This window comes from Chiloscyllium plagiosum, unplaced genomic scaffold (genome assembly GCF_037043375.1).
Source record: "Chiloscyllium plagiosum isolate Xiang-an unplaced genomic scaffold, Cpla_swu_hap1 HiC_scaffold_33, whole genome shotgun sequence".
NCBI classification, from domain to species: Eukaryota; Metazoa; Chordata; class Chondrichthyes; order Orectolobiformes; family Hemiscylliidae; genus Chiloscyllium; species Chiloscyllium plagiosum.
Window position 1 is genome coordinate 10,155,955 of NW_028270171.1, and position 144,179 is coordinate 10,300,133.

General features: G+C 45.8%; 2 protein-coding genes across 3 annotated transcripts; one reads left to right on the plus strand and one right to left on the minus strand.

Annotated features, from left to right (window-relative positions):
- The first annotated feature begins 263 nt into the window (after positions 1-263).
- Positions 264-23,504, plus strand: LOC122542191 (serine/arginine-rich splicing factor 3-like). Its single transcript, XM_043679641.2, has 5 exons — positions 264-389; positions 7,308-7,523; positions 9,721-9,864; positions 17,417-17,509; positions 19,906-23,504. The coding sequence occupies exons 2-5, from the start codon at positions 7,315-7,317 to the stop codon at positions 19,931-19,933; spliced, it is 474 nt and encodes a 157-aa protein (XP_043535576.1). The 5' UTR covers positions 264-389; positions 7,308-7,314; the 3' UTR covers positions 19,934-23,504.
- Positions 23,505-59,082: 35,578 nt separating this feature from the next.
- On the minus strand, positions 59,083-119,579 carry LOC122541970 (uncharacterized). 2 transcript variants are annotated; one of them, XM_043679264.2, is made up of 8 exons: positions 119,461-119,551; positions 88,832-88,934; positions 79,227-79,403; positions 74,884-75,071; positions 67,251-67,548; positions 64,398-64,597; positions 61,590-61,615; positions 59,083-60,115 (listed from the first exon to the last, which is right to left on the minus strand). In XM_043679264.2, exons 3-8 carry the CDS (start codon positions 79,386-79,388, stop codon positions 59,502-59,504), a joined length of 1,488 nt encoding a protein of 495 aa, XP_043535199.1. In that variant the 5' UTR covers positions 79,389-79,403; positions 88,832-88,934; positions 119,461-119,551; the 3' UTR covers positions 59,083-59,501. The 2 variants fall into 2 exon arrangements, with proteins under 2 accessions (XP_043535199.1, XP_043535200.1); XM_043679265.2 differs by lacking the exon at positions 88,832-88,934 and having other exon boundaries at positions 119,461-119,579.
- Between the last annotated feature and the right edge of the window lie 24,600 nt (positions 119,580-144,179).

Consider the following 144,179-nt stretch of genomic DNA (forward strand, 5'->3'; position numbering starts at 1 on the left):
CTCCTCCCCAGTCGCGCCGTTCTGAATGGTCAGACTGCGGCGGGCCCCGCCACAGACGCAGCGATGATTGGGTCAGGTGGCTGTTCCTCAAAGATAGTCCCCGCCCTCCACGCGGTCCTGCGATCAACTACTGGCTTATTTGAAAGCAGGTGGCGCTTGTGTCGTGGGGAGAGACGTCAATCAGGAGGAGGCGGGATATGATTGGTTAGAATCGCTGTCACACATGCCATGTCGCCGAACGACCCGACAGATTGTGGGATCGGATTGGTTGGAGCCGCTGTCAATCAATCGGAGTGTGGGTCCGCCATTTTGTAGGAGCGATCGGCGGGAGGAGGGCAGAGAGTGAGTGAGAAAGGAGTCAATGTGAGGAGGGGGAAAAGAGATAAAAGGTAAGTAGAAAGAGAAAACAATGTGGTCGGCGGATTGGGGGGAGGGCGAGAGGGAGCATCGCTGACAGAAAACCTGGGCCTTCAGTAGTGGGCGAATTTTCCGCGCCCCCCCTCCCCCCAAACACTGCCCCCCCTCCCCCCAAACACTGCCCCCCCTCCCCCCAAACACTGCCCCCCCCTCCCCCCAAACACTGCCCCCCTCCCCCCAAACACTGCCCCCCCTCCGCCCAAACACTGCCCCCCCTCCCCCAAACACTGCCCCCCCTCCCCCCAAACACTGCCCCCCCTCCCCCCAAACACTGCCCCCCCTCCCCCCAAACACTGCCCCCCCTCCCCCCAAACACTGCCCCCCCTCCCCCCAAACACTGCCCCCCCTCCCCCCAAACACTGCCCCCCCTCCCCCCAAACACTGCCCCCCCTCCCCCAACCACTGCCCCCCCTCCCCCCAACCACTGCCCCCCCTCCCCCCAACCACTGCCCCCCCTCCCCCCAACCACTGCCCCCCCTCCCCCCAACCACTGCCCCCCCTCCCCCCAACCACTGCCCCACCGCCCCCCAACCACTGCCCCACCGCCCCCCCAACCACTGCCCCACCGCCCCCCCAACCACTGCCCCCCTGCCCCCCCAACCACTGCCCCCCCAACCACTGCCCCCCCAACCACTGCCCCCCCACCCACTGCCACCCCACCCCCCACCCACTGCCCCCCCACCCCCCAACCACTGCCCCCCCACCCCCCAACCACTGCCCCCCACCCCCCAAACACTGCCCCCCCATCCCCAACCACTGCCCCCCCACCCCCCAAACACTGCCCCCCCACCCCCCAAACACTCCCCCCCCACCCCCCAAACACTGCCCCCCCCACCCCCCAAACACTGCCCCCCCCACCCCCCAAACACTGCCCCCCCCACCCCCCAAACACTGCCCCCCCCACCCCCCGAACACTGCCCCCCCCACCCCCCGAACACTGCCCCCCCCCACCCCCCGAACACTGCCCCCCCCACCCCCCGAACACTGCCCCCCCCACCCCCCGAACACTGCCCCCCCCACCCCCCGAACACTGCCCCCCCACCCCCCGAACACTGCCCCCCCACCCCCCGAACACTGCCCCCCCCACCCCCCGAACACTGCCCCCCCCACCCCCCGAACACTGCCCCCCCCACCCCCCGAACACTGCCCCCCCCACCCCCCGAACACTGCCCCCCCCACCCCCCGAACACTGCCCCCCCCACCCCCCGAACACTGCCCCCCCCACCCCCCGAACACTGCCCCCCCCACCCCCCGAACACTGCCCCCCCCACCCCCCGAACACTGCCCCCCCCACCCCCCGAACACTGCCCCCCCCACCCCCCGAACACTGGCCCCCCACCCCCCGACACTGCCCCCCAACACTGCCACGCTCCTCCACCCCCCGACACTGCCCCCCAACACTGCCTCGCTCCTCCACCCCCCGACACTGCCCCCCCCCACCCCCCGACACTGCTCCTCCCCCCGACACTGGCCCCCCCTCCACCCCCCGACACTGGCCCCCCCCTCCACCCCCCGACACTGGCCCCCCCTCCACCCCCCACATTGGGCCCCCCCCCGACACTGCCCCCCCCTCCGCACCCCCGACACTGCCCCCCCCTCCGCACCCCCGACACTGCCCCCCCTCCGCACCCCCGACACTGCCCCCCCCGCACCCCCGACACTGCCCCCCTCCCCGCACCCCCGACACTGCCCCCCCCCCGCACCCCCGACACTGCCCCCCCCCCGCACCCCCGACACTGCCCCCCCCGCACCCCCGACACTGCCCCCCCCCCCCGCACCCCCGACACTGCCCCCCCCCCGCACCCCCGACACTGCCCCCCCCCCGCACCCCCGACACTGCCCCCCCCCCGCACCCCCGACACTGCCTCCCCCTCCGCACCCCCGACACTGCCCCCCCCTCCGCACCCCCGACACTGCCCCCCCCTCCGCACCCCCGACACTGCCCCCCCCGACACTGCCCCCCCCTCCGCACCCCCGACACTGCCCCCCCCTCCGCACCCCCGACACTGCCCCCCCCTCCGCACCCCCGACACTGCCCCCCCCTCCGCACCCCCGACACTGCCCCCCCCTCCGCACCCCCGACACTGCCCCCCCCTCCGCACCCCCGACACTGCCCCCCCCTCCGCACCCCCGACACTGCCCCCCCCTCCGCACCCCCGACACTGCCCCCCCCTCCGCACCCCCGACACTGCCCCCCCCTCCGCACCCCCGACACTGCCCCCCCCTCCGCACCCCCGACACTGCCCCCCCCTCCGCACCCCCGACACTGCCCCCCCCTCCGCACCCCCGACACTGCCCCCCCCTCCGCACCCCCGACACTGCCCCCCCCTCCGCACCCCCGACACTGCCCCCCCCTCCGCACCCCCGACACTGCCCCCCCCTCCGCACCCCCGACACTGCCCCCCCCTCCGCACCCCCGACACTGCCCCCCCCTCCGCACCCCCGACACTGCCCCCCCCTCCGCACCCCCGACACTGCCCCCCCCTCCGCACCCCCGACACTGCCCCCCCCTCCGCACCCCCGACACTGCCCCCCCCTCCGCACCCCCGACACTGCCCCCCCCTCCGCACCCCCGACACTGCCCCCCCCTCCGCACCCCCGACACTGCCCCCCCCTCCGCACCCCCGACACTGCCCCCCCCTCCGCACCCCCGACACTGCCCCCCCCTCCGCACCCCCGACACTGCCCCCCCCTCCGCACCCCCGACACTGCCCCCCCCTCCGCACCCCCGACACTGCCCCCCCCTCCGCACCCCCGACACTGCCCCCCCCTCCGCACCCCCGACACTGCCCCCCCCTCCGCACCCCCGACACTGCCCCCCCCTCCGCACCCCCGACACTGCCCCCCCCTCCGCACCCCCGACACTGCCCCCCCCTCCGCACCCCCGACACTGCCCCCCCCTCCGCACCCCCGACACTGCCCCCCCCTCCGCACCCCCGACACTGCCCCCCCCTCCGCACCCCCGACACTGCCCCCCCCTCCGCACCCCCGACACTGCCCCCCCCTCCGCACCCCCGACACTGCCCCCCCTCCGCACCCCCGACACTGCCCCCCCTCCGCACCCCCGACACTGCCCCCCCCTCCGCACCCCCGACACTGCCCCCCCCTCCGCACCCCCGACACTGCCCCCCCTCCGCACCCCCGACACTGCCCCCCCCTCCGCACCCCCGACACTGCCCCCCCTCCGCACCCCCGACACTGCCCCCCCCTCCGCACCCCCGACACTGCCCCCCCCTCCGCACCCCCGACACTGCCCCCCCCGACACTGCCCCCCCCTCCGCACCCCCGACACTGCCCCCCCCTCCGCACCCCCGACACTGCCCCCCCCTCCGCACCCCCGACACTGCCCCCCCCTCCGCACCCCCGACACTGCCCCCCCCTCCGCACCCCCGACACTGCCCCCCCCTCCGCACCCCCGACACTGCCCCCCCCTCCGCACCCCCGACACTGCCCCCCCCTCCGCACCCCCGACACTGCCCCCCCCTCCGCACCCCCGACACTGCCCCCCCCTCCGCACCCCCGACACTGCCCCCCCCTCCGCACCCCCGACACTGCCCCCCCCTCCGCACCCCCGACACTGCCCCCCCCTCCGCACCCCCGACACTGCCCCCCCCTCCGCACCCCCGACACTGCCCCCCCCTCCGCACCCCCGACACTGCCCCCCCCTCCGCACCCCCGACACTGCCCCCCCCTCCGCACCCCCGACACTGCCACCCCCTCCGCACCCCCGACACTGCCCCCCCCCCCTCCGCACCCCCGACACTGCCCCCCCCCCTCTGCACCCCCGACAGTGCGACCCCCTCCGCCCCCTCCCCGGTACTGCGCCCCCCTCCGCCCCACCCCGACACTGCCCCCCCCTCCGCACCCCCGACACTGCCCCCCCCCCCCCCCCCCCGCACCCCCGACACTGCCCCCCCCCCCCGCACCCCCGACACTGCCCCCCCCCCTCCGCACCACCGACACTGCCCCCCCTCCGCACCCACGACACTGCCCCCCCCCCTCCGCACCCCCGACACTGCCCCCCCCCCCCGACACTGCCCCCCAACACTGCCTCGCTCCTCCACCCCCCGACACTGCCCCCCAACACTGCCTCGCTCCTCCACCCCCCGGCACTGCCCCCCCCCACCCCCCGACACTGCTCCACCCCCCGACACTGGCCCCCCCTCCACCCCCCGACACTGGCCCCCCCTCCACCCCCCACATTGGGCCCCCCCCCCGACACTGCCCCCCCCTCCGCACCCCCGACACTGCCCCCCCTCCGCACCCCCGACACTGCCCCCCCTCCGCACCCCCGACACTGCCCCCCTCCCCGCACCCCCGACACTGCCCCCCTCCCCGCACCCCCGACACTGCCCCCCCCCGCACCCCCGACACTGCCCCCCCCCCCCCCCCCCCGCACCCCCGACACTGCCCCCCCCCCCGCACCCCCGACACTGCCCCCCCCCCCGCACCCCCGACACTGCCTCCCCCTCCGCACCCCCGACACTGCCCCCCCCTCCGCACCCCCGACACTGCCCCCCCCTCCGCACCCCCGACACTGCCCCCCCCTCCGCACCCCCGACACTGCCCCCCCCTCCGCACCCCCGACACTGCCCCCCCCTCCGCACCCCCGACACTGCCCCCCCCTCCGCACCCCCGACACTGCCCCCCCCTCCGCACCCCCGACACTGACCCCCCCTCCGCACCCCCGACACTGCCCCCCCCTCCGCACCCCCGACACTGCCCCCCCCTCCGCACCCCCGACACTGCCCCCCCCGACACTGCCCCCCCCTCCGCACCCCCGACACTGCCCCCCCCTCCGCACCCCCGACACTGCCCCCCCCTCCGCACCCCCGACACTGCCCCCCCCTCCGCACCCCCGACACTGCCCCCCCCTCCGCACCCCCGACACTGCCCCCCCCTCCGCACCCCCGACACTGCCCCCCCCTCCGCACCCCCGACACTGCCCCCCCCTCCGCACCCCCGACACTGCCCCCCCCTCCGCACCCCCGACACTGCCCCCCCCTCCGCACCCCCGACACTGCCCCCCCCCTCCGCTCCCCCGACACTGCCCCCCCCCCCGCACCCCCGACACTGCCCCCCCCCCCGCACCCCCGACACTGCCCCCCCTCCGCACCCCCGACACTGCCCCCCCCCCCCCTCCGCACCCCCGACACTGCCCCCCCCCCCTCTGCACCCCCGACAGTGCGACCCCCTCCGCCCCCTCCCCGGTACTGCGCCCCCCTCCGCCCCACCCCGACACTGCCCCCCCCTCCGCACCCCCGACACTGCCCCCCCTCCCCCCCCCGCACCCCCGACACTGCCCCCCCCCTCCGCACCACCGACACTGCCCCCCCTCCGCACCCCCGACACTGCCCCCCCCCCCTCCGCACCCCCGACACTGCCCCCCCCCCCTCTGCACCCCCGACAGTGCGACCCCCTCCGCCCCCTCCCCGGTACTGCGCCCCCCTCCGCCCCACCCCGGCACTGCCCCCCCCGGCACTGCCCCCCCCCCCCCCCCCGCGCACTGCTGCCCCCCCCCCGCGCACTGCTCCGCCCCCCCCCCGGCACTGCTCCGCCCCCCCCCCCCCCCCCCCCCCCCCCACACTGCGACCCCCTCCGCCCCCCCCTGGCACTGCGCCCCCCTCCGCCCCACCCCACCCCGGCACTGCGCCCCCCCCCCCCCCTCCCCGGCAGTGCGCCCGCCCCCCCCTCCCTCCGCACCCCCGACACTGCGACCCCCTCCGCCCCCCCCGGCACTGCGCCCCCCTCCGCCCCACCCCGGCACTGCGCCCCCCCCCCCTCCCCGGCACTCCGCCCCCCGCCCGCCCCCCCCCCCCCCCCCCCTCCGCACCCCCGACACTGCGACCCCCTCCGCCCCCCCCCGGCACTGCGCCCCCCCCCCCCCCCCCCCCCGCACTGCGCCCCCCCCCCTCGGCACTGCGCCCCTGTCCGTCCCCCCCCCCAGCACTGCCCCCCCCCCCCCCCGGCACATTTGCTTCATTGGTCAGAATACTGAATATGTGCCAGCCACAACCTTCACCCTGTTTGCTTATGATGCTGCTTTCAAGGAACTTTGTATCTGCACCCCTAGGTGTTCCTGCACCATTAAGTTTTGTGTAATTAGCAAACTTACTAACCATGCTTCCTTTATTCACATCCAAATAGTTTACATAAATGACCAACAACAGTGGGCCTAGCACTGATCCTTGTGGCCCCTCACTGTTCACAGTCTGAATAACTACCTTCTCTCTATTACTGTCGTGCCAATTTTCTGTGCAGTTGCCCAACTGTCCCTGGATCCCATGTGATGTAATCTTATTAGCCAGTCTACCATATGGAACTTTGCTAAAGACTTTGCTGTGTCTTCATCTATGTTCTTGGTCACATCTTCAAACAATTCAATCTAAATTTATTACGTGATTTCCAATTCTGAAAATCATGCTGACTATCCCTAATCAGTCATTGTTTTTTCAAATGCATGTAAGTCCTGTCTCAGAATTCACTCCAGCAACTTACCCACCACTGACATCAGACTAACTCGTCGATAGTTCCCTGGCTTTTCCTTGTAGCCTTTCTTAAATATGGCACAACATTATGGCCAATTATTGCTAAACTGGCTAATGATGCCCTCATTCTGTGAATTTTTTTTAAAAACTGGCACAAAAATGGGCTGATTTCTTTTTGCCTGAATTACTTCAGTCTTTAAAGAAAATATTGAAAATCTTTTGTAAATAGTCAACTGTATCGACTAGTTTAATTTATTTAAACTGATTTGTTGCAATGTGCTAAAATGTATCAGTGCTGTGGCACTTGAACAATGAAAGTCTTTATCAGTGTAACATTGGAGATGTGTCTCCTGATGTTGGATTTACTCTGTTCTTTGCTTCATAAAACAAAACCTCTAATAGCTGAGCAATGATGCGTCGTGATTCGTGTCCGCTGGACTGCAAGGTCTATGTGGGTGACCTTGGAACCAATGGAAACAAGACTGAGCTGGAGCGGTCCTTCAGTTATTATGGACCTCTGCGCAATGTGTGGGTTGCACGGAACCCACCAGGCTTTGCTTTTGTCGAATTTGAGGACCCCCGTGATGCAGCCGATGCTGTACGAGAATTGGATGGCAGGTATTGTGAATGTGTGCACGTGAAGGGGAAGGGACTTTGACACCAGTGTTTTTATGTGTACTTCCAAAAGTTTAAATACATAATTCTTGTTGGTCTACCATAGGGTCATAGGCTCATACAGCATGGAAACAGAACCCTCAGTCCAATCAGTCCCCGCTGACCATAATCCCAAACTACACTAGTCCCACTTGCCTGCACTTGTCCATATCCCTTCACAAATTTCTTATTAATGAACTTATCCAAACATCTTTTAAATGTTGTACTGTACCTGCATCCGCCACTTTCTCTAGAAGTTCATTCCACACATTAACCGCTCTGTGTCGATTAAAAAAAATTGCCCCCATTACTTTATTAAATCTTTCTGCTCTCACCTTAAAAATATGCCCCCAGTCTTAAAGTCCCCACCAAGACATCTACCATTGACCTCATCTATGCCCTTCATGATTTTATAAATCTCTGTAAGATCACCACTTAACCTCCTATGCTCCAACCAAAAAGGTCCTACCTTATCCAATCTCTCTTGGATTACTCAACTCCTCTATTCCTGGCAACAGGAGATCTCCTCTCCAGCTTATTGATCCCTTTCTTATAATGTGACAATCAGAACTGGAGACAGTACTCCAGAAGAAGCCTCACTAACGTCCCTTACAGCCTCAAATGATGTCCCAACTCCTATACTCAAAAGGTCTGAGCAATGAAGTCAAGCGTGCTAAATGTCTTTTATCTATGGTGTTTACCTATGAAACAAATTTCAAAGAATTATGTACCTGAACCCCCAGGTGTCTTTGTTCTGCAACACTATCTGAGGCCCTACTTTTAATTGTATAAGTCCTGTCCTTGTTTGTTTTACCAAAATGCAATACCTCACATTTATCCAAATTAAACACCATTTGCAACTTCTCACCTTCTCCATTGTCCACTGTACCACTCCAAATTATCGAACCTTTGGACAAAATCTAGTTAGGAGGTGGGAGCTGCAAGACAATAATGGGAGGACTAAGGTGGGAAAACTCCTGAGCCTTTTGAGGGAATTACTTATATGTATGCATGTGCTTTTGAAACCTCCCTTGATCCTGTACTTCATGCTTTGAAATTGCTGGTCACACGCAGAATGGGCGTATATTCTGGAATATGATAGAAACCCTCTGGGCTGTGAGCAAAGGCTGTTGATGTATATCTCCCTTAATCCTTCAGGTTCAAAGACAGTTTACTTCTGTTCATGCTTTAGTGTGGTTGAGATTGATGAAGTTTTGAGCAGTTCAGTTGATCATTGTCTCTGTCAGCCACTCTTGATCAGCAATTGGCAGAAACTGTGTCAAAATATATTTTATTCTCTGAGCTCAGATCTATGTTCTCCTCTATCTTAGAGAAGTGATTTTTATCCAGTCATTGGTCCACTAGTGGTGAGTGCCCTCCAGTACCTCACCGAAGTGGTTAGCTATATGTATGAACCTGGATCGAGAGCTTTACATTAGCCCCAGTTCCTGCCCGCATACAGCTTCAACATTAATCTGTTCTGCAATTGCTGTCGCTAGTGGCATTCTGGGAGTAAAGTCTTCCCTCTATAGCCCATAAGGTATGAAACTACTTGTGATGCCCAGTTGTTTCTCTGGCTGAGATGAGCTCTCGGAAATGCAAACTGAGACTCAAAGTAGGCAACTTTTACTTAGTGATTTGGAGGGACACAAGACAGTGTCTTCACCTAGTATGTCCCTCAATTCTGATATGTTTTAAAGTTGTCAGGAGTAGGATTTAGAACTGATTTCCTGTGGTCAAAGAGCAGTAATATTGTTGTAATTGTAACCTTTTGAGGAATTATGAATGATCTGTTATGTTGAATACGGTGGCTCAGTGGTTAGCACTGCTGCCTCATAGCACCAGGGTCCCTGGTTCAATTCCAGCCTTGGGCGACTGTTTGTGTGGAGTTTGCACATTCTCGCGTTTGCGTGGGCTTCCTCCGGATGCTCCGGTTTCCTCCCACAGTCCAAAAGATGTGCAGGGCAGGTAAATTGCCCATTGCGTTACGTGCATTAGTTAGAGGGAAATGGGTCTGGGTGAGTTACTCTTCGGCAGGTCAGTGTAGATTTGTTGGGCCGAAGGGCCTGTTTCCACACTGTAGGGAATCTAATCTCAACTGCACTAGAGAAATGAGAAACATTTTCCATTTTTGTGACTAACGCTGATCTCTCAATTGCAGAACGTTGTGTGGCGTTCGTGTACGAGTGGAGCTGTCCTCTGGTGAGAGGAGGAAGCGCTATCGTGGGCCACCACCACCCTGGACCAGGCGACCCCGTTATGATGAATATCGCTATCGCAGCCCACCACGTAGACGCTACTCGAGGTGAGAGTGGATCCACTGAGTGTAAAACAAATTATGATTTCCTTTTACCCCATGTACTGTCCCTTCCTGTGAACATGTATGCAAGCTAGTTCAGGGATGGGCAGGAACTCCTATTTGAGGTGCAGAAACAGCACGCAGTTGCAGTTGGGCCTGCCATGGTGACTGAAATGATGAAATAGTTGTTTTCTGTACTTTGTTTCATCGTGGTAACTGTGGCAGAACCACATAACTGCAGTGCTGAAAAAGAAGAGACCCCTGTACAATAATATCTTAGGGTCTGAAATTTTTATATTATATCCTGATAATTATACAGACACCCATGTATTAGCAATAGTATCTTTGAAGTCCTCTATTTTCTTGTATTGGATGAAGAGTGGTCAGTGACTTTGCTGTAATCCTCAGTTTATGAATTTTATTTAACTAATGTGTTTTTGTTTTGACTATCTTGAAAGCCACTCTGCTTTATAAACAGTTATCCCCTTTCTCTATTGCTCACAGTGATGTGCTATTATTTTGCTTTAATGTCCAACAATCCTTGTTACAGCTGTTTTATCAGCTGCCTGAATCTACCTCAAATTTGACTTGGTACTCATTCGTCACGAACTGCAATTGAGTAGCTAGTTGAATACAGCAGAAAGAATCCAAAGTAGCCAACTCGAAAGAGAGAATTAATAGCAAGGAATAATCTGTTTAAAATGTCAGTAAATTTCATTATTACTTGCTTTGTTCACAATTGCCTTGTGTGCATAGCAGAGAACTGTATTTTACCTTCAATCTTTGGGTCCCTGTGATTGGCCTTGGAAATCTTGAAGTCATCCAGGATTCCTTCAGTCACTACTCTGACAAGCAATTCCTGGTAGAAAGAAGGTTACAGAAATGTATTATAGGAGATCTCGTTGAGGGGCTTAGACTCAGAGGAGGCAGTTGCCCATTTCAGTTAAGAGTTGAGGTATTTTATCTCTCAGGTGATCACAAATGTTTTGAAATACCTATCCCAGACAACTGTACAGTTTGAACCATTGAATATATTCAGGGCTGAGGTAGACAGACACTTTAACAAACTGAGGAATCAAGAGTTTTGTGGGAACAGACTGGAAAGTGGAGTTGAGGCTATTATTCGATCAGCTAGATCTTATTGAGCGATGGAGAAGGCTTGAGGGACCAAATGGTTTATTCCTGCACATATTTCTTCTTAACTGCTGGGCTGAATTTTCAATTTTGAACACTCTCTTCATGAGTAATGCTCTCAGAACAATTTCAAGGCAACAAGTTTTCAGAATCATAAATCACAGTGAAAGTCAGTTACTTAGTTGCTATCCAAGCCTTGAGATGATATTGTTGGCTGGAAGTTGTCCTGTTGTGCTTTCTAATGTATAGTGGTAATCTTCTCTTGCGCCAGCAATTACTGTTACTGCACTTTGTGTTATTGACATAATGATGTGTGCACAAGGCAATGACTCATTGATGCTCCCACTTCTGGTCCAGAGCAAATTGCGTTTTATCAGGCGATACAACTCCTGGCATAGAATATACCTTGAGCAACTGCAACTTATTCCAGTTTTATAATTTTGTGAAAGAAGTTTCATTTCTAGCAAGTTAATGAGGATTGCACCCACGAACTTACAAGGGAAGGGATCAGTTAGGATTCCCCTCCCTTCTTGATCAGTATTTAGTCATTCCCCTGCTGAAAAGTATGTGTTAACGTCACATGATGTCAAAGTCAGTCTAAGCTGCAATGTACTCCATTGTAAAACCTTCTGAAAAAACTCAAAAATCTCCGTTTGTATCTGAAAATGTAGCAAAGGACTGCTGCAGGCCATTAACACCATCAAAAATAAAAATGACCAGAGATGCACCAGGCCTTTTAGCGCTGAGGATTGGTTTAGTCTTACCCAAGATGTCAACTTTATTCTGTACAAGAAAATTGCAAATTGTGCATTTAGAGCAGCACTGGGACAGAGCTGAGTAAATTATCCACCTTGCTACATATGCCCCAGGCTACATATGCCCCAGAGAAATCCAAGTTTCATTTAAGATGGTTACATCTTCAATTGAAATGTGACATTTTCAGGTTCTGCTCACTTCAGTTATTTGCTCATATAATGGGTGTTATCCAGTAGCACCCTCTCAGGCATCTGACGGTGTTGTGCAGTAGGCCATAGTGAGGTTTTGAAATTGTGGATTCTTCTTGCTTCAGTCCAAAAAGAATTCCTGGGTGAGAATTACTTCTCGTGCTCCTTCAGTGACAGTTGGTTTATTTAAGACTGGAAGAGAGTCTGTTCTGAGGGTTAGCTGCTTACTAATGTCTAGGACAGCAATGAGATGACTCTGGAATGTACTTCTGTACTTAGATGGGCGGCACGGTGGCACAGTGGTTAGCATTGCTGCCTCACAGCGCCAGAGACCCAGGTTCAATTCCCGACTCAGGCGACTGACTGTGTGGAGTTTGCATGTTCTCCCCGTATCTGCGTGGGTTTCCTCCGGGTGCTCCGGTTTCCTCCCACAGTCCAAAGATGTGCAGGTCAGGTGAATTGGCCATGCTAAATTGCCTGTAGTGTTAGGTAAAGGGGTAAATGTAGGGGAATGGGTGGGTTATGCTTCGGCAGGTCGGTGTGGACTTGTTGGGCCGAAGGGCCTGTTTCCACACTGTAAGTAACCTAATCTAATGTAATCTTAGCTGCTAACCAGAGAGCTCGAAGTTAAGAAATGGGGATGTTAAAAGGAAGTCTGACCCTAAAATTACAAGCTTTAAAGTTCAAGATGGAGATGTACATTTTGTTTGCTACCTCTACTGTGTAATGCCATTTAAACTTTTAGATTTCTCTTGAACTTTCCTCCTTTGTCTATGATTGTAAGAGGACAGCAAGTGAAGAGAAGGTCTGCAGTATGAGCTACTAAGATAATTGTATTTTCGGAGTATATCAAACTATAGTTGTCTTTTCACGTAAGGATATGATACTAGAGTTTTAATGATGGGATTTTACTGTTAGTGTTCTAGCTGAAATGTTATGTTAACGTGCATCCCCTTTACAAACTATCAGCTGAGTTAAGATTTGTGTACTTTTATTGGCTAGAAGGTTCTTCTTTATCTAAAGCAGAAAGTTATGCAGGTTTATCTATAATTGTGTAATTTATTATGCTTTTCTTCATACATTAAATATTTCAGAGTTTTACAGTTGTTCTGTGAACAAATTATTTGTGAATTTTGGTTTCTTTAAAACAATGTTGCTTTTTTTGTTTAGTCAGAAGCCATCGTTCCACGCATTGTGTTTCTCAGAGGCCGTTCTCAAAATGCTGACTGTAGGTATGCAGTCCAGTGCTGCTTTTCACAATGCTCTCTGATATATTTGACCATGACATCCACCATGGTTGCAACAAATCCTGCTGCTATCAGTGAAGGTTGCTGGATTGCAATTGGGCACCAAACTCCCCTCTTCGTGTGGGGTACCTAAGGTCAACGGAGGGTTTGGTTTCCCCCCCCAGCTGAGATCCGTTGTAGTCATAGGTCAAGAATCAAACTTCATACATTCTGGCTCACCTAGATTTTACAATAGAACCTGTTATCTTTCAAAGTTTTAATTTTTTCTTGAATTGAGAGCATGCCTCGTTGTTTCCAATGGTTTGAGAATGGTCTTTGAGAACTGCAAAGTATTGGCACTAACATTTTATTGCATTTACCAGTGTTAAATCAATGCTGAGTCAAACCAATTTCTGGAACACAGAATCTCGTTATTTCCAAACATGCTTGGTGGTGATCTGGTAGTAAATGTTATGATGATCTATTCACCAAATTGTTCATGGTCCTCTTACTTGGACCTCATTATACCTCAAATAATGCAGAGGAATGTGGTGTCCTGTAAGTGCAGGAAACACCTAAAGGTTGGGGGATAGGGAAGTTCGAAGTATCATTGGGACAGTCAAAAATAGACAAGCATTTTGACTCTGCTTAATATTGTGACAAAACCTAATAATTAGAATTTCTCTTTTTCTGGTTTTAAATCAATGTTGAATCATTGCATCTACTACTGACAATTGTATTTAAAAGTTGAATGAAATTCCATCTTAATTGGTTAGATAGTAACTGGTGTTTCTGTGCATTTTTGTTTTCTTTTGATGAAATGTGCAGTTGAAACCCACGCACTCACCCCCTACCCCCCTTTCAGAGAGCGTCCACTTCTCCAAGTCTGCATTAGCCAATCAACTGGTTGTGTCTACATCTGGGGGATCAGCGCGCCCCAATATAAGCAACGGCTCACACATCAAATGTCCAGCATTCACGTGTGTCTGTGAGTGTGTGCAACCGAATGACCAACCGCTCGACCAGCAAGTTTGGGTCCTTTTCTGCGTACCCCAGCACGCTGTTTAAACCAATCATCCCTTCTCTACTGTTTCTGCTGGCAGCCATAACGACCAAACAGCCAACGGGGGAAAATAAAATAACCATCTGAAATCCTCTCGATTCAACTGTGGGGTGTGTTTGACCGTCAGCCTTTGCAAACCCAAGGCCTGCATCGGCAGTAATCTGGTACCAACGCACTCTAAAAGGGGCTGCTTCGATTGGTCTCCATGCCAACGCACAGCAGATAAATTAATACCTTTTTTTATTTTTTTATTTCTACACTATACATCGTGCATGAATTCAGCTTTTCAGGGCCCTTTTTTTACCTCCCCACACTACCATCGCCAAATGCCACGCCCTGCAGACGGCTGTTGATTTGCTATAATGTTGACTGTTCCAGTAAGTTTTATCTGCTTTTTATGTTTTGAATCAAGAATTCGATCTGTATTCTTCCCATTACCATGGTTCCATTTCTAACAGTTTTCAAATCCTTCCCCTTCTGGGATCATTCACAGCTGTGTCCAGGGGTTTGTAACATGGGCTCAGATTTCTGCAATTTCTGGAGTATGAAGTAATTTGTTCTATGCTGAACTCTAACTGTTCCCTTGGAAATAAAAAAACAACTAAGATAAAATTCTGGAGAATCACCCAGTTCTTGTGTAGGTTGTGCATCGATGCATTGAAGGCCTCCTCTTGGATGCTGATGGAGAGCCTGGCTGTCTGCTTCCATTTTCTTTTGATTTGATTTTCATTTTTGCCAGTAAGTTTGATTTGTGTTGTGGCGCCAGTTTAGAAATGCCAAAATCACTGCTAAAGCCAAGCTAGAGGGTAATCCTGTGGGGCAGCGTAATAATTTTGGGGTTATCTCTTGGGTTATTTGCTGCCAATCTTCTCATTCCCTTTGAAATCAGGCAGCAGGCCTGTTGTAATTCTAAATTTGAATCTACAGTGTATCCAGCTGTGGAGTGTTCTTCAATTGAGATTCTGTTCCAAATTTCCATCTCCTTCCTTTTTCCAACAAAGGAGATAAGCAAATGATTATGGGCAATTTTAGTTGTCCCAGTTTCCAAATGAAGGACCCCTGTTAGTTTACCTCTCCCGTTTCATGAAGGTTCCTGATCTTCATACAGCATCAGCCTGAAATGAGGAGCTGCTCATGTGAGCAGCTTTACATGTGTCTTGTCACTTGTTGGTACAGGTTGTTGTATCATTTCGGAAACTCCTTTGGGAATTGTAACTGGGCCAGGATTAACACTCTTCTGGCTGAGCAAAGAGTGTAAATGCCACTTTAGTTTGCATTTGTACCCATAGTCATAGCTGGTATAAAGAGTTGACTTCCACTGCCTGCATTTTGCACTTCCCTGATCTGCATGGTTAGATCCCACCTTCCATAAAACTATCCCAGCATCATGCGAAATCTTGAGATATGTTTTGGAAGTCTTCAGTGATTGTCGCCAATACATGGACTTCCAACGAGCAAGTAGCAGCTGCTTTTCAAAGGATCCTTTTAGTAATGGAGCGATCTATTGTAAACCAAATTGATCAGCCTAGCACTACTTCACAATCCAGACCTTGCAGATCGCAGTTGGCCTAACTTTAAAATGAGTCCTTAATTAGGAGGGTAGTGTGGTCCAAGTCATGGATGTCTCTGACTTCTACCAGCACATTATTATTGAGCTTGCAGGCACCCTGGCAGCATGGTGACTACCAGGCTGTCTTAATCCAAACAAATTGGTTTACTTAAAGTTGCTTGATATTTTGTCATAATAAAAATGACCTAAGATCCCAGTATTGATTTAACATTTGGGACTGAATCTGCATTTGGAAATGCCAAACTCTGTATATACAATCTAGCATTGGTCCTTGTAGAAAGGGGTCCCTGCTGCCAAGCCATATCAATTGAGTGTGTGTGGTGTAAACACTGCTTCTAGATGCCCATAGTCATGGTAAAAGAAATTACCTTAATTACAAATTACCAGTTGACCACCTGATCCTGATACTTTTTGTTAGGAAACCAGAGGGGGTCTGGTGAAAGAATCCTGAAGTTTTCACTGAATCAGATTTAACATTTGGGCACCGACATGGAAAATTGCTCAGTAAATTAGGTGGACCTGTAACTGCATTAATGCTCGTATATCATCTGTCTGTTCTGTACTCAAATAGGGCAGAAAGTTAAAGCATGATTAATGATCACTTAAGTAGTCTGTTTAGCTCATTTTCACCATAAAGATAGGTAATGCCGAATTTGGCTTTTCAAAAGCCTGAAGATTGAGAAAAAGGAAAGGTTCCAGAAATTGCTCTACAGAGTTCCTGGTAACTAATAAATCAGTAGATAGTGGTGTTGAGAATATAGCAAGGAGAAACACTGTGGGATTTTATTAATCACTTTATAGCTTCAGTAGTTAAGTGATCATTGTGCTAACATTGGAAAAAGCAACAAGGAGAGGCACTGGTTGTGGAACTTCCTCTGCTCGCCCTTCTCTGCCTGACTCTGGTAGTGAGACACCCAAGGTCACAGTTCTGAGGAAGGAGGACAGCAGAAGTGAGTTAGTAGATTCAGGGATTTTTTGTGTGGGGGTGGGGTAGGTCAAGTGGTTAGTCTTCAAGGCGTCCATTGATTGTGTTGGGCGTTGGACTGTGTTATAGGGATAACAACAGGGAGGGCAACCAAGATTAACCTGCCTCATCCAAGAGAACAGTAACTCCACATTTTATGTGCCAATAAAATACCACTAAATAGTGGTCGTTCACCTTAGCTGGAATAAGACAGCATTTTAAAAAGATTAACCTGTCAACTTTCAAAAGGGTTGCTGAACCATATTTAGCTAAGTGCGTAATTTTTATTAGATCTAAAATAATATGAACAAGTGAATTGGCTCTTTTCCTCAAATATTTTTAACACTGCTTTTAAAGGAAGTTAGAGTTCTTTCATTTGCCTGTATTTGAACAAGCATATTCATTTTTAAAAATTCCTCTACTGCAGACATTTGGAGACTTACTCATAAAGTACATTGACAGCATTTAGCCAAAGTGAATTGGGGTGCTGAGACAATCTGGTTTGGGTTATTCCTTAAACAGTCATATTTTTCACTGAAGGGATTTTCCCTCTACAAATTATAAGACCCCTCCATGTTATTGTTCCAAAATAATGGGATTCTTGGCACTTGACAAAAGCTGGCCTTGTTTAATCTTGTACCGTATGCTCCACAATAGGTCTCGATCCAGAGAGAATCGACGTCGCGAGCGATCTATTTCACGGGACAGAGAAAGGCGAGAGCCATCAAGATCTTTCTCTAGATCTCACAGGTTAGTAATTTTGCTGAATGTCGTAATGTAGATTCCTCCTTCGGATACTTGATGGCGAAATACTCTCATGCAATGTTGAACCATACAGATTTCAAGGCTCCTTTGATTTGATTCCTGGGTTGTGCTGTGTTGGAGTTGGAGTTTTGGGGCAAAAAGATTAGCCTCTGTGCTTTTGATGCACAAGAGGAGGAGAAAAGAATATCAGTTTTTGCGCTCCTCTTTATCACTTCAGTAGGCTGTAGTGAAACACCAGGTTGGTTTGATCAGTTGGCTGGATAGTTCAAGGGAAGCCAACAGCGTAGGTTTGAGGGCTCTTCTCAAATTCTCAAGTTGCATGAGATGTGGTGACCCTTAGGTTAAATCACCATCAGTTGTGTCTTTCTACTGAGAGTACCCCTATGGTCTGGTAAGACAACTTTACCTATACTGGAATATGCTTGCACGTTGGAGCACCAGCCGTGACTCTTCCACATACTTGAAAAATTGGCAGTTGGCCTGTGATACTTTAGGACTTCCAGAAAATGTGGATATTGATCACCTCCATTATTCAGGCCTTTCAGGATTGGAGAGGCAAAGGCCAACAAAGAACCAAGTGAAGGGAGTTAAAAAGCATCTTTTTTTCTCTAGCCCACATATGTGGGCTCTTCTTGTTTTTCTCCACAGTCAGTTGTACAGAAATTGAAGGATATTTGAATGATCCAAAAACCTTGCCATGAAATGTTCCAAAAGTTTTCTTTCATGAGCTTTTGATATTTTTAAAAATTATTTTTCCTCTTGTACAATTTCCATTGAGAGTATGGTGGTGATGGAGACAGAGAAGGTGACATAGTCTGAGCCCTCCACTTGGTCTCAAATATTGTGTTCAGGATGACCTTCTAACTCTCCTTCACCTTGGTTTCAAACCTGCATATTAACTTGCAACAAGTAGGGAAGATTTCTGTGTACAGGTCCCAGGCATACCGATTTTAACAGCCCATTATGTTTATGTCAGAATATTAGTGTGAATATCCCCCAGAGGCATTTGTCAACTTCGATGATCGCAAATGATATTTGAAAGAATTTGAAGTCATGTGAATTATAATTCCACGCCACCCAGAAACACTTTTATTTTTACTTGACATGTGTGAGGAGTGACAAGCTTTGTATTTCTCAACACTTACTGTAAATGGCTAGATGCAGGGACTAAATTAAGAGGGATTATGAGGTGGTTCATGCTGGGTTTGATCCTGTGGAAGGCTAAGCTTAATCTTGAGATTGCTCCTGACCACTTGTGTGCCTTAATTGTTGAGCAGTTGGCTGCTAATGTTGCAATGAGTAGCATGCCGAGGGGCTGTCACAACAAATCAATAAATGCGTGGCAATGAAAAATACAAACGGGGTCTTTAATTAAAACGAACTGATGAATGGTGGGGAAGACAAGGGAAATTAAGAGCTTTGCTCTGCAGCACAGTGTGAAAATTATAAGGATACATTAACAATGTACTGTTTCTGCCAGCCAGTGTCACGCGGTAACAACATGAGCACCTTCCAATTGAAGAGGTGGAATGTTGCAGAAGCAGGATGATACCAATTTGCATTTTAATCCTGGATTACGAGCATTGTTATCAGAAAATCAGTGTCTGTTTACCTAGCAGATCCTAAGAACTTGTCTGTGCTGTTGTGTTGGTTAGGACATGTGAAGGCATGTAGTCTACCATTTTAACAGTCTCTGAGTTTTTGACTAACCCTGACTTGCTCTCAAGTTGTATTGTTTTCATCTGTCTAGCTCCTGAGCTTTGAAATTCCTCTTAAGCAGCTCTGCTGCACCTTCTTCATTAAGACACTTCTCGAACCTACTTCGTCTAGCCAAGCTTTTGTTTAACTAATAAGAAAATTAATCGCAATATTGGCATGGTGTTAGATTTTGTATTTTTGTATAGAGTTTTGAGAATTTTACCATGTAAAGTTGTGCTATAAGTGTGAGTTATAGCCCGAGTTTCTTACAGCATTGAACTTAAAATTGAGCTTCTAATGGCAGCATGTCTTTGACAGATGCCGAGGTCTGCACAGTTGTTTCCCATTGATGATTACTATATACCTAACATGCAAGCCATTGCAATCCCATCTGTGTGTCAGTCAGTATCTAAACATCGACAGGTTGGCTTGCAATGTGTGCAGTTTTCTAATATAACAGAGCCTTTGTAAACATTCAGCTGCAAATTGAAATGGGACCTTTGATTGCCCGATACCAGCTTAGGTTGTGACACTTAGAATTCCAGTAACACTTCTAAAGTTTAAAAAAAAAAGTACTGCCCTTGGGTCAAGATATTGTTTGAAGCAAACTCTTGAACTCCGTTTTGTCTGTGTTTCCACCTTGTCACTGATTTCTTTTTTGTTTCTTCTTCCTCTCTCTCCAGTCGCTCCCGGTCCATAGAGCGGAAGTAGCATCTGTGGTGGAAACAGCCTCCTCTCCATTCCACCCTCTTGGCAGTGAAGAGTACCTGGTCTTCTCCTTGTGGAATTCTGCAATTGAAGATTGAATGGCAGCTGGGAGAGGGACAGGTTTCTTTGTGGGAGAGAGGGGGCTGAAGTTTGTTTTATTGAAAGATGAGCATTATTTAGCAGCTCTCAATTTTTGGGACTTCTTTTGTAAAACACAAAGACAAAAAAAAAACTTGTGACTCAAAAGCTATGAAAAGTGCTACTGCTCACCAGAGAGGGGTTTCAGACCAGTGTACGAACAGTAGCAAAGCCTATATTCGTTCTAAGTAACTCGTTCTTTTACATATCCAATAATCTCAGTAGTTTTTCACGGAATCCTTTTCAGTGTTTTTACTGCTTATTACAGTGCAATGAAAGGCTGTTAGAACTGGAAGTAGGGTTTTTTCCAGCAAGGTGTAGTACCCTCTTACTGTGACACAAGTCATACACTTGAACTACTTTTTCTTGAGGTCTGAGTTTGGATAAAGGAAGGCAGCTTTCAGTAGAGAGTAGCACTGGAAAAAAAGAACGTTGTGTTTGGGATGAGGAAGCAAATGGTAGGACTGAGATTGGAAGATAAGATTGCAGAAAGCTGGCTGTTAACTGATGCCTGACCTTTGTGCAAAAAATTGAACAATTTTCAGAATTCTTGGGGAATGATAAAGGGATCTTTGCTGATTGTGGAACTGGTCAGTGTTTGTCACCTTATGAGACTCCAAGCTGCTTTTTCTGTTGCGATTTTCAGGGTGTATTATGCACTTCTAGTCCCTGCTAGTGTCACTGCTTCTGATAATAGCTCTTGAGATCTGTGGAACTCCGTGAACTGAGAGTTCCTACAGGCTTAGGGATTTCCCCTCTTTTTCAGTAGACATTAGCAGCAGCAGAAGAACTTGGTAATTCCAAATCAGGGTAAAATCCTGTTCTTGTAAATCAAGCAACTATAGTGACAGCCCAAAGAGGACTCCCAGGACCCTCCTGTCTGATAGCAAGCACTATTATCTATCTGCTTCAGCTTTTAATTTTTATTCCCTAGGCATTCCAGCTAAGGATTTCTTTGAAAGATAATTCATGATGTTAGGATGTGGATTTGATTGTGTGCTGAGCTGTTCAGCTGGAAGAGTCCAGGGACTTCACTTTGACTGCCACATCCTGTCAAAAAATTGAGACATGTGCTGCCACCAAGCCAGCGTTAATTTTTCTTGTGGTTTTCAAATCTGTAGGAGCTCTGTTGAAAACCTTCCATCTTCTGTTCCAACTATTGCTGATACTGTAGTGCATCAGTCACCACTCTACCATTGCCTATAGTAACATTTTATTTCAGGAGTAGTTACTTTGTATGAGCGTTTGACTACAAGCATTCAGTGTGAGTTTGATTTGTGCACCTATTACATCTCAATGCTGGCTACTTGAGCTCTTTTTGCTTGGACATAAGAAATTGTGAAAACACAAACAGGAAATCAAATCTACCCAGCAGAAATCACATGATAACTATTGGCTCTTATCAGATTAGGGTACTGTATTGTTTTAGCAGGATGTTTCTCAGCTCATTCTTTCCTGGGTCAATTCCCTGAATCAAAGTTTAGAACACAGGCTAATATTTTTTCACTGTCTGGGTCGTCATGCTTGCTGTCTGGTGAAAACTTGCGTAATGCAGCAGCCATACAAAGTTCTTCCATTCACAATTAGAGTTCTAAATATTTAAAATGCTAAGAACGAAGTAACTATTGAATTTAATGCTTGTTACAAATATCCAGGCAGATGTCACATGGGGTGAAGGCACATGGACTTAGTCTTGCTGCAGCAACTCACTTGTTGGCCATTGTTCTTTTGCTTTGGATTTTGCTTTAAATAACCATTTACTTCTCCAGAAGAATGCAAATTTCTGAGTACCCATTCTCCTACACCTGATGAAGCAAACATAACTGTTTCATGTGAAAATACTCATGGACCAAATCAACCAATATAAGAGAAGAGAATGTTTCTCCCTCTGCCCTCTAATACCTGTTCGTTTATGTTGTATATTTCCATTGAAGTTGGTAGAGAGGCATTGGTTATGGGAATGGCAGCTATGCCAGTATTCCATGCATCATGCTTGGCCTTCCAGTGATATTGCAAGGCTACAGTAAACTGCTGTTTCTCTAGACTTAACTCAAGCTGACAAGATTGAAGAATACCAGCAAGTACTGGATGAATTATTGTGCTCCTCATTGTTAAGTGACCTGTACCTAGATATTAGGGCAGTGAACTCTGTCTACTGTTTCCTAAATAAGAGAAGCTGCTGAAGGGCAAATTAGCTGAGTGGTTCCGATGCAAACCTGACTAATCTTGACAGCAGATAACAGTCTAACCTTAACTTTTGGGTCAAGCTCTCTATCCAGTAATGTGACTAGGTCATTCCAGTTATTCCGTTAAGAGTTTTAATTCTTTTTCCAGAGCACCTTCTATCCCCAACTCTGAAGGTGTTCCTAAACGTGATTTTTATGTTTTAATTGTTGTCACGTGAGTCTGTTGCTTTTGGGATCAATATTTCGCTGTTAGAAGCCAGGTCAGTAGCCTGTTTTTAACCGGCTGTTCTGAAGATGTCACAAAGTCTGTCACTTTATTTGGGAACCTGTGTAAACGGTTTTATCTCCAACATACATTGCCATTCACTAGCCCACAGGTGTCATTTATTAGTGGAAAAGCCACCAAAATCCATTCCTGATTTGGTTAGTTTTGGAATGCCACCCTAGAGAGGGGCAGCCCTAAGAAATGTTTAAATAATGGAGTGTAAAATAATTGTCTCTAAACCATCAATGTTATTTTTCATTGAACTAGAGCTGGGCACGTTTAGAAGAATAACATTTCTGCAATTACGCAGGAAGACACTGTTGCAATGCGCTTACTACTGTGGGCCAATTTTACATTAAAATCCTAATTAATTGGGAGCAGTTATGTTCACAGCTTTGTTCCCTTTTGTTTCCAAGTTTGCTTGTTTATCAGATTAATGGATTTTTTTAGAACAAAAACTGTCTGCCTGGTACTTGGGCGTTTAGCTATTTTATAGTGTACTTGCTGCGACAGCCCTCATTAAAGAGAAGTTCCTGGAACTGTTTATGTATTTACAAACCCTATACCTTGTCACAACTTAACCTCACTCTTTGACTCTCGTACAGCTTTTCATAATGTCCAGGTGCATATTTGCATGTGTTTATTTCCTTGCTGTTGGACAAGCTGTTCAGTTAATTTAGTTCTTGATTTTTTTTTTAAGAACCCAGAACCAGGTTAAGTTGTTGCATAAGTATTAGAATACATTATTGATGGCCCTTTGTGTGACATGAGCTAAGAAAATGTTTTTGATTGTCTAGCTTAGATTATTTTGTGGCACCAGCAAAGCATAGCAGAGTCCTCCTGATGTCACTAGACATCTGCAACCAAACTGTTGATACTGACTTTTTTTAAAGGCCTATTGATATGAGCTGGATTGATGTTTTGATATCAGTTTCCTTTTGTTCTGTGTTTGTCAGATTTCAACATAAAGGTTATTACAATCCCACCTGTTGTCTTTGGTGCATTGTTTGCAGTCATTTATGACCTATCCCTGTTAAAATATTTTAATTACAAAACTGCACAAGAACGCACACAGCAGCAGCAGCCCAATTCTGCACACTCTCCAGTCCTCTGATTTTCAACGATGAAGGCTATGTGCATGCAGGATTTCACTAATCCATGGTACTCTTCATTGTTTGTTGCGGGGACTTGATAGGGTGGATTGTTTTCCTTGTGGGAGAGTCTAGAACCAAAGATTATAATCTCAGAGTAAGGGTTAGCCTATTTAAGACAAAGCTGAGGAAGAATTTCTTCTTTGAGGGCATAGTGAATCTGCAGAGTTCTTCATTGCAGAAGGCTGCAAAACAGCGTTATTGAATATATTCAAGGCTGAGATACAGGTTTTTAATCAATATGTGAATGAAGGCTTTTGGGGGTTAAGCAGGAGAGTGTAGTTGAGGATTATCAAATTGGCCATGATCTAATTTAATGGCAGAGTAGACTTGCTGAGCTGAATGCCTTCACATTCTCTCCAACATCTTATGGCCATAATGTTCAGTTCCTACATTGTACAGGTAGAATAACTGGTTGTATGTGTTGAGAAAGGTCTTTTTTTTTTCTATCTCTTGAAAAGAAGTCTGAGGAGTGGCCTAATCAGAGGTCTTCAAAATTATGGAAGATTTTGATAAGAGCAGACCCAAGTGTTTCCATTTGTATGGAAGAGCCTCGCTAGGGAACATCAATATAAAAAATGCACCAACAGATCAAATCAGAAGTTCAAAAGGAACTGTTTTACTCCAAAAGACTGCGGCACTCATAACCAGAGGGGGAGTTTGTGGTATTCAATGGAGTATAAGTGCATGTATGAAGGAGAATGCTAGAAAGCATTTAGTTGATCAAGTTAGAAATAACTGCATCACCATCGGAAAAATATCCATTGGTTCGTTCAAAGAGTCGTGCCCCCTTAATTCAGAGAATAATGCTGCTAAGTTTGAGCAGGCTCGTATTGGGACTGAAAGAGGGCCAACATTTGCCAATGCCCTTGATAATGCAGGTAGTTGTGGGTGGAGGCTGAGAGGACACAGGCTCAGCAAGGTGACCCTGTGCCTCAGGCAGTTGAAAGCTGAGATTGAAAGGAATTTCTTCACTCGGTCATAGAGATGTCAGATGTTGAATCTTTGGAATTCCCAGAGGGATGTGAATGTTCAGACATGGAGTATATTTGAGATTAGTCAACTTGCATATATTAAAAACATGAAGGGATATGGCAGAAAAATAACATTGAAGTAAAAATTATCCACGAACAATGGCAAAGGAAGCTTGAGGTGTTGAACGGCCCATTCCTCCTCTTATGTCTTAGGCAGCACAGAGAATCTGGCAAGTGAACAAGGAAGTCCCCTAGCAAGTGCCATAAATTTCATCACCTTTTGCTTTTCAGCCATGCTGACATCAGAAACCAACAGATTGATGGTTTTAATTAGTAGAATCTAAACAGTATTCTTTTTCAAAATTGAATTTTGAGGTGAAATTTCACAAAGGTGTTTGAAAGTGCCCTTGAAGAAAAGTAATTTAATGCAAAATTTTGAAAGCGCAGTAAAGATGTACCAGCTTTAATAATGTACAGTGGAGCTGCCTCCCCTTAGGGAAGGTAATGGCTGAGTGATATTACGGCTAAGCTATTAATCCGGAAGCTCAGTTAATGATCTGGGGGCCCTCCTTCAAGTTCCAGCACTGTAGCTGGTGCTCTTTGTCTTTCTTAGAAAAGAATCTGAAGTTAAGGTTCTAACGATGACCATGAAGCCAATGCTGATTGTTGGAAAAACCCATCAAGGAAGGAAATCTGTCATCCTTACCTGGTCTGGCCTATGTCAGACTCCAGACCCACAGCAATGTGGTTGACTCTTAACTGTCCTCTAGCAATTAGGGATGGGCAATAAATGCTGGCCTGGCCAGCGATGTCCTTGTTTTGTGAGTGAATTAAAGAAAAGCTGGGAAAATGAAAAGATCAGGACTAAAACTACACCACAGAGTTTGGGAATTTGTTTCATCCTGTAGATGCTGTGGAGTTGGTGCTCTGTCACAGTTAGTCATGAATAGCTAATGTGTACTTTAATTATATTTACCTACCACTGTTCAATAACCTTACCCAGATGCACATCACACTGTCTGTCTTTTATGGGAGACTACCAGATTTCCAATGACCCTTGTGTGATTTCCCCGTTCCACTCTTGAATAGCCTATCTCAAATTTTACAGTGTTCATGATTCTCCCACCAGAGGACATTGGGCAATCAAAAGTTCTTCCAAGCTACCCAATCAAGTTCTTTTAATGTTTGGAACGCAACAGTTAAATCAATCTATAAAATTCTAAACTCAGTCATTTTTTAATATAAACTATCCTTGTTATTTAACTCTTAAATTCAAAGTGTAATCAAACAGACATTTGATGAGTCATGGAAATCTGCAGTGTGGAAACATGTCCTTTGGCCCACCACATTCGCACCAGTCACAAAAATGTTTAATCCCATTTTCCAACACTTGGCCCTTGTCTTGGCATTGCAAGTGCACATCTAAATGCTTATTATATGTTGAGTGTTTTTGCCTCTACCATCCTTACAAGCAGCAAGTTCCAGAGGGTGGAGGAAATCTGGGTGAATAGGTTTTTCCTCCCATCCCCTCTAAACCTGCTGCCCCTTTAATGTGAGGGCTCACAGGGGGAAGGCAAGTGAATGATTCAGTGTGCTGCTGATTTGAAGAGCTGGGGGCAGGGCTAAAAAGACACCACCAAAATTACAGCAATTCTGAGATGTCGGCTTTGCTATTTGGTGAATCTGTATTGCAACTCCTTCAAAAACCAAGATGTTCTTTCTGAACTATTTTGCCCAAAGCTGAGTTCCAAATGTATGACTCACGTAGGTGTTCCTTTTTGTTTGTCTCATTCTAGATTGCTCTTTCTACCTGTCCATAAGAAGGATTGGGTAATTTGGTGACACAACTGCCCTTTTCATGTTTCTGGACAAGTGCCAGATAAAGTTTTAACTTCGAGGACAGCCAAATTGAAAATTGATTTAGCACCTGCAAATTTTGGCATCATTATCTCAAGACTCGTATCTCTCATGCACAGATTGTGTAACGCTGCCAGTTCACTTCTATTTTTCTGTCTGCAATCTTAGAAAATACTTCACTGACAGTATTATTCAAATTTTTTTTTAGTTCTATCGACCAGCAGCTGAGGGCAAGTTTTTAAAGTGTTGACGTTGACTTAAGCAGCAAGTTAGGCATCATGACACACTTGTTTCTTTTGCTTCAGTTGAAGGGGTTGGTCATGGAACAATATTTCCCCTTGATTTTGTTCTTGCATTGCCCATTACAGCAGTGATGTTCTTGTGCCCTGTCACTAAAGGCATCTTTTGGTTGTATAAAACATACAACATAAAATAGTTCAGGCTATATGTGTGCTTCACTCCATCTCTCTTCATATAACTCAATCAGGAAAACATTTCTATCCCTTGTGTATCCAACTTTGCCCTCTTAAATGCAACCAATGTTATTTACAAATTCCCTTTCTGTACTTGATGTTGATTCATTACGTACTAGGTATTTGGCACTATGTAGTTGAATTAACAAACTGACATTTATATTCTGATTAAGTGGTTTGTTAACAGCTTGGACTAGATTGAAGATTGCTGCTTGCAGGTGTGCTGTGGTGTTGGGATTTAATTAGCATCTTATTGTGTCTCTCCGAATCTAAAGTTCTTCATGTTTTAATGAATTGATTTTGAAGTACAATGCTGACCCCTGGACGCATAAAAATGGCAACCTATTTGCTTACAGCAAAGTCCATGAAGCAGTAATGTTCATTGTTTGATGTTAATGGGTGCTTAGAATACTCCAGTCCATTCATCACTGCAATTATCAGGTGGGCAAACTTCTCAGCCAAGGGGCAGCCCCTGTGCAAATACAATGCACTTTCAGTTCTACAATGAAAGTGCAGCCCTTGGTTGCGTGCTTACAACTTGGAGTGGGGCATGAGCCCTATACCCATCTGGTCCAAAAGCAGAACCACTGCCAACTGATCCAAAGGAATGTACGAAACATAAATCTGAAATGCTGCAAAGGAAAGCGCGTGTATCTGTGGACTTGGTGAATTGTCCCCTGCACCAGCTTATGCTGCTGTTCTACCAGAAGAAAAATGATGGATGTGGGGACTTCAAACAAAAAACTTGGAGACGAGCAAAGTCCTGAGGATGAATGCGGAGAGGCTCCAGCCCTCATTCCCATCAGCATTCCAGACCTGACATCGTACTACGTGAAGGTTATTTATGAATGTTGGGTGTTTTTTTAAAACTCTTGGTAACCAGGCGACATTAAAACAATGCATTTGATTTTCTATATATAGGTGAAGCAGAAGGCCAATGGTTCGATCTGAGCGAATAGCAGTTTTGCCATTAGCATCTGGCTGGGAGAGTGCAGTTTAACTCTTTCGGTGTCCCTTTGGAGTGCTGTGCCTGTCTTAGCTACACATTTTATCCAAAACTCGACAATGGAGAGCCAAAACCATACTGAAACTAAGCTAGTCCTTCCATTGTAGACAGATTCAAGTCCCTCTAGAAAATTCAGCACAACATTCCACCTTGATGTTTGATGCAGGAGGGCTACAGTGTTCGATGTGTGCCAGGGACCTGGCTTCTATTCCCACCTCTGGTGACTGTGTGGAGTTTGTACATTCTCCCCATGTCTACATGGGTTTCCTCCAGGTGCTCCAGTTTCCTCCCACAGTCCAAAGATGTGCAGGTCAGATGGATTGCTAAATTGTCCATAGTGTTCAGGGATGTGTAGGTTAGGTGCATTAGTCAGGGTAAATGTAGAGTAATAGGGCAGGGGAGTGTGTCTGAGTGGGTTACTCTTCACACAGTTGGTGTGGACTTGTTGGGCCGAAGGGCCTATCTCCACACTGTAGAGTTTCTATGATTCTTTTTGACCACACATTAAATTGGTTTGCTCTGTTTCCTAAGTTATGCCAACAATATCACTTTGAAAACGCTGCACTGACCATAAAGTGCACTGATGCTTCCTACCGTCATGAAAGTTGTGTAAATGTCAATTATTTTGTTGAAGTTTGGACAGGCACAGCCAAAGGGAAATTTCGTTTCATCACACAGTCCTTACTGGCAGCTGGGGTTTATGCAAAAACTGGGAGTGGTGGTTCACAGACTAAAGCAATACCCTAACCATTGTCATACTGGTGGAATTATACCTTACAGACATTGTCCTCACCCCCACTATCGCAATCCCTGACGATGTCTTATCCCACTACCAGGACAGTGCTGAAAAGGCATTCATTGGGTATGTAGTGAGGAGTAAGCTGCTTTGGGAGTCCTGGACCTTATGAAGTCTCATGGTTTCAGGTCAAACATGGGCAAGGAAGTCTGCTATCACCCATAGATACACCATCCCCCACCTCAGCTAGTAAATCCATGCTGAATACCAATTGAATGAAATACTGAGAGTGATAAGGGCACAGACATTCTCTGGGAGAGCACTGATGGGCTGTTCAATGTCTATACAGACTGGCTCAGTACACCACTTGTCCAAGCTGACTATGTCCGAGCTGACTCAAAGCTGGGCATTGTTGATGTGCTGTGGATCATCAACAACAGTAAAATTGTGTCAAGCCACAATCTATAATCTTATGGCTTGACATATCCTTTACTCTACCATCATGAAACCAGGGAATCAACTTGGTTCAATGAAGAGTGCAGGAGGGCATGTTAGGAGCAGCATCAGGCATACCTAAAAATGAGGCATTGACCTGGTGAAGCTAAATCACAGGACTACCTGCATGCGAAATAGCATTAGCGACATTATGATCCCAGAACTAGCAGATCAGATCGATGTATTCCAGCAACATCCAGCCATCAATGGTGGTGGATAAGTCAAGACAAAGGTCCACAAATATTGCCATGCTCAACAATGCAGGAGCAAAGTACCTCGATGTGAAAGATAAGGCTGAAACATTTGCAACAATCTTCTGCTGGAATGCCATCTTAGCTTAATAGATGCAGGTTTCAATTTGATTAGCTCTGCAAGATGTTGAAAAATAGTTGAAGGCAGTAACTCATGCAGAAGCCTGTAAGGACTGAGGGGTACCACGGCATAGTGATCGTGCCCTTGCCTCTGGACCAGGAATTGTAGCATCTCTGAACAGGTTGATTAGAAACTATATTTGTGTCAGTTCGCTCTGTTGCCTGGACAGCTGGTTTGAAATGCAAAGTAACACCAACAGCATGGGTTCAATTTCTGTGATTGGCTGAGGTCACTGTGAAGGGCTGTCCTCAACCTCACTTTGCCTGAGGTCTGCTGACCCTCAGGTTAAACCACCAAAAGTTCCTGTCTCCCTCTCTATTGAAAGGCAGCCAATAGTCTAGTCTTAATGCTCCAATTCTGTCATGTAATGGTTACCACATTCACTTTACACACACAAATGACCCTGATGCAGAACTAGATGGAAATGTGTGAGTTGCTGGTGTCACAGTGGTGAACTGTTTCCTGATTTATCTCTATGTTGAATATTAAAGTAGCATTTGTGGCACAGTGATAGTGGCCATGCCTCTGGGTCAGAAGGACCGGGTTCAAGTCCCACATGTTTTAAAAGCGTCTCACAGTATGTTTGAGCAGGTTGATTCCGTATAGCGGATGACTGGGATTGAGAGTTTACGGGTTGACATCTAAGTCAAAGATATCAATGGATTAAATGGGAAATGATGAGTACTTGGAAGTTTGCTTTTAGAGCCCTTGTGGTGCAGTGGTAGTGTCCCTGCCTCTGATCCAGGAGGCCCAGCTTCAATTCCCAATTACTCCAAAGGTGTGTCTCTGAGTAGGTTGATTAAGATTAGCTACAGGAATTGACAACATTCTGGTAATAGGACTGAACCTTGTGCCCCAGAGCTTGTCATGTCCCTAGGCAAACTGTTCCAGTATGTCAACCATACTGGTTTCTTATAATATGGAAAATTGCCCAGTTGTGTCCTGTCCACAAAAAGCAGACAAATCTAACTTGGCCAATCAGTGTTCCACCAATCTGCTTCTGATCATCAGCAAAGCGATGGAATGGAGGTCAACAGTGCTCTTAAGCTGAACTTCCTCAGCATTAACCAGCTCACAACTCGCAGTTCAAGATTTGTCAGGCCTACTTAGCTCCTGAGATCTTTACTGCCTTGCTGCAACATGAAGGTAAGGCTGAACTCCAGAGGTGAAGTGAGAGTGACTGCCCTTGATGTCAAGGCTGTATTTGTCTGAGTTTGGTATCCAGGGGTACCAGCAAAACTAGAGTCAATGGGAATCAGAGGGATCACTCTCCTCCAGTTGGAATCATACCTATTACAAAGGCAGGTGGTTGTGGTTATTGGAGATCAATAATTTCGGTCACAAAACATCACCCCAAAAGTTCCTCAGGGTGCAGTCCCATGCTCTACCATCTTCAGATGCTTCATTAATGACTTTTCATTAGATGCTCAAAAGTTTGGATGTTGGCTAAAGTTTGCACAATGTTCAGAACTCAGATGTTGAAGCAGCTGCTGCCGTATCCAAGCTTGGGCCAGTCAAGGGCAAATAGCATATCCACACCAATTAATCAGGTACTGACCACCTCGAACAAGAGAGAATCTAACCATGATGTTCAATGGCATTACCATCGCTGAATCCTTCACTATCAACATCCAGGAGGCTTATCATTGGCAGAAACTGAATTGGATCAGCTGGATAAATGCTGTAGAAACAAGAGCAGGTCAGAAACTATCCAAAACCTGTTCTTTGCCTTCAAAACACAGGTCAGTAGTATAATAGAATACTGTCCACTCCCCTGGATGAGTACCTCCAACAACATTGCTTTGTGCTGGATATTGTCAAGCTTCTTCAGATAGAAAGTGAGGAATGCAGATGCTGGAGATCAGAGCTGAAAATGTGTTGCTGGAAAAGCGCAGCAGGTCAGGCAGCATCCAAGGAGCACGAGAATCGATGTTTCGGGCATGAGCCCTTCTTCAGGAATGAGGAAAGTGTGTCCAGCAGGCTAAGATAAAAGGTAGGGAGGAGGGACTTGGGGGAGGGGCGTTGGAAATGCAATAGGTGGAAGGAGGTTAAGGTGAGGGTGATAGGCTGGAGTGGGGGTGGAGAGGTCAGGAAGAAGATTGCAGGTTAGGAAGGTGGTGCTGAGTTCGAGGGTTGGGACTGAGACAAGGTCGGGGAAGGGGAAATGAGGAAACAGACATGATCGACGATGCTCTCCACTGCATCTCCTCCACTTCCCACTCCTCCGCCCTTGAGCCCCGCCCCTCCAATCGCCACCAGGACAGAACCCCACTGGTCCTCACCTACCACCCCACCAACCTCCATATACACTGTATCATCCGTCGTCATTTCCGCCACCTCCAAACGGACCCCACCACCAGGGATATATTTCCCTCCCCTCCCCTATCAGCATTCCGAAAAGACCACTCCCTCGTCGGGTCCACACCAACCCAACCTCCACTCCCGGCACATTCCCCTGCAACCACAAGAAATGCAAAACTTGCGCCCACACCTCCCCCCTTACTTCTCTCCAAGGTCCCAAGGGATACTTCCATATCCACCAGAAATTCACCTGCACCTCCACACACATCATTTACTGCATCCGCTGCACCCGATGTGGCCTCCTCTATATTGGGGATACAGGCCGCCTACTTGCGGAACGTTTCAGAGAACACCTCTGGGACACCCGCACCAACCAACCCAACCACCCCGTGGCTCAACACTTCATCTCCCCCTCCCACTCCACCAAGGATATGCAGGTTTTTGGACTCCTCCATTGCCAGACCATAACAACACGACGGTTGGAGGAAGAGCGCCTCATCTTCCGCCTAGGAACCCTCCAACCACAAGGGATGAACTCAGATTTCTCCAGTTTCCTCATTTCCCCTCCCCCCACCTTGTCTCAGTCCCAACCCTCGAACTCAGCACCAACTTCCTAACCTGCAATCTTCTTCCTGACCTCTCCGCCCCCACTCCTACTCTGGCCTATCACCCTCACCTTAACCTCCTTTCACCTATCACATTTCCAACGCCCCTCCCCCAAGTCCCTCCTCCCTACCTTTTATCTTAGCCTGCTGGACACACTTTCCTCATTCCTGAAGAAGGGCTCATGCCCGAAACATCGATTCTCCTGCTCCTTGGATGCTACCTGACCTGCTGCGCTTTTCCAGCAACATAATTTCAAGCTTCTTCAGATGTTGTGTTTGGCTAGCACAGACTTGGGCTTTTTTTCTATTCAGTAGACCTCTATGACTCCAAAAGATAACATTTTAAGAAGAGCAAAGGGCTATTCCCCCTCGTGTCTCACCCAAAATCCCTCAGTGAATACCTAAAACTAAAATCTTGTCTTCTCATGGATGTTTGTGGGAGTTTCTGTGTGCAAATTGATTTGTGTTTCCCATAACAATGAATACACTTTGAATGTATTTGAACTGGTTGCAAAATGCTTTGTGATAACCTCATGTTGTATGGTGCATATAAATGAAGTTTCATCCCCCGCTCAGTGCCCTCACGCCAATTGCTGTCCCAGTGTAGGCTGGGAATAGATCGAAAAACCTGCTGTCTTGGGATGCTCCAAATGCCACTTCTCAGTGGCACAGCGTGCACATGTGCAAAGAGCTACCCAGCATCATTTGGAAGTGACAGAAAACTGCAGGCTCAAAGATAGTGCTGTTGAAAGTGTACGCAATTCACAGAATCATTGAATCCCTCCAAGTGCAGAAAGAGGCCATTTGGTCTGTCAAATCTGCACCAACCATCCCAACCAAAACAACCTCATGACCCTATCCCTGTAATCCTGCACTAACCATGGCTAGTCCACCTAACCTGGACACTACGGATAATTTCCCATGGCTAATCCACCTAACCTCCACATCCCTGGACACTACGGATAATTTCCCATGGCTAATCCACCTAACCTGCACATCCCTTGACACTACGGATAATTTCCCATGGCTAATCCACCTAGCCTGCACATCTCTGGGCATTACGGATAATTTCCCATGGCTAATCCACCTGGCCTGTACATCATTAGACTGTGGGAGGAAACTGGAACACCCATAGAAAACCCACGCAGACACCCTGCCCCCTGTAAAAACGCCATCCCATATTCCCAATTCCTTCGTCTCCGCCACATCTGCTCCCAGGAGGACCAGTTCCAACACCGTACAACCCAGATGGCCTCCTTCTTCAAAGACCGCAATTTCCCCCCAGACATGATCGACGATGCTCTCCACCGCATCTCCTCCACTTCCCGCTCCTCCGACCTTGAGCCCCGCCCCTCCTATCGCCACCAGGACAGAACCCCACTGACACTGAGAATGTACTAACTCCACACAGACAGTCACCCAAGAATGGAATTGAACGTGGGTCTCTGATGCTGTGAAGCAGCAGTGCTAACCACTGAGCCATGACAAAGAGGAATCAAGGACTTTTTACATAAAAACCATTCATGGAATGAGGGTGTCATTGGCTAGGCCAACATTTATCCTCAACACCCAGAGTGCAGTTAAGAGTCAACCACACCACTATGGGGTCTGAAGTCACATGTCGGCCAGGTTAGGTATAGGTGTTTATTTCCTTCCCTGGAGGACATTACTACCTTGAATCGTATCCCACATTGAATGTGAGGGACAGTTTTCTTCCCTTATCTAAGGAATGATATACTGGCGTTTAAGGCAGCCCAGAGAAGGTTCAGTAGGTAGACCCTGGGTATGGAGGGAGTTTGAGTGGGTTGGACTTGTACTCATTGAAGTTTAGATACATTCTTAGGAGGCTGGACTAGGTAGATATGGGAAGGTTGTCTCTTTTGTGGGAGAGTCTAGGACCAGAGGGCATCACCTCAGAGTAAGGGGTCACCCTGTTAGGACAGAGCAGAGGAGGATCTGCTACTCCCAGAGGATACTGAATCTGTGGAATTATGTACCACACAGGGACATCGAGACTAGATCATTAAGAATGTTCACAGCTGAGATAGGATTTTATCAGCAAGAGAATTGGGGGTTATGAAGATAAGGCATTTGCAGGGCAATGGGGAATGAACAGTGTCAATTGGATACTCCTGAAAAAGCTGGTATAAGGATAGTTAAGGCATAAGTGAGGACTGCAGATGCTGGAGGTTAGAGTCAAGATTAGAGTGTTGCTGGAAAACCACAGCAGGACAGGCAGCATCCGAGGAGCAGGAAAATTGATGTTTCGGACAAAAGCCCTTCATCAGGAATAAAGATAGTTAAGGCTAATGGCCTGCACTTGAACAGGATCATTCTGTACCTGCATCAGTGTGCTTTTCTCTATTATAGATTGAGAAAACTTAATTCTTGCTGTGAGATAGCTCAATTCACCCATATTGCTACAATTGTGTTTCCATTCTTTTACAGGGTGTGAACAATGTTGGATTGACCAGCAACTATTGTCCATTCCTAGTAGCCTTGAGAAGGTGGTGGGGAACCACCCTTTCTACCGTCGTGGTATAGGCACACCCACAAGTACTGTCGCATTTTTTGACCAAGTGACAGTGAAACGATAGTGATATATTTCCAAGTCAGGATAGTGTGTGGCTGCTCTTGAATCTGCTGCACTTGTCTTAGTTAGCAGGGGTTTGGAAAGAGACTTGGTGAGTTACTGTTCTGGGCTAGAAAGAGTCTTAAATATCATCAGCCAGTCTTCCCACCCCTGACAGTCATCCGATGACTGGTGCTGAGTATTGATGGGTGGCAAGGACACAACAGGTATAAAGACCTATCACTGAAGAGTCTCTAAATAGTTTCATCAGGCAGGTGGGATACAGCAATACTTCCATTCACTACAGACTTGTATAAAACATTGCTTTTGTGAAGGAAGAAGAAAAGATTATAAGAACTTACGAGTCGTAGATGTTTGTATATTTTCCAGGAACATGGAGGAACTGCTAAGTTAATGGCAGTAAATCTTAACTCTGCATTTCCAGGAACTGGGAGGGAGAGGAATTGTTGGACACTGGAAACTGTTTCTACAGCAGCTACCATGGACCTTGAATCTCACTGCCAAACATGTTGTGTTCAAAAGAATGCAGATTTATTGGCTTGAGGTTTCTGCCAAGATTGTTAACCCTTTTGTGCTTGTCCACAGCATGCGTTGTGTTGAATCTGCTCCAACAGTATTTTCATGCTGGTATTAGCCATCTCATTGAAAGTTCATGCAACTAGCATACATCTGATAATTTGTGAAAGAAAAGGTGACTGCCCACAGCCAAATCTCACCCCGTAAAGCGTCTTTGTCTTGCTTCGTAAGTGTCACACATTTTCTGTTCATCAAGCCTGTTCGTCCAAACCAAATCATCAGCGATGCACAGTACAGAAGGCCCACCATCATAAAGAGCAACCTGTGTAGTCCCATTCTCCATCCCCTTTCACAATGCTCGTTAGTAATTTTTGCCACTTTGTTTTTAAAACTGTTGTAGATCCTACGTCAATGCTTTTTTTTCTAATCCTAACAAGTCTCTGTGACAAATACGTTCTAAACCTGCTCTTCATTTTTTTTTGATGGTCTGAAGTCCATATTCTGGTATGAAAGAAATGATCTGTGAAAGTAATTTATCCCTATCCATCATATCAAAACTCCTCATAATTTCCTCTACTGCCTCCTCCCTAAAGAGATGAGGCCTATCTTGACTCATCTCAATAACTACAACTCCTGTTATAATTATAATTCTTAGCAACTTCCTCTGGTCCAACTCAATGACCTTAAGATCCTTTGTGGTGACAGTGTGCAATAGTTGTCATAGGGTTTCCATGTTGCTGTAATAGCACACGCTTGTACAGTACATATATGTTGTGGTGTGATTTTTGGGGATGGTAATGCCTAACCTGGAGCCCCTCCCACTCTTTGTCATCTATTGTTGGAAATATTCACAGGTTGATCGTCCATGTTATATATGCACTTTTATGTGCCATTGAGTCCTGGGATGGGATTTGAACCTGAAACTTCAGTCTCAGAGACAGGAATGTGACCCACTATGCTACAAGACTTTCCATAAGCATCTTTGCATGGATGGCCAAAACTGGATCTAATATTTTAACCACAGCCAACAAAACAGGCTGGTATTAATCACAGGGCACAATCAAGGAACTCAAACAATCCAATTTCAAAGTCCTTTATTCGAAATTCTTTTCAGCCACTTTTTTTTTGTCACTCATTCAGATTAATAATTATAGTAAGGTTGCCAATTCTCCAGGTTTGTCCTCCACTTTCCAGGAATCAAAAATTGATTTGCAGGATAATGCTCCAAGCTCAGCCGGAACATTAATAAAAAAAAAAGATTTGTTATCCATTTTCTTTGAACATTAATTTGTTATACCTAAGTATTGGATATGGAATAACAAGAGTACCTGGCAGTCAAATGACATGCAGTTGGGCAATTAAGGATATTTCTATTCACTTTCCGTTGTTCGAGTAGGTGACGGGGTTGATTAATGATGGAGGCAAAGCTATTGGAAGATGGATATTGAGAGATGGAACTCAAAGGAATATATCCAATCAGATTATCAGGTACAGGTTTATAGCATACCACAACAAAAAGTACACAATATCTGGAAAGAAACTTAACCATTTCATTGTTTAAGATGTGCTTCGGTGATTAGACAGCACTTGCTGAGCAATCCTGCATGTGCTATTTGTTATAGTACTAGGGTAATGTAGATAATATTATCAGCTGAGCTGGCAATGTGGCTCCCTGTTTAAATGTCTCATGGCATATTCGTGTCGCTGGCTGGGCCAGTACGTTTTGTCCATCCCTAGTTGCCCTTGAGAAGGTGGGGGTGAGCTGCCTGCTTGAACACTGCAGTCCATGTGCTGTAGGTAGACCCACAACATTATTGGGGAGGGAATTCCATGGCTCTGACCCAGTGACAGTGAAAGAATGATATATATACGATATATTGCTGAGTCAGGATGGTGAGTGGCTTAGAGGGGAACTTTCAGCGGGTGGCATTCCTGTGTATCTGCTGCCCTCGTCCTTCTAGATGGCAATGGACTTATGCCAAAAGATATATATATTCATAAACAGAATCCTGAGCAGAGAGAATCAGCAGAAACAAAAATTCTGCCTGTTCTGAATTGAACAGAAATGTGGGGGATTTCAGTTCCCTGGTGAATTCTTCATAAAAATGCTGTGACCATTTGGAGTCGACTTGCCAACAAATCAGCATTGCTTTCTCATGCAGTGTAAATTGTTGCTCTGTTTAAAATTTGGCTTTCTTGCTACTGTCTTGCCAAAATATTTTGACAGCATGTCTCTTCTTTTAAGCAATATTCAAGTGTTCAACTGCCAAACCACTAATTAGTTGGTTGTATAATAGGAGACATAGCTGCACAGAATCATTCTGTCTGGAGTTTGACTTCTGCTTCAGTAACAGGAGGAAAAATCACCATGTAGGTGTGAGTAAGGGGTAGAGAGTTGACTCATGGCAATTTCAGAGTCAAAAGGTGTGGTGCTGGAAAAGCACCACCAGTCAGGCAGCATCTGAGGAGCAGGAGAGTTGACATAAAATAAAAGCAAATTGACTGCAGATGCTGGAATCTGAAACCAAAAGAGAAAATGCTGGAAAATCTCAGCAGGTCTGGCAGCATCTGTAAGGAGAGAAAAGAGCTGACGTTTCAAGTCTAACTGACCTTTTGTCAAAGCAGGAGAGTTGACATTTTGCGCATAAGCTCTTTGTCGGGAATGTCGGGGGAGGAGGGGAAGGGGACTGAGAGATAAATGGGTGGGGGTGGGGCTTGGGGGAATGTAGTTGCGAATGCGATAGGTCGATGAAGGTGAGGGGTGAGGGAGATAGGTCAGAGTAGAGGGTTGAGCGGTTAGGTGGGAAGGAAGGTGGACAGGTTGGACAGTTCAAGAGGACGGTGCCTAGTTGGAGGGTTGGGTCTGGGGTAAGGTTGGAGGGGGGGGAGATGAGGAAACTGGTGAAATCAACATTGATTTTCCCTGCACCTCCACACACATCATCTACTGTATCCATTTCTCTTGATTGGTCTCATCTACACTGGGGAGACAGGGTGCCAATGTGTGGAATGTTTCAGAGAACAACACGCACCGCCTTGTGGCCAAACACTTCAATTCCCTCTCCCACTCCACAAGGACACGCAAGTCCTGGGTGTCCTCCACCGCCAAATTCTAACCACCCGACACCGGGAGGAAGAACGCCTCTTTTTTGCCTTGAGACCCTCCAACCACATGGCATCAACATCGATTTCAACAGTTTCTTCATCTCCCTTTCCCCATCATCCTATCCCAGATACAATCCTCCAACTCAGTACCGCCCTCTTGAACCGTCCTACCTGTCCATCTTCCTTCCCACCTATCAGGTTCCACCCTCCACTCCGACCTATCACCATTGCCCCCTGCCTGCATCAACTTATCACATTCCCAGCTATCTTCCCCCAGCCCCACCCCCCCTCCCCCCCCTTCCCCATTTATCTCTCAGCCCCCTTGGTCTCCAACACATTCCTGATGAAAAGCTTATCCTCAAAACGCTGACCCTCCTGCTCCTCAGATGCTGCCTGACTGGCTGTGCTTTTCCAGCACCACACTGTTCAACTCTGATCTCTGATCTGCAGTCCTCACTTTCTCCTCATGGCAGTTTCAGTTTTTCGTGATGCAGTGGTAGTGCCTGTAGTTCTGAGCCAGGGGGCCTGGGTTCAAGTCTCTCCTGCTTCAGATGTATCTCATAAAATTATGAGGTGCGTAGATAAGGTGATGGTCAGAAACTTTTTCCCAGAGTTAACATGTCTCAAACTCGGGGGCATGCAATCAAGGTGAGAGGGAGAAAGTTCAAAGAAGATGTGAGAGGCAAGATATTTTACACAGAGAGAGGTTGGAGTCTGGGATGTGCTGTCAAGTGTAGTGATGAAGAAAGATAGGGGCACTTAAGGGACTTTTAGATATGCACATGGAATGCAAGGAATGGAGGGATATGGACCAAGGGCAGGGAGAAGGGATTAGTTTAATTTGGTGTCACATTCGGCAGAACACTGTGGGCCGAAGGGCCCGTTCCTATACTATACAATTCTATGTTCTATGTGTTATTGTAGGAGCCTTATCAAATGTAGATAAACCTCTTAAACTCTGGCGAATTGCATTCTGCTCAGAACATTCCTTCTATGTCAAAAATACTTCATCGATAACTCATACCCTTTTCAAAAACAAGACAGGATGTCCACCCCATCCACACAGTCCCATACAGGGACTGTCATGGACAATGACAAGCCAGTCATGAGCAAATCAATTGCATTAGACATCTGCCAATACTTGGTCCTACCCCTTCAAATGCCCTTGAGTAGAGTGGTTTTCATGGAGATGTGGATGTGAGTCAAATGCCAGTATTTGGATAGGATGTGTCAGGACTGCAGCAATGAGGAGAAATTGATTCTATCTCTCACCCAAAGCAAAATACTGTGTAAAACCAGAGAGCATGATGAATCTTTATGTGTTCACTACTGTGTCTTTTGAATAGAAAATTCAACAGACACAGTTGGAACATAGGTAAAAACAATGACTGCAGATGCTGGAAACCAGATTCTGGATCAGTGGTGCTGGAAGAGCACAGCTATTCAGGCAGCATCCGACGAGCAGCAAAATCAGCGTTTCGGGCAAAAGCCTTTCATCCAGGTGGATGCAGTGTGTTGGAGGTGGGCGAAGAGGTCCTCGGAAGGTGGGCGGGAGTCCTGATTGTGAAAGTAAGCTCGGAGGCGGAGGCGACGGAAGAAGTGTTCGATGTCACGCGTGTATTAAATTCATTGATGCGTGGACGGAGGGGGATGAAGGTGAGTCCTTTGCTGAGGACTGATCGTTCGTCCTCAGTGAGTGGGAGGTCTGGAGGGATGGTGAAAACTCGGCACGGCTGGGAGCTGGGAGCTGGTGTGGGTGTGGAGCTGGGAGTGGGGTCGGAGCCAGTACCTGGAGTGGGTGTGATGGTGGGGGGAATGGGGGTGGAGGCATGAGCAGGGATAGTGTTCCCCTCGGGGTTCTGGGGGGTGGGGATAGTGACAGTGGGGTCTGTGGGGTGCTTGTCAGCAGAATGCAGGTGAGTGGCGCTGGTGGGGGCGGAAGTGGTGGCAGACACGGCAGTAGGGGGGGCGGAAGTCACTGAGCGTGTGGCATCGGCGATGATGTGAGGGCCGGAAGTGGCTGTGGGAGTGGCCATGATGGGGGCAGAAGTGACATCATCAATCAGCGTGGGGGTGGTAGCCCCCTCCCACTCGGAACACTTCAACCCCAGGGCATCAATGTGGACTTCAACAGCTTCCTCATTTCCCCTTCCCCCACCTCATCCTAGTTTCAAACTTCCAGCTCCGCACTGTCCCCTTGACCTGTCCGGACTTGTCCGACCTGCCTAGCTCCTTTTCCACCTATCCACTCCACCCTCTCCTCCCTGACCTATCACCTTCATCCCCTCCCCCACTCACCCATTGTACTCTATGCTACTCTCTCCCCACCCCCACCCTCCTCTAGCTTATCTCTCCACGCTTCAGGCTCACTGCCTTTATTCCTGATGAAGGGCTTTTGCCCGAAACGTCGATTTTGCTGCTCGTCGGATGCTGCCTGAACAGTTGGAACATAATTGTGGTGCACAGGTAGTGTTGGTACCCCTGGGTTCAAATCCCACCTGCACCAGAGGTGTGTAATAACAGGCTGATTAGAAAAATGGGTTATTAATTAAACAAATAAATTGAAATGTAACTTTTATTTAAGATCACAAAGTTGGCTATTAATTTTAGTCTCAAAATCCAAGTTTTTGCTTAATTCATTTACAGGATGAGAGCATCACTGGGTAAGTTTTATTGCCCATACAGAGGGCACTTAAGAGTCAACCACATGGCTGTGGGTCTGGAGATACATGTAGGCCAGACCAGGTAAGATTGGCAGTTTCCTTCCCGAAAGGACATTGGTGAACCAGAGGGAGTTTTCCCGAAAATTGACTCATGATCATCATTAGACTTAATTCCAGATTTTATTTTTGTTGAATTCAAGTTGCACCATCTGCTATAATGGAATTCGAATGTGGGCCACTGGAAACATTACCTCAGACCCAGGAATAACAGTCCAGTGATAACCATGTTGCCAGTGCCCACCCCAAAGTTATTCTTCCTTTATCACAGTAATATGCTGAATCGGTTTTACAGATGGTGTATTTTGGTGGTTTTATGTTTTGAATATTATTCCATTAAACCACTGTGCCGTGTGGGTGGCACGGTGGCACAGTGGTTAGTACTGCTGCCTCACAGCGCCAGAGACCCGGGTTCAATTCCCGCCTCAGGTGACTGTCTGTGTGGAGTTTGCACATTCTCCCCGTGTCTGCGTGGGTTTCCTCCGGTGCTCCGGTTTCCTCCCACAGTCCAAAGCTGTGCAGGTCAGGTGAATTGGCTATGCTAAATTGCCCGTAGTGTTAGGTAAGGGGTAAATGTAGGGGTATGGGTGGGTTATGCTTCGGCGGGTCAGTGTGGACTTGTTGGGCCGAAGGGCCTGTTTCCACACTGTAATGTAATGTAATCTAATCTAAACAGAAGGCATTCATTTATATCCTACTGTAGTGACTCCTACCAGCTCAGGATGTTAAGTAGACATAAGCAAAAGCTATGATTAGATTGAGCACAGATTGAGCATCAGAATGACTGCTTTCTTCATATATTATTACTTAACAGACAAAACTGCCAATTTCTGCCCAGAACAAGGACATCGCATCAGAATTTCTTGAGGGAGGGAAGCAGGGAGGTTGTGGGAATGACCCCTCAGTCAAAGAAAAAGCTGTACTGTTGTAATTTATCAACGGGTTCGTCCAGTCATCTGATTAAGTTATACAAGATGATCAGAAGAAACCGCTGCTGTTCCTCCACTACCATCTCATTCCATCACCAAGAATATTCGCAGCATGTGCATACAGATGTATAACAGCAACTGGATTCAGTAATTAGCCATTTTCAGCACGCAAAATATCCTTTGCCCATGCATATCCAGTGACCAAACAAACACGTTCCACAAAAGAAATAGTTCCAACACAATTTTTTATCTAAATGGAGTGGCCTCGTCTGTTCCCAACATTTAGAAGACTTAAACCATAAGAAATATGAACAGGAGGAGGCCATTCAGCCCCTTGAGTCTGCTCCACCATTCAATAGGATCATGGCTGATCCAAAGTTGCTCACGTCTACTTTCCTGCTCCTTACCCAGGACCCAAACTGTTCAAGATTCTATAAATCTCAGCCTTAGAAGAATACAAGGATTTGGTCCCCACAGCTCTCTGTGGCAAGGAGTTCCAAAGGATCACAACCCGCAGAAAAGAACTTCCTTCTCATCTCAGTCTTTAATTTGGCATTCCTTTATTCTGAGTCGAGAGTGTGGTTCTGGCAAAGCACAGCAGGTCAGGCAGCATCCAAGGAGCAGGAGAATCGACTTTCCGGGCAAAAGCCCTTTATCAGGAAAGCCTTTAATTCTGACACTATGGTCCTAGGCTCTCCCATGACGGGGAAATGTTCTCTCAGCATTCACTCTGTCAAGCCCCTTAAGAATCCTATATATTTCAATGCGATCACCTCTCATTCTTCTACATTCCAATGAATAGAGTCCCAACCTGTTTAACCTTTGCTCATACGACAATCCCTCTACCCCCAGAGATCATCCCAGTGAACCTTCTGTCAACTGCCTCCAATGAAATGATATCTTTCCTTAAATAAGGAGACCAAAACTGCTCACAGTCGTCCAGATGTGTCTCCCCAGCATCTTGTACAATCTTAGTATGACTTCCCTACCCCTACACTCCAACCCCCTTGAAACAAGGGCTAACATTCCATTCACTTTCCTGATTACCTGCTGCACGTGTGAGCTTTCAATATTTCGTGTACAAGTCCCCCCCTCCCCAAGTCCTTTTGTATTGCAGCTTTCTGCAGCTTTCCTCCATTTAAGTTAGGTTCTATTCTTTTGTTCTCCCCTTTGCGTGTTCCCACATTATGCACCATTTGCCAATTTTTGCCCACTTACTTAAATCTGTCAATATCTGTCTGTAAATTGTTTATACCCTTCTCACAACTTGTCTTTCTGCCTATTTTTTTGTTTTATCTGCAAATTTGGCTACATTCGCTTGCTCTCTCCAAGTTATTAATGTATACTGTAAACATTAGTGGTCCCAGTCTGGAGAAATGTCTAAGGACCATTTCCAATAAGTACTCCTTATTGGTCTTCCCTGTTATTTGTATATCATCTAGATAAATGGCAACTTGGGGTGGATCTTGTAAAACATCCTCCATGTCACTGTCATCATCCACTGAAATAACTCCACAGAGGCAAGTATCCTATCACTAAGTCACCCTTTATTTAAATGTGGAGGGTCCTACCCAGCTCCTTCAGAGCCAGCTCTCAGAGTGAGCTGAACCCCTGACACTCGTGTTTATATCTGTCAGCCAGGGCTCCCTGATTGAACCAGATTAACAATCCCAACCAGGGAACTCATATTTTAGCTGACCTTGTTACAACATTACACAATCTACAACAACAGCCAGCAGCAACAAATTGTAAATGTGGTTTGACCACATCCAATGATTAACTCGACAAGAGACCAAAATACCAATTTTCTTGTCACATTCTATGGGTAAAGGATTAATGAGTCTGCTTGTCTCCAGGTTGGTAGATCAGTCACACACTCAGACCGCGTATGCCTTAATGGATGAGAAAAAACAGCCTTGGCAAATGTCTGTGGGTGGTGGTGAATTCAATGGGGGGCAGTGGAGGGGGGGGGGGGGGGGGGTAAAATAAGAGGCAATCAGGAAAATGCAGTCGTGATGTTTGCGAAGCTAAAGAAAGGGAGTTTCTGGACTGTCTGAGGACATATAAATAACTGTTCATCCCGAGAAAATGACATGTGGAATTGGTCAAGTCTTGCATATGAAACAAATGTCCATAACCGATCTGGTTAATGTCTGCAGAGGCTTCATGGAGCCATTCACAGCGGCTGTTAGTTACCTTGGAAGCCTCCATTGGAATGTCAAGTATTGCCATTGCCGGGGATCTGAAGATTTTTTTTGCTGTTAATTTTCAGTTGGAATGTGCGTGGTGGCACGTGGCTGATTTAGTGCAGTTACTTGGCTATAAGTACACAACACAATATTCTACGGTCTCTCTACCATCCCTGTCGCCCACAGAACTGTTCAGAGGAGCAACCGCTGCAGTCAGTAATGCAAGCCTAGGGAACCGTCCTGCTTTTCACAGTCGGAGGGTAAGGCTTTCCAATGTTTCCTTCTCCATCCTTTGCCCAGATCTTCTTGCATTGTTTCTGGGCACTGCCTGGCCTCAATGCTTCTGGCTTTAGCTGACTAACCTGGTCAACAGGGAATCATCCCACTCCCTGGCAATGTCAATTTGTGGTGGAACCTGTTTGTAGTGGAGGGACTAGGGGATAGAGTGAGCAATCTGTTTCCTGCAACATGGGAGAATGGGCCATCAACATGAACCGCAGGAAACTTAATTTTTCTGAAAGGTTTCAGTCATTTTGTCAATACTGACATCACAAATGTTTATTGCCCAATCTTTTATTGCTCTAGACAACTGCAGGTTCAATCCCTGTATCAGTTGAGGTCACCATAAAGACCTCACACTTGGCCTGAGACAGTAACCGTCAGGTTAACCTTATCACCAGTTATCTCTCAAGTGATAGAGCAGATTATGGTTCTCTGGGGCTGTGCTGACTTCCACTTGTTATGGACCAGGCCGGACCCCCTCAAAATTTATTCGGAAGGTAGCATAGATCCTAATATTTTCTTACTTCAAAGGCAAATGTAAGGTGCTGCATTCTAGATGCAATTTGATTCATCAAACTACTCAATGTTAAGCAAAATACCCTAGTTAAAATACGACAAAAGAAATAAGAACTTGGAATAACTTAACTCTACTAGAAAACTTAACAGAATAATAGATACAGCAACTACTACTAATTAACTGATCCAATATAGTAACGTCCCATAAACACATACCTTGGGCAAAAAGGCAAATTCAGAAATCAGATTTTCTTACATGAAATGCCCAAAAAAGGAAAAGATACCGCACTTCTAGCTGTAACTGAGAGAGGAGTGAAAATAGCTTCTACTTCAAAACTCCAGCAACTTCTGCTGGACCTAAAAGCTAAAATAATGCATGGAAATCCTGGTCTGTGAGAGCTGACCACACCCATCCAGGCTGCTTCTATTGTTCCAACCTTAAAACAAGACCCCAAAGACTCATCAGCTGTTTACTGGCATTCCAACTAGACAGTTCTGCACCTCTGTCCTAAAATCTCTCTTTAAAAAGAAAGAACAAAATAACCTCTTAAAGCTACAACATCAACATACACTTCACTTTCCTCCTGTCCTTCCTGTATCCTTGTCTCTGCACTTGCTTAAAAAAAGGTGTTACATTTCTGACTTTTTCCAGTTCTGACAAAGGATTGTCAACCTTAAGCATTGACTCCACTCCTCTGTCTCCATCTGAACTACTGAGTATCACCAGCATTTTCTGTTTTATTCTAAAAATGTGGTGTTTGTCCATAATGGTGTCACACATTGTGTCTCGACAGGGACACATCTATTGTCATTGAGTCATAGAGCTATACAGCATAGAAACAAACCCTTTGGTCCAACTCATCCATGCCGACCAGATATCCTAAATCAGTCTAGTCCCATTTGCCAGCACTTGGCCCATATCCCTCTAAACCCTTCCTATTCATATACCCACCCTGATGCACTTTAAATGTTGTAATTGTGCCAGTCTCCACTACTTCCTCTGGCAACTCATTCTATACATGCACCACCTCCTGCATGAAAAAAATGCCCCTCAGGTCCCTTTTAAATCTTTCTCCTCTCACCTTAAATCTATGCCCTTTCGTTTTGGACTCCCCTACCTTGGAAAAGACCTTTCCTTTACCCTATCCATGCCCCTCATGATTTTTAATGCTCCTCAGCCTCTAACGCTCCAGAGAAAAAAGCCCCAGCCTATTCAGTCTCTCCCTTAAGCTCAAACCTTCCAACCCTGGCAATTACATGCTTGCAAATATTTTCTGAACTCTTTCAAGTTTAAAAACATCCTTGCTATAGTGGGGAGACCAAAATTGAATGCAATATTCCAAAAGAGGCCTAACTCATGTTCTGTACAGCTGCAACATGACTTCCTAACTCCCATACTCAATGCACTGACTAATAAAGGCAAGCGTACCTTCTTCGCTATCCTGTCTACCTGTGACTCTACTTTCAAGGAACTATGAACCGGCACTCCACTCACTGTGAAGGTTTGCTCATTTTCACACTGGGATGACGAGCTTGTCCTATAAGGAGAGGCTGAGCAAATTGGGATCTATATTCTCTGAAGTTTGGAAGATCAGGAGGTAATCTCATTGACATGTACCACTGTATCAAACACATTGTTGCTATTTGGGGAATCCACACCAATACAGCGCAGTCTCAGGAGAAAGGGTTGAGAATTGAGATGAGCATAAATGTCTCAACTCGGGGATTGTGAATCTATGAAATTCTCAATCCAAAAGCTCATGACTTGCTGGGCACATTTGAAGGCTGGAAAAGATTGATTTTTGATCTCTCAGGAATTGAGGGGCATGGCGATAAAATGATTGCGTTGAGCCATGATTGCGTTGAGCCATGATCCATTGGTCCACCCCTGCTCCTATTTCTCGTGTCAGTGAAACCCCAAAGAGCTTAAAGGCAAATGTACAGAAAACCTTTGCTTTACCAGAGGGGTGCTTCCTGAGTTAAATCAGTCAGATCCAGACATCTTACCAGGACAGAATGCTAAAGAGCCAGCTGCTACTGGTGGAGTTAGGGTCATTTTATTTGGATTTTAAGGCTTGCAAAAAGCAAATGAGTAAATGAGCAAATGGTATTTTATACAATTGTATAATTGAGCCAGGCTAACTGAATATGCCTGCAAGCACTACAGAGCTCCCTGCTCCAGATTGACCTTATATGATAGCTGGCGTTCCCTTAGGGTCAGCGAATACAGTAGCTTGGATAGACTAGTGGTGCATTTCTCTGAGGCTTCACAGAACTTATACAATGAGACTTGACATCACTCCCCCTGCCCCCTAGTGAGGATGCAGCAAATAGGGGCTTTCTCTCAGGAAATTGACGTCCACGTGGAAGTCTAAGGGAACAAATGAAATGTGACAGCCCTGAAATGTTAACTGTGCTCTACTCTCACATGTGCTGCCAGGACCCAGTGAGTATTTCCAGCATTTTGTTTTATTTCAGATATCCAACGTTCACTGTTGATGTTGGATTAATTCACAGGCACATCAATTATGAAAAGATAAAGGAGAAAGCTTACATTTGTATTACTCCAGTCACAACCATAAGCTGTGACAAAGTGCTTCACATCCAGTGGTTTCCTTTGAAGAGTGTGCTGTCTCACAGATTAATACAGGTACCAATTTGCAAACTGCAAGATCTGGCAATATAGCAGCAAGGGAAAATAATCATTGAAGGAAGATTGGGGAACAGAATACTGTGACAACCTCCTACACTTGTTTTTAAATAAACATGGGATCTTTTACAAGCACCTGACTGGCAGTTGGAGATTTAACCTCCAAACTTCTGTCTCTAGAGAAAACAGTGCTACTCCAGTTTAGCTGCATGGCTAGACTGGAAAAGCTGGGGTTTTTCATCAAAGAGTAAGGATTTGATTGAGGTGTGCAAGATGACGGCAGGTGTTGATAAAATAGTCAAAGAAAAGCTTTTCCCATCAGCTGATGGCACAAGTTAGAGGTGGGGGATGGGAGGGAGAGGGGCCAGACAGACCGAAGGATTTGGGCAAGAAGTGGAGGAGCAGTTCGAGAATCGTTTGCTGTAGCAAGTGGTAATAACGTGAAACTCACTGCCAAGGGTGTGGTAGAAGCAGAGATGATCAACGATTCCAAAAGGAAATTGAAAAGGAACGAGAGGGATGCACGCTTGAAGGAACAGAGAGATAGTGCAGGGCTTGGAACTACCTGGATTGATCTACAGTGGTGCTGTGTAAACTCGATGGGCTGAACAGCCTCCTTCTGTGACTCCCAGCTGACAAAAGGTTGGTGATACATTTGTTAAAAATATGAGTCTACCTTTCATCGGGATGAGCCTTTCAAGCCAGAACGTCAGTCCCCTCCACCCCCGTCTCGAAGGGAAGTGGTACATCCTGAGATTAATTGATGGTTATCACTGAAGAGATTTCTGGAGTTCATCAGCTGCTGATGAATCACTGGGTCTTTCCTTGACATGACACATTTGTTTGCCAAGTCAGCATCTAGCTTCTACTATCTTAAACACAATTGGCCCATGTTAAAACGTGACCAGTGGATTTTGAGTTGATGGGCCTACATTCTCTGGAGTTCACAAGCATAATGAGAGATTATGTCATTGAAGTGGATGCATATATATGTATAGAATGCTTAACAAAATTGATGAGAGGTTGATGATTTCCATTAGCTAGAGAGTTTAGATCCAGAGAACATTCTTTTCTATTCATTCATGGGATTGTAGAAAGTCATATCTAATTGATGAATCTCTACAGTGTGGAAACAGGCCATTCGACCATCGAGAATGCAGTGATTCTCTTAAGAGTATCCCATTCACACCTATCCCATCCCTATAACCCCACATTTCCCACGGCTAATCCATCTGACCTATACATCCCTGAACACTATGGACAGTTTAACATGGCCAATCCACCCTAACCTGCACATCTTTGCACTGTGAGAGGAAACTGGAGCACCTGGAGAAAACCAATGTAGACATGGGGAGAATGTGCAAACTCCACACAGACAATTGCCTGAGGGTGGAATCAAACCCAGGCCCCTGGTGCTGTGAGGCAGCAGCACTAACTGAGCCACCGTGCTGTCCATGGGCTCAGGGATGAGCGGATCAATGTCTGGATGAGTTTTTATTGATTATTCCAAATCCTGAGAAGGCGGTGGTGAGCTGCCTTCTTGAACCTCTTGTAGTCCATAGAGTGTATGAACCTGCAGTGCCATGCAGGAGGGAGTGCAAGGATGTTAACCCAGGAACAGCTGATATAGTTCCAAGTCAGGAAGGTGTGTGGCTTTTAGCTGGCACTGCTCCCCAGTATCTACTGTCCTTGTCCCTCGATGCCATAGGGTTGGAAGGACATGGTATCAGGCCAATAGGTCACCAATGTATGACTGAGACAAGGAGCAACTTCTTCACTGACAGGACCATAAATCTATTTCATGCACTCATGAGATATGGACATCACTGGCCCATCTCTAGGTGCCTTTGAGAAGGTGGTGGTGAGCTGCCATCTTGAACCACTGCTGTCCATATTCTGTAGGTAGACCCACAATGCACATAGGAAGGGAATTCCAGGACTTTGACCCACCGACAGTGAAGGAATGGTGATGTATTTCCAAGTTGAGATAGTGAGCAGCTTGGAGGGGAACATGCAGGGGGTAGTGTTCCCATGTATCTGCTGTCCTTATCTTCAAGATGGAAGTGTTCATATGAATACCTGCAAAGCATTGATGCTACTTTGGAGTTCTGTACCCCTGAGGGCTTCGTTGCTCAGGTGTTGAGTTTAAAACTGAGATCTATGGATTTTGGATTTGTTATGATCAAGAGATAGCAATGATGTGGAGGTGCCAGTGTTGGAATGGGGTGGACAAAGTTAAAAATCACACAACACCAGGTTATAGTCCAACAGGTTTATTTGAAAGCACTAGCTTTCGGAGCACTGCTCCTTCATCAGATAGCTTGTGGAGCAAGATCATAGGACACAGAATTTATTACAAAAGATCATTGTGTCATACAACTGATGCGATATATTGATTAAACTAGATTGCTGTTAAGTCTTTCATCTTTGAGAATGGGTTGCAGGTTTCGATTCATTAATATGTAAATCACAGAACTTCTTAGGAGTCACATTCTTGAGATAGGGAGATGACAAGGCAAGAAAGTGCAGTTGAAGTTGAAGCTGACCCTGATCTCATTGAATACCAGAGTAAACTCAAGGAGACAAATGGATTGCTCCTGTTCCTGTTTCTTGTATTTTTATGTTGGATGCAAACTGCTGTGTAGCGGTAGATTGGTGTGGCTGCTATATCAGGTTGGAAGTGTTATCCGATAAATTCCATGAATACTGACTGGGGGTGGGGGTGACGCTGCACCATTGAAGTTAGTCTTTCAGATGTGGTATTAAACCAAGGCTGTCTCTGTCTTCTGAGGTAGGTATGAAAGATTCTGTAAGTTCAGAGACAAGAAAGGGAATTCTTCCCAGTTTCCTGGTCAATATTTATCTCTCTACCAACTTCACTAAAGCACGTTATCTGTTGTTGTGTTTTGGGGAGCTTCCTGGGCACAAATCAGCTGCTCTGATTTCCAGGTCACAACAGTGTAAAAACAAAAGCAATCCATTAAGAAGGTTCAGAAAAGACTTTCCAGGATGTTGCCAGGAATGGAAAGTTTGAGATGTAAGGATAGACTTGGAAACAAAACCAGAAGTAGCTGGAAAACCTCAGCAGGTCTGGCAGTACCTGTGGAGAGAATTCAAAGTGAACATTTCAGGTCCAGTACCTGGAAAGACTGGGACCTTTTTTTCCACCAGAGTGTAGGTTTATAAAATCACGAGGGGCCTAGATAAGATGAATGATAAGGGTCTTTTTCCCTAGAGTGGGGGAATTCAAAACATGGAGCATATTTTTTCATGTGAGAGGTGAAAGATTTAAAAAAGATGTGATGGGCAAATATTTTACATAGAGATTGGTTTGTGTGTGAAATGAACTGCCAGGGGAAGTGGTGGATGCAGGTACAGTTACAGTGTTTAAAAGACATTTGGATAAGTTCATGAATAGGAAAGGTCTGGAGGGATACGGGCCAAGCACAGGCGGGTGGGACTAGTTTAGTTTGGGATTTTGGGCAGTGTGCACTGGTTGGACTGAAGGGTCTGTTTCCTTGATGTATGACTCTATGACTTTGACTCTATGACTGTAAAGCACTTTGGGACATATGGAGTTTCAGATGATCCTATAAAGTTAAAAAAAATCTTTTGAATGCACATGATGAATCTGTCACTGAGATGATTTTCCTCTAAGGCCACAATGTTGAACAACCATAAGTTAGGCAGTGAATGAGATCAATTTGAGTTCAAGTGATTTTATTGTCTGTAGATCAGAAACAGGGTGGAAGTGTGTGTTATTTTCTTAACCCCTTTTGTCCCAGCAAGTGTAATTGCTAAGATAAGTGAAAGATTAACGACGACTACACCAATAAGATATTTTCAGTTCATAATAAAACTCCTCTGTCCGTTCCAAATGAAACATAAAGCTAAGATTGTTTGCAATGTTAAAAGACAAATGCTACTGTAGTTATACAATATTCTTTTACCAGCTAAATTTTGACCTATTTTTGAATAAACAAGTCAGTATCCCCAGTAAAATAACAGTGGAGTGACAGAGGCTAATAAGGCCATAAAAAATAACAAGCACAACTCTGAACTTCCTTTCGGGAGTGACAGAATTAAGAGTGAAGAAATGTTTGTATTAACCACACTGTTCTTGTTTCCATTTATTAAAGAATGAAGAATTTTGTGACAATGAAGAAGGTACTAAAGGTTTCACTAGAACAATACCAGAAGTTATAGATTCGTAGAGTCATTATATCACAGAGAGAGGCCCTTCGGTCCATTGTGTCCATGCTGGCGTCAAACATTAATCTAATCTAATCACATTTTTAACACTTGACCCAGAGCCTTATATACCATGGTGTTTCAAGAAGTCATCTAAATATTTGAGGATTCCCGTCTCTACCCTTTTAGACGGTGAGTTCCAGATATCCACCACCCTTTGAGTGAGAAAACATTTCTTGAATCACCCTCTAAACCCTTTGTCCCTTACCATAAAACTGAATCCATTGGTATTGAGCCCTGTCCTGAGGGGTAATGTTTCTCCCTATCTACCCTGTCAGTGCCCTCAGAACTTTGTACACTTTGGTTAGGCCCTCCCTTCTCCAACCTTCCCTGCTGTAAGGAAAATAACCCTATCCTGTCTGATCTGTCTTCATTGCTGGATTATCAGATTCACTTCAGAACTGAAGGAGTGGGAAGTTATACCCATCAAAATTGATTGAAGGCATCGTGGCTCTTTTGTCAAGAAGAAGGCTACCTGACAGGGCTCTTTAAGAATTTTTAAAGCATTTGATGGAGTAAATGTGGAGAAGATCTTTTAATTAATGGGGCAGGAATAGTGCCACTGGACTGGTATTCCAGAATTCCAGGACAGGGAATAAAAGTTGGATGGCAAATTGTGAAATTTGAATTCAATAAAATCATGAATGAAATGCTAGTCTAATGGCACCCTTGTACTCACTACATCAAATGTCACTGAAAATGCCCCTCTGGTTCACTCAGGTCTACATTTGACTCCAGACTCACAGCAATACAGCTGACTCTTAGCTGCCTTTTCTGGCCTAGTCAACAATGGCCTCATCCCATGACTAAATTGTAAAGAATTCCCAACCACAAGGAGTACTTTGGGCAAATAGCACAAAGGGAAGCGCATGAAGGAGATAGAAGACTATGTTGATCAGGTGAGATGAAGGAGGCTGAAAGGAAACATCTTAGGAGTATGAAGACCGACATGCATCTGTAGGGCTGAATAGACTCTTTCTGGGCTATTAATAGTTTAATTACTTTGCTTTGGCAACATCTTCATCAATCAGAGACTACCTGCCTGCTCTGAGAGTTAAGTTTGATTGTTAACTGTTGTTGCTCCATTTCATTAACAACAATGGCCCAAACAATTGGTACCTCATCTAATGCTGTATAAGTTGGTATTCCTTTTCTCAAGCTTGATTCTTGCATCATTGTCCAGATGAGTGCAGGACAAAAAGCTTCAACTTTGTGTCTCCTTTTAACAATGTTGAAGTTCTGTAACTTTGTTGCAAGGTGCCAGTTACCCAGGCAGTGTGGGTGTATATACTTAAGGCACAAGCAAGAAATTCTAGATGAAAATCTTCAGATCTTTCTCATTGTAATGTCTACTTTTTTTTTTGAACCTCTCTCCTCCCCACCCTTTAGCTTTTGGTAATGCCTGCAACACAGAATGGGGTGCCATTGGCTGTGGTAACCTTGATGGCTGTGATGCTGCTGCCGACGCCAAACCAGATGAGAACCATCGTGTAAGTATTGCTCTTTTCTCCTGGAATGGTCAAATTCCATTAAGACAGCTCTATCAATCCTGTTAAAGCGGAATATCAGTATCAAAGAAGAACTGTGTAGTTGATAGGCTGTGTAAAATCAGATCAAGAGCTTGCACAAGAATTATTCAATAGCTCAATAGGAACAGAATGAGGCTATTCAGCCCTTTGAACCTTGTTCTTGCTGTATTTGTCCATGGAGTATTGTTGACAATACCAACATCTGTTGCTCATCCCTAGTTCCCGCCTGAGAAGGTGTTGGTGAGCTGCCATCTCGAACCACTGGAGTCCTTGTGATGTATATACAAGGAATTCCAGAATTGTCACCCAGTGACAATGAAAGAATGGCAATATAGTTCCAAGTGATAGCAAGTTTTGAGAAGATTTGTAGCTCAGGTTGAGGTTCTGAGTGTAGCTTTGCTTGCTAAGCTGGAAGGTTCATTTTCAGATGTTTCGTCACCATACTAGGTAACATCTTCAATGAGTCTCCGGACAAAGCACTGCTGATGATTCTTGCTTTCTATTTATATGTTTGGGTTTCTTTAGGTTGATGATGTCATTTCCTATGGTGATGTCATTCCCTGTTCTTTTTCTCAGGGAGTGGTAAATGGGGTCCAGGTCAATGTGTTTGTTGATAGAGTTCCAGTTGGAATGCCATGCTTCTAGGAATTCTTGTGCATGTCTCTTTTTGGCTTGTCCTGGGATGGATGTGTTGTCCCAGTCAAAGTGGTATCCTTCCTATGTAAGGAATGTGGCCACAAAAGAACATGACCCTCTCTCACTAGTATCCTTACATACAGATAAGGAAGAACACTTCAACTGGGATAACACATCCATCCCAGGACAAGCCAAACGGAAACATGCATGAGAATTCCTAGAAGCACGGCATTCTAACTAGAACTCTATCAACAAACACATTGAGTTGGACCCCATTTACTACCCTTGAGAAAAAGAACAGGAAATAACATTACCAAGGAGGAGAAAGTGAGGTCTGCAGATGCTGGAGATCAGAGCTGAAAATGTGTTGCTGGAAAAGCGCAGCAGGTCAGGCAGCATCCAGGATGCTGCCTGTTCCCTGGATGCTGCCTGACCTGCTGCGCTTTTCCAGCAACACATTTTCAGCAATGACATTATCAACCCAAAGAAACCCAAACATATAAATAGAAAGCAGGAATCATAGCAGTGCTTTGCCTGGAGGCTCACTGAAGATGTTACCTAGTAGGGTGACAAAACGTCTGGAAATGAACTTCCAGCTCAGCAAGCAAACCTACATCCAGTCCCAAGTGAAGATGGTGACTGGGTTAGGGGATACCTAGCAGGATGGGGTGTTTCTATTCATCAGCTCTCTTGTCCCGGCTGCAGGTTTGGAAGGTGTTGCCAAAGGAGCCTTGGTGAATTAGTGCAGTGCATCTTGTAGATTGCTGCCCACTGTGTATCAGTGGTGGAGAGAGAGATGCTGAAGGTGATGGATGTAGTGTCAATTAAGTGAGCTGCTTTGTCTTGGGTGGTACTGAACTTCTTGAGTATTGTTGGAGTTGCACGGATCCAGGCAAAAGGCACTGCACAGGAGTGATGTCAGACAAAATGTAACACTAAACCATACAGGGAGATAGAGTCATAGAGTCATATACTACATCGAATGAAGGGGTTAAGTCCTAAGGAGCATCCTAAAGGAGGAGACAGAGGCAGAAGAGTTTTAAGAAGGAATTCTAGATACTATAGCCTCAGACGCAATGAAGGAACAGCTCCCAATGTTGGTGTGGTTAAGATACACAAGAGCTATAGCTCAGGCAACCCCTGCTCTTGGGGATGTAGATGGTGAGATTTGGGAGTTAGGGTTATTTTGAAGATTTCAAAGGCTGTGTTTGCTTTTAGGGCAAGGTCTGTCAGCGAACACCAGTTCTTGCATGACCGGTCTCGTTTAATGCATGACCGACAGCGAAGAGTCTGGATCCAGTCGCTACTGGACAAGTTACATCTGAGATCAGCACTGTCCGAGGCTACAACAAGGGTGAGGCCAGTTACATCTGCAGGAGGTAGAAGCGGGGAAGGATTACACCGGCCAGTTCCAAGGGTGGAAGGAGAAGTTTCACATTCGGCAAGTGCACTTCTGCCTTTGTCAGAGTCCACGGACCGAGCCTGCGATTCAGCACCTTGGACAGCGCACAACTACAGCAGTCAAACGGGCAACACTTCAGCACCCACAAGCACTTTTCGACACTTATCGACTCACGAGCACAGCTCAAACAAATGAATGTTCTGGCTGGATGAAACCCTGAAACTGAGTATGAAATCATGTGAATTTGTAAAAGTTTAAGGAATAGCGTTGACCTTACTCTTTTATACAAGGAAGGTAATGAAATGGAACAAGAGCTGTGCAAACTCTTATCAGCTTTCACCTCATGCGCTAATTTCAATCTGGATGTTTCCTCATGAAAGAATTAGCCTTAAGGCTTTTCAGATGTGAGTGTTTTTAATACTCTTGACTAATAGGGGCTTTTGATGTCGGGCTGCCTTCTATCTTATAACCAATAGGCTGATTCAGAAGACATGAAAAACTGGCCTTATAGTGAGGGGCCAGTGTGATATCTCGGACAAATCAAGTCAGAAGTCACATGATACTGGGCTATTGCCCAACAACTTTATTTGAAATCACAAGCTTTTGGAGCACTGCTCCTTCTTCACCTGATGAAGGAAATCTATGGCCCTTAGTCAGACTGGACCTAGATGTGTTTCCAACCCTTCAGTCGGGTCTAACCTGACCTCTAAAGGGACTGAGAAAAATGGCTTGGTATCACCCTTCTGAGGTAATGGGAGGCAATGGCCTAATGGTCTTATCATTGGACTGTTAATCCGGAGGCACAGCTAGGATCTGGGTTCAAATCCTACTATGGCAGATGGTGGAATTTGAATTTGACAAATTTGTCCACCTCAGTCCGACACCTGCAGCTTGGCCACACCAGCTTGGGATTTGAAATAGAAACAGAAAATGCCATCGAAGCTCAGCAGGTTTGGCAGCATCTGTTGAGAAACAGAGTTAATGTTTTGAGTCTTTTATGACTTCTTCAGAATGATGGTGGAGGTCTTGTAAACTCATCGGGCTTTGAGAAGGTGGATGCTTCTGCTCATGTCTGTCCCCAGGTTAGAATGAGTTCAATTTAATTTCCAGTGGCTTCCACCACTCCGATGGACTAGGGAAGCAGCTGCCTAGGAGTTCCCCTGAGATCCCTGTGTCACACACCAGTCTGAACTGGATACATTGCCCCATTCCCTCTTTGCCACCTTCACCACACAGTTCAAGAAGGGAGGCTGCCCTGATCTCCATTGGGCAACTCCACTTGGGGCAATAAATGCCCATCCTGATCATGCTGCCCACATCTCCAGACGTACCAATGGCTGCATCGCTCTGTAAAATGCAAAAGCATGACCCTCACAGGAAAATGGCACCGATCACACAGTCTGCATGATTTGATGACCAACCTGTAGTGAGTTGAATGAATGCACGTGGCATGTTAATGTTACCTACAGTAGAAAGTGGATGAAGAGCCAGTCAGGCTCCTCACCTCAGTTTGACATTCACTGATGTGAGCATTGCTGGTAAGGCCAATTTGACTTGTCCAGGTTTAATTTTTTTTATTCATTCACAGGATGAGGGCATCGCTGGCTAGGCCCAGCATTTACTACCCATCCCTAATTGCCCAGAGGGCAGTTATGACAGCCCTGTTGCTGTGGGCTTGGAGTTACATGTATGCCAGACCAGGTACTGATGGCAGCTTCCGTCCTGAAAGACATTAGTGAACCAGATTGGTTTTCCCACCAATCAACAATGAATTCATGGTCACCATTAGACTCTTAATTCCAGATTTCTTTTTTGTTGTTGAATTCACATTCCACCATCTGCCGTGGTGGGATTCAAACTCAGATCCCAGGACATCAGCTATATCGCTGGATTAACAGTCCAGTGATAATACCACCAGGCCATGCCTTCCAATGAGTTCAGAAGGCTGATACCAAGCCAACTAAAATGGTTTTCTCAGTCCCTTTAGAGGTCAGTTTAGACCCGACTGTAGGGTTGGAAACACTTCTAGGTCCAGTCTGAGTAAGGACCACAGATTTCCTTCCCAAAAGGACATTCTCAAGGCTGGTGGCTGCTTATGACAATTTAATAACCTCATGGTTGCTGCCATTGTATATTGACCAGAATGCCTAGCCGTTATATTGGAGTCTGAAGTCACACATTGGAACTGAAAGAGTACATTCTGCCCCTCCAGCTAGTCTCACCATTACATCAGCTGTACTTCAACTCCATTTAGCCAGCTTTGATCAACCTTCACCACCCTCACCTCAGAAACATGTCAATCACAGTTTGGAACATTTCAATTGACTTCCTACCACAACACCTGTACCCTTTCTCTGGGAGAGTGTTCCAGATTTCCACAGAGTAAGTCAAACCTGATATTCTCTCCCATCCTCCACTTCCCAGGCTCACAGACACTGAGTGATCATGTGTGAAAAAGGACATGGGGGTGTGAGAAAGCATGTTAGGGCTCTGATCTGATATACCCCATCCATTCTCCAATTTACCTGCAGGTCCAAAAGCTCACTGCCACTCCCTGAATTCCCCTCACTCTGAAGATTTGGTGCCAGTGTGCCTCAACCACCACCCAACAGACCTTCAGTAGCACTGCAGAGGGTGTTTTTGGATAGTGAAGTTTGCTGCTTCATCGTCTGAGAGGAGGAAGTCGTCGAGCAAGGTGACACCCTCACCCCCCCCCCCCCCCCAGTCATTAGGAGGGTAACATCCCCTCCATCCTTGAACTCACTCCTACAAGCCTCAGGACTGAGGGCAGGTGGGTGGGAAAACACATTTAATGGGCCATTAATTGCCCAATTTGTTGGCCTGAGTTGAGTCAAGGACAGGTGAGCCGGCCTATGCTATTGTAACATGGCAGTCAAGGCAGGACAGCAGTGGGAAGGCCAACTAAGAGATTTTACAAGCTGTCCCCTCACACCTTGCCGATCTCCTGGGATCTTTCACACACAGAGGGATAGGTTTGACATTGTGCCTGAAATTAAGGAAAACTCAATACTCTCAGCGGAACGAGGGGTAAGGTTTGTGGTGATGAGGCAGGAATGGGGTGGGATAAAGGGAAGACAAACCATTGGGAATTTCAGGGGGATTCTGAAACACTTTAGAAGCTTTTCTGCCGCGCATGGAAAGAGGGATCCAAGTTTGTTGTCCTTTTTTATTTGTCCTTGAATAAAACTGCACATAAGAATGAAGTAAAAAGTAGGATTTGAAAGATACTTCTTTTTTTAATCTAAAGTCTTTGACCAATTGCTCCCACAACAGGAAGTAATGTAACAAAACAATTTGATCACACCAGGGAAAAGTGTGTCAGAGGAACAGCGAGATATTGGAAAGTTGCAGGGACAGCTGCTCATGTATCTCTCAGCCAACCCACATGGAGGACTTACATCGAGGTTTCTCCCAATAAAATGGGTGAATTTTGAATTTAAATCACAAGGAAGTATTTGGGGAGTTTGACCTTTAACCTTTGTCAAAACCAAAATAAATTGCAAGGAAGTATTTTATTCCCAGTTCACCTGAAGGTATTAGATCCATTCTAATACACTTAGACACCAGCCATTCACTTCTGTTGTGGATTCTCTTTATCCATTCGATAACTCTTATCATCTTCCAGTCTTTTCCCTACTCTTGCTCTCAACTCCTGCCATGAGCTGTCGATATCTCATCCATCAACTTTCTCTTTGGACTTGGAAGCTGATGGTTTGCCTTGTTTCTTCTTGTCTTTCTGTTTCTTGTCTTCATTCCCCCGTTGCCTCTTCTCTTTCTCTTTCCCGCGTTTGTCGTCCTTCCCCTTCTTGTCTGCTAGCTCTCGCTGCTTCTTCTCCTCCTTCTCCCGCTGCTTGGTCTCCTTTTTCTGCTGCCTCTCCTCCTTCTCCCGCTGCCGCTTCTCTTTTTCCTGCCCTCTCTTGTCATCCTTGCCTTTCTGTTTCATGCTTTCCTTCTGTTTCTGCTTCTTCTCCTCCTTTTCCCTCTGTTGCCTCTCTTTCTCCTGCTGCCTGTCTGCTTTCTGCTTCTCCTTGTCCTCCTTCGTCTTCTGTTTCTTCTTCTCCCTATCCCCCTTGTCTTCCTTGCCCTTGGATTTGTCCTTCTGTTTCGACTTTGTTTTGTTCCTGTCACCTTTACCCTCTTTCTCAAGCATCGCCTTTGACTCTTTCTCTTGGCCTTGGACTGTGGGAGATGGTGGTGGTGCTGCCTTGGCTTTTTGAGATTGATGTTCCTTATCCGTTAGCTTCTCTTTCGATCCCTTGTTAAAGAAGTTGAAACCTATTGACCTTCCTGCCAATTCAAGCAAACAGACTGCTCAGCAAATCAAAGAAGGCCGCAAACTCAATGGTTTCATGTTCGATACATAATCAGGAATTACATTCTAATTTGTTTCTTAATTCATTCACGGGACGTGGGCATCACTGGCAAAGTTGGCATTTGTTGCCTATCCCTAATTGCCCCTGAACCGAGAGGCTTGAGATGCCATTTCAGGGGGAAGGTAAAAGTCAATCACAACTAAAGTAAAATACTACAGATGCCAGAAATCTGAAATAAAAACAGAAATAAATGGAGAAACTCAGCAGGAATGGGCAGTATCTGTGCAGAGAGAGAAACAGAGTTAATGTTTTGAGTCTGGTATGACTCTTCACTTTGTCATGTTGGACTCAAAACCTTAACTCAGAAAGTGCTACAATCTTGGATCACCTTAGACAGTGGCCGTGGAGAGAAATTGAGCCAGTGGCTATAAAGTCAGGAGTGTGATGGAATACTCCCCTCTTGCCCGGATGGGTGCAGCTCCAACAACACTCAAGAAGCTCGACAGCTTTGATCTCACATCCTGAAACTGTGACTTCTATAATTGGAAAGGATGAGGGCTGCAGGTGCAAGTTCCACTCCAAAGCCACGCATGCTCCCAACTTGGAACTGTAACACCAATTCTTTATTGTCACTGTGTCAAATTCTGGGAACGCCCTCCCTCACAGCACTGCGCATGTCCCTACACCTCAGGACTGCAGCAATTCAAGAAGGCAGCTGACTACCTTCTCAATTAGGGCTGGATATCCCATGCTGGCCTATTCAGTCACACCCACATACCATGAATGGATAAAGACCGCTTAGCTCTGAGTTGAACTTCCAACCACGTGGAAACATAGACAATAGGAGCAAAAGTAGACCATTCGGCCCCTTGAGCCTGTTCCATCATTCATTACGATCAGGGTTGATCATCCAACTTGGTATCCTGTTCCCTTTTTCACACCAAACCCATCAATCCTGTCATATATAAGTTCTCCGCCACTGTGACAGTGCATTTCCACCCCCATAACATCACCAATCAACCCATGTATCAGTTAATCAGCAGCTGAAACCTTTACCCGCAGTTCCTGTTATTTCTGGACTGTCCCAATGCTCCAGGGGAACAGTAGCTCAGTGGTAATGTCACTTGACCAATGATGCAGAGGCCTGGGTCAATGTTCGGGGGATACAGGCCCTTACTGGATCACCCCCTCACGCTAGGAATAGCCATGGGACATCCGACATCGGGAGGGACGTGCTAGGCTGTTGGGGTGGGAAATACCCACTCCTGAAAAATCCCAGCCTTACTCCCCAGGAGGAAGAACACCAGGAAAACCTAACCCAGCAACCATCGTCACCATCCCACCCCCAAACCCTAAACCCAGCATCCCTCCAGCCCTCACTGATACCCGGTCCTATTTTACCCAAAACAAGAGGACCTCATGGTCAGCCTGTGAATCCAATGCCATACCTCGATTTTTCTTCTCTTTCTTCGGCCTGTGGAACAAACCATAAAAGTTGGGGGTAAGTTGGGAGCATGGCATCTATCGCCAACTGTTAAATTCACCACACAATCCATGAACAAGGTTTAAGGGAAGATCACAACCTGTGAGTTTAATTGGAAAGGTCAGAGGGTCAGAGAAGGGGATTTGTCCACGGTAACAGAATGACTATTTCTCGAATGATCAGTAGCAGTGTGCTCACCAACATCCGATAGCACAGGTTGAGGCCATTCAGCCCATTGACACTGGCTTAGCACTTGGGCAAACTGGGGCTATTGATCAGTTACACTCCTTTTGCTCTTTCCCCTTAACTCTGCAAAGAGTTTGAGCAATGATCCAATTATCTTTTGAAAGTCCCGATTGAATCTGTTTCCACTGCTTTTTCAGGCTGTGAGTTGCAGACCACAACAACACAATGCGGGAAATATTTTCTCCCCATTGTAGAGTTATAGAGTCATACAGGACAGAAACAGACCCTTCAGTCCAACCAGTCCATGCTGACTATAATCCCAAACTCAGCCATTAGCACCTGCCTGCACTTGGCCCATATCCCTCCAGACATCTCCTATTCACGTACTGAGCCAAATGCCTTCTAAATGTTGTAATTGTACCACTTCCTCTGGAAGTTCATTCCCCCAAATACGAACCACTCTTGTGTTAAAAAAAAAACCTGCCCCTTGTTTAAATCTCTCTCCTCTCTCTTTAAAAAATATCCCCCACCGTCTTGAAATCTTTCACCCTAAGGAAAAGACACCTGCCATCCCCCTTGTCTATGCCCCTCATGATTTTACAAACCTCTACAAGGTCACCCCTCAACCTCCTACACTCCAGTGAAAAATGTCCCAGCCCATCCAGCCTCCCCTTCTAACTCAAACCCTCCATTGCACTGGTTCTACTGGCAATTAGCTTTAAATCTGTTTCCTTTGGTTATAAGTCCTTCTCTCAGTGAAAACAGTGTCTCTTTATTTAATCTACCAAAACTTTGTCATAATGTTGACCATTTCTGTTAAATTTCTGGATCTGAACTAAAACCATCCCAGAATGGGAGGAATTAACTTTAATTCCCAGCGGTAAATCTGCTATGGCGAGCCTCAATTTAATTCCTGGACCTCTAGCCCCTCGTTGGTCGTATCCATATTCAACATTTTAAGGCCAAGAGGGCTCATGGTGCAGTAGGATACCGTCCCTGTCTCTGAACCAGAAACTCAGGGGTTGGGTCTCACTCCAGGACGAGGAAGGTGAATTCATGATGTGGCCTACCACAGAATGTCAGCCATCAAATCCATCCAACCCATGCCAATGGTATGCAGTAAATCGGGAAAGGTTCCTGGCCAGCCATATGATGGAGAGAAAATTGGAGCCTCTACTATCACTATCCACAAGTCTGGGCCACAACATGCAAGTAAAACGTGCAGTGTATCACAGAAACTCCCAACTTTCCCCTATCTCTCTCTCCCCTCTGTCTCTCTCACTCTCCCTCTCTCTATCGCTCTTCTCTCTCTCTCTCTCCATCACTATTCTCTCTCTCTCTCTCTCTCCAGGTAGTCAGTTGACTCCATTATTGGTCAGATTGATGCCGGGAGTGTGGAGTTGGATTTGGGAGTTGACAAAGGCAGCAGTGGAATGGGACAATAATTTCTCGTCCTCTGAGATCTGACTCCTCACCTGGTGTGTAAGATTCAGACTCATTGTCTTATTTTGATACCTGTATGTTACAGGAACATCCAGAGAACACTTAATCACAAGTTACACCATTGAGGGGCTGGTTCTCTGAAGAATTCAAAGTGCCCTGTTTGTAATTTCCGCGCAGAGTCTCACGGTCAAATCTTTTGTGTGTTAGATTTTTTGTTTGCTCGGCAAAGGTATAAATAGTGGCAGAACTGGAATGGATTTAAGAGAGAGATCAGCTGTAATCTAAGGCAAGACATTTGGATAAGTACGTGAAAGAGAAAGGTTAGAGGGATATGGGCCAAATGCAGCCAGGTGGCACTAGTTCAGTTTGGGATTATGGTTGGCATGGACTGGTTGGACCGAAGGGTCTGTTTCCATGCTGTATGACTCAATGAGTCTCTAACAAAGTCAAGGGTTGAGGGCTGACTGTTGATCTCAATGGGATGCACAGATGCCAGGAATCACTTCTGATCGTTCAAAGTGGTGTTGGAATTTACTGGCAAAACGAAATCAGCAGAAGGAACCATCACCAACCCCTGTCGAAAAACCCCTCCCATCACCGCCACTTCAGAGTGGGCACCAGAACTCTCATAGCAGCCAACCCTCTCTCGCAAGACCGCCCCGCTCAACCCCCATCCCTCACTGGAACCCTCTCCTCACCAATGCAGTTGAAACGGAGGTAAAAATGCAACGCATTTATATAGCATCTTTCACAACCTCATGGTTTCAAACTTTGCCCCGCCTTGTTGTGTCAAGAGAGGTGGCAGCTAATTCGTGCACAGGAAGCTTCCAGCAACAGGAGCTAGAGAATAACCAGATCACCAATTGGATTAATGGACAAGTATCTACCAGTAACCTGGGGACAGGTACTGGGCTACTCTGCAAAAATCCACCTGGGGTTTTGAGGGGGGGGGGGGGGGCAGGTGTGCAATTCCCAGTTTAACGTTTCATCAGCAAAACGGTGGGTGCAAAGTGCTCCCTGAATCTGGAGTCTTCCTGGAGTGGGACTTCAACCTATCCCCCTTGGAGTCGGTCACAAAGGGTGCCCACCCTCCCCTCCCCAACTGAGCCAGCTTGAATTCTAGGCTTTGGATGGGAATACCCACGGTTCAACAGGAGGCCAGGGTTCCTGGTCATGGTCGAAGTCAGGCAAGCTCTCGTCATCGCTTCCCTCTCTCTTGCTTTGGGTCCTCTCACTGCAGTCGGTCTTCTCACTCTTGTCACTCTGCTTGCTCTTCTTGCTCTTCTTGCTCTGCTTACTCTTCTTGCTGCTCGCCCGACTTGCCTCGTAGTACTCCCTCATGCCCTGCAGCGGTGAGGAGGAGGAGGAGAACACAGCAACAGGGAAAGGCGAATGATTGCGTAGCTGTCTGGGAGGAAAGCAATAAGGAGTTCCTGCGGGACACGGGGAGAGGGGAAAGATCGCTCACCTGGGTAATGCCTGGTTCAGCACAATGCCACAAGGCACAGGTTCAGTTCTCATTTCAGTCGATGTAGACTGTGGCCCTAGCTCCCTACACTGCCCCTGAGCACGCAGGGCAAGGACAGACCAGTACTGAACCAACGAATGTGGAGGTGGGTTTATAAAATCATGAGGGACATGGATAGGGTGAATAGTCACAGCCGTTTTCCTAAGTTGGGGAGAGTCCTAATCTAGAGGGCATAGGTTAAGGATGAGAGGGCAAAGATTTAAAAGGGACCTAAAGGGCAACATTTTCACACAGAGGGTCATGTGTGTGTGTGTGTGTGTGTGTGTGTGTGTGTGTGTATGTTTATGTGTGTGTGTGTGTTTGTGTGTGTTTATGTGTGTTTTTATGTGTTTGTGTGTGTTTATGTGTGTGTGTGTGTTTGTCTTTGTGTGTGTTTATGTGTGTGTGTGTGTGTGTGTGTTTGTGTGTGTGTGTTTATGTGTGTGTGTTTGTGTGTGTGTATGTGTGTGTGTTTGTGTTTGTGTGTGTGTTTGTGTGCGTCTGTTTGTGTGTGTGTTTGTGTGTGTGTATGTGTGTGTGTTTGTGTGTGTGTTTGTATGTGTGTGTGTTTGTGTGTGTGTGTTTATCTGTGTGTGTGTTTGTGTGTGTGTGTTTATGTGTGTGTGATTGTGTGTGTGTTTGTATGTGTGTGTGTTTGTGTGTGTGTTTGTGTTTGTGTGTGTATTTGTGTGCGTCTGTTTGTGTGTGTGTTTGTGTGTGTGTGTTTATGTGTGTGTGTGTTTGTGTGTGTGTGTGTTTATGTGTGTGTGTGTTTGTATGTGTGTGTGTTTATGTGGGCACTTCCTTTGAAGGGTATAGACAGGATTAATGGTAGTTGTCATTTTCCTGATGATGAGGGATTTCAAGACTAGGGACATATTTTTAAGGTGAGAGGGGAGAGATTTAAAAAAGACACGAGGGGCAACTGTTTTACACAGAAGGTGTTGACATGTGGAATGAACTTCCTGAGGAAGTGGTGGATATGAGCACAATTACAACGTATAAAAGATACCTGAATAAGTACATGACTGGGAACGGTTTGGAGGGATATGGGCCAGGAGCAGGCAGGTGGGATAGTTTAGCTTGGGATTATATTTGGCGTGGACTGGTTGGACCGAAGGGTCTATGTCCATGCTGTATGACTGTAGAAGGAGTTCCACCTCCCTATGGAACCCATGACAGCTCTCCAACAAGCAGATAATATTAACAGGGGATGAAATGAGAGATGTGCATACCAACCTTTTCATGCATAATACCAGTAAGGGGTCCCAATATGTTTAATAGCCATGGGTTGGAAGTTGAATTGTAGGAAACAGAGCTGTCAATTACAACACAGCAAGCTCCCATGAACAGCAGTGAGGTAGCGATCAGATCAGCTTTGCTTTCTGCAGTGTTTGCTGAGTGATAAATACTGGTCAGGAATGCAGGAATAATTCCTGGGCTCTTCTTCAAAGCAGCCCCTCCTTCAGAAAGTGGTAAGATGGCACATCCGCCAGGCTACACTCCCTCAGGATTGGCCTGGGACAACTTACCGAAGGGGAAGGAAGAGAGAGAGGGCAAGAGGTGAGGATGGAAGGAATGGGAAAGGAGGAGAGGGAAATATATTGTGTATAAAAGTAGATAAGGTCGGATGGACAGAGCGACGGGGAGAGGATTGGACAAGGGGAATGAAGGAATTGGGAAGGGCTGATGGAATTCAACTCTGGAGACATCGGTTCCTGCGCTAGGAATATTCTTCCCTGTGAGTATCACCAGGCTGGGCCAACAGTTGAAGCCCTTCCTTTGCTGGGCTGTTTCAGAGGGCAGTTAGGAATCGACCACATCACTGACGATCTACGTATGTGAGTCACACATAGACCAGACCAGGACAGGAGGGCAGATTTCCTTCCCTGAACAAGATAGATTCTTCACAACAACAAAAAACGACAGCTGTGATGGTCACCGTTACCTGGAAGACCTTTCAGTTACAGACTATTTCTAATCAATCTGGAGCAGCTGGGACTTGAACCGGGGACTCCTGACTCAGAGGTCGGGACACTACCACAAGATATATAAAGGTCATTGATTGAATTTATAGTCCAGCGGTGGCTCTGGTGGGACTTGAACCTTACATCCAATACCACTGATATGCTACTCCAGGTGCATTGCCACTACACACCTGTTGGGAGAGCTGGGAGACATGTGAGAGGAAAGTGGGCCCAGAAAGGAGCTGTCCGGCTGGAACTCCCTGTGAAGTAGTTACCCGATACCCACGAACATACAACTGAGGAGCAGGAGGAGGGCATTCGGCCCCTCGAGCCTGCTCCAGCGCTCACTAAGACCACAGTTGGTTTGAGAGTAGCCTCAGCCTCACCTTCTCGATGGTCACAGCCTCTCACTGAGAGATGCCCCATGCGGAAAGGGCACTGCCAGGGGGCAGGAAGCTGAGCCCACCCCGATGCAACCCCCCCTCCCCAGCCCCACTTGCTCTGAACCAAGCACATCACCTACCGGCGACATCTCTGGTGGCTCCAGCTGCCAGTCAGAGAGCGTGGTGACTGAGGTCTCCAGACTGGCCTGCTCCAGGATGCACTCGATCTCCGGTGTCACCGCTTCGTAGCCGTACACCTCCTCAGGGTTGGTGTGCAGGAGGGTCACCAGTTTCATCCAGCGCTCAAACACTTCGTTCTCACACTCAGGGTGGACGTACAGCTGCAGGTAGAAAGCCCTCCCATTGGCCAGCTTCAGGCGGAGACGCCGGTTATAGACATCATGGATGGAGATGTTGACAAAACTCAGGGGAAAGAGCCTGTTCCAGAAACACAGAGAAAGAAAACTTAACCAGCATCAACGCATAGCAAGCAATGGTGATCCACACACAGGTGGAACAGGCACCAAATACATTACAGCAGAAGTAGGCCATTCAGCCCATCAACTCCACTCCACCATTCAATGACATCATGGCCAATATGATAATTCTCATCTCCACTTTTCCCTCGATTCCCTTCCTGGTTAAAAGTCTTGCCAGCTCAGCCTTGAATATACTTCATGACCCAGCCTCTAAAGCACTCTGAGGTAAAGAACTCTACACTATCACCATCTGCTGAGAGAAGAAATCCCCCCATATATCTATGTCTGAAGTGGGTGACCCCTTTCTCTGGGAGCACGCCCTCTAGTCTTAGACTCTCCCATAAGAACAGGGTGGCTCAGTGTTAGCACTGCTGCCTCTCAGTACCAGGGACGCGGGTTCAATTCTAGCATCGAGTGACTGTGTGGAGTTTGCACGTTCTCCCCGTGTCTGCGTGGATTTCCTCTCGCAGTCTAAAGATGTGTGAGTTAGCCATGAGAAATGTAGGGTTATAGGGTCGGTGTGGACTCGATGGGCTAAGTGATGTCTTTCCACACGGTCGGGATCCTGTGAAGAAGAAACAACATCCACCCTGTCAATTCCCCGAAGAACCTTGTATGTTTTAATAAGGTGACCTCTCAGTCTTCTAAATTCCAATGAGTACAGGCCCAATCTACTCAACTAGTCCAGTGACATTCCTTCTGCATCACTTCCCCACTGAGTACAGCTAGGAAAGTTCTGGACCAATCTACAAAAACCTTGTTATTAGTAGACAATAGGCAGTAGGTGCAGGAGTAGGCCATTCGGCCCTTCGAGCCAGCACCACCATTCATTATGATCATGGCTGATCATTCACAATCAGTATCCTGTTCCTGCCTTATCCCATAACCCTTGATTCCACTATCTTTAAGAGCTTTATCCATCTCTTTCTTGAAAGTATTCAGAGACTTGGCCTCCACTGCCCTCTGGGGCAGAGCATTCCATACACCCACCACTCTGTGAGTGAAGAAGTTACTCCTCAACTTTGTTCTAAATGGCCTACCCCTTGTTTAAACTGTGTCCTCTGGTTCGGGACTCACCCATCAGCAGAAACATGCTTCCTGCCTCCAGAGTGTCCAATCCTTTAATAATCTTATACATCTCAATCAGATCCTCTTTCATCCTTCTAAACCCAAGTGTATTGAAGTCCAGTCGCTCCAATCTTTCAACATATGATAGTCCCGCCATTCCGGGAATTGACCTCATGAACCTACGCTGCACTCCCTCAATAGCCAGAATGTCCTTCCTCAAATTTGGAGACCAAAACTGCACACAATACTCCAGGTGTGGTCTCACCTGGGCCCTGTACAGCTGCAGAAGGACCTCTTTGCTCCTATACTCAATTCCTCTTGCTATGAAGGCCTTTATTTATTACACTCAGAATCCAAGTCAGTCTCAGTAAGCCAAGATCAGACTCAATCTCATTCTATTCCCTGTTATCTCTCCTCCCCATCACCATCTCTGAATGTATGCGATTCTTTGATGTCTTGAGTCCTAGAGCAGTCAGTTACTCCCACCTAGTGGCATATTTGTGTATTGCTCCTGATTCTGCAGAGACAAGTAGGGTAAAAATTGTCAATCCGAAATACAATCAAAGAAAAAGTGCTCGGTAGATCTGCAGGGTCTGTGAAGAGACAACGTCTTCCAGTCATACGAACAAATTTGTCTACTGTGTCCTTTGAGCTTGTTGCTCCATTCAATAAGGTCATGGCTGATCTGATTTTAAACTCCACATTCCTCCCAATAGTCTTTCATCCCCTTGGTCATTAAGAATGACCTCTGTCTACCTCTGTCTTAAAAATGTTTAAATATTAAATTTAAAAACCTTTGGTCAGAATTGGAGAAAGTTGAGGATTTAATAAGGGAATTTAAATTCCATCCTTCCCCCATTTTTTCATTTATTTAATCAGAGACAAAACTAACTGCAGATGTTGGAATCCAAGTGGACAACTTGAAGGATTATACCCGAAACATCAGACTTCTCCACCTCTTGATGCTCCCTGCTCTTCCAGCCTCCTGCCTGTCGACGTTATTTGTCTTTTTGCCTTACACTGAAATCCCATTTGTAAAGTTATACACTCCAACTTCCACCCAACCATAGACCCTTCCACAATTTTCTTTTCCCTCTGTGTCCCAAGTCCCAAGAACGTTTGAGGACTTTGGGTTTATACTCAATGCACGTTAAGAGGATCGGGGTTGAAACTTAGAGAATACTGAATGGCCTGCACAGAGTAGATGTTTCCATAGGTAGGAGAGACTAGGACCTGAGGACATTGCCTTAGAGTAAAGGGAAGACCGTTGGAATGGAGATAAGGAGAAACCTCTTCGGCCAGAGAATGATGGATCTATGGAATTCATTGCTACAGAAGGCAGTAGAGGCCTGGTCATTCTGCTCTTGTGTCATATGATCTTTTATTTTGTTTATTCATTCAGTGGACATTGGTTTCGCAGGTCGGGGATGTTGAAGTCACCAACTGTTGCCCATTCCTGAGTGCCCCAGAGTTGGTGGTGGTGAGCTGTCCCCCCTGAAATGCAGCGTTCCTTAGGGCGTATGTCCTCCCACAATGCCTTTAGAGAGGGAGCTCCAGGATTTTGACCCAGCAACACCGAAGGAACGGCGACAGATTTCCGAGCCAGGATGGTGAGCGACTTTGGGAGGAACTTGATTAAGAACTGCTATGTCTCTAACCTTTGTCCAGTTCTGATGGTAAGTGACTAAAGTATCTTCACTGCGGCTGCTGGACCTGCTCTGCATTTCCAGTTTCTGTTCCAGATGGAAAAGGGTCATGTTTCCACGTTCAGAAGCAAATAGCTTTCGAGGCTTGCCTTGTAGGCAACCACGGCATACAACCGGCACACAGCAAGATCCCACCGGCATTGAATAATGCAATCGAATGTCTCCGACTTGCTGGTGGTGTTTAGTATTTCCCTCACCTCACAGATGGTGACAGAGCAGGGCTTCTGAACCCAGGGCTTACCCAATCCATTTGCTTTTCTTTTCATTTCTTCAATTTTTCTCTCTCTCTTCTGTCATTTTTAAAAGTTTTATTTTACTTACCGCTTGATGGAGAGCTTGGTCCCTGTGACAGCATCGGCAGTGATGAGTGGTCCAGCAGCACAAACTTGAATAGGCCCAGCAGTGTAGACCCAAGTAGGCCCAGCAGTGTAGACCCGAGTAGGCCCCGTAGCGTAGACTTGACTGGGCCCAGCAGTGTAGACTCGAGTAGGCCCAGTTTTGGTAACCCTGAGTAGGCCCAGCAGCGTAGACACAAGTAGGCCTAGTAGTGTAGACCCGAGTAGGCCTAGTAGTGTAGACCCTGAGTGGGCCCAGTAGTGTAGACCCGAGTAGGCCTAGTAGTGTAGACCCCCAAGTGGGCCCAGCAGTGTAGACTTGAGTGGGCCTAGCAGTGTAGACTTGAGTAGGCATAGCAGTGTAGACTCGAGTAGACCCAGCAGTGTAGACTCGAGTAGGCCCAGCAGTGTAGACCCCAAGTGGGCCCAGCAGTGTAGACACAAGTAGGCCCAGTAGTGTAGACTCGAGTAGGCCTAGCAGTGTAGACTTGAGTAGGCCTAGCAGTGTAGACTTGAGTAGGCATAGCAGTGTAGACTCGAGTAGACCCAGCAGTGTAGATTCGAGTAGGCCCAGCAGTGTAGACCCCAAGTGGGCCCAGCAGTGTAGACACAAGTAGGCCCAGTAGTGTAGACCCGAGTAGGCCCAGTAGTGTAGACTCCGAGTGGGCCCAGTAGTGTAGACCCGAGTAGCCCTAGTAGTGTAGACTCCGAGTGGGCCCAGCAGTGTAGACCCGAGTAGGCCCAGTAGTGTAGACCCCGAGTGGGCCCAGCAGTGTAGACCCGAGTAGGCCCAGTAGTGTAGCTCCCGAGTGGGCCCAGCAGTGTAGATCCGAGTGGACCCAGCAATTTAGACTTGAGTAGGCCCAGCAGCATAGACACAAGTAGGCCCAGTATTGTCGACTCACAACAATTACAGTGGAGGCCAATTCAGTGTCCCCATGGCTTCTGTCAAAGCAGTCCTAATGCCAGCCCAGTTCAGGTTTCAGGTGAGGAAGGAGGTTCAAGGAGGCTGTGGCAGTGCAGAGTGGATCTGGTTGTGCCTCGTGGCTGATGATAAGGCCTTTCGGTATCCTCAACATGACAAGAGCGGGCCCAGCCTCCTGAGCACATGCAGCACTGGTGGCAGGAGTTGGATCCTTGGGGATAGCACGCCCAGTGCGGATGGAGCAAGCCTTCGGGCAGTGGTGCTGAGGAGAGGTGTCATCGACTTCGGTGGGCCCATCTCAGAGCTCGAGACGTTGGCAGCATGGCCTTTAGGGGCAGGGAGCCCTCTGCAGTCAGCCTCAGTGAGCTACAGTGATGGAGAAGGCCCAAATCAATACTCTGGGCAGATTGGCAGGAGCAGCAGTTACATCAGGCAGTAGTGTGGTAAACCCGGTGTCGGGATTCTTGGAATGGACTGTGAGGGGAAAGCAGGAGGAGATCGAGCCCCTTTAGGAAGTGGGGTCTCAGTGTGACTAAGCCCTTTCAAAATACTGTAATGTTTGACTTGTGGCTTTATGCCTTTATTTTTCTACCTAAATCTAAAAATTTTACTCTAATCTTTTACTTTTAACTTTGATCTTTCTTTTGACCTTGTTCTTAAGATTCTGTACCTCGGTACTTTGAACCAAAGATGGCGCCTTGTGTGGTGGCATTAAACACTTTCACTGTACTCCTGTACTTGAGCACATATGACAATACAAATCTAAACCTAAAAATCTTTTAGAAATCTAAAATCTGAATCTGTTGAGCCATCGATAGGAGGTTGATCAGTCAATAGCTCCATTGCTTGAATATTGCTGACACACGTGAGACACACAGTTGGGGTATTTCGCCATAATATCATCAGGACAGAATCGCAAGAGTGACAAATCTTTAAGGGAGTAGTGTGCCTCCCGTTAGAAATAACTCAAGTCCTGTGCTGCCTGAAAGACTCTACTACAGTTGTGACTTCATGGATAGCAGACAGCAAACCAGATTAGTCTTTCTTCATACTTTCTTGTGACAGTATTTAAGAACTAGAGAAAATTTGTAACACAGGAGGCCAGTCAGAGTGCATCCTTGGTAGTTGAAGACTTCCTAGCTTCATACAAATGATGGAACATGTGTTCCCTTGCTAAAATGTGAGGAGAGTTCTGTCTGGATTTCATGAGGAAACTCTTGAATTCTATTTCCTATTGGCACTCCCTCCTGCCACAAACACCTGTGTGACGCAGTTAAAGAGAAAAATCACCAAATACAGCAATTGGCTATGTCCTAGGCAGTGGTATAGAAGAGATATCACCGGGATAGCCATCCATTTAATGTTCTGGGGACATAGGTTCAAATCCCAACATAGCAGATGAACCTTCAAACTCTGGAATTCAAAGAATAGTCTAATGGTGACCGTGTAACTATTGTTGTAAAAACCCATCTCGTTCACTAAAGTGCTTCAGGGAAGGAAATCTGCCATCCTTACCCGGTCTGGCCTACAGACCTTCAACAATGATCTTGCGTTGCCCTCTCAAATGGCTGAGAGTGCCAATCAGTTTGATGGCATGAGTTGGGCCAACATTGGCAGCAAAGTCTCCATCCCATGGAGGGATAAAACAAGGCGACGAAAAACCCATTCCCCTACTTGATAACACTCATAAACATTATGTCAGTGCTTGACAATTTAAAGACCTCAGCCTGACACCTTGTGATCTCCAGTGGTACAAATTGTGAAGTGAAGCTGGCCTTTCAACTTTAATCAGTAAAATAAAGTGACCTGCACTTTTGCAACATATTGTAGTTATTTGTGCATTGAAAGGTTTATGAGCTGTGCCATCCTTTTATTATTTTACACATTGTTTTTATTTTAATTATTGTCTGTAACAATCTTGTGATTTGCTCGTCATCACAATCCAGCACCGACCGCTAAGATGACATTCCAACAAAAGCAATCGATCCTCTGTCCAGCTGCACTCAGTTAGGATCCCTGCACATTGCTGCTCCTTTCGGGGATAACTGAGTACTTTTTAAAAAGTGATGGGAGTTTCTGCCTTTGCCGATATATCAGCAGAGAGTTGGAACATTATTTCCTTACCCCTGCTCTTACCTTTCTGCCAAATACTTTAAAGCAAAATATTGCAGATGCTGGAATCAAAGCAGAAAGTGTTGGTGAAACTCAGTGGCTTTGGCAGTATTTGGACAGAGAAAAACATTTCGGTTCCAGTGTGACTCCATTCCAAAGAAGTGACCTTCCCCTTCCAGCCACTCACCATCCTGGCTTGGAAACGTATCGCCGTTCCTTCAGTGCCACTGGGTCAAAATCCTGCAACTCCCTCTCTTGGGGCATTGTGGGTCAACCCACAGCACATGGATTGCAGCGGTTCAAGAAGGCAGCTCACCCCCACCTTCTCAAGGGGCAACTAGGGACGGGCAATAAATGCTGGGCCCAGTCAGCAAATAAAAAAAAAAAATTTGGATTCAAAATGGTAACATTCTCTCTCTCTCTCTCCATGATGCTGCCAGACCTGCTGAGTTTCTCCAGCAATTTCTGTTTTAACTTTAAATCTATGCCTTCCAACCCCTCTGTCCAAATAGGTAGGTCATCCCCACTCACTGTATCTGGGCCATTCATAACATTAGCATAAAAGCAAAATACTGGGGATGCTGGAAATCTGAACCAAACACCAGAGATTGCTGGAGGAACTCAGCAGGTCTGGCAGCGACTGTGGGGAGAGAAACAGAGTTAATGTTTTGAGTCTCGGTGTGACTCTTCCAGTTCTGGAGAAAAAGAAACATTAACTCTGTTTCTCTCCCCACAGTTGCTGCTGGACCTGCTGAGTTTCTCCAGCAATCTCTGTGTTTGTTCCATTACTGATCTCTAGTTAATAGTTTTTAATTGTCACACTTTCTCTAACCCTCGCAGCAAAGCATTCTTCCAAGCTGCTGGCTCCCAAACCCCTCAGGAAACACCAACCCGTCTAGATTGGCTTGTGGCAGAGTGGGTAGTGTCTCTGGGTCAGAGGTTCCAGGTTCAAATCCCACCCCAGGACTTGGTGGGCTCAGACAGTATGTTATAATATGATCAAGCACATTGATTATCAATTGATGAATCTGTGGCAGGCAGTGAGAGTGGGAGGTTTGATAGTTGCTAAGTGATATGAAAGCATCCTCATGTTCAGGGACTCCATGCGTTGGTTCTTGCCATGAGCTGGTGCCAACCTTGTTGCTTACCTGGTGAGCTCCATGGGGCATCTATCATCTGAAACCGTACAATTACACATCATCTCCTTCAGAGCGTTGATGGGTCGGGCTAGCAGCATGACGTTAGGGAGGCTGAAGTTCGGGCTTGTGGAGGTCACACCCACGGTCACCACGGTTACCTGGTTATGAATGTTCAGCACCTCTCCCTTCTTCGTAATCTGCAAGTAAGAGAGTCCAGTGAACATGACAACTCAAAACTCAATTCTCATATCGTGAAGAAATCTCCTCACGTTTTAATTGTTTCAAATTGATGGTCCCCAGTATGGAGGGATTGTCGCACAAGGAAACATTAAACAGGTTGACCCTCTACTCAATGAAGTTCAGAAGAATGAGAAATGACCTCATTGAAACCTATCAGATTCTTCAGGGGCTCAGCAGGATCAATGCTGAGAAGATGTTTCCCCTTATGGTACACTCTAGGAACAGAGGGCATAGTCTCAGAGTAAGGGGACGCCAATTTAAGACTGAGATAAGGAGGAATTGCATCTCTCATCGAGTTGTCAGTCTTTGGAACTCATTGCCATGGGGAGCACTGTGTATATTTAAGGCTGAAGGAAATAGATTCCTCTGTCAGGCTGGGAAGCAAAGCTTACAGGGAAAGGGCAGGAAGGTGGACGTGAGGAATGTCAGACTAGATTATCTACAGTACGGAAACAGGCTCTTTGGCCCAACGAGTCCACACCGACCCTCCGAACAATAACCCACCCAGACTCATTACCCTACCCTACATTTACCACTGACTATTGCACCTAGCACTGTGGGCAATTTAGCTTTGCCTGACCTGCACATCTTTGGATTGTGGGAGGAAGCCCATGCAGATACGAGGAGAATGTGCAAACGCCACACAAGCAGTCACCCGAGGCAGGGATCAAACCCAGTTCACTGGTGCTGTGAGGCAGCAGTGCTAACCACTGAGCCACCGTGCCACCCCTTTAGCCATGATCCTATTGAATGGTGGAGCAGGCTCGAGGGACTGAATGGCCTCCTCCTGTTTCTCTTTCTTGTCGTTCTATTTTCTCCAAACTTACAGTTCTGGAGTGCCCTTCCTAAACCTTCCCCCTTCTCTAGCTCTCCTTCCTTCTTTCAGAACCTCCTTAAAAGCCTACCTCTTCGATCAATCAACTTTGATTTGCCCACCTTTATAATTCAGTATGTGGCTCAGGGTCATACAGCTTTATAACACTTTTGTGAAAAGACTTAGGGCAAAGGAGGCATGCAAATATAAACATGACACCACACACCAAGGGTTAAAGCAGGAGGGATCATGAACCTGTCATAAGCCCTGCACATTGTTGAATGCTTCACAGCTGATCACATACACTTGATCGATAAAGTAACTGGGGAAAATTGTGGTCAACATTCAGCTGGGAGAACTTAAGTGACACTCACTTTGGGCGTAATAGCTCAGAGATTATTCAAAACAGTCATAAGCCGAAGACCGTGTGGACACAGAGAGACAATTAAACATTATAACATCGCTCACTCAGGCTAGCTAGAAGTGACCCACATTCATACACGGGGACCTGTTCTCTGCAAACAAGAGGAATATATTCAAACCTAAATTACAGAAAGCACAGCAGTACCCACTGCTTTCCCCCATGGTGACACACTGGCCAATCGGGTTTGACTTGGCAACCGATCAGCACTCCCATAGTATAAATTGTTGAGCTCGTTTGAGATTTGGTATTCTTGCAAGTGTCCTGCTGAGTGCCAGATAAAAAAGCTTCAGTAACGCAGTACTCTTTTCAGCAACACTGAAGGGTGAACTAACTGGTGTGTTTAAGGTGATTAAGGAAGTTGCTAGGGGAGGTAGAGAGGTCTTTCGTTTGGGTTGGGTGTTGGGGGGGTTTGGAATCGGGAGCAAAGGGGCTTATCCCTACAATAAGATCCAAGTTTTTAGGGATGATATCAGAAAGCACTTGCGAAAACAAGAAGCAGCATGATGGCTCAGTGGTTAGCATTGCTTACCTCACAGTACCAAGGACCTGGGTTCAATTCCAATCTCAGACAACTGCCTGTGTGGAGTTTGCACTATCACCCCTGTGTGGGTTTCCTCTGAACTTCTCCTACAGCCCAAAGATGTGCAGTTGTGTTAGCCACTGGAAATGCAGGTTTATAAGATAGAGGGGTGAGTCTGAACGGGAAAGTCAGTATGGGCCAAATGGCCAGCTTCTATACAGTAGGGATTCTGTGAATTTTTTTCAGGAAAGCCTTTTGTTCAAATAGTGGTTAGTTTGTAGTATATGCTACAAAATTCAGGTCTGAATCCCATCATGGCAGATGGTGAGTTTCATTAAAAAAAATCAGGATTTAAGAGTCTAATGTTGACCACAAATCCATTGTTGGAAAATCTCATCTGGTGGCAGTAGAGAAATGCTTATGGTGAAGGGGCAGGGCCCCTATCTCTGAGCCAGGATGCCCAGTTTCAAGTTCCACCTGCTCCAGAGGAGTGTAATCACATCTCTGAACATCTATTAATACTGGCATGGCCCAGTTGGGCTGAATGGCCTGTTTTGTGCTGTAAAATTCTATGTAGCCTCCTCCACAGGGTTTGCTTCTCGCTGTGGTGCTCTTGTCCAAAGGCAGGTCTGACCCACAGCACTGTGATCTCCCCCATGGACAGGGCAAGTAGGAGGGCACCCGAGTACGCCCCATCCAGACTGGGGATTGAACCCCACATTGATGGAGCCAACTGGCTCCCCAGGGAGTCCAGGCACCATTCACTTCTTTGGCAAAAGTGAGGACTGCAGATGCTGGAAACCAGAGTTTAGATCAGAGTGGTGCTGGAAAAGCACAGCAGGTCAGGCAGCATCCGAGGGGCAGGAGAATCGACGGTTCGGGCAAAAGCCCTTCATCAGGAATAGAGGCAGGGAGCCTCCAGGGTGGAGAGATAAATGGGGGGGTGGGGCTGGGGAGAAGGTAGTAAAGAGTACAATAGGTGAATGGGTGTGGGGATGGAGGGGATAGGTCAGAGGGGAGGGTGGGGGAAGGTAGCAAAGAGTACAATAGGTGAATGGGGGTGGGGATGGAGGTGATAGGTCAGAGGGGAGGGTGGAGTGGATGGGTGGGAAGGGAGATAGGCAGGTAGGACAGGTCATGGGGACAGTGCTGAGCTGGAAGGTTGGAATTGAGGTAAGGTGGGGGAGGGGAATTGAGGAAACCATTCACTTCTTAACCAACTGGCGGGTTGTGATGTCACGAGGTGACAGAGTGTTGTTTCTATCACACGGCTGAGTGCAGCAAATCCTCTCCCTCTCACTGTCTGCTACCGGTGGGAGTTGGAGGAATTTGCGGATTGATATTTGACCCGTTTGGTCACATTGTGACTGTACCTTCCTTGGCAGTCAAGTTGTGGGTTGGGGTTTTCTTTTAAAATAATGATACAGTTACAATATTTAAAAGACAGGTGTGTGGACATGAAAGATTGTTAAATCCCTGAAGTACGGAAGCAGGCCATTCGTTCCTCCAAAAAGCATCCCACCCCAGAGCCCTGCATTTCTCAAGGCTAGCCCACCTAATCTGCACATTCCCAGACACGATGGGCAATTTAGCATGGCCAATCCACCTAACCTGCACAGCTTAGGACTGTGGGAAGAACCCCACACAGTCATGCAAAGAGCTTATAGATTCCACATATCAGCCAGCTGAGGCTGGAATCAAACCCAGGTCCCCTGGTGCTGTGAAGCAGCAGTGCTAACCACTGAGCCATCATGCCACCCACATGGGACTATTCAGTTTTGGAAATCTGGTCGGAGTGGACCAGTTGGACCAAAGGGCTTATTTGCATGCTGTATGGCTCTATGAAGTCCAAAGATGTGCAGGTTAGGGCGAATTGGCCCTGCTAAATTGCCCATGGTGTTCAGGAGTGTGTAGGTTAGGTGCATTAGTCAGGGGGAAATATAGAGTAATAGGCGAGGGGAATGGGTCTGGGTGAGTTACTCTTCAGAGGGACTGGTGTGGACTTATTGGGCCAAATGTCTGTTTCCACGCTGTAGGGATTCTATGATTTCATAACTATTCTTGAGATTGTACTTATTGCTGGCAGAGATAATGGTTGTTATCCCACAGAAGGCATAGCCCCCTCCTTGAACCATTGCAGTCTGTGGGGTGCAGGTAAACCTACAATGCTCTTAGGGAGGGAGCTCCAGGATTTTGACCCTGAGGGATTGGCGATATATTTCGGACGCAGGACAGCACATGGTTGGAATGGGATTTGAACCTGGAATTTCTGGCTCAAAGTCAGTGATGCACCCCCACTGCTCTAAGGGATGTCTTTCCCTCTGCTTAGCATTTGGTACTGAACTCCTCCTTACCTGAACAAAGTCGCTTTCGAAGATGGGTGCGTATTTGAACGGATCATATTCACCGTAGAAGAGGTGCTGTTGGAGGGCCCCTGGTGTTGGAGAATCAGAGCAGACCTTCTGCTTGGAAAGGGGGCTACACAGTGGTGCTGCATCCAGGCCCGGTGAGACCATTTTACTTCCCTACCTCTAAAGAAGTGACAGAAAGGAAAAGAGTGTGAATACCTTCCCAACCCAAAATAAAAGCAGAAACGTAAAACTGAGTTACAGAGGCTGCTGGCAAAGCTTAGCGTCAGTGGAGAGAGTGAAAAACAAGTTCACGTTCCAGGTCCCGAGATCTTTAACCCATTCGAAATAAGAACAAGTGTCGGCCATTCAGCCCATCAAGCCTGCTTGGCCATTCAGTAGGATTGGACTTTAACTCTTCAGAACTCTTATTCTGAAACTGGGACCTGCAGTTCCACATTTCCCCACAAGGGGAGATGTTGTCCCAGCATCCACCCGGTCAAACCCAGACAGTGTCTTCCATTTTTCAACCAGATCACTTCTCTTTATTTCTGAACTCCAATGGCCGTGGGTTAAACATGGCCGACCTTAAGACAGGCCCCTTTAACCCAGGGATCAACCTCATGATCGTTCTCTGAATTGCCTCCAGTGCAAGTATATCTGAAGAATCCAAACTGGAGAAGAGAATATTGATTGGCTGACAAATGGACTTTGACAGAAAGATGCATTGCCTGGGAAAATGCCACAGTCAACCAAGTCTGAGGGGTTACCTTATTCGGTAATATAAAATCTTGAGGCACAAAGATAAGGGGAATGATAAGGGTCTAAAATGGGAGGCAAATGTTTACAGTGAGAGGAGAAAGATGGGAGAGGCAACATTTTACACAGAGAGTGTTTTTTGTGTGTGGAATGATCTTCTCAGAAAATGGTGGATGCAGGTACAGTTAACAATGTTTAAGACATTTGAATAAGGTAATGAATAGGAAAGGTTTAGAGGGAAAAGGGCAAAGTGTAAATAGATGGGACTAGTTTAATTTGGGAACATGGTCAGTATGGACTGGTTGGACCAAAAGGTCTGTTTCCATGCTGTATGACTCAATGATTCTGCCAAACCTCCAAGAACAAGAAGGGGAGAGAAAAATAAACATCACTTTAGCAATATCTTTTAATATTCTGGATGTAAGTTTGCTTGCTGAGCTGGAAGGGTTGTTTTTAGACCTTTCATCACCATACTAGGTAACATCATCAGTCAGCCTCTGGTGATATGGCCCGCTTTTTATTTATGTGTTTAGGTTTCTTTGGGTTGGTGATATCATTTCCTGTGGTGATGTCATTTCCTGTTCTTTTTCTCAGGGATGGTAAATGGGATCCAAGTCAATGTGTTTGTCGATAGAGTTCTGGTTAGAATGTTATGCTTCAAGGAATTCTCATGTGTGTCTCTGTTTGGCTTGTCCTAGGGTGGATGTGTGTCCCAGTTGAAGTAGTGTCCTTCCTCATCTGTATGTAAGTATACTAGTGAGAGTAGGTCATGTCTTTTTGTGGCTAGTTGATGTTCATATATCCAGGTGGCTAGTTTTCTGCCTGTTTGTCCAATGTAGTATTTGTTACAGTTCTTGCAAGGTATTTTGTAACTGACATTAGTTTTGCTTGTTGTCTGTATAGGGTCTTTCAAGTTTATTAGCTGCTGTTTTAGTGTGTTGGTGGGTTTGTGGGCAACCATGATGCCAAGTGGTCTGAGTAGTCTGGCAGTCATTTCCGAGATGTTTTTGATGTAGGGGAGAGTGGCTAGGGTTTCTGGATGTGTTTTGTCTGGTTGTTGGGGTTTATTGCTGAGAAATCAGCAGACTGTGTTCATTGGGTGCCTATTCTTTTTGAATACACTGTATAGGTGATTTTCCTCTGCTCTTTGTAGTTCCTCTGTGCTGCAGTGCATGTTGGCTCATTGAAATAATGTTCTAATGCAGCTTCATTTGTGGGTGTTGGGATGATTGCTTCTGTAGTTCAGTATTTGGTCTGTAGGTGTTGCTTTCCTGTAGACGCTGGTTTGAAGTTGCCCATTGTCTGTTCACTGTACTGCGACATCTAGGAATGACGGTTTTGTTGTTGTTTTACTCCTCTTTAGTGACTTTTATGGCAGTAAAGGTATTGTTGATGGTCACCACAGGAAACGACATCACTAACCCAAGGAAACCTAAACACATAAATAAAAAGCAGCCATACCACCAGTGCTTCACCACCGGCTCACTGATGATGTTACCTAGTATGGTGACGAAACATCTGAAAACAAACCTACCAGCTCAGCAAGCAAATTTACAACCTAATCCTGAACCTGAGCTATAAATCTTATCAAAACTCACTATCTTTTAATATATTCAGTAATTTAAAATGACGCTAGAGCCTGGTGACACTGATCATTTATCACCATTTATATTTTAAAACTACATGTGTGACATTAAATTATTGAATTCAGTTCAGTCATTCTATTTATAGACAATAGACAATAGGTGCAGGAGAAGGCCATTCTGCCTTTGGAGCCAGCACCACCATTCATTATGATCATCCTCAATCAGTATCCTGTTCCTGCCTTATCCCCATAACCCTTGATTCCACCATCCTTAAGAGCTCTATGCAACTTTTTCTTGAAATGAAATGTGACTTTTTCCAGCAATGCTCAAATGGTAAACGTATGATAATGTGGATGCCAGGGGGGGATAGTAAAAAGGCAAAAAGAGAGGGGAATGGAGCAAATAAAAGTGGGTCTCAAAGGTTAATTGGAATTGCAGATTAATAGCAAAACTAGCTGCAAAAATCCTGGGCTGAATTTTACAAGATGCCATGGTGCAATCTCACCCCAGAATGGCTAACACAACATTGCACACCCGTTCAGAGGAGTAACGGTCACTTCATGGTTGGATGGCCAGCAGATCTGTGGTCTCAGCAGTGCCAGGCAGGTGAAATGCCCACTGCTGGGAGTGCAGGTGACCTCCAATGGATACAGCTGCTAGTTCCGACCACCATAGTCAGTGAGAGGCTGAGGGAGGAGTTGGAGATGTGAGGGAGTGGCCTCAGGCAGATGACAGGTGCCAGCAAGGGGTGACGGGACAGGGTGAGCTGGAAGGGTTTGAAAGGCTGGAGTTGGGTGTGAGGGGTGGCAGAAGAGGATAAAGAGAGCAATATTTCTTGGGGAGGACATCGGGGTATGGTCAAGGGGTGGGGCATGAATGAGGGTGTTCGGGGCATGACCCATGAAGGGGGTCCTGCCTTTTTTGGCCCAACATCAGCTAAAGCCACCTGCTTCCCTTGTGGCCAACCTCATGACAGGAGGGGAAAAGTCCCAGCATTGAGTCACCCATTGACCCACACCAGTCAGGGTTAGGGTTTGGCAGGTAGATAGCAGGAAGACTGGTCACTGGATTTTGTAAGACCTCCAACTCTGAGCCTACCACAAAATTAAAGAACAAATTTAGTCATTTTTAAGAAACAAAACTGTCAGCTTTCTAACTCACAACAAGCTCGGTCATTTTTTTCTTAATTCATTCACGGGATGAGGTTAGGGATTGTCGATCCCTAATTGTCCAGAGGGCAGTTAAGAGTCAACCAATTTGCTATGGGTCTGGAGTCACATGTAAGCCAGACCAGGTAAGGATAACCTCAGTGTTGCATTGGAACCATTGAAAGTACAGGAGGCAGAGGTCATCCGGTCCTCTTAGAGTCAGTGCTGGCTCTTTCGGGAATGAATCCATTTCCTTGCTCTCTCCCACTAATCTTATACATATTTCTGTCCATTGATGCCCCTTAAGATCATAAAACCGTAGGAGCAGACATTAGGCTATTCAGCGCATCAAGTCTGCTCCACCATTCAATCATGGCTGATAAGTTTCTCAACCCCATTTTCCTGCTTTCTCCCGTAACCCTTGATTCCCTTGATACTCAAGAACCTATCTTTCTCAGTCTTATATATACTCAATGACCTGGCCTCCACAGCCTTCCGTGGCAATGAATTCCATAGATTCCCCACTCTCTGGCTGAAGAAGTTTCTCCGTATCTCCATTCTAAAAGATTTTCCCTTTATTCTAAGGCTATGCCTTCGGGTCCATGTCTCTGCTATCAATGGAAACATCTTCCCAACATCTACTCTGTCCAGGCCATTCAGTATTCTGTAAGTTTCAATTAGACCCCACCTCATCCTTCTAAACTCCATCACGTATAAACCTAGAGTCCTCAAACGTTCCTCATATGTTAAGCTTTTCATTCCTGCGACGATTCTCATAAACCTCCTCTGAATACGCTCCACGGCCAGTACATCCTTCCTGAAATATGGGGCCTAAAACTACACCCTTCGGTCCAACCCCTCTATGCCGACCAGATATCCTGACCCAATCTAGCCCCACCTGTCAGCACCCGGCCCATATCCCTCTAAACCGTTCCTGTTCATATACCCATCCAAATGTCTCTTAAATGTTGCAATCGTACCAGCCTCCACCATTTCCTCTGGCAGCTCATTTCATACACGTACCACCCTCTGTGTGAAAAGGTTGCCCCCTTAGGTCTCTTTTATATCTTTCCCTTCTCACCCTAAACCTATGCCCTCTAGTTCTGGACTCCCCGACCCCAGGGAAAAGACTTTGTCTATTTATCCTATCCATGCCCCTCATGATTTTGTGAACCTCTATAAAGTCACCCCTCAGCCTCCGACGCTCCAGGGAAAACAGCCCCAGCTTGTTCAGCCTCTCCCTTTAGCTCAAATCCTCCAACCCAGGCAACATCCTTGTAAATCTTTTCTGAACCCTTTCAAGTTTCACAACATTTTTCCAATAGGAAGGAGACCAGAATTGCACGCAATATTCCAATAGTGGCCTAACCAATATCCTGTACAGCCGCAACATGACCTCCCAACTCCTGTACTCAATAATCTGACCAATAAAGGAAAGCATACCAAATGCCTTCTTCACTATCCTATCAACCTGCGATTCCACTTTCATGAGCTATGAACCTGCACTCCAAGGTCTCTTTGTTTAGCAACACTCCCTAGGACCTTATCATTAAGTGTATAATGGTAAGATTTGCTTTCCCAAAATGCAGCACCTCGCATTTATTTGAATTAAATTCCATCTGCCACTTCTCAGCCCATTGGCCCATGTAATCTGAGGTAACCTTCTTCGCTGTCCACTACACCTCCAATCTAGATCATTAACATATAAAGTGAAAAGTTGTGGTCCCATTACTGAACCTTGTGGGACACCACTTGTCACCAGCTAACATCCTGAGAAAGACCCTTTTATCCCCACTCTCTGCTTTCCGCCAGACAGCCAAGCTTCTATCCAAGCTAGCACCTGCCTCTGACACCATGGGCCCTTATTTTACTCAATAGCCTTCTATGCAGCACCTTGTCAAAGGCCTTCTTAAAGTCCAGGTAGATAACATCCATTGGCTCTCCTTGGTCTAACCTGCTCATTACTTCCTCAAACAATTCTTACAGATTTGACAGGCATGACGTCCCCTTGATGAAACCATGCTGACATTGCCCTATTTTACCATATGCTTTCAAGTGTTCAGATGGATTCCAGGATCTTACCCATGACAAAGGTTAAGCTAATCGTTCTGTAATTTTCCATCTTTTGCCTTACTCCCTTTTTAAACAGGGGTGTCACATTAGCGATTTTCCAGTACTCTGCAAAGCTCCCTGATTCTTGCAATTCCTGAAAGATCACCACTAACGCCTCCACTCTCTTCAGCTATCTTCCTTAGAACTCTGGGGTGTAGTCCATCTGGTCCAGGTGATTTATCCACCTTCACGTCTTTCAGTTTTTCTAGCACTTTCTCCTTGGTGATGTCCACCATACTCAGCTCTGCCCCCTCAGTCTCTCGAATATTTGGGATATTACTCATGTCTGCCACCATGAAGACTGAAATGAGGTAATTATTCAGTTCCTCAGCCATTTCCTTGTTCCCCACTACTATCTCTCCAGAGTCATTTTCCAGTTCACTTCTGCCTCCCTTTTGCCCTTTATATATTTGAAAAATCTCTTACAGTCTTTGTTTATATTACTGGCTAGTTTACCCTCATATTTAATCTTCTCCCTCTGTTGGTCTTTGTAAGCTTCCCAATCCTCTGGTTTCCCACTGCTCTTTGCCACATTATATGCTTTCTCTTTTGCTTTAATGCTACCCCTGACTTCCCTGGTCAGCAATGGTTGCCTCATCCTCCCTGTCCTTGCTTCTTTATCCTCGGGATGAATCTCTGCTGTATCTCCTGAATTGCTCCCAGAAACTCCTGCCATTGCTGTTCCACTGGCTTTCCTGCTAGGCTCCTCTCCTGGTCAGTCCTAACCAGCTCCTCCCTCATGCCTCTGAAGTTGCCTTTATTCAATTGTAACACCATTACTTTTGATTCTCTCTTCTCCCTCTCAAATTGCAGAGTAAATGCAATCATATTATGATCACTGCCTCCTAAGGGTTCCTTCACCTTAAGCTCCCTTATCAAGTCTGCCTCATTGCACAACACTAAATCCAGTATTGCCTGTTCCCTAGTGGGCTCCACCACAAGCTGTTCCAAAAAGCCATCTCATAGACATTCCATAAATTCCTTTTCTTGCAGTCCATTACTAACCTGTTCTACCCAGTCCACCTGCATATTGAAATCCCCCATGATCACTGTAACTTTGCCTTTCCTTCACTTCTTTTCTCTCTCTTGGTATATCTTGTGCCCCAGCTCCTGATTACTGTTTGGAGGCCTGTACCTAACTCCAACTATGGTTTTTTCAACCTATGTGGTTCCTCAATTCTACCCACACAGATTCTACACCATCTGACCCTACCTTGTTTCTTACTATTGACTTAATTTCATTTCTTACTAATAAGGCTACCCCACCCCTTTAAAGGGTCCTATTGAGGACCCCAGTTTCCTTTCAGTCAACGTGTTCTATATCCTAACCCCGTGTTGTATCCAAAACAAAACCATCTTCAAGTTTAAGAAAGGAATTTTCACAATAAACAGAAGCAGCCAGGGTGTGGGTGAGAGGCAGAGCCGAGTCACTCTGTAATGACCTACCGAGTGGAATAGCTTGTCCAGAGGAACCAGTGAAGGGTCTGAGAGGCTTGTGGAAAACCCCCAGACCCCCAGAGAGGAGCAGGTATCATCAGCATGCTCAGGGCAACAGGTAATAAAGCTGAGAGCGTAGGCAGGCTGCAGAGCCCATGACTGTTCTGAACTCAATCAATAAATTTACAATCGGTGAAGCAATATGTATTAGTAAGTCTCTCAGCCCTTCGGGACTGTTCCACCATTTACTGATCTGATTACTCTACCATCTCACCTATGACCCCCCCCCCCCCCCCCCCCCCCCCCCCCCCACACATGAACAATTATGAAGAATCTGCCATTTTCAAAGACTCTTTTCAGAAGGCACAGTTTCAAAGACTCTCAAAGATAAAGACGTAGGGATTCTATGATTCTATGACTTCCAAGTCCACGTCCACTGTCTCTTAAGGAAGACGGTGGCTCAATGGTCAGCACTGCTGCCTCACAGCACCAGGGACCCAGGTTTGATTCCAGCCTCAGGTGGCTGTCTGTGGAGTTTGCACATTCTCCCCGTGTCTGCGTGGGTTTGCTCTGGGTGCTCCAGTTTCCTCCCACAGACCAATGATGTGCAGGTGACATAAACTGACCATGTTAAATTGCCCATAGTGTTCAGGGATGTGTAGGTTAGGCGCATTCTTCAGGGGGAAATGTAGAGTAGTAGGGTAGGGTAGGGGAATGGGTCTAGGTGAGTTACTCTTTGGAGGGTCGGTGTGGATTTGTTGGGTCGAATGGCTTGTTTCATTCTATGCATTCTGCTAAGACACTTCCAAAACGTGTTTGTCAGATGTACATTGTGATACATTGGTTTGTTGCAAAAGACTTGAATCATTTACCCTTTCCCTACTCCACCCCCAATGGCACTGACTCTATGTCTTGGAGGGAAGTGTACAGCAGCAAGAGTATGACCAGGTGACCATACTCTGTGTCCAAACGTGGGCAGCAATGTGATGCCAGAGCTCTTTCACTATGGAAGCCTTCGCTACCATCCTTCCCAACAGCCATGCAGTGAAAGGATACTGGAGACCCAGTTAGGGTTGGGGTTAACCTCCTGATTGATTCCCCCTCTCTTGCAACTTACCCCTCCCAATTCCAAACTCTCTCTCAGAGAGGTGCATTAGATCCCTCTCCAAACTCTTCACTGGAAAGGGGAGAAAGTTCCTTGGGTGGGGTAGTTTGGGGGGCAGGAGGAAAGAATTGTATCAATGCAACTCGGGCATTTAGTGCAGTGGCAGCTGGGTATCTGCATCAAAGTAACAACGGAGAAGAATTGCGAGGTGATAGGATTGAGTGGTGGCGGCAGTAAGAGGGGTTCAATTGGGTGAATGGGGGAGGAGGTGGAATGGGGAAGAAGAGACAGGATTAGGGGAAGAGAGGGGGAATGGGGGATAAGAGGGGGATTGGAGTAAGAGAGAGGAAATAGGGAGAAGAGGGGGTATTAGGGGAAGAGGGGGGATGGCAGAGAAGGGAGGGGATTGAGGGGAAGGGGGAATGGGGAGAAGTGGGTTTTGGGGGAAGAGACAGGGGGAAGGAGGGGAGAGGAGAGAGGATTAGAGGAAGAGAGAAGGGGAATAGGGAGAAGAGAAGGGATTAGGGGAAGAAAGAGGGGGAATAGAGAGAATGGGTTTTAGGAGGAAGGGGGGGAATGGGGAGACAGGTGAAATGGAGTAGGGGTAATGGGGGTGGACAGAGGGGTAATGGGGGAACAGTAAGAAAGGGTAATGAGGCAAATTGGGGAAAGGTGAGTTAGGGTGAAGGGGAGGTAGAAATGGGGGAAGAGAGAGGGGGAATAGGAAGAAAGGGAATGGGAGAAGAGAGGGAAATTGGGGAGAAGGAAGAAGGGGGAAAGAGGCAGAATGAGGGAGAGGTGAGTTAGGGTGAAGAGGGAAGAAAGGGAATGGGAGAAGAGAGGGAAATTGGGGAGAAGGAAGAAGGGGGAAAGAGGCAGAATGAGGGAGAGGTGAGTTAGGGTGAAGAGGGAATGTGGAAATGGGGGAGAGGGGAAATGGGGGGAAGAGAGGGTAATGGCTGTGGACAGAGGGGGAATGGGTAGAAGGGGAATTAGATTAGATTCCCTACAGTATGGAAACAGGCCCTCTGCCCAACAAGTCCACACCAATCCTCCAAAGAGTAACCCACCCAGACCTATTCCTCTACCTTATATTTACCCCTGACTAATGCACCTAACATTACAGGCAATTTAGCATGGCCAGTACACCTAACCTGCGCACCTTTGGACTGTGGGAGGAAACTGGAGCACCTGGAGGAAACCTACACATGTGGGAGGAATGGGGAGAGAGATGGAAATGGTGTGACAGGAATGAGGTGAAGATGGGTAATGGGAGCATAGAGGTAGGAATGGGAGAGAGAAGAGGGGGAAGGAGGTAATTCCTATTTTTAAAGTGGCTGCTAACACCTCTCCCAGGAAAACAGGCACACACAAAGCAAGCACACATTGAACTTCCAGAGTGAGGAAGGATAATTAAGGCAGAGAGAAAAACGCCAACTGTACCAAAGTGAAGGTGGCACTCACACTCTTCAAGGAACCACTCCAACTGGCACATGAAGAGTTGGGTTCTGCTGGTTGCCGCCGTCGCCGTGCCCAGACGATCTCCGTAGTGAACCATGAACAGTGGCTAGGAGGGAGGGAGAGAGGGGCCAATAAGACTCTGCTGAGAACTCAATTAGAAGTGAAATCTCCAAGCGTAGCCCCCACCACGTCAACGGGGACAACCCCCACAATGACGTAAAGCCAACACTCTATCGTCATGGGGTTGTGACGTCACCCAGCTGCTTCACCCCTACCCTTTGTTTTTTGTCACATTCAAAACTTTCCAATCTTTTCTCTTTCTGAGTGGAGTTCACTCTTTGTAAACTCTTCCCCTTACCCTTTACCCCCCCTCTTTACAACAAGAGCACAGCTCAGCGCCCCCTCCCTGACCCATCATCATGGCCCTTTAAGTCATTATTGTGTCATTTTTGTTTAATCATTAAACAAAATGAAACATTAAGGGAGGGCAAAGTTTTGCATTTACCTGGCCTCCAGTGTCCTTAGCTTTTCACACACGTGCGCAGATAGTTTGGTGTTGAACATCACTTAATTCTTTTCTCGAATGCCAACCTCACAATATTTGATCCAAACATCTATTTGGTTTTGGTGAGGTTGGGTGAGGGGTTGTGGGGGGGGAGGGGGGGAGAGATGGGGGGGCTGCATAATTAATGATATGATAATCAGGAAATTGATGATGTCACCAGGGGCTGTCACAAAGTGGAACCTTGCTGTGAAAGTTACTGAGTTAGAATCAGGCACCTGATTGCCCCAATTCCAGGTGGGATACCCCAAATCATGAACTCCTTGGGCATGAGCTGATTCCCCTTCTGTATTCACCCTGCTCTCTTGGTAATTAACAAAGGGCCCCTTCCCTTATGAGCATCTCTCTCCCAGACACAAATATATTTACCTTTTAAAAGGAACCCATTTAATCAATAAGGTGGGTTTATTAGTTACTAAACAGGAGAAGAAATACTATCGCAATAGACAGGAATAAGAAGCAAGTCAAACAATTATATGGATCAATCTCTGCATCATTTGAGAAGAGTATATAATAGAACGTAGAATCTCTACAAGAGGCCATTCGGCCCATTATGTCTGCACCAACACTCCAAAGAGCATCCTACCACCCCCACCCAGACATTTTTTTTAAAAAAGACCATGGTTAACCCACCTAACCACATCTTTTCCCCTTACATGGCCAATCCACCCTAACCTGCCCATCTTTGGACTGTGGGAGGAAACCAGAGCAAACCCGTGCAGACATGCAAACTCCACCCAAATAGTTGCCTAAGGTGAGAATCAAACCCAGGTCCCTGGCACTGTGAGGTAGCAGGGCTAACCACTTTGTCACAGTGCCAGCCTACTTTGTGGCACTTACATTGGATGGTGCCAGTAGCATTGAAATTGGCCTGGTCCCGTTTGACAATGACTGACTAGTGATACTCAGACTTACGAGTATCTATCTCTTTTACCTGTAGCGCAGGGGTGTTTTAATGGCTGTACTCAAGCTGTGCTCTTTACAGCATAATACTCCACACATTAGCACATCAGGCTAACACATACTGACCAGTGGTTGTGTTTTTAACCAACAAAACCAGAAATTGCTGGAGAAGCACAGAAGGTCTGGCAGCATCTATGGAGAGAGAAACAGAGTTAACCTTTTGAGTCTTGTATGGCTTGTCCTCAGAAAACTTCTTCAGTTCCAAAAAAAAATCATTGGATTTGAGCTATAAACTGTGTTTTTCTCTTCACATATCATCTGAGTTTCTCCAGCATTTTCTGTTTTTTATTTTAAGATTTCCAACATTCACAATATTCTGCTTTTGTGCTATGTGTTGGAATAGTCGAGTCCAGAGGCAACAAAGGCACAGACGAGGGTACACAAAAGGTTATACGCTGATTAAATGAGTGAGCCAAATTATGACAGGAGTTAAACCATGACGATATCTGATTTGCATCTGAGATAAATTGCATTAATTCCTTCTTGTTGAGAAATCTGGAACGCTGAAGTAAATGGAGGTTGAGAGGTGACTTCATAGAGCTTTATAAAATCAAAAGGAGTATCGATAGGGTTAATGGTAGTTGCCTTTTCCCTAGGGTGGGGATTTCAAGCCTAGGGGGCATATTTTTAAGGTGAGACAAGAGAGAGATTTAAAAAAGACACGAGGGGCAACATTTTAACGCAGAGGGTGGTTCGCGTGTGGAATAAACATTCTGAGGAATTGGTGGATGCGGACACATTTGCAATGTTTAAAAGACGTTTGGAGCGATACAAGAATAGGAAAGGTTTGGAGAGATATGGGCCAGGAGCAGGCAAGTGGGACTAGATTACTTTGGGATTATGTTCAGCATTGACTGATTAGACCAAAGCGTCTGTTTCCGTGTTGTATGACGGTGTGACTTGTACACAGGTCACTAAAACTACACGATTGACAATCCTGATGTTACACTGAGAATTCAAAAATAAAACTTACTGAATCACAAGAGAGGTTGAGCTGGTTATAATTTTCTGCAAGGACTGTACTAGAGAGGTAGAAATGTACTGTCACTACTTTTTAATATCAAATGAATCCCCACTTTTCTTTTGATATTTGCAATATACAAACATCAACTCAGGTTCGTTAATTAACCGCCCTATGGTTTAAGTCTAGTTAAAGCTCTCAACTGTTTAAATTCGGTGTTTTCTGATTGTTATGTGACAGCAGGCATGTTGTATTTTTATTGCAGTTGCATTGTGAATGTCTCTAATTCTGCCAGCAGAGGTTGCTGTTTATCAGTTCATGCATACAAGACTGCTCCGAACACATGGAACAAATCCAACGTTTCTGCTTCAGATTGCACCCTCGCTGGAATTGGGGCAGTTTAATTTCAGATTGTAAGAGTACCTGGAACTGATTTAGAAGCTGGGGTCAAAAGCAGACGTTTGTAGATTGAATACTGGAAAGTCTGGAGGGTGTCAAAGGCTGGATGCTCAGCAACATGGGCTAAAGTTACGGAAGAGATTAGAAAACCTGGGATGATTTTTGTTCATTCATGGGATGTGGGCATCACAGGTACAGGTCGTTCTGCTGTAACACGCGTTTCGTTAATGCTGTAACGCGATTGACGCACTGGGGACACTGTACTAAAGCACAAACTTTTAAAATGTGTGCTGGCTGTAACACAGTGACATCGCCAACTTTAAGTGCTGTTTCTAAAGCGCGATTTTTCTATAGCGCGGGGGCTGCAGAAGAACACAACCATCGCATTATCAAGGAACTACCTGTAGACTAACATCTATTGCCCATCCCTGGTTACTATTGAAAAGGTGATTGTCAGCTGGTTTTTTGAACAACCATATAATGCATGTGGTCTAGGGACACACCACAGGGTTGTTAGAGAGGGAGGGCAGATTTTTGACCCAGTGACACTGAAGGAGCGGCGATATTTTTCCAAGCCAGAATGGTGTGTGATTTGGAGGGGAACTTGCAGGTGGTGGTGTTCCCATGTATCTGCTGCCCTTGTCCTTCTAGAGGGTAGAATTCATTGGTTTGGAAGGTGCTTTTGAAGGAGGCATGGTGAATTGTTACAGTGCATCTTGCTGATGGTACACACTGCTGCTATTAGTGGTGGTGGGAGTGAATGTTGAATGGGTTATGTCCCCATTAATTATTTTATCTTCTGCGTTGACCTCTGAGGTTCATTGTGGGGAGGTCCACACGTAGCAGTGACTTCTGAAATTGGATGTAAATACTGCAAAAGGTGTAGGCATGGCAATCACCATTTGCAGACTCTTGGAGTTACTACACACATACATGCTCCTTAGAAGGAACGTTGGTGATGAAGTGCCAATCAAGTGGGCTGCTTTGTCCTGGATGGTATCAAGCATCTTAGCTGCATCCATGGACAATGTTCCATCACACTCCTGACTTGTGCCTTTTGGATGGTGAACATGCATTGGGGAGTCAGGGGGTGAGGTATTTGCAATCTTAGACCAAAGGAGATCAGAAGAGCATCAATAGGTCTGGAGGTGGATAGTAATAGAGTCAAAATGTCAGTGGATTAGTAAAGCAAAGATCTAGACTGGTGGCCCGGGATTGGGATTCAAACCCCATTCTGTCAGCTGATGAATTAGATTCCCTACAGCATGGAAACAGGCCCTTTGGCCCAACAAGTCCACACCGACCCTCCGAAGACTAACCCACCCAGACCTATTCTTCAACCCTATATTTACCCCTGACTAATGTACCTAACACTATGGGCAATTTAGCATGACCAATTCACCTGACCTGCACATCTTTGGATTGTACGAGAAAGCCAGAGAAAACCTATGCAGATGCAGGGAGAATGTACAAACTCCACACAGCCAGTCACCCAAGGTGGGAATCCCGAACCAGGTCTCTGGCACTGTGAGGCAGCAGTGCTAACCACTGAGCCACCATGCCGCCCTAGAGTGGTGTTAGGTAATAAAGATGGAAACATGGAAAGTAGGAGCAAGAGACCATTCAGCCCTTTACATCTGCTCCTATCTGGAATTAGAAGCTAGTCTCAATGACAATGACCATGCCAGTTATCACAGTTTGTTAGAAAAACCCATTTGGTTCACTCATATACCAATTAGGAAATTAAATCTGCCATTTTAACTTGGATTGGCCTACATGTGACTCCAGACCCATAGCTGTGTGTCTTAATTGCCCCCTGAAATAGCAGTTCAAGGGTAATTACAGGTGGAATGCCATTGATGACCACATCCCAGGAAAGAGTTATGAATGAGAAAGAATGAGCTGCCAGAGGAAGTGGTGAAGGCTGGTACAATTGCAACATTTAAGAGTCATTTGGATGGGTATGTGAATAGGAAGGGTTTGGAGGGATATGGGTCAGGTGCTGGCAGGTGGGACTAGATTGGGTTAGGATATCTGGTCGGCATGGACGGGTCTGTACATCTCTATGACTCTAAGTGCCCAGAACTACAATGGTACAATCAAACTGTTTACTTTAGCAGGAGGGACATGAATCAGATGGTACAGGTTTAATGGCTTGTGACCAGAGAACAAGGGAGAGAAGAGAAGTTTCTTTTCTTTTGCACTTATGATTTGGAATGTACTGCCTAACAGGATTATGCACTATGATGGAAGTCATTTTCAAGAATAGCAGCTTTCATATAATGCTTAACATCATTACATTCTATAAGAGCACTGTGGCTGTACCTACATCACACAGACTGCAATGGTTCAAGGCAGCAGCTTACCATCATGGGTTAGGGATGGGCAACAAATACTGGCCTTGTTTGTAGGTCAGCAAACACACTGAGTGATACATGGATGAGATTTAGTTTGAGATAGGATACAGGCAACAGAACTTAGCATGAGCTCAGTACAGAAGCTGAAGGTTGGCCGGGAGAGTGTTGTAATAGACAAGTCTAATCGCTGTAATATTAGGTCGAGATGTTGTAATATCAAGTCTAAGTGTTGCAATAGTAAGTCTAGATGTTGTAATTTTGAGTCTAAATGTTGTAATATCAAGTCTAGTCATTGTAATATCAGGTCTCGATGTTGTAATATCAAGTCTAAGTGTTGCAATATCAAGTCTAGATGTTATAATAACAAGTTTAGCTGTTGTAATATTGAGTCTAAATGTTGTACTATCACATTTAGTCATTGTAATAGCAGGTCTAGAGTTTGTAATATCTCGAGTCTAAAGGTATTGTGAGGGTTTCAGCAGCAGCTGAGCTGACCAGAGTGGGGTTATGTTTCCAAGATGGAAATGGGGGCTCTTCTGGGTATTGCTGTTAGGTGGTTGAATGCAGCTGTGAGGTTGCAAACAATCTGGTGGGTTGCCAGGAAGAGGGATTAGATTAGATTCCCTACAGTATGGTAACAGGCCCTTCGGCCTTACAAGTCCACACCGGCCCTCCTAGGAGTAACCCACCCAGACCCATTCAACTATTCTATATTTATCCCTGACTAATGTACCTAGCACTATGGACAATTTAGCATGGCCAATTCACCTGACCCGCACATCTTTGGATTGTGGGAGGAAACCGGAGCACCCGGAGGAAACCCAGGCAGACATGGGGAGAATGTGCAAACTCTACACAGACAGTCGCCCGAGGCAGGGATCAACCCTGGGTCCCTGGTGCTGTGAGACAGCAGTGCTAACCACTGAGCCACCCTTTCCTCTTAGTGATGGAAATATGGATTTCAAGACCATGTGGAGTGACAGATTGGTCACAGTTCAGAAGAAGAATCTTTGCCCTGTTATCTGGGCCGATTCTCTGTATGAATAGTTCCTGCCATCTCCCATAACCCCACACATTCTACCTTTCCACAAATTCTTTCCAAATGCCTCAAAACCTGTGTCCTTGGGGGGGTATTGCAGAACAAAGAGACCTTGGAGTGCAGGTTCATTGTTCACTGAAGGTGGAGTCGCAGGTAGACATGGTAGTGAAGAAGGTAATGATGCTTGGTACACTTGCCTTTATTGGCCAATTGTTTGAGTGAAGGAGTCTGGATGTCATGTTGCAGCTGCACAGGATATTCGCAATGTCACATTTGGAATACTGTATTCAATTCTGTTCTCCCTGCTGTAGGAAAGATATTGTGTAACTTAAAAGGGTGCAGAAAAGATTTACAAGGATGTTGCCATGGTTGGAAGGTTTGAGCTATAGGGAGAGGCTGAATAGACTGGCGTTATTTTCCCTGGAATGTCAGAGGTTGAGGGGTGACCTGATCAGGGCTTATAAATCACGAGGCGCATGGATAGGATGAATAAGTCAAGATCTTTTTCTCAGGATAGGGCAATCAAAAACGAGAGGGCATAGGTTTAAGGTGAGAGGGGAAAGATTTAAAAGAACAACTTTTTCACATAGAAGATGGTATGTGTACGGAATGAGCTGCCAGAGGAAGTGATGGAGGCTGGTACAGTTACAATATTTAAAAGGAACCTGGATGGGTACATGAATAGGAAGGATTTGGAGGAATACAGGCCAAATGCTGGCAAATAGAACTGGATTCATTTGAGATATCTGGTCGGCATGGATGAGTTGGACCAAAGGGTCTGTTTCAGTGCTGTACATCTCTATGATTGAACCTGCCTCCACCATACTCTCTCAGGCAGCATATTTCAGAGTCTAACTACACACTGCATAAAAAAATATTCCCCTCATGTCTGTGTTTCTTTTTTTTTTGCTTTAAATTGCCTGAAATCTGTGACATCTCATTCTCTATCCATCCACCACAGAGTGCGATTTCTCCCATTTACTCTTGCCCAGGCCTGTCTTGATTGTGAAAACCTCCACCAAGTCCAATGGAATGCTGGCGGGGTGAATAGTACAGATTTGAGGGAAATAGTTGGAGAAGGCTTGTGAGAAGCAGTTGGGGCATGTGGGGTGGCAGTGGAGTAGAGTCATAGGGTCATAGAACTGTGCAGCATGGAAACTGACCCTTTAGTCCAGCTCGTCCATGTCAACCAGATATCCTAACCTAATCTAGTCCCATTTGCCAGGACTTGGTCCATATCCCCTTCCTATTCATATACACCCATCCAGATGCCTTTTAAATGTTGTAATTGTACCAGCCTCCAACACTTCCACTGGCAGCTCATTCCATACACGCACCACACTCTGCATGAAAAAGTTACCCCTCAGGTCCCTTTTCAATCTTTCCCCTCTCACCTTAAACATACACCCTCTAATTTTGGACTCCCGTACCCCAGGGAAACGACCTTGTTTATTTACACCATCCATGCCCCTCATGATTTTATAAATCTCTATAAGTTCACCCTCAGCCTCTGACAATCCAAGGAAAACAGCTTAATCAACAATGGCACTGGGTTTTAATTCAGAGAGTCAGGCAGAGTGCCCAGACATGGAATCAAATCTCACCACAGTAGCTGGTGGAGTTAAAATTTAATTGATACCTGAGGAAGGTTGTGGTGAGCTGCAGCCTGTGAAGTGTAGTGCTGTGGGAGAGGGAGTCCCTGGATTTTGACCCAGTGACACTGAAGGGACAGGTGATGTATTTCCCAGGTGTGTGGCTTAGAGGGGAGTTTGTGGCCAATGAGGTTGAGACATATCTGATTGTAGAGCTCACAGGTTTGGAAGATGCTGGTGAAGGAACCTTCATGAGTTATTGCAGTGTATAGCTGTTACACACAGCTAGTGCAGTGCATCTTGTAGCTGTTATACATAGCTAGTGTAGTGCATCGATGGTGAAGATAGTGAATGTTGAGGTAACCCATCCTGTGGAGCCTCTTTGACGTGCATGATGTCAAGTGTCTTGAGAATATTTAATTCTTGACATTTTTCTCAGTACCCTTCAAGTACAGTTGCTGTTTGCAATAATTAAAAAATACACAACAGATTTTGTTTAAATGAGGCTTTGGATAGGGAGGTTAGCCATTTCAGATACCCATTTCGGTCACCAATTGTCCGTCGATGTGAAACGAGCGTTGGTTGTCGTAATAATGCCTCTGGTTCGACAATATCTTTCAGGTAAGGAAATTTGCCAGTTTCAAATAACCTCCCTCCCCATCCCCTGACTCCCTTCCCAGTCTCTTCCCTCTCCCTTCCACTGCTCTCTGACACCAACCAGATTCATTCCTCTCAGTGACCAACCAGGTCATACCCTCTACCTGTCTTCACTGATCCCCACTTGACCACGCTGCCCCACCACCCTCTTTACCTGCAGCTCCCCCCACACCCACCTCTGTCCTGAGGAAGGGTGACACCCGAAACATCCACTTCTCCACTTCCTGCCTGGCTTGCTGTGTTCTTCCAGCCTCCTGCCCGTCTACTTTGGATGCAGTTTTATTTTTGTCTCTAATCCTTACCCAGTCTGGCCTACACGTGACCCCATACCACCCGGGGGCTCTTGAAGCAGCTTCGAAATGTCTGCTCAATAAGAGATGGGCAACGCGTGAATGGCCACATCCCATGAAAGGATCAAAAACAAAGCAGGCCAGTCATGTGGAAGAGGCCAGTCAGTGCCACTGATTGGTGTGGGTGTCTGTGCTCCAGTGTCAGACTCGACCATGTGCACTGCGTTCCCTGGCACTTTCCCAAAAACAACATTCAGTTAAACAATCAGGGATCTCCCCAACAGTGGAGCTGCGAGCTGCTTATTGCAGAGGCTGAAGCAACTGGAGCTTTCAGGAAGGGAATCCTGACTCACACTGAGTGACTCATGTTTGATATTGTTTCACTGAACTCTATTGAGGTAGGGCTGGTGAGCGGGCTGTTTGGGTGAGGGGGGGAGGGGTTTAGTGGAGATGTGGGGGTGGATTGAGGAGAGAGAGAAAGGGAAACTTCCCTGACGGTGAGTCATCATCACAAGCTCAGAGTCTCCACGCAGGCAGGCTCACTGTCAGACGTAAACACAAGGCAGGCAAGGCTGGATCAACTGGGGGCTGGTGGAGGAGGCCTGAGAAACAGGTAGCCCTTAAATCCCTGGGAGCTAAGTCCCAACTAGAACTGTCCAACAAATATCAGTCACCTCCACCCCCCTCACCCACTCAGTTTCTTCCAAGGATGCCTACCTTGAAGACGTCCTCTCTCTCCAAAGATTTCAGTGAGTCCCTCTCTCATTGTACCCTCCCCCCCCCCCCAAGTCCTCTCCTCTGCCCTGATGCTCTCAGCTACCTTCTCCCCAGCCCCACCCCCTCCCATTTATCTCTCCACCCCCGAGGCACCCAGTCTTATTCCTGATGAAGGGCTCCAGCCGAAAACGGCGATTTTCCTGCTCCTCGGATGCTGCCTGACCTCCTGTGCTTTTCCTGCAACACACCCTCAACTCACACTTGATGCTGTGTGCTTAACCTCTGAACTATTACACCTTCATGCTCACATTCCATATCCCCCATTGTGGAGGAAGCATATTAAAGTAGGAATTGCAGGGTTGCAGAGAGAAAGCAGGGGAATAGCATTATATGAGGTGCTCAGTCAGAGAGCTAGTTCAGACACAAATTGGCTGAATGGCCTCCTCTGACTCCTTGTTGAAGTCTCTATCCTACCTCCCTACTCCACTGACTCAGCTGTTTGCGGACTACATTCCCAGTTGCCTTTATCACCCGAAGTCACAGTTTCTGGAGTTCTTCATTCACCCAGAACCACCTCTTTAACCAAGCAGTTTATCCATCTCCAGTCTCACCTCTGTGCCCCATTCTCCGATGACCCCTCCACCTCCTCAGCCAGCTCTGCAGATCACAGCTGCACCAAGGTGAGCTCTGAGGAAAGGCTTGCATTTACATAGCCCCTGTTACAACACCCGTGTCACAGCCAATTAAGTGCTTTCAAAGCATAACATTATGGACCGGGACAGACCCCCCCCCCCCCCCCCCCCCCCCCCCCCCCCCACCACAAAACATTTCAAGAAGGTAAGCCCAGATCCTAACTTTTTTTTAGGCTGATGTGAGGTGGATATTCCGGGAGTGATGCAGCTGGTCAAACCACACAGCTTTAAGCTAAACCAAATTTACTTAAATACAATGGATGAAACACGAACAAAAAGAAACAGAATTCAGAATAACTTGTTTGAAAACCCAATCGACTTCTGTGTGCAAAGTGGGGTTTGAAATTACAACTTTCTGACTGGTGAGGTTATACTGATTGACTACTCACTATCTGAGTGATTCACCTCTGAGTGAGCAGATCGAGGTGGGAGCCATCGCAACATTTCAGAAGAATTCAAAGTCTGTGAGAAGATTTGTAGCTCGGGTGCTCGTTGTTGTGGTTCTGTTCGCCGAGCTGGGAATTTGTGTTGCAGACGTTTCGTCCCCTGTCTAGGTGACATCCTCAGTGCTTGGGAGCCTCCTGTGAAGTGCTTCTGTGATTTCAGGAGAATTTCGATCAACACTTCAAATACTATAGCATACAAGACTGAGGGGGGGGATCTGGTATGAACTCGTTGAATAATGGAAGTAAGCATTTGAGCTGAATCCCATTCGGTGAGATAGTGAGTGAGAGATCGTAGAAGGAATTGTGACCATGGGCAATGGTGTTTAACTCCTCCAATTGCTGTGGTTCTAGTGTGGCTCATGTAGCACAGTATTGTCCTCTGTTTTGCTCCCCAACTATATTCGGAATCACAGGACAGTTACAATGCTGAAGGAGGCCATTTGGCCCATCATGCCTACACCAGCTCTTCAAATGAGCACCATTTCCCTCATGATATATCCATACCATTACAAACTATTTCTATCCAAACAGTCATTCAATGTCCCCTTGAATGCCTCAACCGAATCTGTCTCCACCTCATCTCCCGGTAGTGCATTCCAGATGCTCACATTGTAATGAGGTCAGCCAGGTGGACCTCATAGAAAATGAGTTCCCTGATTGGGACTGTTAATTTGTTCCAATCATGGAGCTCTGGCTGACAGATACAAACAAGAGTCTCAGCAGTTCTGTTCACTCTGAGAGCTGGCTCTGAGGGAGCTGGATCAGTGTCAAGGTCTCCTCACGTGTAAATAAAGGGTGACTTGGTGATAGGATACCGGTGTCAGAGGAATTACTTCATCACCTTTGCTGTTTTGACGTCAGTTTAAGTCTATGCCCTCTCACTCTTATTCCTTATCCAAGTGGGAACAGCTTCTCCCTCTCCACTCTATCCAGTCTGTTCATGATTTCAAAAGCTTCTATCAGATCACTCTCTGCCCTCCTCTCTCCAAGGAGAACAGTCCCAACATCTTCAATCTATCCTCATCACTGAAATTTCTCATTCCTCGAACTTTGCTTCTGAATTGTTTCTGCACTTTCTCCAATGCATTTGCATCTTTTCAACACTGTGGCAACAGGAGAGATTTCCCAGGATGTTGCTGGGATTGCAGGGTTTGGGTTATTAGGACAGCTCGATGGGCTGGGACTTTTTTCACTGGAGCATAGGAGGTTGAGGGGGAGAACTTATAGAGGTTTATAAAATAATGAGGGGCATAGATAAGGTGATTGGCAGTTGGCTTTTCTCTGTGGTGGGGGATTTCAAGACTAGGGAGTGTATTTTTAAGGTGAGGTGAGAAAGATTTTAAAAAGGCATGAGGGGCAATTTTCTTTTTACACGGAAATGTTTGGAACGAACTTCCAGGCGAAGTGTTGGGTGCAATTACAACCTTTAAAAGACATTTGGATAAGGACATGAATAGGAATGGTTTGGCGGGATATGGGCCAAGCGCAGGCAGGTGGGACTAGTTTAGTATCGGATTATGGTCGACACGGACTGGTTGGGCCGCAAGGTCTCTTTCATTGCTGTATGACTCGATGACTCTAAAACCAACCGTACACAATACTCCAGCCTAGGGGTCTTGTCAGAGACTGTCCCCTACCACCGGACCTGGGACAGGGTGCAGCGAAACTGGGGGAGACAAAATATCTCGGGTTAACAGTACTAGTGTGAAATGAAAACTGTCAACATTTCCCTCTGGTAAAACCATGGAGCAGGAGAATGTTTGCGTAGGATTCTTAACAGTCTAACGTAGACCAATGGTGAATGGTTGGTAGGCATGGCAGTTAGTGCTGCAAAGGAAACTGTGTGTTTGAAGACAGGTACAAGACAGGTCTGAAAGCCTGGGGTGGCATGGTGGCTCAATGGTTAGCACTGCTACCTCACAGTGCTAGGGACTTGGGTTCGATTCCTGCCTTGGAGATGGTATAGGAAGGCAGCCAAGCTGGATTAAAGCAATAATGTGGTGGTAATGTCACTGCATGAATAGTCCAGTTGTCCTGTGCTGGCGATATGGGTTCAGTTGTCTCCACAGCAACTGGTATGATTGCAATCCAGTCTGGAGCTGAAAGCTATTCTCAGTAATGGCTGCTTTCTTTTTGTGTTTAAAAATCCACATCATTCACTGTTGCCCAATGGGAAGGAGATCTGCCGTCCTTACCCCGTGGAGCCAGAGCAATGCGGTTTTGCTGCCTCTGAAGTGGACTAACATGACTTTCAGTTCCAGGGCAATTGGGGATGGGCAACAAATGCTGGCCCAGCCAGCGGTACACAAGATCCAGGGAAGAATTAGAGAAAAAGAGAAGTTCATTGGGAAACTACCCTGCCATTCAAAAAGGTTATGGCTGATCTTTCAATGTGGACTCCACTATCCTGCCTGATTTCCCTTACCCCTTGGCTCCTTCACCATCTGAAAGTTTATTGATCTCAGTCTTGAGTACACTTGGGTGAGAGAATTTCAAAGATTACAAACTGAGTGAAGAATTTTCTCTTCAGCTCAGTATTAGATGCTCACTCAAATTAATGGTAAGACAGATCAGCCTCTCCGTTGCTTGTGTAGTATTATATCACACTAGGTATGTGAAATGCTTTTAAGAGACGTGATTGTAATATCTCATTGTATCATAACATGTGACCTGAGGGCATAAAGTCTCAGACTCCATCTTAACTGGATCCACTTGAAGCATGACATGCTGATAGAAACTTTCTATTAATTTTAACTAAATAGCTTACTATTAGCCCAGAAATTAAAGTGCCTGAAGCGTCCTCGGGAGTACTGTGTCCAGTTCTCATTCTACAATTATAGGAAGGATGTTACTTAGCTGGAGAGGGTTCAGAAGAGATTTACTAGTTGCTAGGCTTAGAAGATTTGAGTTATAAAGAAACTCAGATAGGCTGGAACCTTTTTTCAGTGGAATGTAAGCAGTTGAGAGGTGACCTTACAGAAATTTATAAAATCATGAGGGATAAACTTAGGGTTAATGGTAGGTTGCTTTCCCTAGGATAATGGGTGTCAAGACACATTTTTAAGGTGAGAGCAGAGAGATCTAAAAAAGACATTGGGGGCAAATGTTTTACAGACGTGGTTCGTGTTTGGATTGAACTTCCTGAGGAAGTGGTGGATGCAGATATAGTTACAACATTTAAAAGACATTTAGATAGGTACATGAATAGGAAAAGTTTGTGGGGATATGGGCCAGGAGCAGGCAGATGGGGCTAGTTTAGTCAGGGATTATGTTCTGCATGGATTGGTTGGATGTCTGTTTCCATGCTGTATGACTCGATGATTCTACGTAACAAATATTTATGATTCTTTCAGTACTGTGTTACCCCACATCTCATTCTTATGTTGTGGGAGCTTAAGAATGTATAAGTACTATGCTGGAGGCAAAAACCCACATCAGGGTGACAAATCATTGTGCATCTAAGCACAGGTGAAGAGATAGTTTTTTAATCACAGAATTCTGGAGAAACTCAGCAGGTCTGATGACATCAGTGGAGAGAAGAAGAGAATCAACATTTCAAGTGTGATCTGACTCTTCTTCAAAACTCTGAAGAAAGACATTCGATTCGAAACATTAACTCTGCACACATGCCGCCAGACCTGTAGAACTCCTCCATTATTCTCTGTGCTTGTTGCAGTGTTTGCAACATCTGCAATATCTTGCCTTTATATTTTCTAATCAACTTGTTCAGGAGTGTTATAATACACCACTAGAGCAGGTGGGATTTGAGCCTAAGCCTTGCAGTGCAGTGGCACAGTGGTTAGCACTGCTGCCTCACAGTACCAGGGTCTCAGGTTCAATTCCAGCCTCGGGTGACTGTCTGTGTAGAGTTTGCGCATTCTCCTCGTGTCTGTGTGGGTTTCCTCCCACAGTCCAAAGATGTGCAGGTTAGGGTGAATTGGCCATGTTAAATTGCCCATAGTGTAAGGTGTATTAGTCAGAGGAGGATGGATTACTCTTCGGAGGTTCGGTGTGGGCTGGTTGACCTGAAAGGCCTGTTTCCGTGCTGTGGGAAATCTAATCTAATCCTCCAGAACCAGTATTCGGAGATGCCGGTGTTGGACTGGGGTGTACAAAGTTAAAAATCACACAACACCAGGTTATAGCTAGTGTGCTTCCAATTAAACCTGTTGGACTATAACCTGGTGTTGTGTGATTTTTAACTTTCCCGAATCAGTGATAGGGACATGACCACTGCACCACAACAGCCCTAGATATTTTTAAATCAACCTTTACAAATGCATTATGACACATGTCTGAGTGGGGTGGGATTATAACTCAGGACCTCCTGGCCTAGATGTAAGGACACTACCATTGTGCCACAAGACCTCCCCAAAAAAAGTAAATTAGGAATCAGTTCTGATTCAGCCAAGAACATCCAATGAGATATTTGTGACAGCTTATGTTGCTGACAATCTGTCACTGTCTCAAAAAGGTGTGTGCTTGAACCCCTTGCTGCTGATGTGGTGTTAGTGATTGGACTCCAGTGACAATGAAGGAATGGCCAATATGGATAAGAGCTGGCACTGAGGCCTGTGTCCTGGTTGTGCTGCTGTTTCCAAGCAGCTGGCCGGAGGAGGAATGGAGCAAGTTTTTCCAGAAGTTGGGAAATGAGCCCCCACCACTCCAAGTGTCATGAGGCCAGGCAGGGCAAGGAAATTCAACTCGGAATGGGCAAGAAAATGTGGGCACGGTCAAATTTCCACCAGCCCGATGCCCAACCTGAAACCGGAGCCGAGCCACAGAATTTCAGAAGGGGCATACAACAGACGGATCAATCCAGTAATTTCTGCTTCACCCATCCACCCCCAAGATGAATATTCATGCCGGGGAAAGGAAGGAGGGGGTGAGGTGCTAACGATGAAATAAAGAGGGAGGAGCAAGGTGTTGTTGATGAGAGAGACGGCAGAGATGAATATTGGACACTGGTCTTGGAAGGGTTAACGAGTTGACACCAATGAGTGAGTGGCCTTTAATGTGGGAGTAGCTGTCTCTGCTAACCCTGTTCCCCATCGTTCAGCTGTGTGTGTGCAGCTGGGAGTCTACGCAGGACCCACCTGCTCAACAGTCTGTGCACGAACTGCTTTTTGCTTCTATTTCTGCTTCTACAGGGTCGTTGCCTTCAAAACTCAAACCTGCTCTATTTTTAAACATTTCCAATCACATCACACGCAGTTAGACCTGGGAAGACTGCAGAGTTAACCACTGCAATGCCAGTTTCTCGTCACGCCCCATGCACCACTTCACAGCAAGTTGGAGAGAGATAGGGAGAGAGAGAGAGAGAGGGAAAGGGAAAGAAAGAGAGGGAGAGAGAGGAAATGCGGTTGCACACTGAAGGTGGCAAGGAAAAAATAGGAAAACATACGAAAGATGGTGGGAAACAGGTTTACTGACGGTTTGAAGAGTGTTTTCAAGTCTATCAATGTTATCCCTTCCTCTTGCTTCTTAGGATATGGTTCCACTGTTGCACTGCAAGCAACCATGTTTGCACATCAAACATAACGGACACTTCCACTATAGAAGGCATCACAGATGAGGCTCTTCTCCATGAGCTTTGTATCCAGACTGCCTCATGTTGTCACAGAGTCATAGCACAGCACAGAAACAGACCCTTCAGTCCAACTCATCCATGCTGACCAGATATTCTAAATTAATCTAGTCCCATTTGCAGATCTGAAGGAGGGTCACCGGAACCCGAAACATGAATTCTGATTTCTCACCACAGATGTTGCCAGACCTGCTGAGCTTTTCTAGCAATTTCTGTTTTTGTTTCTGATTTCTAGCATCCGCAGTTATTTCTTTTTTAAAAAAATCTATGTGCTCTACTCACCCCAGGGAAAAGACCTTGACTATTCACCCTATCCAGGCCCCTCATGATTTTGTAAACCCCTATAAGGTCACCCCTCAGCCTCCAACACTCCAGGGAAAACAGACCCAGCCTATTCAGCATCTCCCGATAGCTCAAACCCTCCTCTCCTGGCAACACCCTTGTAAATCTTTTCTGCACACTCTCAAGTTTAACAACATTCTTTCTATAGCAGGGAGAGGAGAATTGAACACAGTGTATTCCAAAAATGGCCTCACCAATGTCCTGTACAGTCACAACATAACGTCCCAACTCCTATACTCAATGCACTGACCAATAAAGGCAAGCATGCCAAATGCTTTCTTCACTATCATGTCTACCTGTGACTCAACCTTAAAGGACAGTGATTGGAGAAAACAACACTACCCGATTCTCCCCTCTACAGTCGAGGGGAGCTGAGTCAAATTTCTCTATTTCATATTCCCAGAAATTGACATCAAACGGAGCCTCAAAGCATTTACCCCTGCCCCGTTGCCGCCCATATGCCAAATTCGGGGTGCAGTGCATCCAATCACCAAGGCTGTTTGAACAGCATTTGCCCAAACTGTGATGAAAAGGACAGAGCAGCACCACTGCCTGCACGTTACTGCCAACATGTTACACATCGTCCTGAACTTGGAAAGATGTCAGAAACGTGACACTCTGCAACACAATGGGAGGCTATTCATCCCATCACATCTAGACTAGTTCTTCCAAAGAGCAGTCCATTCACTCACCCCTGTTCTTTCCCACTATCCTCGAAATTGATGTTACTTCAAGTTTTATGCAATTCCTTTAGAGAACTGGAACTGGATTCTCTATCAGGTAGAGCTATCCATATCCTAATTAGTTTTTTGAGGTCTATTTTAGTTCGCTCTTTCATGGAGTGAGGGCCTCGTATTTGTTGCCCGTCTTCAACTGTCTACAGGAATAGGGTAGTTCGGGGTTTGGGCTTGCCATTTCAGAGGGCAGTTAAGAGTAGATCTGGTGTCACATGTAGTCCAGACCAGGTAAGGACAGCAGATTTCCTTCCCTCAAGGGAAGCGAACCAGATGGGATTGTACAACAAACAAAAGAGTGATAGTTTCATCATCACCGTTAGTCAGACTAGCTTTCAATTCTGAATTTATTTGAATCTATGTCTTCAGAACATTATGAGCCAAGAGCAACATTCCCTGTTTAGGGTATTCCCGATAATATCCTTTCTCTCTGCAGAGATTGCTGAGGTACGCGTGTGGATCTGGTTCTGCAGCATTAGCTTGACGAGTGCTTTTTCATTCATTCACAGGAAACATTTATTGCCCAACTCTAATTGCCAAGAGGGCAATGAAGAGTTAACCACATAGCTGTGGGTCTGGAGTCACATGTAGGCCAAACCAGGTAAGGACGGCAGTTTCCTTCCCTAAAGGACATTAGTGAACCAGATGGGATTTTCTGACAATCAATCCATGGTCATTGTTAGACTCTTAATTCCACATTGTCCCTTTTTATTTTCTTGAATTCAAATTCCGCAATGTGCCCTCGCAGGATTTGAACCCAGGTCTGAAGAACATTACCTGGGGTCTCTGGATTAACAGTCCAATGGTAATACCACTAGGGCATTGCGTCCCACCCCCCAATGTCAAACCTGCCATTGGCTGTGTGTCTTAGAGTGAACGTAAGTCCCAGTGACATTACTCCTACCCTATCCTCTCCCCATTGTTCCTCAGCTCGTGTTGTCTGAATTTTTCACCAATTCTCTTAAACCAGTGCTGGCTGGTTAACAATCTTTCATCCAGAAAGGGAGATAGTTTCCCTTTATTTGTTGTGAGCACTGCCTTCTTGATTTCAAACTCCTTCCTCCAAACTCCTCTGTCCACTTCTTTGTTGTAAGTAGAAAGTTTGGCTGTTCCTTCAGCTTTGCTGGTTCAGAATCTTTCCCTAGCAGCACTGTGGGTGTCTCTACACATTGATAGACTGCAGCGGGTTCAGGAAGGCAGCTCACTCCCTGCTTCTCAAGAGGTAGTTAGGGATGGACAATAATAGTTATGATGCCCAATCCCATGAATGAATAAGGAAAAAGAATTTATTGCTCACAGATTGCCCTACATGTTTATCAGCAGAGCTGCCCCAAATGAAGATGTCACATTCCCTCCAATCATGAATGGGTTATTGCTTCATGGGTGTATGTTGGGGTAATGATGCTCAAGCAACAATGGAAAGACTGAAACTACTGGTCAGGGAACACAGGTCCCACTACAGCAGTTAATGGGGTTTAATCAATTTGATCCATATTCATTAGCATTTAGTGGAAAGACAGGGGGATGCTGTTGATATCATAGAAATCTGTAAAATTCTAACAGGACTAAATCTGGGAGTCCAAAATCATGGGTCACAGTCTTAGGATATGGGGTAGGCCATTGAGGATTGAGAACAAATTTCTTCATCCAGTGGTAAGTCTGTAGAATTCTCTGCCACAGAAATCTGTTGAGGTCAAAACTTTGAGTGTTTCAAGAAGGAGCTGGATATAGTTCTTAAGGCTAACAGTATCAAAGGAAATGGGGAGTAGGAGGGAACAGGGGTGTGTTCACACCAAGAGTGTTCACACTGAGAGAGCTGGATGTGTGTCAAGGACTCTCCACTTATAATGAAAAGGTGACTTGGTGATAGGATACCAGCCTCATGGAGTTATTTCAATGACGATGACCATGAATCCATTGTTGATTATCAGGAAAACCCATCTGGTTCACCACTGTCCTTTAGGGAAGGAATTCTGCCATCCTTACCTGGTCTGGCCTACACGTGACTCCAGACCCACAGCAATGTGGTTGACTCTCAGCTGCCCTCTGGGCAATTAGGGATGGACAATATTGAATGGCTTACTCCTGCTCCTACTTTCTACGTTGCATACAATGCCAACAATAACAATATGATACAATGTGTAGGATCAATCGGGCTCGACAGTAATTTGTTTGACCCACTTTTATTCCTCCTCAAACCCTGGCCAGCCAAGCACTGCAGGATTAAAAAAAAATATTGATAGGAAGTAGGTGTCGCTGGCTGGGCCAGCATTTGTTGCCCATTCCTAATATCTCTTGAGAAGGTGGTGGTGAGCTGCCTTTTTAACCCTTGCAGTACATACGTTACAGGGACACGCACAGAGAGGAATTCCTGGATTTGACCGAGTGACAGTGAAAGAACGGTGATATAGTTCCAAGTCAGGATGGCGTGAGTGTGGCTTGGAGAGGAACTTTCATATTCTGGCGTTTCCATGTTCCCCATGAGGGAATCATAAACTGAAATAGCCACATTTATCAAATACCTCCATGTGTATGAAGGAATTACTACCATCACATTTTGTATTTTTAAGATGAGAGGAGAAAAATTTAAAAGGGAACTGAGGGGCAACTTTTTCACACAAAGGGTAGTTATGGAGTCATAGTCACAGAGTCATACAGCATGGAATTAGACCCTTCAGTCCAACCAATCCACTCCAACCATGTTCCCAAACCAGATTAGCCCCATTTACCTGCATTTGGCCCATATCCTTCCAAACCTTTCCTATTCATGTACCTGTCCAAATGTCTTTTAAATGTTGTCACTGTATCTGCATTCACCACTTCCTCTGACAGTTCGTTCCACACATTTACCACTCTCTGTGTAAAAATGTTGCCCCTCACATCTTTTTAAATCTTTCTCCTCTCATCTTAAACATACATCATCTAGTTTTGAACTCCCCAACCCCCTGGCGAAAAGACCTTGCTATTCATGCCCCTCATGATTTTACAAACCCCTATAAGGTCACTCCTCACCTCCTACGCTCTAGTGAGTAACTTCCAAGCCTCTCCGACCTATCTTTATAACTTGCACCTTCCATTCTTGGCAATGTCCTGGTAAATCTTTTCTGAACCCTCCCCAATGTAATAATATCCTTCCTGTAGCAGGGTGACCAGAACTGTACACAGCACTCCAAAAAGGACCTCACCAATGTCCGAAACAAACTCAACATGACATCCCAACTCCTATACTTAAGTTCATATGTGGAATGAGTTGCCAGGGGAAGTGGTTGATGCAGGTACAGTTACGACATTTAAGAGACTTTTAGACAGGGACATGGATAGGAAAGATTTAGGGGGATATGGACCAAACCCGGGCTAGTTTAGTTTGGGAAACCTTGTAGGCATGGATGAGTTGGGCCAAAGGATCTGTTTCCATGCTGTATGATTCTATGGTCCACATTTGTAAGACCCTTTTATTGGCTTGTTGAAAGTAGGTTCTGAAGCCTGGTTTATCTTAACCAGTTTAGTGATGGGAATCATTGACAAATGTTAACCACGAGAAAAGAATAGCATATTGTTTGAAAGGACAGCACCTAGTTTCTCAGTACTCTTGAGATCAAGTCAAACAGTAAACCTGTGTAAATGATGATCTTAGAAGTGCTTCATTTTAAAAAACATTTGATTAAAAGCTCAAGCGTGTTAATTGTATGTCCTTTCATGTGCGTTAATGTGCTTCTGCTTGTTTGTTCCTGTATGTGTGGTTGTTTCTTTGTGCGTGTTTGTGAGGGGGAGGTGCCATTACTGACTGAAGTGGAATAGAGTTGGCTGGATGTCTATTACTGTTTATTATCTAATTGCTGCATGCATAGGTGTGTGCATGTCTGTGTGCACGTGAGTGAAATTGTGTGTGTAAGTGTGTACGTGCGCAAGGGTGGCACGCTGGTTTAGTGGTCAGCACTACTGCCTCATAGCGTCGAGACCTTGGTTCGATTCCATCCCTTGGGCAACTGTCTGTGTGCAGTTTGCGCGTTCTCCCCATGTCCGTGTGGGTTTCTTCCAGGTGCTCCAGTTTCCTCCCACAGTCCAAAGATGTGCAGGTCAGATGGATTGAACATGTTGGATTGCCCATACCTGCAGGGTAGATGTATTAGCCATGGGATGTGCAAGGTTGCAGGAATAGGATAGGGGATGCTCTTTAGAGGGTTGCTGTGAGCTTAATGGGCTCTTCCCATGCTGTAGGGATTCTAAACGTGCATGTAGGAATTGGCATGTCCCTGTTTGCATTTGTATTCAAGCATGATTTTATATGTGTGCTATTGTGTGCATGTCCTTTCATGTGCATTAATGTGCTTCTGCATATTTATTCCTGTATGTGTTTGTTTCTGTGTGCATGTTTGTGTTTTTGCATTTTTATCTGTGTGTTTATCCAAGTGCTTGGTAGTGTCCAATTGAGTGTTTTTTTTTGTTTGTGTATGCATATACCTGTGTGTTTATCTGTGTGTGTGTGTGTGTGTGAGCTAAATCTCCCAAGTGCAAAATTCTGCTGGCAATCACCATCAACATTTGCCTTCAGCAAACAAAGAGATGAGGGGAAGTACGGAGGCGAAGAAGGGAGTGTAAAATTGGGAGAGGGGCACAAAATATGGAGCAAGTGAGATAGGCTGAGAGAGAGAGAGAGACAGAGTTAAGCAATTGAGGTTGATGATGGAGGGGTGACAGTCGAAAACGAGGGAGGAAAAATTGAAAACCAACATCTCATAAAAATGAGTGAAAATGGTCACGAGTGGGAAGGTTAAGTGATGGTGTTCTGCTCATGCATTCAGAAGCAAATCCACACTGCATCCCTGGTTTCAGAATCACTCCCTTAGCACTGAGACAGTTAATAATTGAAATTCTGGAAGCAGACTCTATGTCAGGGGTCCGAGATTTATCAAAGGGGCTCACGTGCTGAATTGCGTCAGCAGCTCCCCCTTGAGAGCTTCAAATGTTCTATAAACAGAACAGAAAGAGCCGATGCTGCCCCAAGGCATCTCGGTCTGAGGGTTTTATATAGACATGAAGGAACCAAAAATAGCAACGTGCCTTCAGACGACAGGTTCTGAAGGTGCAGACAGACTGAGAGACAAAGATAGACAGATAGACAGACGGACAGAGAAAGAGGTGCAGCCAAAGTCGCAAAAAGATAAAAAGAATGCAGCCAAAACCTGAATGAAACCCACCATCATGAATAAAAAGCTAAAGGCTCATTCTTAAAAAAAAAACCTGACACAGAGAGGCAGTTCTGAATGAAAGAATTAGCCATTCAAGTGCATCAAATTTCATTCATCCCTTTATGGATTTTCTCAATCTTGCTCTCTCGCTGCCTTCTCTCTCTCTTCTTGTCTCTTCTATGTTCAGTTTCTCACTGCTTTTCTCTCCATTTATTTGCTCCATTGTTTCTTCTCTGTGTGTATTTTTTTCTTTTTTGTTTCTCTGCTTTCTCTTTTTTTTGGTTCTATTTTAATCTCTTTCCTCTATCCTTTATTTTCACCATTTCCCATCTCTCAGTCCCTCAATATCTCTGTCCTTCTCTCTCTATCTTTTTTCTCTCTCTACCCTTTTTCTCTCTTTCATTCCCCAATTTTTCAAGTTCCCCTGCGTCTTTTCTCCTTTTCAATTTTCTTCAGTTCTCCGCATGCACTGACCATCACTTTCATTCCATTCTCTCTCCACCTTCCTCGCCCCTCCCTTCACTTTCTCTGTTTCACTGATTCCTTTCTCCTTGACAAACACGTTCAGACTGAATGGGGGAAAATGTCAGCAGAGCTAATCTAAAAATAGACTCAGCCATTAATTCATGGACAGATGAGGGAGTGAAGTGGCATTGCGTCAGAGAGTAACAGGGCAGTGTGAAATCAGGGCACGTCTTTTCAATCCAATCATGCCTCGCACAAAGAAACTGGAGAGGGATCTGAACATATTTCTGTTTAACAAGCTTCACCTTCATTCCCTTCACCTTGTTAATATCCCTCATTTATTGCTGGGGTGGGACTGAGTCTCACGAGGGTTATTTTCCCCGGAAGGCTGAGAAGTTTACAAAATCATGAGGGGTATGGATAGGGTAAATAGCCAAGGGTGGGGGAGTCCAAAACTAGAGGGCATTGGTTTAAGGTGAGAGGGGAAAGACTTGAAAGGGACCTAAGGGGCAACTTTTCATGCAGAGGGTGGTGTGTGTATGGAATGAGCTGCCAGAGGAAGTGGTAGAGGCTGGTACAATTACAACATTTAAAAGACATCTGGATGGGTATGTGAATAGTTAGGGTTTGAAAGGGTATGGGCCAAATGCTAGCAAGTGAATCTCTGGTCAGTAAGGCCGAGTTGGACCGAAGGGGCTGTTCCATGCTGTACATCTCTATGACTCTACAACTGTGATCAATTTTGGTCCCCTTATCAAAAGAAGGAAGTACTGACATTGGACGCAATGCAGAGAATACTCGCTAGGTCAATCCTGGGAGTGGAGGTATTTTTGAATGAGGAGATTTTGAGTAGATTAGGCCTGTACTCATTGGAGTTTAGAAAATGAGAGGCGACCTTTTAGAAACATTTTAGGACTTTTAGGGACAAAAACATAAATTACTCAGCAGATCTGGCAGCATCTGTGTAGAGAAAGCAGAGGTAAAGTTTCAGCTCCAGTGACTCTTATTCAGAACGCTTGGTTTTTAAGATTCTGGGGGGGGGGGGGCATGACAGGACAGACTCAGAGAGATTGCTTCCCCTTGTGGGAGAGTCTAGAACCAGAGGGCATAACCTTAGAACAAGGGGCTGCTCAGTTAGGAGAGAGATAGGGAGATAATTTCCTCTCTCAAAGAGTCATGAATCTGTGGATATTTTTAATACAGAGGACTGTTGAGGTTATGTCAGCGTGGGCTGGGTGGTTAAGCATATTCAGATAGACAGGTTTTTAATCAGTGAGGGAATCATGGGTTATGGGGAAAAGGTTTGAAAATGGAGTTGAAGATGATCAAATCAGCCATTGAATGGTGGAACAGACTCAATGGGCTGAATGGTCTCCTTTTGATACTCCATCTTACAGTCAGTAAAATCTGTTCAAGAGAAAAGGTTTTCATTACAAATGGCACCTTTACGATTGCCAGCTCTGACTAGAAAGTTTCGCCTCCAAGTTTCTGGGGAATGATCGTTCCACTGCAGCATTGTGAGAGTGCTACACTGTTGGGAGTGCTATCTTTCTGACGAAACGTTAAACATTGTCCTTATCTGCCTGTTCAGGTGGATGTAAAAGGTTCAGTGACATCCCTTAGTGTCCTGGCCTGTATTTATTTCTCCATCAAATCTCAGGAACATTAATTTTTAAAATTCATTCACGGGATGTGGTCACCATTGGCCCGGCCAGCATTTATTGCCCATCCCTAAATGCCCAAGGAGCCATTTAGAGCAAATCATATCACTGTGAGTCTGGAGTCACGTGTAGGCCAGATCAGGTAAGGATGGCAGTTTCCTTGCCTGAAGGACATTAGTGAACCTGATGGGTTTCCCCCGACAATCGACAATAGTGTCATGTTCATCTTTAGACTCTATTTTTATTGAATTCAAATTGCATCAGCTGCTGGGCAGGATTTGATTACAGGCCCCCAGAATGTTTCCTAGATCTCCGGATTAATAGTCTAGAATTGACTAGGCCATCACCTCCCCAGTTTGATGAGTATTTTCTGTTTTGACTGTGATAAAAAGAGCAGGCGCAATTGTGATAGTATAGTTTTCATCACGACCTCAGCTCATTTGCGACTGAAACATTTATTCATGCCTCTATTATCTGTCACCTTAAGTGTTCCAGCGCACTCCTGACCGCTTTCCCACTTTTGAACTTTTGTAACTCGAGCTCCTTGAAAACTCTGTTGCCTTAACTCACCGCAAACCCTGTTCACCGATCCCATCTGTGCTTGCTAGTCTGCACAGATTCCCATTGAAACTTCAGAGTCACAGGATCGCAGGAGCATTATTGTGCAGAAGGAGGCCATTCAGTCCATCCTGCCCATGCTGGCTTGACAAATGCACACCTAGTGCCAGCCTCCTGCCTTTTCCCCAGACCCTTGCACACTATCTGCATACAAATAATCTACACTGCCCTCTTAACCACCTCCACCTATTGCACCTGCTCTTCTTCTGCTGTGATTCCCGTTCCAAATCTCGATTACTGGATTTGACACTGATGTAGCTCCTGGACTGACAACATTTCCAAAGTAATTCATTTGTTTGTGAAGTGCTTTGAAACGCCCAGAGATCATGAGCCTGCTACAACAGAGCATTGTCAGTAAGGGGCCTGTTCCCTTTGCTGCAACAAAATGACCCAAACTCATTGTTCAGTGACCCTTGAATTGTTTTGAATCTCCTATTGAAAACCTTGCAACATTCTCTGGCTCTGTTCCTAGGATCGAACATAGCAACCAGCAGTTGTCTGAACGTGACACATTCACACTTTCAGGTTTACGTTGCACGAATGGGCACACACAAAAAAAAATGCATTTTATCACAGAGATTGGCAAAAGAAAATCTGGACGGAAGTGAAATGTGTTCACTCAGACAGTTGTGGGGATTTAGGACTCTGACTGAAAAGAGGCAGTGGAGGTAGAATCTGTAAATAATTTTAGAAAGGACTGGGATATTAACTTGAGGATGAGATACTGACGAAGCAAAGGGCATAGTGGTGAGACACAAACCCTCTTTCAAAGAGGCAGCACAGAAATGAGGGAGCGAATGGTCTCCTCTTATGATGTAAATTTCTATGATTTCAGGAAAAATAGTCGTCTTTCTTTAGTTTTTTATTTATCGCTGCCTAACACTCTGTCTCTTCAGCCTATCCTTTGTGGCCAATGGCCCAGAGCAAAGCTGGCTACTGGTTGGGAGCTGGTGGAGCCCAGTCAGAGCACATGGCAGACCTTATAGACAGACTGTAATGTCTATATTTTTAACTTTATTTCTTATTTTCCTAAATTATACTATGAATATCTGTAATGTGGTGTAACTTTTGTTTTCCATAATTTCTCTATCTTTTTGTACCTCCGATGGCATTGTGTGTGGGCGACATTGTACACTTTTCATTTTACCCCTGTTCCTTTGTAAGTTGAGTGCACATGACAATAAACCTAATTCTAATTCACTTGTCATCTCTCTTCCTCTCTCCTAATCATGCTTTTTGGCTCTCTTTTCACTGTTCTTTTCATGTCACCAACCACATTTCTTAGTGACATTCTTTCTCCGCCTGTCCTATTTTGTTTTCTCTTCCCCTCTCTCATGTTGTCTTGCATCTTCTCTCCATTATGTTCTGTGCAATAATTCCCGGTGTAGGAAGTCCCAGGCTTTCTGCAAGTTAGTTCTGGGCTGGGTGGAGCGAATACCTGAGTGGGTTACTCTTCGGAGGGTCGGTGTGGACTTGTTGGGTCAAAGGGCCTGTTTCTACACTGTAGGGAATCTAATCAAGCCTTTCCTATTCAAAAGTGGGCGGCACAGTGGTTAGCACTGCTGCCTCACAGTGCCAGAGACCAGGTTCAATTCCTGCCTCAGGCAACTGTCTGTGTGGAGTTTGCACATTCTCCCCGTGTCTGTGTGGGGGGTGCTCCAGTTTCCTCCCACAGTCCAAAAATGTGCAGGTTAGATGAATTGGCCATGCTAAATTGACCGTAGTATTAGGTGAAGGGGTAAATGTAGGGGAATGGGTCTAGGTGGGTTGCTCTTTGGAGGGTCAGTGTGGGCTTGTTGGGTAGAAGGGCTTATTTCCACACTGTAAGTAATCTTAAAAAAAATTATATTTCTCCTTCCTCACCATCTTCATCAGAGGAGCATTTTTTATTGTTTGCAAATCTAGTTCTCATGCCTATCAATCATAGAATCCCTACAGTTTGGATGCCAGCCATTTGGTCCATGCCAACCCTCTGAACAGCATCCCACCCAGTCCCATAACCCTATCCCAATATCCCTGCATTTCCCATGGCTACTCCACCCAGCCTGCACACTATGGGGCAATTTGCTATGACCAATCCACCTAACTTGCACATCTTTGGGCTGTGGGAGGAAACTGGAGCACCCAAAAGGAACCAGCTGGGAGAGTGTGCAAACTCACACAGATAGTCACCCAAGGGTGGAATTGAACACAGGTCCCTGGCACTATAAGGCAGTAGTGATAACCACTGAGCCACTGTGGGACTCTAGAGGTATTGCTGACTGACTAATACTTCACCTTACTGTGCAAAAGCGTTATCTAATGCCCAAGAGTTGCCATTTCGAACAGGGAAAGGGAGGAATTTTATCACTGAGAGGTTTGTGAATTTTCTCATAGATATTTACAGGGGGAAAGTGATGCTGGAGATCAGAGTCAAGAGTGTGTTGCTGGAAAAGCATAGCAGGTCAGGCAGCATCCAAGGAGCAGGAGAGTCGATGTTTCTGACATAAGCTCTTCATAAGATTCCTGATGATGCCAGTGCTTTAGCTGTTGCAGAACAGCTTGATAGGGGTGCAGGAAGTTTTGAAACACAAGTCTACAATACTATTACTGAAATTTGTCAGGATCCATAGCAATTGCAGTATCCAAAGTCTCCAAACATTTATTCATACCACACAGAGTGAATCGAATTTGTGAAGACTGGCATCTAAGATCTCTGGAAAAAAGCTGACATGGATCATCTGCTTAGTTGTAGATTGTTGTAAATGCTTCAGCCTTATCTTTTGCTCGGATGTGCTAGGCTCCCCCATAATTGAGAATGGAAATATTTATGGTACCTCCTTCTCTAATGAGCTGTTTAAATGTTCGTTTCTCAAGTGGATGTGGCAGGACTGCAGAGCTTAGATCTGATTGATTGATTGGTTTTGAAATCCCTTGGTTCTGTCTATCACTAGCTGCTGACGTTTGGAACATACGCAGCCCTCTGTTGTAGCTTCACCAGGTTGGCACATATTTTTATGTATGAATTGTGCTGCTGTTGGCATACACTCCTGCTCCCTCCATTGAATCAGGGTTGATTCCCTGGGTTGATGGTAATGGTAGAATTGGGGAACTTGCTGGGTTAGATTGTGTTGGAATGTGATTCTGCTGTTACTGATGGTCCACAGCTCCAGTCTTGAGTTACTGCATCTGTTCTAGCCCATTTAGCACGGTGATAGTGCCGCATAACATGAGAGAGGCATTCCTCACTTTTCCTCATTTCATATGTTCTTCAACAATAGGGCATGGGTGTGTGTTGGTAATGTTATTGAAGTTGTACTTCAGGTACCATGACTACTACGCCAATAACGATAGTTCAAGTCCTATCCATTTAAAAGTTTGAAAGGCAAATGAAATGTTAACTTTTATTGCAAGGAGGTCATAGAATCATACAGCACAGAAACACACCATTTGGTCCAACTCATCTGTGCCAACCAGACATCCCAACCTGACCTAATTCCATTTGCCATAATTTGGCCCATATCCCTTTCCTATTCATCTATCATTCCAGATGCCCTTTAAGTGTTGCAATTGTACCAGCTTCCACCACTTCCTCTGGCAGCTCGTTCCATACACACATCACCCTCTACATGAAAAAGTTACCCCTCAGGTCCTTTTTAAATCTATCCCCTCTCACCCTAAACCGCTGCCCTCTAGTTTTGGATTCCCCTACTGTTGGAAAAAAGACCTTGTCTATTCACTCTATCCATGTCCTTCATGATTTTATTAACCTCTCTAAGGTCATCCCTCAGCCTCCGATGCTCCAGTGAAAAAGCCTCAGCCTATTCAGTCTCTCCCTTTGGCTCAAACTGTCCAACACTGACAACATCTTTGTAAAGATTAGAGTGGTGCTGGAAAAGCACAGCAGGTCACGCAGCATCCGAAGAGCAGGAAAATCAAAGTTTTGGGCAAAAGCCCTTCATCAGGAACTTTTGCCCGAAACGTCAATTTTTCTGCTCCTCGGATGCTTCCTGACCTACTGTGCTTTTGCAGCACCACTCTAATCTTGACTCTAATCTCCAGCACCTGTAGTACTCACTTTCACCTAACATCTTTGTAAAGCTTTTCTGAACCCTTTCAAGTTTCACAACATCCTTCCGATAGGAGAGAGATGAAAATGGAACACAGTATTCCAAAAGTGGCCTCACCAATGATCTGTACAGCCGCAACATGACCTCCCAACTCCTATATACAATGCTCTGACCAATAAAGGAAAGCATACCAAAAACCTTTTGCACTGTCCTGTCTACCTGCGGCTCCACTTTCAAGGACCTGCACCCCCAAGTTTCCTTGTCCGGTTATACTCGCCACGGTCCTCTCATTAACTGTGTAGATCCTGCCCTGGTTTGCCTACAAAATGCAACATCTCACATCTATCTAAATTAAAGTCCAATCACCAGTCCTCATGAGGTATAAAATGAGGAAATTCTTGTTATAATTGTACAGGCCATTGTTGAGAAAACAGCTATCATCCTTAGTACAGTTTTGGTTTCCTTATTTTAGGAGAGATGCATTTTTGTTGGAGACATATCAGAGAAGGCTAAGTCCTGGGATAAACAGGTTGAAAGGTGAAACAAGTTGGGCTATACTCTTGGAATTTAGATGAGTGCGAGATGACCTTATTGAAACAAATAAGATTCTGAGGGAACTTGACAGGGTAGATACGGCGAGAGTGTTTCTCTTGTAAAGTAGTCTGGAACCAGGGGATGCGGTTAAAAGTATGTGATCCCCATTTAAGACGGGGACAATGATGACGAATTTCTTCTCAGACAGGTCATTAGAATTTAGGATTTGGAGGTGCCAGTTTTGGACTGGGGCATACAAAGTTAAAAATCACACAACACCAGGATATCGTCCAACAGGTTTATTTGTAAGCACTAGCTTTCAGGTTGTCAACCAGCTGATGAAGGAGCAGCGCTCCGAAGGCTAGTGCTTCCAAACAAACCTGTTGGACTATAACCTGGTGTTGTGTGATTTTTAAAATTAGAATTTAGAATTATCTACCCAAGAGGGCAGTGGCAGCTGGAGCATTACATACATTCCAAGCCAAGTCTGATGGATTTTGGATCTAAAAGGGTGTCAGGAGGTTATGATTTGCGCAGGCAGGAAAGTGAAGCTGATGAACTTATTGAATGGCTGAACAGGTTCAAGGGGCCGAATGGCCTTCTGTTTCGTATATATTCTGATAAAACAAACACTGGAAATAAAAAAAAACGGTAAAAGAAGGTAAAATGTGACCCTGAAGCAGTCAGATTATCATTTAAAACTTCCACAGTTCACTCATGTCCTTTAAGCAAAACCAGTTATTGTACTTACCTGGCACGACCTCTATGGGACACTTACCAAGCAGGTCTGTTACATCAAATCACTAGTTTCTGTGAATCGAAAAGAAAACACAGAAGACTTTTGCTGTCAATAATGGTTACATCCTTCGAGTGAATGAAAGGAAACTACTCCATCTGTCTGTAGGTGCAGCTCAAGCTGCAGAGAGGAATCCTACCTCTTGTTTCAGACACTCGAGTATCTTAACTGTTCTGCAATTCTCTCTATAAATAGCATTCAAATATTCTGGGTCACAGGACTGCAGGAGAGGGAAATAAACCATTTAACTGTTGGTGGTGACTCAATGCCCCAATTCAGAGACAGTCCATGCCCTTCAAACCTCAGAGCACTTGAGTGTCAGAGTTATCAGAATGTCACATCGGCTTCACTCTGCAAACCTGGACAGAGCAGACACATTGGCAGCCTTGCTGTACTATTCTATTGAGACAACATACAGCAGGCACTGGAGAAGTACCACCAGTGAAGTCTTTGTGAGAAACGACAAAGATAAAGAAAACAACATTCTAACTGCAGCATCCTCACCCGAGCCAACTTTCCCAGCATTGAAACAATAATCACTTAAAACCGAGTGGACTGTGGTGCTTGAGTGCCAACTGAGGGTACCATAGTGGCCCAGTGTTTAGCACTGCTGCCTCACAGCATCAGGGCTCTGAGTTCGATTCCACCCTCGGGGTGACTGTCTGCATTGAGTTTGCACATTTTCTCTGTGTCTGTGTGGGTTTCCTCCAGGTGCTCTGGTTTCCTCCCACAGTCCAAATATGTGCAGGTTCGCATGGATTGGCCATGCTAAATTGTTCATTGTGTCCAGAGATATGCAGGCTGGGTGGATTAGCCATGGAAAAGGCAGGGATTGGGTAATGAGGTGGTTCTGGATGGGGTGCTCTTCTGGAGGTTGGTGTGGAATTGATGGACTGAATGACCTGTTTCCACACCGAAGGGATTCTGTGAATCTAACTGCCTGTCTCAAAATTCAATCACAGTAGGAGACTTTCAGGAGGGCAGTTGTTATGGACCAGACCAAACCTCCTCAAAACATACAGTGGAGGAAGGAAAGAATTTGTAGCTGTAACAACTGCTCCTTTTTTGAGGTATTTTAGGTGTGGAAGGTGATTTCCTCCAATTCCAGGAGCAGCAATTACTGTTTTATATGTTATTACATTGTTTTGGAACTTTGGAGAAAAAAATACTCAAAACAACAGCACGTTTAAAAGGGAGAAAAAAATCAGACAAAGACATCGAGCATGGTCTGTAAGGGAGAGAGAAAGAAACCCACATTGCTAACTGTCACAGCAGTGAATCTGCACAATTACTGCCTTTGCTGTTTGAATTCATGTATCACTGGACATCGGAGTGTGTCTAGGAAAATTTAACAAACAGCAAAATTTACAACTGATCTTGGAGGAACCTGTTTGGGAGAGGTCACAGCACAGAAACAGATAAGTGAATAGTTTTAAGTATAACTTAAGTATAGCCTTGCTGTAAATCTACAAAAGTGAGTAGAGTGGGTTCTTTCTTGATTATATGTTTTTATTGGGATCTGTCGCTTGATTAAATTTTAAAAATATAAGCCATAAGTATTAAGTCAGCCTGGAGCAGTGTTTTGTAGGGCAATAAGACGATGCTATTTTCTGGGTCTGTATATTGGAAAGAGCAAAATGGCCTTTAGTACAGTGATATGCTCTTCTTGTTGCATGTGGGAGTTTCAAGAGAGTTTAAGGGTTACTGAGGATTATAACTGCAATAAATATTGTTGGTTGCAAATCCTGTCAGATCGATTGGATTGATCAGAGAGACAGTTAAAGGCAATGAGGAATTTACAAGAACAAGGGGGTATGATGAATGGCAGTTATAGGAAGGGAGAAAAGCCACAGATGCAGTCAGGTAGATGGGTTATCTCCAGGAAAGGTAGAAGGGGTAGGCGGGTAGTACAGGAGTCTTCTGTGGCTATCCCCACTTCAAACAAGTATGTTGTTTTGGAAAATGAAGGAGTTGATGGACTTTCAGGGAAATGTAGCACAAACAGCCAAGTTTCTGGTATCAAGACGGGCTCTAATGTAATGAGGGATACATTGGGTTCCAAGCGATCAATCGTGTTAGGGGACTCTCTCGTCAGAGGCACAGACGTTTCTGTGGCCAGCAGCAAAAAATCAGAATGGTGTGTTGCCTTCCTGGTGCCAGGATCTAGGATGTCTCAGAGAGGGTGCAGAATGTTCTCCAGGGGGAGAGGAACCAGCTAGAGGTCATTGTACACATTGGTACCAATGACATAGGAAGGGAAAAGGATGAGATTCTGAAGGGAGAATATAGAAAGTTAGGCAGGAGTTTAAAAAGGAGATCCTCGAAGGTCATAATATCTGGATTACTCCCAATGGTATGAGCTAGTCAGGGTGAGAATAGGAGGATAGAACAGATGAATGCATGGCTGAGGAGCTGGTGTATGGGAGAAGGAATCACCTTACTGGATCATTGAAATCTCTTCTGGGGTAGAAGTGACCTACAGAAGAAGGAGGGATTGCACCTAAATTGGAAGGGGACTAACATACTGGCAGGGAGATTTGCTAGAGCTTCTCGGGAGGATTTAAACTAGTAAGGTGGGGGCTTGGGACTAGGGAGATAGTGAGGAAAGAGATCAATCTGAGAACAAAGGCGAGTCAAACAGCCAGGGCAGGCAGGGACAAAGCAGAGAACAAGGTAGGACTGATAATTAAATTGCATTTATTTCAATGCAACAGGCCTAACAGGGAAGGCAGATGAAATCAGGGCATGGTTAGGAACATGGGACTGGGATATCATAGCAATTATAGAAATGTGGCTCAGGGATGGACAGTACTGGCAGCTTAATATTCCAGGATATAAATACTACAGGAAGGACAGAAAGGGAGGCAAAATAGGAAGGGGAGTGGCATTTTTAATAAGGGATAGCATTACAGCTGTGTTGAGGGAGGATATTCCCGGAAATACATCAAGGGGAGGTATTTAAGTGGAACTGAGAAATAAGAAATACAATCCCTTATTGGGATTGTATTACAGACCCCCTAATAGTCAGTGAGAAATTGAGTAACAAATTTGAATGGAGATCTCAGTTATCTGTAAGAATAATAGGGTGGTTATGGCAGGGGGATTTCAACTTTCCAAACATAGACTGGGACTGCCATAGTATTAAGGGTTTAGATGGAAAAGAATTTGTAAAGAGTGGACAACAAGATTTTCTGAGTCAGTATGTGGATGTACCTACTTGAGAAGGTGCAAAACTTGACCTACTTTTGGGAAATAAGGCAGGGCAGGTGACTGAGGTGTCAGTGAGGGAGCACTTTGGGGCCAGCGACCATAATTCTATTAGATTTAAAATAGTGATTGAAAAGGATAGACCAGATCTAACAGTTGAAGTTCGAAATTGGAGGAAGGCTAATTTTGACAGTATTAGGCAAGAACGTTCAAAACCTGATTGGGGGCAGGTAAAGGGATGGCTGGAAAATGGAAAGCCTGCAGAAATCAGATAATGAGTGTCCAGAGAAAGTACATTCCTGTTAGGGAAAAAGAAAAGGCCGGTACGTGTAGGGAATGCTGGATGACTAAAGAAATTGAGGGTTTGGTTAAGGAGAAGAACCATATATCAGGCATAGACAGGAGAGATCGAGTGAATCCTTAGAAGAGTATAAAGGCAATAGGAGTATACTTAAGAGAGAAATCAGGAGAGCAAAAAGGTGACCTGAGATAACTTTGGCAAATAGGGTTAATGAGAATCCAAAGGGTTTTTTATAAATACATTAAGGACAAAAGGGTAACTTGGGAGGGAATAGGGCCTCTCAAAGATCAGCGAGGCAGCCTTTGTGTGGAGCCGCTGCCCCTATCATAACTACCCTATTATTCTTACAGATAACTGAGATCTCCTTACAAATTTGTTATTCAATTTCTCAAATACTAAAAGAGTATTTTGCATCAGTGTTTACTGTAGAGAAGGACATGGAAGATATAGAATGTGGAGAAATAGATGGTGACATCTTGAAAAATGTCCATATTACAGAGGAGGAAGTGCTGAATGTCTTGAAATGCATGAAGGACCTGAACCGGTTTTACTCTAGAACTTTGTGGGAAGCTGGGGAGGTGATTGCTGGGCCCCTTGCTGAGATATTTGTATCATCGATAGTCACAGGTGAGGTGCCGGAAGTCTGGAGGTTGGTTGATGTGGTGCCACTGTTTACGAAGGGTGGTAAGGGCAAGCCAGGGAACTATAGACTGGTGAGCCTGACCTCGGTGGTGAGCAAGTTGTTGGAGGGAATCCTGAGAGACAGGATATGCATGTATTTGGAAAGGCAACAACTGATTAGGGATAGTCAACATGGCTTTGTGCATGGGAAATCATGTCTCACAAACTTGAGTTTTTTGAAGAAGTAACAAAGAGGATTGATGAGGACAGAATGGTAGATGTGATTTCAGTAAGGCGTTCAACAAGGTTCCCCATGGGAGACTGGTTAGCAAGATTAGATCTCATGGAATACAGGGAGAACAAGCCATTTGGATACAGAACTGGCTCAAAGGAAGAAGACAGAGTGTGATGGTGGAGGGTTGTTTTTCAGACTGGAGGCCTGTGACCTGTGACCCTGTGCCACAAGGATTGGTGCTAGGTCCACTACTTTTCGTCATTTATATAAATGATTTGGATATGAACATAGGAGGTATAGTTAGTAAGTTTGCAGTTGATACCAAAATTGGAAGTGTAGTGGACAGCGAAGAACGTTACCCCAGATTACAACGAGATCTTGATCAGATGGGCCAATGGGCTGAGGAATGGCAGATGGAGTTTAATTTAGACAAATGTAAGGTGCAGCATTTTGGGAAAGCAAATCAGAACGCTTTAGGGAACATCTCCGGGACAGCTGCACCAATCAACCACACTGCCCTGTGGCCCAACATTTCAACTCCCCCTCCCACTCTGCTGAGGACATGGAGGTCCTGGGCCTCCTTCACTGCTGCTCCCTCACCACCAGACGCCTGGAGGAAGAACGCCTCATCTTCCGCCTCGGAACACTTCAACCCCAGGGCATCAATGTGGACTTCAACAGTTTCCTCATTTCCCCTTCCCCCACCTCACCCTAGTTCCAAACTTCCAGCTCAGCACTGTCCTCATGACTTGTCCTGCCTGCCTATCTTCTTTTCGACCTCTCCACTCCACCCTCCTCCCTCACCTATCACCTTCATCCCCTCCCCCACTCACCTATTGTACTCTATGCTACTTTCTCCCCACCCCCACCTTCCTCTAGCTTATCTCTCCACGTTTCAGGCTCTCTGCTTGTATTCCTGACGAAGAGCTTTTGCCAGAAACATCGATTTTCCTGTTCCTCGGATGTTGCCTGAACTGCTGTGCTCTTCCAGCACCACTAATCCAGAATCTGGTTTCCAGCATCTGCAGTCATTGTTTTTACCTTGTTGATTTTAATCCTACTGCGAATCCTCTTGCAAGGATGCCTGCCTTGAAGAAGTTTTCCTCCTTTCTCTCCAAGAATCTCAGGGAGTCCCTCTCCCACTGCAACTCCCAAGTCATTTCCTCTGACCTGAAGCTCTTCAACCATGTCCTGAAACAAACTCGCTACCGCAGCCACATTTGCTTCCTCAGTGCCTACCTCCGTAACCGACTCATCCCACATAGACTCCGGGCTACCTTTAAGCCAGCAGAGTTCGGACCTGAACAGGACAAACAGTACAGACTACAGATTCAAAAACACGAGCAACAGTTCTCCTTCAAGATCCTCTGCTCCACGCTTGCAGTAATGCACCGGCACCTAACCTCTCTACAGTCAGCCCTGCCTCAGCTGAGGGCCACACTCTCTCAGAATTGCAAAGGACCCACTTTACACTACATCCTCAGGAGAATTCATACTCTCAACAAACAGTATTTCAACTCCATCAACTCTTCCAGCACCACTAATCCAGAATATACACTTAATGGTAAGGTCCTAGGGAGCGTTGCTGAACAAAGAGACCTTGGAGTGCAGGTTCATAACTCCTTGAAAGTAGAGTCACAGATAGATAGGATAGTGAAGAAGGTGTTTGGTATGCTTTCCTTTATTGGTCAGAGTATTGAGGATAGGAGTTGGGAGGTCATGTTGCGGCTGTGCAGGACATTGGTTAAGCCATTTTTGGAATATTGTGTGCAATTCTGGTCTCCTTCCTATCGGAAGGATGTTGTGAAACTTGAAAGGGTTCAAAAAAGATTTACAAGAATGTTGCCAGGTTTGGAGGATTTGAGCTATAGGGAGAAGTTGAATAGGCTGGGGCTCTTTTCCCTGGAGCGTCGAAGGCAGAAGGGTGACTTCATAGAGGTTTATAAAATCATGAGGGGCATGGATAGGATAAATAGACAAAGTCTTTTCCCTGGGGTAGGGAAGTCCAGAACTAGAAGGCATAGGTTTAGGATAAGAGGGGAAAGATAGAAAAGAGACCTAAGAGGCAACATTTTCACACAGAGGATGGTGTGTGTATGGAATGAGCTGCCGAAGGAAGTGGTGGAGGCTGGTACAATTACAACATTTAAAAGCCATCTGGATGGGTATATGAACAGGAAGTGTTGGGAGGGATATGGGCCAAGTGCTGGCAAATGAGACTAGTTTGGATTGGGATATCTGGTCGGCAGGGACGAGTTGGACCGAAGGTCTGTTTCTGTGCTGTACATCTCTCTGACTCTATGACTTGATATCAAGGAGGTAGCCTGGACCCTAATTATTTCTTATTTTAAAGGCAAGGGCCTAACATTGCGTCCCAGATGCAATTCGATTGATCATACTACTGGTCTAGAAGCAAAATACACTTTATTTATAAACTGTAGTTAAAATACAACAAAAGAAAGAAGAAATTAGAATAACTTAATTCTGTTGGAAAATTTAACAGAATAATAGATTATTTGACTACTGAACAGTAATTGTTCCAATATAGTAAGATCCCATAAACACACCCTTGACAAAGGCAAATTCAGCAAAATAGATTTTCCCACAGGCAATTCTTCAGTCCAGGACAAAAAAAATCAAGAAAAAACTCTGAGAGAGATTTACAGAGAGCGATATACTGTAGCTTCCAAACCCAGCTTCAAGACCGCAGCAATTGCTACTGCACAAAACTAAAACTAAAATTTCTGGTACTTTGGGAGCCTGACCCCACCCATTCAGGCTACCTCTACTGTTCCAACTTAAAAAAATGCTCCAAGACCTCACAAGCTGTTAACTTTATTGGCTTTGAAGTAGATTGCTCATCATCTATGGCTCAGCTTTTCTTCACAAAAAAAAACACGACCAAATACATTTCTTAAAGCCACAGTAGTACCACACAGTGGAAATGCTTTAAAGATGTCCTCAAAGCCTACCAGAAGAGTTTGAGGTTATTCACCAGCTAATGGGAGACCTTGGCCTGTCGATGACCAAAATGGAGTAGGCTTCATCCGGATGGCACCGAACACATCGAGAGAGTGGTCAGGAATTTACGAAGGTGGATATCGAGGTGTCAGATGAAGCGTCTAAACCTCCAGAGTCCGTCTACCAAACCCTTCAAGAATCACGTGCTGCAAACTTTGCAGACTCTGCAGAGCAAACGTTCATCTTACCGCCATCTCAGAACCTCTCAGGCTGGTTTGGAAACCAATCAACCTGGCTCCTGAGGGATTGACCCAAGAGGATAATCCCAGCCCATGACAAGATATCATCCAAGTTGGAAAGGTAGAATCAGAAAGCAACATTTTGTATTAACATGGAGCTGTTGTCTTTATTTTCATGCCTTCAAGTTCGTGTTTGGTGTATTCTTTGAAGGGCCTCATTAGCAGCTACCCTACACTGATAGGACCATGGGGATCTTTCATATCTACCAATCCATTTAACATCTTATCAAAGGAGCCCAGTTTCTCCATCTCTGTTCCAATGATGCCAACTTCTACAGGGGGGCCTCTGAACTGTCTACTGTCTTCCTCAACTGAGGATTTCCTGGCACCATGGTTGGCAGGGTCCTCAGTTGTGTCTGACCCAGCTCCCACACTTCAACCCTCACCCCCTCTTCCCTCCCACAACACTGATAGGGTCTCCCGGTCCTCACTCACCATCCTACCAGCATCCACATTGAAAAGGTTGCTATCTATCAGTTCTGTCACCTCCAGCAGGATGCCACCCCCAGATACATATTCCCCTCCCCTCCCTTGTCAGTCCTCTGCAAAGGCCATTCCCTCTGGGACACCTTAGTCCACTCTTCCTCCACTTCCAGTATGACCCCACACCCACACGGGACCTTCCCGTTCAATCATTGAAGATGCAACACCTGCCCATTTACTTCCTCCCTCCTCACTACACAAGGCCAGAGGCACAGATTTCGGGTGAAGCAGCAATATACCCTCACTTCATTCAACCGAGTCGCTGCTCACAGCGTGGTCTGCTCTACACTTATTTTGGGGGGGAGACAGGGATGAAGACTGGGCAACCATTTTGCAGAACATCTACATTATGTCCTCATAAATGACCCTGAGCTTCCCATTGCCTGTTATTTCAACAGACCACCCTGTTGCCTGGCCAACATCTCTGTCTCAAGCTTGCTGCAGTGTTCCAGTGAAGCTCAGCGCAAAGCTGCAAGAACTGCAGCTCATTTTCCACTTGGGGACCCTGCAGCCTTCAGGACTCCAGACTGAGTTCAATAATTTAAGGGCCTGAGCACCTTCTTCCAAGTCCCTGCACCAACCCCCACACACCAGACCTTGTCATCATGTGGGCTGCTACACAAACAACCCATTGTCAGCCATTGACTCTTCCAGGCTGACCTTTACCCATTCCTTCGTTTAGATCAGAGTGGTGCTGGAAAAGCACAGCAGGTCAGGCAACATCCGAGGAGCAGGAAAATCGATGTTTCGGGCAAAAACTCTTCATCAGGAATGCATTCTAAATTAATGAAGAGTTTGCCCGAAACGTCGATTTTCCTGTTCCTTGGATGCTGCCTGACTTGCTGTGCTTTTCCAGCACCACTCTAATCTAAACGCTGGTTTCCAGCATCTGCAGTCCTCACTTTTGCCCAGTTGACTTTGCCCATTCCTTTGTTTGCCCAACAGTTTTTCTCTCCATGGGCTCCATTTCCAGCTATTGGTTATTCTCCCCTTCTCACCCCCATCCCATCTTCATCATACGTACCAACGTTTTGATAATATCCATTCTAAAGGAGGGTCACTAGACTCGAACTGTTAACTTTGCTTTCTCTCCACAGAGGGAGGAGAAAGTGAGGACTGCAGATGCTGGAGATCAGAATCGAGAGTGAGGTGCTGGAAAACATCACAGGTCAGGCAGCAGAAGAAATGATGTTTCAGGCATAAGCCTTTCAGTAAGATGAGCATTTCTGATGAAGGCTTTATGCCCAAAATATTGACTGTCCTGCTCCTCGGATGCTGCCTGATTTGCTGCACTTTTCCAGCACCACACTCTCTTTCTCTCCACAGATGATGCCAGAGTTCTTCCAGCAATTTCTGTTTTTGTTTTGGACTATTTTGGATTCAGTGTTGTGTAACGAGGAAGAGTTAGTTAAAAAGCTTGCCATAAAGATGACTTTGGGAAATATTGATCATAATATGATTTTAAAAATTTGCATTAAGTTTAGGTACAATATCGTTCATTCCAAAACTGGGGCCTTAAAACAAAAGAAGGGAAGTTATGAAGATATGAGTGATAAACTGGACTTGGATGGATTGGGAAAACACACTAAAAGGCAATGAGGAGAAAGTGAGGTCTGCAGATGCTGGAGATCAGAGCTTATGAAGAAGGGCTTATGCCCGAAACGTCGATTCTCCTGTTCCCTGGATGCTGCCTGACCTGCTGCGCTTTTCCAGCAACACATTTCCAACACTAAAAGGCAATGACTAGTATTTAATAATATATTAAGCAGTATAAAACAGATGTACGTTTTTCTAAAGCACAAATCCCCAAAGGAAAAGATAATTCAACCATAGTTAAAGGAAGAAGTTAAAACTTGCATTAGATCAAAGGAAGTGGTATATAAGAATGTTTGAAAAAACTGGTAAACCTGAGAATTGGGAGCAATTTAGAATCTGGCAAAAGACGACCAGGATGAAAGCAAATTAGTGATGAACATGAAAGCAGATTATAAAAGCTTCTTTAGGTACGTAAAAAGGAATAAAAAAAAGCTAAGGCCAATGATTTGATTTGATTTGATTTATTGTTGTCACATGTACCTAAGTACAGTGAAAAAGTTTTGTTTTGTGAGCAGTACAGATAGCTCATAGCAAACAAGGGCATACAGGTCATAGGGTGCTTAGACAGAGCGAGGGATTCAAGGTTACAGCTGCACAGGAGGTGCACAAAAACAAGATCAACATTCAATTTGAAATTAGAGAGGTTCATTCAGCATCTGGTAACAGCAGGGAAGGAGCTGTTCTTGAACCTGTTGGTCCATGTGATTAAGCTTCTGTATCTTGTGCCTGACAGAAGAGGTTGAAAGAGAGCATTGCCAGGGTCTTTGATGATGTTGGCAGCCTTTCTGTGGCAATGAGAAGTGTACATGTGTTGTGCCTTCTTGACCATCGCATCTATGTGGGAGGTCCAGGGCAGATTGTTGGTTATCGTCAGTCTAAACAACCTCATGCTCTTGACCCGCTCTGCCTCAGCTCCATCGATGTAGATAATGGTGGTTCTCCTCCTTTCTTCCTGAAGTCAATGATCAGTTGTTTAGTTCTGCCGACACTGAGGGCTGGGATCATTGTCTTTGCACAATGACACCAAGCATTTTATCTCCTTGCTGTATTCTGACCCGTCATTGTGGAGAATGATGGAAGAAAGTCAAAGACCTTCTCCATTCTGCCAGGGTAAGTACAACCATCTTATCTCCTATACTTTACATGCACTCTAACTCTACTACTGCACCCACCTCCCAAAAAAGGTCATGTTCTGCCACTCTCAATATAGCCTGCAACATCTTCACTCAGTCCATGAGCTGGGTGTGCGTCTGTCTAAGCATACAGTGTCCTTCCTACAACATTGCAATGATGGTTGGTGTTGCACACCAAACTGCAGCAGTGCAGATGTGGCCTGCAAGTGGAGGTTCTTCGAGGCTGGCATATGTTGGATGCCAATGTCTATGGATATTGTGTGTGTATTGCCAATGCCCTTGATGTTGGTGCCTAGTGTCCAACATGGAGGTCCTTTGCTACAAGAAGCGATCTGAAATCACCCGTACTGACTTCCATGTCATGAATTTCCAGTGTCTGGTTTGCTAGCAGCAGGTTGTACAATAGAACATTGCATATTAATGAGGTGAGATCTGCAGTTAATAAGTTTGTTGACAAGTAATAACTCCCCATTGATAGACAGTTCACTGTTGCCTAGTGAGAATCTCGCCTTAACACCCAGGACTTAGTTAAAAGATGCAGCCAGTTGTTCCCAAGGTTGCGATAGGCCTCATAGAGTCAAGTCACAGAGTCATAGAGATGTACAGCACAGAAACAGACCCTTTGGTCAAACTTGTCCCTGCCAACCAGATATCCCAACCCAATCTAGTCCCACCTGCCAGCACTGGACTTCCTGCATGAATCTACCATAGCCAACATTGTTCAGACCCCTGTACGACTCCCAAACCACCAGAAATACTAGGTGACCAAGGCACTTATGAAAGTCAGCAACTAAAAGAAATTATGGCTAATAAAGAGGTAGTACTCGAAAAGGTAACTGATTTGAAGATTGATAAATTCCCTGGACCAGAAGCACTTTATCCTAAAGCTTTGAAAGAGGTGGTGAAACACATAGTGGATGTATTCATAGTTATCTTTCAGAACTTCTACACATTCTGGAAAGGTTACTGCAAAATAGAATCCCATTATTTCAGAAGGAAGACAATGGAGAATGGTGATCTACAGGAAATCATTTTTGACTAACTTGGAGAATGCTGTTTTTGGCTTTGAACAAGAAGAACCAATGGATATAGTGCCCTTGGATAAAGCTTTTGATAAGGTCCTACACATGAGTTTAGTAAATAAAATTAGAGTGCGTGGGATTGGGGTGACATACTAGTGTTGATTAATAATTGGTTATCAGACACAAAGCAGAGATTAGGAATTAACAGATCATTTGTATGATTGATGGAGTATCTCAAGGGTCAGTGCTACATCCACAGAAGTTCACAAACGATATAAATGATGTGGATCAGAGGACAAATTGTAACATTTCCAAATTTGTGGTGACAACAGACTAGGTGGTAAGATAAGTTGTAAGAAAGGTGCATTGAGGCTTCAAGAGGCTTTGGACAGGCAAGGTGAATGGGTTTGAGCATGGCAGATGGAATAAAGTATGGATAAGTGTGAAGTTATTAATTTTGGTAGAAAAAAGACAGAATATTTCTTAAATGGGTTGTGAGGTAAGGAAGTGTTAGGATCTGGGTAGTCCTCATGAGTCACTGACTGCTATCATGTAGATGCAGCAAACTATCAGGAAGGCAAATGGTGTGTTGACCTTATCATAGGGGATAGTCAGCATTGAAGTAAGGAGGTCTTGCTGCAGTTGTAGTGAAACTTGCACCTGGTGTATTGTGTGCAGTTTTAATCTCCTTACCTTAGGAGGGATGTACTTGCCATAGAATGATTGCTATAGAGATTCACCAGGCCAATCCCTGGGTGGTAGGGTTATGTTATGAGTAGGGATTGAGAAGACTGAGTCTGTATTTTATAGAGTTTCAAAGAATGAGGGCAAGACCTCATTGAAGTTTACAAAATTCTTATTGGGTGTGACAGGGTGGATATAGATAGGATGTTTCCCCTGGCTGGTGAAAACCAGGAAACATCATCTCAGGATAAGAGCAAGATCATCCAGAACTGAAATGATGAATTTCTGCCATTCCTGCTGAACTTTACCAGAAATTTCTGTTTTTGTTTCCAATTTCTGGGTATCCGCAGTTCTTTCAGTTTTTTTTTTCGATGAATTTATTCACTCAGTGGTGATATATTTAGGATTCTCTACCCCAGAGGTTAGTGGAAGCTCAATCATTGATTATATTCAAGACAGAGATCAAGAAATTTCTGGAAACTAGTGGCATCAATGGACGAGGAAACAGCATGGGGAACTTGCATGGACATAGATGAAGATCCATGATCTGATAGTGAAGTAGGCTGGATGGGCTGAATGGCCTACTTCTGTTCCTCTCTTCTTAAGGCCCATAGCATTTGCTGTGTCTAATTCGTTGTGTTGTTTCTTGATAACGTGGTGATAATTGAGTTTGCTGATGATGGGGATCTCAGGAGATCTTTACCTATACACTGCTTCGCTCACGATCGGTTTTTGACCCAATCTGGTAGTTTTGGCAACTCATTCATTAGTGGTGTTACCAATCCAATCTTGATGATGGACTTCCAGCAATGCTGGATAGATGCTGCAGTTTTAGCATGGTTATAGAATCATGTTAGCAACTCAATGAAGCAGCCATTGCATTGGGCACTTAAGAGCAACCCATTTTACTGTGGGTTTGGAGTCACACAAAGACCAAATCAGGTAAGAAGAGGATATTTCCTTCCCCGAGAGGCATTAGGAAAGCAGGGAATGGGCTTTTACCGCAATCCAGTAGTTTATTTTCACCATTACAGATGCACATTTTTTATTCTGGATTTATTTACTTCACTGAATTTCACTTCTCTGTTGCAGAAGTTGGATCTAAACTCTCATTCCTGGATCATTAGTCCAGACCCTGGATCACTCATGCAGACACATGGCCATTATGCTAATATACCCACAGAGTGCATTCTGATATCAGAGAGTCTTAAATTGAAGATTGTGGAGTATATCAGAGAGTACTACACTGAGGGGTGTGGTTATAGTAGGATGTTAAAATGAGGTATGTAGGGAATACTTGAATGTTGCAATGTTGGGTAAATCAGATTGTATTACAGTGAGGGTTGTAGGGTATATCAGAGTGTTACAGTGAGGAATGAGGAGTAGTAGTTATATTAAGATTAAAATGAATGGGGTAGAGAGTATTTGAATGTTACAGTGTGGGGTATTTGAGAGAATGCATATTAGTGAGAGGTGTGGATTATATATCATAGTGTAACAGTGAGGGTTGTGGGGTATATCAGACTGTGCGATAGTGAGGGGTGTGGGGCATATCAGTGTTACACTGAAGAGTGTGCTGTATGTCAGAGTGTTACAATAATGCGTGTGGGGTATATCAGAGAGAGTTATGGTGAGGGGTATTGGGCATTGTTACAGCGAAGGGTGCAGGGTATATCAGAGTGTTACAGTGAGGACTGTGGGGTATATCAGTGAGTTATAGTAGGGTGTGTGAGATATTTCAGGGTGTGTAACAATAAGGGGTGTGGAGTATAACAGAGTGTTACAGTGAGGGGCATGGGCTATATCAGTGTTAGTGTGAGGGGTACGGAGTATGTTTGAGTGTGTTACAGTGAGTGTTGTGGACTTTATCAGTGTTACGGTGAAGGGTGTGGGTTATATCAGAGTGTTACAGTGAGTGGTGTGGGGTATTTATGAGAATGTGTTACAGTGAAGCGTGCGGGGTATATCAGAGTGTTACAGGGAGGGGTGTGGGGTATTTATGAGAATGTGTTACAGTGAAGCATGCGGGGTATGTCAGAGTGTTACAGGGAGGATTGTGGGGTATATCAGTGAGTTATAGTAAGGTGTGTGTGATATTTCAGGGTGTGTTACAATAAGGGGTGTGAGGTATATCAGTGTTACATTGAGGGGCGTGGGCTGTATCAGAGTGTTACAGTGAAGGGTGTGGGGTATATATCAGGGTGTGTTACAATAAGGGGTGTGAGGTATATCAGTGTTACATTGAGGATTGTGGGGTATATCAGTGTTACAGTGAGGATTGTGGGGTATATCACAGTGAAGGGTGTGCGGTATATATCAGAGTCTGTTACAGTGAAGGATGTGGGGTACATCAGAGTGTTACAGTGAGGATTGTGGGGTATATCAGAGTGCATTACAGGGAGGGGTGTGAAGTACATTAGGGTGTTTTATAATGACTAGTGTGAAGTAATTTGAGAGGGTGAAGGTAGAATCAGAGGTAACAGTATTCGAGACGAATAAAGACACTACAGAGGTATGAGGGAGGAGCTGGGTAGCCTAGCAGGAAAAACAGTGGAGCAGCAATGGCAGAAGTTCCTGGGAGTAATTCAGGAAACACAGCAGAGATTCATCCCGAGGATAAAAAAGCAGGTACAGGGAGGATGAGGCATCCACGGCTTATCAGGGAAGTCAGGGATAGCATAAAAGCAAAAGAGAAAGCATATAATGTGGTGAAGGGCAGTGGGAAACCAGAGGATTGGGAAGCTTACAAAGACCAACAGAGGGAGAAGATTAAATATGAGGGTATACAAGCCAGCAATATAAAGGAAGACTGTAAGAGATTGTTTAAATATATAAAGGGCAAAACACAGGCAAAAGTGGGCATTAGGCCACTGGAAAATGACGCTGGAGAGATAGTAGTGGAAAACAAAGAAATTGTATATCTCTATGACTCTATAACTAAATATTTACTTCAGGTCAGTCTTCATGGTGGAAGACACAAGTAATATCCCAAAAATTCAAGAAGCAGAGCTGAGTATGGTGGCTATCACCAAGGAGAAGGTGCTGGGAAAATTGAATGGCCTGAATGTTGATAAATCACCTGGACCAGATGGACTACACCCCAGAGTTCTAAGGAAGATAGCTGAAGAGATAGCCAAAGTGTTAGTGGTGATCTTTCAGGAATTGCAAGGATCAGGGAGGGCCCCAGAATACTGGAAAATCGCTAACGTAACACTCCTGCTTAAAAAGGGAGTAAGGCAAAAGACAGAAAATTACAGACCAATTAGCCTAACCACTGTCATGAGTAAGATCTTGGAATCCATTATGAAGAATGAGATTTCTGAACACTTGGAAATGTATGGTAAAATAGGGCAATGTCAGCATGGTTTCATCAAGGGGAGGTCATGCCTGACAAATCTGTTAGAATTCTTTGAGGAAGTAACGAGCAGGTTAAACCATGGTGTCAGAGGCAGGTGTTAGCTTGGATAGAAGCTTGGCTGTCTGGTGGAAAGCAGAGAGTGGGGATAAAAGGGTCTTTCTCAGGATGGCAACCAGTGACAAGTGGTGTTCTGCAAGACTCAGTTTTGGGACCACAACCTTTCACTTTATATATTAATGACCTCGATGAAGGAACTGAGGGCATTCTGGGTAAGTTTGCAGATGATACAAAGCTAGGTAGAGGAACAGGTAGCATTGAGGGGAGGCTGCAGAAGGATGTGGACAGGATCGGAGAGTGGGCAAAGAAGTGGCAGGAGTACAATGTGGGAAAGTGTGAGGTCATGCACTTTGGTGGGAAGAAGAGGCATAGACTATTTTCTAAACGGGGTGAAAATTCAGAAGTCTGAAGTGCAAAGAGCCTTGGGGATTCTAGTCCAGGAATCTCTCAAGATAAACATGCAGGTTGAGTCAGAAATTTGGAAGGCAAATGCAATGATGGCATTTATTTTGAGAGGACTTGAATATAAAAGCAGGGATGTATTCTGAGGCTCTATAACTCTCTAGTCAGACCACATTTGGAATATTGTACACAGGTTTGGATCCCTTATCTCAGGAAGGATGTACTGGCCCTGGAACATGTTCGGAGGAGGCTCACGAGAATGGTCCCAGGAATGAAAAGTTTAACATATGAGGAACGTTTGAGGACTCTGGGTTTATATGTGATGGAGCTTAGAATGATGAGGTGGGATCTAATTGAAATATACAGAATACTGACTAGCCTGGAGAGAGTAGATGTTGGGAAGATGTTTCCATTGATAGGAGACAGTGGGACCCGAGGGCATAGCCTTAGAGTAAAGGGAAGACCTTTTAGAACGGAGATAAGGAGAAACTTCTTCACCCAAATAGTGTGAATCTATGGAATTCATTGCCACAGAAGCCTGTGAAGGTGCGGTCATTGAGTATATTTACGACAAAGATAGATAGGTTCTTGATTGTCAAGGGAACCAAGGGTTACGGGGAGAAAGCAGGAGAATGGGGTTGAGATACTTATCTTCCATGATTGAACAGTGGAACAGACTTGATGGGCTGAATGGCCTAATTTCTGCTCCTATGTCTTATGGTCTTATGATCTAAGTATATCAGCTTGTGTTACAGCATGGGATGTGGTTTATGTGAGGATGGGTCACAGTGAGGGTGTGGAACATATCAGGGATTGTTCAGCAAGTGGTGTAAGGTATCTCTTACAAAGTATTACAGTAAGGGGCATGAAGGAAGAGAAATGGAGGAGTTGGAGGGAAAGGGGGAGGCAGTTGTCCAAAGGAGAAGGGGAGTAGCACCCTACAATTAATTCATTTCCCTTCTGTGCTGGGGACAAGGCATATGCCGTATTTCCAATGGACAATTTGTCAGTAGGGCAAGTGAAAATAAAAATTTCCAATGGACCAACTCTGGGATGACAGTAGTCCTCCCCACACACACCCCCATTGTCCTCTACTCCATATCCTGGCCCACCTCTGTCCATCCCCCAAACCAAGCCACCCTCGGGGAAGGAACATGTGACATTAGAATCAGTTGTGAATTTCCTGATGGCCGCTGCCCATCTGCTGATTGAATATGTAACTTGTGCCCAAAGAAATTCCCTCCTCCGCTGTTACCTCTAGACAAGCAGTGAGACCATTTAATGTGTTCCAAAACAACAGAGACTTTATTAAAGGAAATGCTTTGAAAATAGTTATTGAGCAAGGCAAATTACTGCTTTACATTTGATTATGTACAATGGGTTCAGATGAGGCGGCCAACTCTGATTGGATGTATTCCAGGAGACTTCAACACATGACATCCAATGCTCCTCCCTGGCACTTCCTCCATTGGTTATTTGTATCGTTACCCTCAGGAGTCTCCACCTCTTCAGACCAAGTGGAACAGACGCATCCTCACCCAGTTGAATGATCCATCTAGAAGGACAAAGGCAGCAGATACATGGAAACACCACCTTCAAGTTCCCCTCCAAGCCACTCACCATCCTGACTTGGAAATATATCTCTATTCCTTCGCTGTCGCTGGGTCAAAATCCTGGAATTCCCTTCCTAAGGGCATTGTGGGTCAACCCACAGCAGATGGACTGCAACGGTTCAAGAAGGCAGCTCACCCCCACCCTCTCAGGGGGCAACTAGGGACGTGCAATAAATGCTGGCCCAGCCAGCAACACCCACATCCGACAAATGAATTAATTTTTAAAAAGTGTCAATCAATCAGTCTTTCCCCACCTCCAATCGCATTATTTATATATATTAAAGGAAAGTGCTCAAACAAAATGAAGCAAAATGCAGAAAATTTAATTTATGCCCCCAGATTGTATCTCCTGGACACTTGCTCGCAGCAATGTATTAATGACTGACCATTAATTAGTAATTAACTCACTTCCTGGACTTCCATAAACCAAGACACAAATCAGGAGAGTGATGGAATACACTCCACTTGCCTGGACAAGTGCAGCTCCAATGCACTCAAGAAGCTCAACACCATCCAGGACAAAGGAACCCACTTGATTAGCAACCAATCCATTACCTTCACTATTCATTCCCTACATCATTGACTCTCAGTAGAGTCTTAGAGTAGTACACCAGACCCTTCGGTCCAATTCATCCATGCCAACAGATATCCTAAATTAATCTTGTCCCATTTGCCAGCATTTGGCCCATTTCCCTATAAACCCCTCCTATACATGTACCAATCCTTTTAAATATTGTAATTGTACCAGCCTCCACCACTTTCTCTGGTAGCAGCATGTACCAACCTCAGAATGCACTGCATCAATTTATCAAGCCTCTATCGACAACATATTCCTGACCTCTGCCATCTAGACAGACATGGACAGCAAATGAATGGGAATGCTATCCCTTGCAAGCTTCCTTCCATGCCACACATCATCCTGACTATATTCCTGTTTCTTCACCATCAAATCCTGGAACTCTCTTCTGAATAGCACTGTCAGTATCCCTGCACTTTTTAGATGACAGCAGTTCAAGATAGCTCATCATCACCTTCTCAAGGAACGTGTAGAGATGGAACGTGTAGAAATGATAGCCTAACCAGCATCACCTACATTCAAAAATTCTAGGTCAAAGTGTAAATGTTGACAGTCTCATCTTCAGAACTGACAGGACACAATACACAATCCAAATAGTAGACATATTCATTTGATTATATCAAGTCCTGATTAGTCTACAACTGGAGAACTCTGAGCAGTTCTGGGCACAACGCAATAAGAAGGACTCAGGTACTTTTGAGGTAGTACAGTGCAGATTTACTGGGATGTAAATTGGACTCCAAGAGTTAATTTATGAGGGACAATTACACAAACCAAGGTTGCATTCCCTGAAATTTAGAAGATTAAAATTTGATCTCATTAAAGGTTTTAAGATATTAAGAGAACAAGTAGGCTAGATAGCAAGCAACTGATTTTGTTGGTTGGAAAGGCTAGGGCATGGGGCCAGGATCTTAAAGTTAGAGCCAAACCTTTCAAAATGAAATTATGACGCGCTTCTTCACACAAAGGGCGATAGAAGTTTGGAGCTGTCTTCCACAAACAGTAAATAATTTTATATCTAATGTAGATAAATATCTGTTAACTGATGGAATTAAAAGAAAATGGAATGTTAACCTTTATTGTGAAAGGAATTGTACATAAAGATTAGGGTTTAGATTAGAGTGGTGCTGGAAAAGCACTGCAGGTCAGGCAGCATCCGAAGAGCAGGAAAATTGACGTTTTGGGCAAAAGCCCTTCATCAGGAATGGAGGCAGGGAGCCACCACGGTTGAGAGATAAATGGGAGGGGGGGGGGGGGGGTGGCGGTGGGGGGGGGGAGAAGGTAGCAAAGAGTACAATAGGTGAATGGGGGTGGGGATGGAGGTGATAGGTCAGAGAGGAGGGTGGAGCGGATGAGTGGGAAGGGAGATTGGCAGGTAGGACAGGTAATGGGACAGTGCTGAGCTGGAAGATTGGAACTGGGGTAAGGTGGGGGGAGGGGAAATGAGGAAACTGTTGAAGTCCACGTTGATGCCCTGAGGTTGAAGTGTTCCAAGGCGGAAGATGAGGCGCTATTCCTCCAGGCGTTGGATGGTGAGGGACTGGCGGTGGAGGGGGCCCAAGACCTGCATGTCCTTGGCAGAGTGGGAGGGGGAGTTGAAATGTTGGGCCATGGGGCAGTGGGGTTGATTGGTGCGGGTGTCACGGAGATGTTCCCTGAAGCGCTCTGCGAGAAGACATCCAGTCTCCCCAGTGTAGAGGAGACCGCATCGGGAGCAATGGATACAATAAATGACATGTGTGGATGCGCAGGTGAAACTTTGATGGATGTGGAAGATTCCTTTGGGGCCTTGGATGGAGGTGAGGGAGGAGGTGGGGGCACAGGTTTTGCAATTCCTGCGGTGGCAGGGGAAGGTGCCAGGAAGGGAGGGTGGGTTGTTAGGGGGGCATGGCCCTGACCAGGTAGTCACGGATCTGTGGGAGGCATGGTGGCACATTGGTTAGCACTGCTGCCTCACAGCACCAGAGACCTGGGTTCATTTCCCGCCTCAGGCGACTGACTGTGTGGAGTTTGCACGTTCTCCCCGTGTCTGCGTGGGTTTCCTCCCGGTGCTCCGGTTTCCTCCCACAGTCCAAAGGTGTGCAGGTCAGGTGAATTGACCATGCTAAATTGCCCGTAGTGTTAGGTTCGGGGTAAATGTAGGGGTATGGGTGGGGTGCGCTTCGGCGGGGCGGTGTGGACTTGTTGGGCCGAAGGGCCTGTTTCCACACTGTGCGTAATCTAATCTAATCTAATCTACTGAAACAAAAACAGATATTGATGGAGACGATTACTTTGGGATGACGTGGACAAGATGGGCTGAATGGTCCCTTCTGTGCTGTATCATTTCTATGATTCTAAACTCGGCAGGATCTGTAGGAAGAAAGTAGGGTTAACATTTCGAGTCTGGTGACTCCTCATTGGAACTGTTAGCAATTAGGAAAAGACTCATAGATTTGTACAGCCTGGAAACAGACCCTTTGGTTCAAATTGTCCACGCTGTCCAGTTATCCTAAATTAATCTAGTGCCATTTGCCAGCATTTGTCCATATCTCTCTAAACCCTTCCTATTCATATATCCATCCAGATGCCTTTTAAATGCTGTAATTGTACCAGCCTCCACCACTTCCTCTGACAGCTCATTCCATCCACACACCATCCTCTGCAAGAAAACATTCCACCTTGGGACCCCTTTAAATCTTTCCCCTCTCTCCTTACACCCATGCCCTCTAGTTTTGGACTCCACTATCCTTGGGAAAAGACCGTTGCAATTCACCCTATCCATGTCTCTCATGATTTTATAAACCTCTATAAGGTCACCCCTCAGCTACCAAAGTTCCAGGGATAATAGCCCCACCCTATGCAGTCTCTCCCTATCACTCAAACCCTCTCACCCGAGCAACATCCTTGTAAATCTTTTCTGATCCTTTCAAGTTACCAACCTCTTTCCTATTCCAAACGTGGCCTCACCAATATCCTGTACAGTCACAACATGACATCCCAACTCCTACACTCAATGCACTGACCAATCAAGGCAATTGTATCAAATGCCTTCTTCACTATCCTATCTACCTGAGACTCCACTTCATGCTGAAGGCAAAGTTGTTTTGGGGGTGTGCGTTAGGAATCCATCCCTACCTGTCTGCCTACCTCTCGCCTTCCACACACCTCCCGACCCCCACCACCACCCCGCCCCACCCACAACAACTTCGTCCTCAGCATAAATACTAATTTTTTTCTATCTGCTGACCGATCTGATGAAGAGTCACTGGCCTCGAAATTTCAACTCTGCTTTCTTCCCACGGATGTTGCCAGGACTGCTGAGCTCCTCCAGTGATTTCTGATTTTGTTTCAGAGCTCCAGCATCCACAGTTTTATAGAAGTAAGGATGTTATTCTTCAGTTATAGAGAACCCTGGTATCTTGAACACTATGTAAACGCATTGGAGATGGTTCAGAAGAGGTTTACTAGATTGATATGTTTGACTTGATTTATTATTGTCACATGTACCTGGATACAGTGAAAAGTTTTGTTTTGTGTGCAGCACTGGCAGATCATACCATACAAAGTGCATCAGGATAATAAAACAGAGCGAGGAATACAATGTTATGGCTGCAAAGAAGATGCACAAACAGTGAGATTAACATTAGATTTAAAATTTGCAAGGTCCATTCAGCAGTCTAACAATAGCAGGGAAGAAGCTGGTCTTGAATCTGTTGGTACAATTGTTTAAGCTTCTGTATCTTCTGCCTGACAGAAGGAGTTGAAAGAGAGTACAATCACGGTGGGATGGGTCTTTGATGATGTTGGCTGCCTTACCGAGGCAATGAGAAGTGTAGATAGAGTCAATGGATTGAAGATTGGCTTGTGTGATGGACGGGGCTGTGTTCACAACTCTCTGTAGTTTCTTACAGTCCTGGGCAGAGCAGTTGCCGTGCCAAGCCATGATGCATCCTGATAGAGTGCATTCGATGATGCACCTATAAAAGTTGATAAGAGTCTTTATGGGCATGCTGAATTTCCTTAGCTTCCTGAGGAAGTAAAGGTGTGGTTGTGCTTTCTTGACCATAGAGTCAACATGGGTAGATCAGGACAGATTGTCCTGAGGATAGCTTGGTCAAGTTGGGCTTTATTCCACAAGAGTTCAGGGAGAGAAATGATGATTTGCTTGAAGTTTATAAGGTGCTGAATGGTGTTGATAGAGTGGATGTAAAGAGGATGGTTCCTCTTGTGAGTGAGTCAAGAATTAGGAGATATTGTTCTAAAGTTAGGGTAAAGGTGAGGGGGTATTTTTGCTCGAAGAGGTTGTGTGACTTTGGATCTTTCTGCCTCATAAGGCAGTAGAGATGAAGTCATTGACAATTTTTAAGGCAGGGTTAGATAGATCCTTCTTGGGCAAGGGGCAGATGTGGAATGTGGAATTCAAGTTACAAATGGATTGGCCATGATCTGATTGAATGCTGCAGTAGGCTTGAAGGGCCGAATGACCTACATTTGGCCTTCATTTAAATGTTCTTGGATAGGGCGAAGGCAGGTGAGGTTAGGTGACACCAAGGAAGACATTGATCAAGGCATTGGAAAGTACCCAAGAATCATACAAAAGTTCTTTCACAGTTATCATACATTTGTATTCTTTCATTACCACCCTTCTGCCAGTGGTAACTGAGTATACCTTACTTACTGTCTCACAATAACTTCTATTTGACTTTCCCCTGTTCAGTAATTATCAAAGTTATTCAAACCTTACCTGACTCAGGATGCCTTGCATTTCTAAAGCTCCCATATTCTGACATTGAACATTTGTTTGTTGGAACACTGACTGTCGACGTGCTGGAGAAACCTCAGAAACTTAATCATCAGTGAACATACCACCCCTCTCCTTCGCCCCCACCCCACCACCACCAATTGTAAGAGCAAAATCTTGGCATCTTGTCAAATATAGATGCTCTTTCTGTAATGTGAAAGTCTGGGTTGGCTTCACAAGCTTTGGCAGGGATGCAGTTATTTTGTTGCAGGTACCACAGCTTTGTTACTTCAACTCCAGCGTTCATCAACTTCTGAAATTCCTTCCAACGTCTTCTCTGGGTGATTTCACCAATGTCCTGCCAACGTAATAACGGTGACCATTAATAAGGATGACATAAATATCTCAAGTCTAAGAGTGAGCTTTTATTAATATGTGTTCAAGTGGTCCTAATATTGGTAAACGATTGTAAGTTCCTACCCCAGTTGTACAGTCATAGAGTTATACAGGACAGAAAAAGACCTTTCAGTCGAACCACTCCATTCTGACTCAGTTGCGGGATTGAATCAAACAGTCATTTGGACTCTTTCTTTGTTTAGATTTGATTTGATTTGATTTGATTTGATTTATTATTGTCACGTGCTGAGATATAGTGAGAAGTATTGTTTTGTGTGTCAACCAGGTAAATCATACCTTTCAAAGGTACAAAGGATAACAGAACAGAATGCAGAATATAATGTTACAGCTACAGAGAAGATGCGGAGAAAGATCAAAGGGTAAAATGTTGTCACTTCTGACAGAAAATCTTGAATTTGTCCTTATTTTCTCTCTGCTTCATTTGTCAATCCATAAGAAACTACAGAACACAGCGCAGTCCATCACACAAACTAATCTTCCATTCATTGACTCCACTGATACTTCCCACTTCCCGGGAAGGCAGCCATCATCATCAAAGATCCCTCCCATCCTGGATATAATCTCTTCCTACCTCTTCTGTTGGATGGAAAATACAAAAGCTTAAACACACGTACCAACAGATTCAAGAACAGCTTCTTCCCCGCTGTTATTAGACATCTGAATGGACCTCTCAAAATTTAAATTTAAAATTGACCTTGCTCTTTGTGCACCTTCTCTGCAGCATTAACATTGTACTCTTTGGTCTGTTCTATTACCCTAATGGACTTTGTGTGGTATGATCTGTCTGTACTACACACAAAACAAAACGTTTCACTGTAAATCAAATCAAATCAGATCAAATCAAATCAATCATCTCAAATCTGTGTCTTCAAGCTGTTGACCCTATTGCTTCAGCCTGTCATGCAATCACTAACTTCCTTCTTTGAAGCTTAACCACATGAGTTTTTTGGTGACACTGCGATTAACTCTTGAGTTTTGCTGAAAAAGAGATACATTGCTGAAGATATTTTTC

Bases quoted from the DNA above. Each gene is read 5' to 3' on its own strand.
- LOC122542191 (XM_043679641.2), top strand. From the start codon at position 7,315: ATGATGCGTCGTGATTCGTGTCCGCTGGACTGCAAGGTCTATGTGGGT. The intron at 9,865-17,416 runs GTGAGAGTGGAT...GCTCCACAATAG, and splicing joins CCACGTAGACGCTACTCGAG to GTCTCGATCCAGAGAGAATC. The intron at 17,510-19,905 runs GTTAGTAATTTT...CTCTCTCTCCAG, and splicing joins TCTTTCTCTAGATCTCACAG to TCGCTCCCGGTCCATAGAGC.
- LOC122541970 (XM_043679265.2), bottom strand. From the start codon at position 79,388: ATGGTCTCACCGGGCCTGGATGCAGCACCACTGTGTAGCCCCCTTTCC. The intron at 61,616-64,397 runs GTGGGTATTCCC...TTTGTTCCACAG, and splicing joins CCCTGGCCTCCTGTTGAACC to GCCGAAGAAAGAGAAGAAAA. The intron at 60,116-61,589 runs GTATGGCATTGG...TTGAATTGGCAG, and splicing joins GAAAGAGAAGAAAAATCGAG to GAAGGTCAATAGGTTTCAAC.